The sequence below is a fragment of the Spinacia oleracea genome, chromosome 5 (genome assembly GCF_020520425.1).
Source record: "Spinacia oleracea cultivar Varoflay chromosome 5, BTI_SOV_V1, whole genome shotgun sequence".
Lineage (NCBI taxonomy): Eukaryota > Viridiplantae > Streptophyta > Magnoliopsida > Caryophyllales > Amaranthaceae > Spinacia > Spinacia oleracea.
Window position 1 is genome coordinate 11,650,354 of NC_079491.1, and position 144,179 is coordinate 11,794,532.

The window sequence follows — 144,179 nt, forward strand, 5'->3', positions numbered from 1 at the left end:
ACTCATAACCCAAAAATATTATGTCAACCTCTTTCTCATTCGCTTTCTCTCGTCGGCTGTGATGGTTGATTATTGAGTTTTAATATATTTAAAGTTATGTTTTTTTAAGAACTGAAACCCTTTTTTGGCTAAGTGTTTAATGTGTATAACATATTGTTATTTACAATTATATCTATTGCTTAAGGGCTATTTATTTTTCCTTTATAAAGGAGTGACTTATAATATAGGTGTTAAATTATTTAATACCCACTATTTGATACTCGTGTACGGAGTATTTTATTTTATGTGTTAGAAAAGTTACCCGGTAACAGAATTATTTACATTTATTTTCGAACCGTTTGAGTTAATTTTTTTTAAAAAAAATAAAACTTAAATCATTTTTTTTTTCAAAAAATAAATTGGATCGGATCGGATTGGACTGGATTCGGACTCAATAATTTTTTTATGGATCGGATTGGATCGGACTCGAAAAATGTTTGGATCGGACTTGGACTCAATTATCCAAGTCCAAAAAATTTTGGATTGGATTTGGACTTGGCATAGTCCAATCCAGTCCATCCAATTTACACCCCTACAATCCGTTACCTGATTTTACCCGACTTCTTAACAACCCGACTTGTCATTGACCTAACCAAATAGTAACTTAAAGTTAATATTATTTTTAAAAATGTTTTAAACCAAATTTAACAAAAACGTGTTAAATCAAATTTAACCTAAGTTAAGCATAACTTATTTTGTTCCCGCAATGTTTTTGAGTTATTATTTTGCAATTTTTTGTAATCCTTAATTCTTGTTTTGATCCTACAAGTTTTAGTATACATTATATTAAAAATTTCAGTACTTTGATGTTCAAATAAAATAATTTGTATACCCTAATAGATATCGGCCCGGATCTTAACCGTGTCCGAGAATGAAACCGACTGTAATCCCCCGTAAATTTAGAAACATTATTTATATATTTTAACGTATAGTTAATTATATTTAAATAAAAATTTACTAATTTTAGTAATAAATATATAATTAACGTATATTTATTTTTATACGTTTTAAATATTTCAACGATTTATGAAATTAAAATAATTTTAGAATTTGATGTTGAAAATAATTTGAATTACGAAAACACGATTGAATTTAGAAAACAATCCTAAGCGGTGTTGAATTCAAATACCAAACTTAATTCTAATCCTAGCCCAATTTGATATAGCCCAATTTGATAAAGCCCAAAACAAATAACCCATAAACCCAAATCCTTGTTTCAATACTCACGTGAAACTCAACTCCCCTTCTCTTCTCCCCATTCACGTGTTCACGTAAAAATCACCAAAATCTCAAACCCTCCTCCTTTCTCTCAGCCGTCGGACCTCTGCTGCGCCACCACTCCTCCGTCGTCGGTACTCCTCCATCTCCTCCTGCTTCTTCTCTTTCGTTTTCCTTTCTCCTTTACTTTGCTTTATTGTCTTCTCTCATCCTCACTCGTGGTTTTGTTTTCTGCGACAACCACCACCACCACCTGGTCGCCGCTACTACGCCACCACCTTGCCGCGCCGTTGAGACGCCTCCATGCTTGCTGCGCCGGTAATCTCTTATTCCTCCTCCCTCTCTTGCTTCATTCTTTCTCTTGTTCGTTTTCTACAACCTTACTCGGTTGTTTATGCGTTCGCAGCCACCAGCACACCTCCGTGTGCAACCCTGCCGCCCAGCCGCGCCTCCAGCCATGCCTTCGTCCTTCCTCTCTCCTAACTTTTGGTTATTTCCTTAAACCCTAAACTAATTAATGAATTTAATTACGTTTTAATAATTTAATTATGTTTCTTGAATTAAAATTATAACTTTTATGATTTGATTATGAATTTCAAGAATTATATGTTTGCATAATTAAATTATTAATTTTCAGATTATATAAATGCATTGAAATATTGATTTTTAATTATTTAAAGTATGAATTTTAAGGTTTTTAAGGATTTTAAATCATGGTAGGATGTTTAGGAATTATTAGAGTTATTGTTTTTATGATTTCAAACATGTTAATTATGTTTTGGAGCAGTTTGAAAGTAGTTATATTGCTGGAAATTAAAGTATGATGTTTGCGAAGAGTTTTCAACGAATTTCAATCATTGATTCAATAATTATTATGCTAGGAAATCAAATACTCAAGTTTTGATGTTGGGGAATGTTCTAAGTATATTTAGGATGTATTTGGAATGCTTTATTATGGTTGCGAATGATTAGAAATTGATGGGGATTATTTGTTGGTTGTTTTAGGCGGAGAATTTTCTTTAGGCGATATTTGAAAGTGTTAAAGTGGCCTATTAGTTGTTTATACAAGGTACGTACATACCTGTGTGCTTGGAACGTGTGCTAATTGTTGAAACCATGTTGAATCTTGTTGTTGAACTTGGTTATGTTGATATTATTGTTGAACTTGGTGATGTTGATATTATGGACGAACTGGGTTATATTGAATGTGCATGTTTAATACTGTTGGACAAACTTATTGAACTCATTTTGCACTATAAGAACTGTAACATGTTAGTATGGATGTTTGATACAAACACGTTGGTTGGGAACACTAGATTATTCTATATGATTGGGTTGGATCAATTGGTTGTTGTTCCCTTTCTATCTTTTCACTACTTTATAAGGGCGGAGGACCTTGTTTAGTAAGTTGGAACTTTATGCCCATATACAGGGTTGCTCATGGTTAAAGGAAAGGTTGGTTAAGTTGGAATGAGTCTTGATTGATGCTTTTATGATCACTTACTTAATTCCAAGATAAAAACAGTTGTGAACAAATGTGAATTGTCTGTCTTATGTAATGGTTGAGTCATAACGGAATCTCAATTTGTAAATCATGTAAAGTGAAACTGAATAGCAATAGCTTTAGACTGTGCACGTCTGAAGTGACGGACAAACAGGAGTTGGGGTTCATGGTGGTAGCCCATGGCCTTTTCTGGGACCGGATTGATCACCGTGTCCTATTTTTATTTAAACGTTCCTCGATATCGCAGGTCACTGAGGTTACGGAGTCGCGCCCGTACCTCGTCTTCCTTAGTGAAGACTTCTGGATGGTCAACTCGGTCCATTGTCTATTTCAACTAAAATAATATTATGGTTGTTAAGCCTAGCTTAGTCTAGTCAAGTATAATCGTCAATTTATTATGTTTTGTCTGTCCTTACTTATATTTATTAGTATCATGTTAGGGTTGTTGGTTTGATAGTATCATGCTAGGATTGTTGTTGTTTTAGTATGTAGTACTCAGCTTTGCTGATTACGTGCTTTGTTTGTGTGTGTTGATCATGGCTATGCCTTATTGATCCTGTGATGACCCATCTTTGGTGAGCAGTCTCTAAGGATCAATAAGCGTTGCCCATCTACAGGTTTGAAGATGATGCATCATTGGGATCGGGATTAGAGAGCTTGTAGTTCTATTCGTTTAATTAAGTGATTTAATTTGTTAACTTGGATTTGAAATTTGTCGTACTATTCGTGATTCCTTATTTTCGTTAATTGGTTTTGAACTTAATATGTAATCGATTATTTATAAACCTAAAAGTTAGTTTTATGTTTTCCGCTGCAAAATTCTGAATAAGCCGTTACGTTTTCACACGGGCGATAATGCCTTGATAATTCTCTATAGTTATATTTATAAAAGGGTTGTTTTAGAAAAAAGGGAATTGTCGGGGTGTTACAACGTGAATTTTAACCAACTCGATAATTATCTGGTTCGAACTTAACTCGTACCCGAAATTAACTGCTACAAACCCGACTCAAACCCGACTAGATAAAACCCGAACCCAAAATTATACCCGACATGAATAAGACTCGACTTGAACCTCGGCCTATAACCGAAATGAAAAAATAACCCGACATAACCCGTCTGGAAATCAACATGACCAAACCCGACCTGAACCCGGGATAAAGAGACCGGACCGGATCATGACCCAAGACCCGAGTTGACTAAATCCAGACTCGACTCGAGTAACCATTTTGACAGCTCTACACCCAAGTTTCAATATATCAATACTATTTTATCATTGTAGATGCCTTACGGCTGATTATTAATGATATTTTTCTTTCCCGTAAAATTAAGAAAAAAAAGAAAGAAAAAAAAAAAGAAAAGCAAACATGAACTCCTTAGGACGATTTTAAATACAAATAGTATATACTAAAACGAGGTCTTTGCTAACAATCAAAATAATCTTAAATTTAATATAACCATGTACAATTACTAGCTTCATCAATAAGCTATGTCATAATTAATTATCTCATTATCGTTAATCAAAGTAATTAGTACCCCGTTCTTCGTAGATGTTAATTAACATTCGAAACACAAACATTGAACAGGAAGTTTGTCTGTGGATCTAATCTTCATTGCCTGATGTTTAGTATGAGCTTCTTCATTTCTCTTCTTCTCCTCTAGTTGCTTCATAGCTCCTCCAGCTACATCTTCTATCTTTACTACTTTGTTTTGGTGGTGGTGCAAGTTTATTCTCTTTAACCTCTCTAACTCGGCCTAAAACGAATATCATAATAAAATCAAGTATATAATCAGCAGCATGAATCAAAGAATATCCTTATAATTTTTGAAATCAAAAAAATGAAAGGAGTATTTTTCAACATGCAATTAGCTACGTCGCATTAATTAGAATATCCGGAAACGCATTTACAAAAACTCGGTATAGGAATCCACAATGAAACGATTCAATTGATCAAGATGCATTTTTTTTTTCCTTTGGTGCGAATGAGCCTCGAGGGCAATATAAATTACAAATGGGGGCAGGAATTCGAACCTGAGACCTATTGTACACAGGCCCTCAGTCTTAACCACTAGGCCAAGACATCACTGGTATCAAGATTCATATTTTGATTCAACACAATTTATTTTTCTGGTCGCCAAGTTAAAATCTTAACAATGAACTTTTTATTTGTTGCTATTGGAGACCATTTTTCTTGTTATTTATTGCTAAATGGCATCATATTGCATGATGTTTTTAATCGAATGTGTAAAGGAATATTTTTCAACAAGCAAAATGATAAATGTCAAAATAATGTGTGTCGTAACTATTTTTTTAAATTACGTAAAAATATATTATTAGATTGTAATTTCTATTTTTTAATTTATATACAAAATAAATGGAAATGTATATTTACTATAACCATTATAAAAATTATTTCCTTCTTTTTTTAGGGATTAACTTGTTTTAATATTTTCATAGTAAAAATATGGCGTTTAGAGTAAAATAATTTGATGTATCGCGGTCTACGTGGCACTCTTGTGATACCATTAAAAGAGTGAGATATAAGATTGCGACACATGTTATTTGTCGCAACTTGTAACCTTTATCATCGCTCTTTCAACAATTAACTACGTTTATTAAGTTTCAACTTTTGCGAACAACTGCTTATATTGCCATTTTTTTTAAACAACATAATTTGTTTCTATTACGAACCACTACCATTTTGCAGAAAGCATAAACTTTTCTACGGAGTACTAACTTTTTTTCATTATAGCGTACGCGCGTGAAAGTGGGTCTAAGTCGCCCAAGTATTGAATAAGCTAAGTTAACTTTTTATTTGAAATGAAGTTGTTCGTAAAAGTCGAAACTTAAAAGATACATAATGATCGCATAAAACCCTAAATTAAACAACCTACACTACAAGAATATGTATCTTTAACGACAATCTATTTACGACGGGTCAAAAATCCCGTCGCAAAAGCCTTTTGAGACGGGGCTAACAACCAAACAAGGACGGGAATAACCGTCGCAAATGTCTTTTACGACGGGCTTACGACGGGATTCCTATTTACGACGGCTCCCTTTTATGACGGGTTCGCGACAGGAAATCCCGTCGTTAATCAACGATAATTGACCTTTCGCGACGGGATTTCCCGTCGTTAATAGTACAATTTCTTGTAGTGCTAGTTCGGGAAATAAAGTTTAATATACTCGGTACCTTTCTTCTTTCCATGTCAATGCCAGCTTTCTTCTTCTTCTCATTCTCCCACTCTATGATCTTCTCCCTCATCTTCTCATACCTAAAATACATGACATTTTTGTTCTTTTATAATGCATGTTCAAAAATCAAAACCTAACACCTAAAATATAAAAACTAGAGGGCTGCTTTAATTTTTTTTATGTACGTAGTACCTTTTGTTAATGTATAACGTACTTACCATTTATTAATCTTGGCTAATCGTGCTTGTTCCCAAGCATCAGCTTTAGTTGTTGTGACCCTTCTAGTCCCATTTTGCTCTACCCCTGCTACCTCAATAGGTCTTGTAGAAGTCCTTCGTATTGAACTTTGATCACCTGTCACATGTTATCTTACCAATTTTTAACATGACACATATAGATAACATATTACACGTACTTTGGCAGACGTATAATTATATACTACTTAGCTTACGTACGTTGATAAAATGTAAACCGTTTTAGTTTTATTCTGTATCTTATGCTATCTAACATAAATGCAAGTTAGTTTTACCAAGTCTACATAATGCTACCCGTACTTAAAATTTCTCAAATTTAGAAAGCTTAATTACCACCATCTCTTGTTTCCTTGTGTGATAATTGCCTCATTAGATTTCCTAAATTTGGTAGTTGTTCAAAGGTATTATCATCATCTTGGCTATTGTTATCTTCCATGTAGCGGGTCTTGGTTTTGGGTGTATTAGGATCTTCTCTAAAGCTCTCCACCATCCTTTTCTCAAACTCGGCTCTCGTTTCTTCTAAAGAGTAAATTGCATATGCTGCTGCTGCAATGCTTGCTGCGAATTCGCTTTCCTTACAATTGTACTCCTTCATTATTGAACTCCCTTCAACAACATAACCATGAATTTCATTATAATTAAGTAAATTTTATTAGTAGAAATTGTATCATTTTTGCCAAGTTCTGAAGAAATGTACGTACCTCGTCTGAAGGATTCTGATTTCATTCTGTCTCTGATGTTTGCGTATTCTTCAGGTCTATCTTGTTTTACATCTGAAAAACTCACTCTGATATACAAGATGCTAATTATGTCAATTGTTTGCTTGATATTATTATTATTACTCCCTAGTGTTTATGCACATGATATTTTATGTTAAATATTGTAATTTTATAGAACAAGTAAAGATGGTTGTGGATCCGGCAGAACTCATGTGCCATGGCCTGAACATGCCTGACCCACACCAAGTCCATTTGTATTGGGCCGTGTCGTTCCGGTTCAAAATGGTCCGGTCAAGGCCCATGGGGCTATCGTACGCGGTCGGCCCATCATACATGCATAAGCCTAATTTTACTGAATTTACCATGCTTTGTCGGATTGGGTCGGGTCTTGACGTGCTTTTTCAAAAAAAAAATGTGCTTTTTTCATGTCGGGCCAGACCGGCCTGACGCACAACCATTTTTACTTTTCTCTACCACTTTACAAGAACTTTAAAGGGGAACTAATTAATTAAACTAATCTGCAACCACTTTTTAATTAAAACTTCATAACTGGACTAATTGCAATATGGTGCAACCGTATAGGAAAAAAAAATCGATGATAGGATTGATGGCTAAGAAGGACTAAACAGGTACTCCTATTTGACACAAATGATGATAAACTTGATTCAAAGGCATAATAAATAAAATAAAATAAAAAAACCGAGTACCTTCTTCGGTGCTTCTTCGGTTGATCCATTTTAGTCTTTGGTGCAATACAATACAACTATACAAGTAACCCTGCACGGAGATATCTAGCTATATCTTCTGCGTAAACTGATCTGATCTGATCCGATCTGATCCGATCTGATATGTTTTTGCCGGAGAAATACGTAGCTAGCTCGATATATATATATGTGCAAGAATCATTTAAATTTTCATAATTATTGGTCATACATCTGGGTTTTTTCATTGTGTTCGTGAGTACTATTATACAAGAAATATTTATCAGAGAAGAACCAGAGCTTTGGGCAAGTAATATGTAACGTGTAGATGATATACTTTGCAGACTAAGTAGTAGTTTTGGCAATCTAATTATACTTAATCCTCTTAGTGATGGATAGGTATAACTATCAAACAAGCAAGGCATCTTTATTTTTGTGCATCAATCATATCTATATTATTTTAAACTTATCTTAATTAATCATCGATCCTAATCGTTTTTCTCCTTTTAGAGAGTTAAAGTTGAAAGGTAAGTAGTTAAAATTTTATAATTGTAGTACGGCTAGCCGTCTTCTCCCTTTTTTTTTCTCTCTAGGGTTTACAAATTTCAAAGGGTTTTTAGGCCGGAAATAGTCAAATTTTTTGGCTATTTCCGACCCTTTTGGTTTAATTATTCATGTGTTTGTCTTCAGATTCAATAAAACTACATCGTTTGAGTGTAGTAAGTTCCCCTATAGTGGGATTAGTGAGTGTAGTAAGTTCCCCTATGGTGGGATTAGTTGAATATCTGGGTTTTAGTATTAGTATAGGTTTGGTGGAGTATCGTCGTGAATTCGATTCGTTGATAAAGAATAATACGAGATTGAACCAGTTATCAAATTTTCAAATTGACTTAGATGAATCGGATGGAAACCGTCCTCGCGGCTACAACAAATCGTTAGACCGTCTCTCCGAAAAAGCTATATGTTCCAGCGAATGTGCGAGAGATGTCCCATAGTGCAAGATCTTCCCAACGATGGTAGTTTTGATGAAGGAATACCTCTTTTTGATTCAATTTGTTTTGTATTTGTTAAATTCGATTTCTGTTGTACATGTTGTATGACTTTTTATTAATGAATTGATTTTACATTCAAAATAAAAAGTAGTTAAAATTTTATAAACGCTTAGTATATATAATAAAATATGTGGAAAATTGAGGAACTTAAATTTTTGGGTTTCATAACAATAAAACTCAATACCTAACATACATTATAGGGTTAACTTGACGCGATTTCAAATAAAACTAGTGTGTGGCCCGGGCGATGCCCCGATTGCTACTTTGAATAATTAAAATTCGACATTCTTCTCAGCTTAATATTTGACCAAAATGCATGTAGTCCATTAAAGTGAAAAGATTAATTAAATTAATCAACTACACATGTGCATTACGTCATTTATCATGCCAAGTGATTTTTCAATTAGATCATCTCACAATTCGTCTAATTTATTTTCTAATGGAACTAAGTGATTCAAATTAATAAATACCAAAATTAGATATATGCAGGGTATGTCTATAGTTGATGCTTATGAGACTTATAATATCATGTTTAATTTGTGGTTTTCCTAATATTTTAATTGTTATTTTATTCCAATACAGTTCATGAGAAATAAAGGTAACATAAAGAAATTGTTGTTTTCAACTTCACGTTATATGTATTTATAAGTTAAAGTACATGAATTAACACCAATTAGTGGTTGATTAAGATGGTAATGAGAGTTTATCTCCAAACTTGAGGTCTTGTGTTCAAACCTTATTGTATTGATCTTTGTTGTCAATAACATCACACAACCTTGGTGAATAGATGATGTGGCGTAAATAGGAGAGTTATAAGGGGCAATGGCTACTATAATCATGAAGGAAATAATGCCCTTGGTCCAAGTATGCATTCTATGTTAAGTCTAATAAATGCGGTTCAGTATTAATTAACAAGTTAATAATTCAGTAAGATCAAGTGAGCTGAATGCCTAGCTAGAGGCCTCTTCAGTTCAAGTGGAATTAATGATATTAATCCACAGCTTACTCTTGACTGAACCCGTAGGGTCACACAAATAGTACGTAAACGGATCAAGTATTTAATGGCATTAAATACTCCATCTATGGATATTCGGAATCGACGGATCTTGGTTTCAGTGGGAGCTGAGATCGTCACAGGCAAGAAATGAATACTCCGGAAACGATGATATTGCCGGAAACGGAAATATGGATCGTATCGGAAATATAAACATTATCCAAGTCGTAGATGTTGCCGTAAACGGAAACATGGTACGTATCGGAAAATATTATCGGAAATGGAAATATTGCCAGAATCGGAAATATTGCCGGAAACGGAAATATTGTCAGAATCGGAAATATTATCGGAATCGGAAAATAATTCCGGAAATGGAAATATTAAATATTTGTTCGAAACGGAAATTAATTCCGGAATCGGAAATATTAAATATTGTTCTTATCGGAAATGAATTCCGGAATCGGGAATTTAATCGGAAGCGTATCGTACGAATTAGCATCGGACGAGGCCCGCTAGACGAAGGCCCAGCACGAAGCCAGGCCGTCGCCCAGCGAGCCAACGCACACCAGCGCACGCCAAGCCTCGACCAGGCCCAGCGCAAGGCCAGGCCCAGCCAAGGCCTTGGGCGCGCGCGCGCGGAGCGTAGCAATGGGCCGAGCGCTGTGCGCCTAGCGTGGGCCGCAAGGCTTGCGCGGGTGTACGGTGCTCGTGCAATGCTTGTGCGGGAATCCTGAAGCAATCAGAATTCAAAGTGTGATTAAATCCTAAAACTATTAGATAATGATTATTTAATTAGAGTCCTAGTAGGGTTATAATTAAATAAATTAGTATCCTAATAGGATTCCAAAACCCTTTCCATAACTCTATAAATAAGTGCCTAGGGTCACATATTTTCAGAGATTATTCAAGTATTCAAAGTGAGTTTTTGAGAGAAAAATTCAGACACATTTCTTACCTAAGAGTGCCGAAAATCTTTAGTACCTTAAGGGCGATTCTAGTTGGTCAATCTTAAGGCGGATCCGGACGTGCTGTGGACTATCTACGGAGGGACGACACTTGGAGTCCTAAAGACTTGTTCTTGTTCGGTTCGGGCGCAGCTAGGGAAGGCACGCAACAAAGAGTATGCATCTAAACTATGCTATATGATTATGTGTAAATAATATGTATTCCTGGCTAAATGGTTTTTCCGCATGATTTATGAATTGTCATATGTATCATAACCTAACAGTGGTATCACGAGCCCCTTATAATTTTCATAATCTAAATTGCATGAACATGGTTAAATATTACAAATTTGCAAGAATTAGAAGGGGTGATTAATTTTCGTAATTGTTAATTAATTGCAAATTGCGTTTATTTAATTATACGTACGCAGTTTTTCGGCAGTTTCTTCGTTACTCATCCAAATCGAGTGATTTTTGTGTCAATTCCGCATGTAAAAGGCATTCTAAAATTTTGACAAAAAAAAAATAAATTCTGCCGAACCCAGAATTCTCAAATTCGAAGCCTAACTATGACTTTTCGAAGGTTTTAGTTTTTCGAATGCAAAATTTCGTAAATTTAAGATGTTAAATTAAATATTTGCGATTCTTGTTGATAAATCTTGAATTTTTGATTGACCTACTGTATATGTTTAACAAGTTTGAATGCCTAGCCTTGTTAATTATGCAATCTAATTTGTAATTATGATTAATTTGTTGAAAATTAGAATAATTTAGAATTAATTTGATTTTCATAATTAATTATAATTTAATTAGAAACCTATGATTAAAAACCACCATAAAAATTGTAAATTTATGATAAATTTTAAATTTTTATGACCTAGGCTTGAATCCATAATAATCGGAAATCAATTGAATAATAAATTTTCGATTTTTCGCCCTAAAATTATGAAATTAATATTATTTATTAATTTGTCATTAATTTTAAATATAAATTTTAAATTTTTATGCGATTCGTTCATATAACTTGCACGCACAAAGCAATGGACGCTTCGTGTTACCCTTAAGGGGTGTTGTATAGTGCGGGCATGCGACGACGAGCAAGGGAGCTCGTCGCCCGTGCGGCACGAATGCAATGAGCAGGGGCATGGTGCACGAGCACAAGGCAGTAGCCCTGCCTTGTGTCGTGGGCCACGAGCTATGAATGAATGGGCATGGGCGAAGGCAAGGCATGGCAGTCGCATGTGGGCAGCAAGCGAGCTGCGCCACAACGCGCACTGCCTCGCGCAAGCGCGCGCAGCCTCGCGCGCAGCGAGCGCAAGCTCGCGTGCCACGAGCGCTGCGCCCAGCGTTGATCGCGCGCAATTGCTCGCGCACAGCGAGCGATGGCTCGCGTGCATCAAGCGCTGGAGCGCGCACAGCAAGCGCTGGCGAGCGCGCACAGCGAGCGATGGCTCGCGTGCGTCGAGCGCTGGCGCGCGCGCAGCGAGCACCTCTTGTGCGATGGCTTGCGATGGAAGATGCAACAGCTATGCGACGAGCGCATGGGCTGCGCGCACATGGCCAGCGATGGCTGTGTGCGTGCGGCCCATGGGCGTGCGATGCGTAGGGTGTTTGCGTTGCGATTAGATCGTTTTGAATGTTTAATTTGAAATTTTCAGTTTACGTAATTTTAATTAATTTTAAAATTAATAATTTAAATTATTTTCTTGGATTTTAATTTTGAATATTGTAATTATAATAAATTTTATTTATTCTAATTTTTTTACTAAAATTAAAATCATGAATTAATTTAAATACGACTGAAATTAAATTAAACTTTTTGGATTCAATTATAAATTTATATGCGCTTTAAATTTTAATTAAATTTGTATGTTTCCGGTTAGACTAGAAATACATTTTTATGTTTAAAATTAGTAAAGCATATGAATTTATTGGTTTAAGTGGGAGCCCTTTTAGTCATAAACTCTTGATTAGGTCTACAAATCCTTAAGGTTAAAACAACTTGATTAGAATTAATAAGGACTGAATAATTGGTAGATTATTGGTGCCCTTGATTAATTGCTGCAAATGTTTACGTGATGCATAATGTGTTTTACTAACCAGCTATGTGGGCCATTCATGATAATGAACGGGTGAATGGTATATATTGTATATGTACTGTTTTGCAGGTTATGAAGTGACTAGTATGGCCCAAATAGGATAGAAAATATGGTCTGTGTACCATTAATTTGAATGTAATTGGTCTAAAGTACCAAAGTTGTTTTTCAATTCAAATATGGTCTGCGTACCATCAAATAGTTGTAATTAATTTTAATTATAGCTTATCCTATTTGAAGAAAATGGTGCCTCCCACGGAGATTTTCAAGACGGACTTTGAAGTTAAAGCTTCAAGATGAAGTCGGGCCATACTAGATCACATTTATCTTATGCATGCTTTAAGTTATTTATTGCTTTAAATATGTCTTAATTATGCATAAGATTGTGGCTTGATTATGTTGCATGATTAAGGATTTTAGTTCACTTAAAATCTAACCAACATAGTAAGAGCCTTAAGTTCCAAACTTAAAAATTGAGTTAAAAGGTGCCATGCCAAAATATACACTTGCTTGGATATCCTTTACATCAATCTAGTAATAGTTTTCGCTCAGCGAGGTGTTACTTATTGGTCCTAAAGGGGCAAGGTACACAATTAATTGTGAGTACATGTTAGTTTTGGTGAAACTCAACGATATAAGTAAGGAGTCCTTTTATGTCGTGGCAAAATCGATAGGTTTACCTAATAAGTTCTTAGACGTACCTATCAACCAAGAATAGTTTCTAGACTATTAGCAAAAGGCTTTTGCTTACCTAAGATGTTTTAGGATTAAGTCGACAAACTGTGCTTAGTTCTTCAATGATTTTAGGATCTTGGAATCATTTTATTCACACCTGCCGGAACACATAACTTGAATAAAATGCTTAATAAACATTGAATTATGCATGTATGCTAGAATTTAAGTTTATTAAGAGAAACTGTGAATGGTTATTTATTTGTTTATTCTTTTCAATTGTAGTTTTTAATATGGCAAACAACAATTCATTCAACATTCGATCAATTCTCGAAAAGGAGAAGTTGAACGGGAAAAACTTCCTTGACTGGCAAAGGAACTTGCAAATAGTTCTTATGCAGGAAGAAAAGGAGTATGTCCTAGATGAGGCGATGCCCGAAGCCGCAGGCGACGGGGTCACTCAGGCAGCCCTCAATCGTTGGATTGATGCCAACAAGGATGTGAAATGTCTAATGCTCGCCACCATGAGTGCGGATCTGCAGAAAACGTTCATCAACTCAGATGCTTTCACAATCATCAGTGAGTTGAAGAACATGTTCCAAGATCTGGCTCGAGTCGAAAGATTCGAGACTCATAGGCAAATTCTTGAGACCAAGCTTAAGAAAGGCGAGCCCGTAAGTCCACATGTTCTCAAAATGATTGGACTCATTGAGAATATGAGTCGGCTGGATCAGCAATTTTCTCAGGAAATGGCTATAGACACCATCCTCCATTCTCTTCATAGCGGGTATGATCAGTTCAAACTGAACTACAGTATGAATAGTCTGGACAAAACGCTCACTGAGCTTCACGGTATGCTGAAGACCGCTGAAAAGACGCTCAAAAGTGATAAGCAGGATGTGCTTATGGTGCGTGGGGGCAAGTTCAAGAAATCTGGAAAGAAGAGGAATGCTAAGAAAGGTGGCGACAAGGCCAGCCCAACTAAGCAAACTGGCGCCAAATCTGTAAAGAGGAAGGTCAGTCAACCCACTTCTGAATCCGAGTGCTTCTACTGCAAGAAGAAGGGGCATTGGAAGAGAGATTGCTTGAAGCTAAAGGAAGATCAGAAGAACGGAACAGTCGTTCCATCTTCATGTATTTTCGTTATAGACTGTATACTTGCTAATTCAACTTCTTGGGTATTAGATACAGGTTGTGGCTCACACTTATGTTCCAATCCACAGGGACTAAGAAGAAGTAGAAAGTTAAGCAAGGGTGAAGTCGACCTACGAGTGGGAAATGGAGCACGGATTGCTGCATTAGCTGTAGGAACTTACTATTTGTCGTTGCCCTCCGGGCTAGTTTTGGAACTGGAAGAATGTTTCCATGTTCCAAGTCTTACTAAAAACATCATTTCAGTTTCTTGCTTAGATGCTAAGGGATTTTCCTTTTTAATAAAAGACAATAGTTGTTCGTTTTATTTTAAAGAGATGTTTTATGGATCTGCTAGATTAGTCAATGGACTTTATTTATTAGATCACGACAAACAAGTATATAATATAAATACCAAAAAGGCCAAAAAGGATGATTCAGATCTCACCTATCTGTGGCATTGTCGATTAGGCCATATAAACTTGAAACGCTTAGAAAGACTTCAAAAGGAAGGAATTCTAGAACCATTTGACTTAGAGGATTATGGTAAATGCGAATCATGTTTACTTGGCAAAATGACAAAGCAACCTTTCTCTAAAGTTGGAGAAAGAGCAAATGAACTATTGGGTTTAATCCATACAGATGTATGTGGACCAATGAGTACAAATGCTAGAGGTGGTTTCAGCTACTTTATCACTTTCACTGATGACTTCAGTAGGTATGGTTATGTCTACCTAATGAAGCATAAGTCTGAATCCTTTGGCAAATTCAAGGAATTTCAGAGTGAAGTAGAGAATCAATTAGGCAAGAAGATTAAGGCACTGCGGTCTGATAGAGGCGGTGAATATCTGAGCTATGAATTTGATGACCATCTGAAAGAATGTGGAATTCTATCAGAATTGACTCCTCCAGGAACACCACAATGGAACGGTGTGTCGGAACGGAGGAACAGAACCTTGCTAGACATGGTCAGGTCAATGATGGGTCAGGCCGAACTTCCATTAGAATTTTGGGGACATGCACTAAATACAGCTGCACTCACTATAAATAGAGCTCCGTCTAAAGCTGTCGAAAAGACTCCATACGAATTATGGTTTGGAAAGCCTCCAAATGTGTCTTTTCTTAAGATTTGGGGATGTGAAGTATACGTCAAACGATTAATTTCAGACAAACTTCATCCAAAATCTGACAAATGTATCCTTGTGGGCTATCCAAAGGAAACAAAGGGGTATTACTTCTACAATACATCTGAGAACAAGGTGTTTGTTGCTCGAGATGGTGTCTTTTTGGAGAAAGATCACATTTCCAAAATGACAAGTGGGAGAAAAGTAGACCTCGAAGAAATTCGAGACGAACAACAAACTCTAGAGAATGCTCAAGATGACATTCAGGATGAAACTCAGAGATCTTTAGAAGAATCTGGTGAGAATCATGGTCAATCTAGGAATGTTACCCCGCGTAGATCGCAAAGATATAGATCTCAACCGGAAAGGTACTTAGGTATTTTGACGAACGAGAGATATGACGTTCTATTACTTGAAAGTGATGAACCTGCGGCTTACAAACAAGCTATGACGAGCCCTAGCTCCAAGCAATGGCAAGAAGCCATGCAATCTGAATTAGACTCCATGTCTGAAAACCAAGTATGGGATTTGGTCGATTTGCCAGATGGCTACCAAGCCATTGGAAGCAAATGGGTTTTCAAACTGAAAAAGGACAAGGATGGGAAACTTGAAGTTTTCAAAGCTAGATTGGTTGCAAAAGGTTACAGGCAAGTCCACGGTGTGGATTACGATGAAACCTTTTCACCAGTTGCAATGCTAAAGTCTATTCGGATAATGTTAGCAATCGCTGCATATTACGATTACGAAATATGGCAAATGGATGTCAAAACTTCTTTCTTAAACGGCGTTTTAACAGAAACTGTGTTTATGACACAGCCTGAAGGTTTTGAGGATCCAAAGAATGCTAGAAAGGTATGCAAGCTAAAGAAGTCAATCTACGGATTGAAGCAGGCATCCAGGAGCTGGAATATACGTTTTGATGAAGCAGTCAGTGACTTTGGTTTCATCAAGAACGCAGACGAATCTTGTGTATACAAGAAGGTCAGTGGGAGCAAAATTGCTTTCCTAGTATTATATGTCGACGACATATTACTTATCGGAAATGACATTCCTATGTTAAACTCTGTCAAGATTTGGCTTGGGAAATGTTTTTCGATGAAGGATCTAGGAGAAGCACAGTACATATTGGGCATCAAGATTTACAGAGATAGATCTAAAAGGATGATTGGACTTAGTCAAAGCACTTATATTAATAAGGTGCTTGATAGGTTCAAGATGGCGGACTCCAAGCGAGGCTACCTACCCATGTCTCATGGAATGACTCTAAGCAAGACTCAGTGCCCAAAAACACTTGATGAGCGTAGACGAATGAATGAGATTCCATATGCATCATTGATTGGTTCAATAATGTATGCTATGATATGTACACGCCCGGATGTTGCGTACGCACTCAGTGCTACGAGCAGATACCAGTCAGACCCAGGAGAGGCGCATTGGACTGCTGCCAAGAATATTCTGAAGTACCTGAAAAGGCACAAAGATGACTTCCTGGTCTATGGTGGAGATGATGAATTAATTGTTAAAGGCTATACGGACGCAAGTTTCCAAACCGACAAAGATGATTTCAGATCACAGTCTGGGTTTGTCTTCTGCCTCAACGGAGGAGCAGTAAGCTGGAAAAGTGCTAAGCAAAGCACCATTGCGGATTCTACAACTGAAGCGGAGTACATTGCTGCACATAAAGCAGCAAAAGAAGCTATATGGCTAAGGAAGTTCATAGGTGAACTTGGTGTAGTCCCCTCCATTAAAGGACCAATAGCCCTGTATTGTGACAATAACGGAGCTATTGCACAGGCAAAGGAGCCTAGACACCACCAGAGAGTCAAGCATGTACTTCGTAGATTTCACCTTCTACGAGAGTTCGTTGAAAGAAAAGAAGTCGAGATAAGCAAAATTGGAACTGATGACAACATATCAGATCCATTGACTAAACCTCTGCCGCAAGCGAAGCACAACTCGCACACTGCAGCTATGGGAATCAAGCATATTGGAGAATGGCTTTGATGTCTCTGTTTAATGTTTTAAAGTTTTAGAGTTTAAATCTTTGTAAAACATTATTGGTTAATCATTCACAATAAATGAAAAGAATTCATTTTTCCATTTAATTTGTGGTTTATTAAATGATGAGTCCCTTCAATTTGACGATATATTCAAGATAGACTGTCAGGACCAGTCCTGTGACTAAGAAATGTCTATCAAGTGAACTTGAATGTCAAAGGTTGAAAATGGTCCCTAGTCGGAGTTTTCTATAAAATTGGACGCATAGAAAACGTTAGACGATTAGAATGCAAGATGACTAGTAGTTCTGTTTCTTGAACTATGTGGACATGGCAATGTCATAATCATTTGCATAGATACTTACTTTGGGAAGACTAGTATCGGACAAGACCTATGAAACTTTACTGTAAGAGATGAAAATCTGTCATAAGTAAATTTCATTAAAATTATTAGACACTAAATCCTCAATACCTGAGTGATTTGAGATTACTTGTTTGAGAACTGGTTGCTTTGACGTTGACCAACCGTCGCACCGTAAAAGGAGGCTATAAAGGCAACGCTCAGGTAATCACCTATCAAACGAAGTCTAATCTCAAGATCGCAAGATTGGGATTGTCCTCCCATAAATCGGGATGAGATGCTTAAAAGTTGTACAAGGCCACTCGGAGAGCTAGAAACTGTGAAATGCATGGCCGTGCTCGGATGAATCATAGGCTATGATTATCTGTTTATTTGATCAGTTGAACTCTGAAACCGAGAAACACTTCTGGACATAATAAGGATGACAACTCTTACCTTATGTTCAAGAGCAAGCATCAAGCGACAAAGGAATTAGGAAATGCACACTTGTCCCTAAGGACAAGTGGGAGACTGAAGGAAATAATGCCCTTGGTCCAAGTATGCATTCTATGTTAAGTCTAATAAATGCGGTTCAGTATTAATTAACAAGTTAATAATTCAGTGAGATCAAGTGAGCTGAATGCCTAGCTAGAGGCCTCTTCAGTTCAAGTGGAATTAATGATATTAATCCACAGCTTACTCTTGACTGAACCCGTAGGGTCACACAAATAGTACGTAAACGGATCAAGTATTTAATGGCATTAAATACTCCATCTATGGATATTCGGAATCGACGGATCTTGGTTTCAGTGGGAGCTGAGATCGTCACAGGCAAGAAATGAATACTCCGGAAACGATGATATTGCCGGAAACGGAAATATGGATCGTATCGGAAATATAAACATTATCCAAGTCGTAGATGTTGCCGGAAACGGAAACATGGTACGTATCGGAAAATATTATCGGAAATGGAAATATTGCCAGAATCGGAAATATTGCCGGAAACGGAAATATTGTCAGAATCGGAAATATTATCGGAATTGGAAAATAATTCCGGAAACGGAAATATTAAATATTTGTTCGAAACAGAAATTAATTCCGGAATCGGAAATATTAAATATTGTTCGTATCGGAAATGAATTCCGGAATCGGGAATTTAATCGGAAGCGTATCGTACGAATTAGCATCGGACGAGGCCCGCTAGACGAAGGCCCAGCACGAAGCCAGGCCGTCGCCCAGCGAGCCAACGCACACCAGCGCACGCCAAGCCTCGACCAGGCCCAGCGCAAGGCCAGGCCCAGCCAAGGCCTTGGGCGCGCGCGCGCGGAGCGCAGCAATGGGCCGAGCGCTGTGCGCCTAGCGTGGGCCGCAAGGCTTGCGCGGGTGTACGGTGCTCGTGCAATGCTTGTGCGGGAATCCTGAAGCAATCAGAATTCAAAGTGTGATTAAATCCTAAAACTATTAGATAATGATTATTTAATTAGAGTCCTAGTAGGGTTATAATTAAATAAATTAGTATCCTAATAGGATTCCAAAACCCTTTCCATAACTCTATAAATAAGTGCCTAGGGTCACATATTTTCAGAGATTATTCAAGTATTCAAAGTGAGTTTTTGAGAGAAAAATTCAGACACATTTCTTACCTAAGAGTGCCGAAAATCTTTAGTACCTTAAGGGCGATTCTAGTTGGTCAATCTTAAGGCGGATCCGGACGTGCTGTGGACTATCTACGGAGGGACGACACTTGGAGTCCTAAAGACTTGTTCTTGTTCGGTTCGGGCGCAGCTAGGGAAGGCACGCAACAAAGAGTATGCATCTAAACTATGCTATATGATTATGTGTAAATAATATGTATTCCTGGCTAAATGGTTTTTCTGCATGATTTATGAATTGTCATATGTATCATAACCTAACAAATCAGGCCTCTTAAAGTTCAAAGAAACATGCAACTTTAAGTCTATAAAAATGGAGTATAAAATATATTACTTATATATCTTATGGAAATTACAAAATCATTTTGAAGAAAAAAAATAACGCTACTAATATTTTATATTTTTGTAAAAGAAACATCATGAATCATTATAGAAACAACAAAATAATAAATAAATAAATAAAAATGATGGAGGGAAAAACGACCAAAAAAGGGAAAAACGAAGAATTTAAAGGATCATCAAAGGATAAATAAAAAGCAAGAAAATGAAAATAAATTAATTAATTAATAACCATTTGGTATGATTCAAACCCTGGCATCATCTACAAAATCACTAAGCTACAACCACTAAGCTACAAGTACATGCATTTCATTGTCTATATTATAAGTTAATTGAAAAGAGAAAGGGGAGAGAAGCCACGCATGCATGGCAACATTGGCGACGGGTCATCGACGGTGGACGGTGGCGGGGCACGGCAGCCAGGCACAACAAGGGTGGCAGCTCGGTTGGGCTACTGTCCGGCTTTGGTCCACACAACAAGGAGGAGAGAGAGAGAATTTGAGAGGAGAAAGATAAAATTTAGGAGAGGCAAATTGAATTCAGGGTTCAATTTTCCTTGGTTTTTGGGTATTTATACTAACCCTTACTTGGACCTCAAGTAACGTTTAGAAAACCCAAGGTTATCCAAATTGCCTTATTTCCTAATTCTTACTTCTCCATCTTTTATTTTAACACAAATTCTTATTTACAATCGGTGTACAATAAATATTGTACACCGGAGTAAAAGTTAACTCAAAATGCTTAAAAGTTAAACATATATATGTAAAAGTTATCAATTTTTCAGTGATAAATTTTTTCAGTTTAGTAAAGCTTTTTTCTTCAAAATAACTAATAATGTATAAAATTAATCATTTAACCCTTTAAAATATTTATCTATCAATTTTTTTTACTAATATAAAAGTTAATCAAAACTAGGTTAAAGTTACAAAAAAAAAGGTTAAAGTTATCTTGGTGTACAATAAATTTATTGTACACCTTGTGCGCACAAGACCTTTTGTTATTTTAAAACCAATTCCGTTTATGAAAATTAATTAAAAAATATTTTCCTTTTCTTTAAAATACATTTAATTAAAATAAAAATTAAATGCATTAAATTCTCCTGCATTATTTATATGATTTATTAAATCATATAAATACTTTTAAAAAAGCTTTAATAAGTTATAAATATATTAAGATTATATTTATAAAATAATAAAAATATGGGGTATTACAAAATGACCCAAAAAAAGAGAGTTATAAACCGGATAGAGGTATAATTGATACTGAACTGAACCAAGATTTACACACCCTAGTCGATATCTAATTTTCTTATTAGTTATGTTATGATATAGTCTTGAAAGAAAATTATTCCTATTCGCTTTTCTTTTATAAAAAAAGAAAAATTCCATATGTTGGGAATAACTTGATAGAAATTATTCAAATCAATAACGGGAGCCTAATGACAAAAATAAATGATGATTTTCAGTTATATTGAAGGATCAAGATTTTTTTTTTAAACGGTGTAATTTTATAGTGCTAACCTATGTTTTTTATAAGCTGATGGAGTACATGTACATAATAGAGGGGTTTTGTATACACATTGGTAAGTAAATTCATTTAATTTTTATTAATTTCTTCTATGTTGTTGAAAACATTTCGTCTTCTCACGATTGAGTATTAGAACCAAACGACCCCTAAATCATCTCGAAAAGAATCTTTTCCAAGATTGTTATGGTAGAAAACCCCATGACAAAAATGTTACGAAATATTAAAGAATCAAACGTCATAACAATAACTTTTAAAATGATGCACACGTACAATACACATGTACTACCTCCGTTTCTGAAAGTTCTTTACAGTTACTATTTGCACGGACTCCAATGCAATATTTAACTACTAATTTATCCAATTTCGTATATGAAAAAATTATAAAAAGTTGATATTCTTAAAATACATATCGAGACCAATCTAACACGACCTTACCTATAACGTTTTGATGTATATAATAATGAGAATTTACGGTCAAAGTTTTTATATTTTGGATACGTAATCCAAAGCGTAAAGAACTTTCAGAAACGGAGGAAGTATGTTACAAGCGCTATTACTCCAATATATATATACTCGCTTATTTCTATAAAATTCTTCATATTGGTGAATAATAAAAGAGAAAATTATGAAAAATAAAATAATGAATGGATGAAAGATGGGTGACACATATTATTAAATCCTCTATAATTTTCCTTTTTAAATGCTAGATTTATTCTTACGGTAGAACAAATTAATTACTCCATTCAGTAAGAGCCATTTGCGTCCTAGACCTATAACGAGGTAGTCTACAACGCTGTCCACCAGCGACAAAAAAAATCCATACCCACCCTAAAAAAAAAATAAAAAAAATTGAAAGATGGCCCACACTTAAATAAATGTGTACAAGTGTTGCTAACTTGTTATATACTCCGTACTGTCATTGGTAATATAAGTATTGTAATTGTTATATATATACTGTCATTGTTGTATTAAAATACTGTCACAAATCACAATCACCAAAAAAAGGAAATTATGTATACAAGTGTAATGAAATAGAAAAAGTAAAGGACCACTTAAATGAATAGATAAAAATATTGCATATTAAATGAATGGATAAAAGTATGTATACAAGTGTTATATAAACATTATCATCATTTACATGAGTACTGTCATTGTTGTATTAAAATACTGTCATTGTTGTATCAATTACTGTCATATTACCGGACTAAAGCCAAACGATATCGGTAATTTTTCCCTGAGTATGAGGTCTTTTTGTCGCTGGTGGACTGCGATGTAGCCTGCCTCGACCCATAAGTCCATAACCCACTCTTGACAAATTAATTCCTCGTCAAAGCCCCCTCTTTGCTCAATTTCCCCCCACAAAACTCAAAAAAACACACAGTAGTGTACTATCAGTCACCTTCAACCAACAATGGCGGAAGACCCATCTCCGCCATCACCAGAACTCACAGAAGAGGTAAAACAAAGGATTAAAGCCAAACGTTTGCTCGCCGAAGCCAAGCTCGCCGAAGGCAAGCGCAAAGCATCCCAACAAAATTTCTTCAATTCATTCAAAGCCTGCAAAAAATTCCACCCATCAACCAGTTTCCCTGCTCCCCCAAAATTTGAACCCGATTCACCGCCTTCGAGGTTTCGGGCTCGACTCGAAATCTGCTCTCCTGATTCTTTCTCCATTAATCCTGATCCTATTCAAGGGTTTCCCTTTCCGGGTCAAACTGATTGTTTTCGCATTTTAGAGTATTGTCTTTCAAATGTAAGCATTTGGGCATTTTGGGATTTTCATTTCGTTGTTGGGTTTTGGTTGAATTGGGTTTAAGCTTTAGTAATTTCCTTGGGTTTTGTATTTGTTTGGCAATTGTGGTATTTATGTCAAGTTTGATTAATTTCATCATTTGTATTTTGTTTGTCTTGCTTGAACTATTATCCTATTGTGTTTGATAGACAAATGTTTTTTTTCTTTTCGCGGTGTGAGCTATGCTGTGAGATTGCAAACTTATGGTAAGCTAGGTTTTTTCTATGGCATGATAATTGTTGTATTCTTCGATCATAGTCCACCATGGTTTGTTGTGAAAATGCAGTTCATGATAAGTTTGATTTGTAATTTGATTCTGTTTTTCTTGACTTATATGCTTTTATGTTTGATGAAAATTGCCGCATTTGACAATCCATTTTTGACCAAGTGGTTTCGATATTTAAATGTTAGAATAAAGAAAAATGACAATGGTGGAGGTTGTATTGGGCTTCCAAGAATACATGGTTTATCTATTATCAGTACAATGTTTTCTCTGAAATTACGGAGTAATATTTGGTATTTGATGTTCTTCAATAAGATGAAAAACATTGGAAACTATATTAGTTGGTGTCTTTTTGTGTGCTTATTAGCTTATATACCTTGAGTAATGTGTGTTGTGGAAAAATTCTCATCAAGTTTTCTATAAAATTACAGTAGTGTGATTGGGTGGATGTAAAAGCTGTTATAGTTTCTGTATAAACTTCACTGACTTATGTTATTACGTGGTCTCTCCTTTGACTAGGTTTTGTTGACACATTATACACAAATCCATGGTGGTGGGAAGGCGTCTGTCTATAAACTTAGAGATTATGATGCAGTTCTTAAATGCTTAAAGAACTGCAAGGACATTAAAGAAATTGAAGAAATACCGTGGAAGACTTATAATGTGATGGAGAAACTTTCTAATACTGACGTTTCAGGACGATGGACACCGTGTAGGCCTGAGCATTTATCTGATGAGAAGGTTGAGGAACTGGTAAAGAAGCTACCAAGAAAATTGTTGGATACTCTCATGCCTTTTCAGCTTGACGGACTGAAATTTGGATTGCAAAGGGGGGGTCGATGTCTTATTGCCGATGAGATGGGGCTTGGCAAGACCCTTCAGGTAGCTTAGCTTTCTGCCTGGTCTGGAGTCATATGTTATGTTTCATTCTTATTGTCTTGGCATTTGGTTTCTTTTGTTCCTTTAATTTTATTTATGTTATAGCCTATAGCCTGATTCAATGAGGTATAAAATATGTAATTGTGGGCTAATAAAATTGCAAGTGCACAAGAACTGTTATTTTAGATAACTGGGTGATAAATCCCTAATTTAGTTAAGGCATTAACTACCTTTAGTATCAGGCTCCTTCATTGAGTAGGGCCCTGTTCTCACTTTTCTTCTTCACAAGTCCAGTAAGAAATATTCTGAAGAAGTTGAAATGAATTTTAAAAAGTTTAAATAAATGAAGTTCAGATAAGTATTCGTAAGGTCAGATGACTTGCTCAATATCCACTACCACACTTGCATAGTTTTCAACTTTTCATGTACATTTGAGGAATGTTTACGAAATTCATTGCTGTCATGTACAAGTTCCAAGACACTTGGAAGATCAGGGTTTTTTCTTCTTTTGTGTTCTTTAGGTGCGCCCTTGAATTTGGACCAGTTGCAGTATGGCTACTATAGATGAGCTCAATAAATGTAGATAATATGTGCAACTACTTCTGAAGCCATAAAAGAACCACAATTTCAGAATGATGTGAGACCTGAGGGCTATTGCTCCTGACTTTCCTTTAGTATTTTGCTGAACCCAAGCTTTGCCTCAATCATCTTTTTCCTTTATTGGACTCAAGATAGTTGTTTCTTCGTTGTTTCAAAGTAAGTGGTAGACCTTGTTTTATCAAAATTGATTTGTTCTCTTGTCTGTTGTTTGTTTCCTGTTGGAACGTAATGAACATCACTTACATAATGTCGTCTTGGTTTCAGGCCATTGCCATCGCAAGCTGCTTTTCCCATGAAGGCTCAATACTTGTTGTATGCCCTGCAATCTTGCGCTATGCATGGGCTGAAGAACTGGAGCGTTGGCTTCCTTCTTATATGCCAGCTGATATCCATCTTGGTATTGTTTTATGACAACCTTTACCATTAACTATGTCCAGATTCTTTATAGCATTGCAGTGTGGTTGAATGGGGGAGTCCATGTTACACATCTTTGTTCTCCCCAATAATGTCTTTGTAAATGTAAGATTACTGTAATTAGCAGATATATGTGGTATGCAGTTTCATGCTATTGTTGTCTCATCCGAAAACTTGGACTTGAGATTTAGCAATGAGTGTCTATATAAAAAGCTTTTGCATGTAGTCTACTGGTTTGAGTTATGATTGAGAAAAACTTCTCGTGTTGGCAACTTTTACTCTTTGTTCATATTACCAGTTCGTCTTGTTTAAAACATAACTTTTGACAAGCTTAATTGGTCCTAGAATTTTTCCTTTTGTCTTTCAGTTATTATAATTTTTCATTTCCTCAAGGTTGAGCAATTTCTGGCATTTATACAGTAGCATACCTCTTTTTTAGCAAGTATAGCTATTGCTCATAGGGTAATCATAAAAAGAGTTTTCACGTTTTCATTTGTGGGTTTACATTTGTGTGTGGTGTGGTATTGTGGTGGAGTGTGTTGTAAGTAGCCCTATTAGCTGCTGCCTAAAATTCTATGGGCTTTGCATTTGGTTCTTTATTTAAGTAAATGTGCTTCATCCACCTGATCATTCCCCAGTACTGAAAGTCTATAGGAGGCACAAGAAGGGTAATGCTCTTGGCAGGAGCAGCAAAGGGGTCATAGGGAGTTAGTTATAGTCAGAGAAACAAGGTAGAGAGAGAGAATATTCTTTGTAGTAAATAGCGTGAGAGAAAGCTGAGGAAAGCATACTGAATATTCTGATTGTTCTCTCCGTAATTGTAGTACTCAGCCTCTCGAATGCTGAGGTAACAATCTCCTATGTGGGACTATCTGATACAATCACCCCCTTACTTCCCGTTTCTTCATCTTCTTTCGTTCATTTCTTCTCCTGCAATCCATCTTATGCTTCTTACTTTCTCTGTTCTCTATTTTCATTTCAGATCGCCTCAGCACACTACGGAAAAACCACTGAAACCCAAAAAAGAAATTTAAAGACTGGTTTGATATAATTTATACCGCGGTCACAAATTTATAAGGAGTAATCCCAACTACTTCTTCACCTTTACCACTTTATAGGTTTTTCTTGTTTGGTAGGCCAAAAAAATGGGGGAATTGAAATAATGGGAATTTGAAATTGGTAGAGTTGTTTGGTTGACAACAAAATGTGAAAATGTAGGAATTACAAATTTACAATTCCCTCAAAACATGGGAACTTACCCCCCTCCCCCCCCCCCCCCCCCCCCCCCCCCACAGGTACTTCAAAATTTCCATGATTTGCAAATTCCTTCATGTCAACCAAATAAGTTTAGGACAATTCCTAGGAAATTGATGTGGGAATTAAATTCTTGTGCAATACAATTCCTATGGGAATTTAATTCCCATGTCAACCAAACAAACACTTGGTTTTCACCAAATTCCATATGATACCCAATGTTGAAAAATAATAACTAATTTACAGCCACAATGATTTCCATTACCATGAAAACTGAAGGGAAAAAAACATATGATAATGATTTATGAGGTAATTAAACAAGTTGTTGGGAATGTGGGATGCTACTTGCAGTGGCGATAGTGGCGGTGGTATTACGTAGGTTGAGGAGCAGGATTGCAAACATGAATCATAACACGCATAGAAACTGATGGAAGATTTGCAACAAAGGATTTCGGGGGAGGAGAGAGAAAATGAATTCAGGAAAAACATACACTATTATACTATCACCCTTCCTGAAAGTTCTTTACACTTATCGTTTTAGTTCGTTCCTTAAAGTTCCGTACACTCTACTTTATTCCATTTTTGGCATATAAAATTTAAATTTACACCCTTATGGCCCACCACAACATAGACGTTGCAATATCTTATTATGTGACTCAAACATAACTTACCCACTCACAATACTTTAATATTAATTTTCATCCACTTGCATTGTTGGGCAAATTATAGCCACTCATTTTCCCACTTGTTACCCCCACCATCACATGCTCACCAAAATTTCTTAATTACCGTGCAAATAGTAAGCGTAAAGATCATTTAAGAACGGAGGTAGTATAATTTTATTTCTCAATTTTCCCCCTTTTTTAATTATACTTGCACGCACAAGTATAATTTCTTGTACACTAGGATTTTGTAACTTTTACCTAGTTTTTTGTACTTTCAATATGTTTTTAGTAATTTTAATATTATGAAATTGATAGATAAACATTTTAAAGGTTTAAATGATTAATTTTAATACATTATTATTGATTTTGAAAAACTAATTTTTGTTAAAATAAAAAAATTTATCACTAAAATATATATAAGTTTTACATATATAAGAGTAAATTTTAAGCATTTTGAGTTATTTAGTCCGGTGCACAATATTTATTGTACACCACTTGTAAATAAGACTTTGTGTTCATTTTAATACTCCCTCCGTTCTATATTTATTGCACCATGGGGCTTGGGCACTAGATTTTTTGTAGTGGAAAAAGAAAGAAAGAGAAAGACAAAAATACAAACTTCACATGTAATTGAACCTCTAAATTAATCAACAAGAGTTAACATGTAAGGGTATATTGGGTATTTGTAGTGTGAAAGCAAATATTTAATTCCTATAATTGAAATGGCACAATATTTCTGAAACTTCCCTAAAAGGTAAATGGCGCAATAATATGGGAACGAGGAAGTATTAAAATTAATCATTTTTTTTTGTCACTTAAACACAATCATCCATTTTGAAAGATCTAACTCTAGCTAATTTAAAGTTCAAGGACCTAACTCAAACTTTGGGCAAAAGTTTAAGGACTAAAACTAGCATTAACTCACCATTTTAGATTTATAGTGATGTTTTCCACCACTTCATCCCTCAGCTAACTACATAGATTTTCGGCATTTTATAGGTTGAAAATGTGCGATTTTGTGACTCACAAACTTGTCTCACAAATGTCAAAGTGGCCCTTTTGAGCGAACAGAGGGAGTATAGTTTTTTGATGGTAATAACACCAGTCAAGACGCAAGTGCCCAGCTTGTGACAAAAAGAAAATTCAGAAATAATCTCTGAATTTTTTTTAATTATTAGAAACTTGATAGGTATTGTTTCTGCTGTCTTTAGTTTCTTTAATTTTATCAGATTACATAACTGAAGCATATGTTGTTAGTCTCCTTTTGAATCTTACACTTAATACATATATTTTCTTCAGTGTTTGGTCATAAAGACAATCCTTTGCATTTGAAGAGACGCCCAAAAATTGTTGTCATTTCATATACGATGCTTAGTCATTTGCGAGGCAGCATGCTTAAATGGGAATGGGGTGTCATGATAATTGATGAATCACATCATATACGATGTTCAAAGAAGAAAGTGGAGCCTAGAGAGGTAAACTGTTCCCCCCCCCCCCCCCCCTTGTATGTTTGGAGTACTATTCAAAGCTGATTTGGCTGCTTTTGTCTATTTGCTTTTAAAAAACCTTTAGCTTTGTTACTAGTTGCAAAAATATTAGTTATCTTAGTTATGAACTTATGATATCATGATTTCATTACCTCCAGTTCCTAGGAGCCTTATAGTTTCCCCTCATTTGGTGACATCAAAGTATTAAACATGTATCTCTCATTATTATTGTTACTCTACTATTTCTCTTTATGATTTATCTCCAAAATCTCCCGTCTAACTTTAATCACTTAGAGGAGATCATCCTCACCGCTCAAGGGGGTGCTCTCTACTTGTTGTGCGTCTATAGAAATCCATGGCGTTCATGGTAGATTTTTCCTCCCAAAGTTTTCCATAGTAGCTCTTTTACAAATACCTCACCATGTCTTATGCTACTCCTTTTACACTCTCCAATAAAATTTTAGAAAGTAAAGTTGGTAACGAAGATTAAGGGGTTCTTGATGGACTCCATGCGTCGCGCTGGCCACTTGGCTGACTTTACACTATGGTCAATACGGGTGAAGCGCCTTTATTTGCCTAGGCGAGGTGATTTAGTCTAGGGCCTCTAGGCGCACCCTAACCAAAGGCAGGAATCCTGTTCGGTGCGCCTTGAGTCTTTCTATACATTGGTTTATGGTCTTGTGCTGAGCTTTTTTTAGCTTTGGGAGTCATAACATAAGAATATGAAACTCTATGCAGGGATGTCAATGAGCCGATATTTTGTAAACAACTTGTGAACAAGCTCGGTCAAAGCTAGGTCACTAAAATAAACGAGTTCGAACAAAAATTTCAAGCTCGTTGAATAACCGATACTAGCTCGAACAACTTGATGTTAAACTCGTTACTCACGAACAACTCGTTCGTGATCGTTAATAAGCTCGTTTAAAATCTCGTTCAACCTTGAATTTTAAAATTTCAAAATAAAATTTAATACTCCTTATTTATAGTAAATGTCATAAAAGGTTAACAAAATATATATATTAATGATACTATGCATATATTATTTAGATTATAAAATAGTACTACTAACTCTACATTGCAAACTTTTTTTTGAATTAGTTATTTTTTAAAACCAATATTATATTTATTAATATGTTGGTTTAAACTTGATCTACTCGTTTACTAAGGCTCATTTATTAAAAGCTCGGTTATATTGATCTAGCTTGGCTTGAGCTCGAGCTCGAATATAAACGAGTTACTCGTGAACTAAGCCCGAACAATGAAAACTTTAAACGAGCCAACCTCGAACAGGCAAAATAGAAGCTCGGTTAAGCTCGACTAGAGCTAAATCTCGAAAATTTCTTACCAACCCTAACTCGAACATCCAAATACTCACCCGGCTTGGCTCGTTGATATCTCTAACTCTATGGGAAGGTCCTTAGATGGCTATCCTTGACACTGAATTGGTCTAGGCTTCAAGTGATGTTAATATTTAGTTTGACACATGTTTTGTGTTAGTATTTCTATGTAGGATACTCATGGTCTTTTTAATGTTGTACACCTTTTTTTCCTTTTCTAGTTAATTTTTTTGTTCTGTATGCAAAGGGTTCTTTTTCAAAACACACAATGAAAAAGAAAAATGGGAGTCATGTGTTGTTGAATTACACGTAGTTGAGAGTAAGTAATGTGCTAGTTGTTGATGATCTTAGTGAAAACTGTAGAATGTAGTCATAGACGGGGATTACATTATCCAATTTATTGCAAAATATGTAGAGGCACACCAACTTCGATTTATCATTGTTAATTTACCATTTCGGCAGCCACTCTTTTTCTTTACAGTTACTCCTGTATCAGTCTAGTCCAAATTAGTTAATGAAAAGAACTTTTAAAATCCGGTCAGAGTTGGACATGAAGAAAAGAATTTGTACTAGGCTTATTACTATTAGTTGGAGATTACTCTATCCTTCTTCCGCTTGGAGATAAATATTATGGTTATATTTTTATGACTGTGGATGATACAACTGCATGTCATTTATATGTAGTGTCAATTATTGTCGCAGATAAAAGCTGCTCTTGATGTGGCGTCTGGGGCTAAACACATAATTCTGCTGTCAGGGACACCATCTTTGTCAAGGTTGCGACCATAGGCTTCAATGCTGCAATTAATGGAATCATCATCATGAACTCTTGCCCCCCCTTTTTTTTGGTATTTTGTCATATTGTGGATAAATTTCTTTCCATTGCAGTAAATGTCTTAACAGTGAAATCCTTGCTAGGTGATCATAGGCCGTTTGATATCTATCATCAGATAAATATGTTATGGTGAGTGTCTTTGGGACCACATCTTGCAGCATAGATCTACCTTTCCTGTCAATTTCTAATGTGATTTTTCCCCTTTCAGGCCTGGTCTGCTGGGTAATGACAAGTTTGAATTTGCAAAAACTTACTGCGCTCCAAAACTAGTCAAGGATTTAAATGGGAAGACATTCATGGTAAATCTTTTGTCCTTCATTGGACTTGGATAACCTCATCCTTATTAAGGAAGAAATTATGTCTTTTGTTCAAGAAAAGCATGGTATTTTCATTTAATAAATTGGTTACACTATTTACTTATCAAATAAGTTACTGTTTAGAATTTTTGTTCAACTATGGTCTTCTGTAAGTAGTGTGATTGCTTTCTGAGCTCTTTTGTGTATTCTGATTGAGACAAATATTAAATGATTGAGTCTTTATCTGAGTCATATGGCAGACATATCTCAACGTAGCCAACCTTCTCACCCAACCTACATTGGAGAATTAGTTTTCTTGGTTGGTTGAGGTATCTTGGGCAATCCCTTCTTCCACAAATATAAGCTTGTACCTTGCTGTAAAATAATTCCAAATTAGCTTGAGCTGCTTCTGAGCTTTTTATTCCCTCTCTTAAGAACTAGTGTCATCCTCAAAAGTAAATCTGGGCTTGTTGCATGAAAATTATACTACCTAACCCTAATATTGTCCGTAAGAGACATTAATTACTTGTCTTGTTGCTGTACAGAAGCAAGCAAGTGGTCCATATATTTTCTCAGATCTGATCGAGGATATTCAAGTCCCTTTGCTATGTAGGAGTAATGACTTCTGAACCTATTGCAAGATTCTGAATTCTTTGCAAGACGTTTAATCAAATCTTCTTGTATCTGTTGTAGGATTATTCAAGGGGTGCTCGTTTGGAGGAGCTGAATGTTTTACTTAGACAAACTGTCATGGTCAGCCTCTGTTCTGTGTTTGGTTATGCATCTGTTCGTCTAATTGCATCTTAGGTTTTTTCTATCATATGCATTTAACTAGTGGCCATTTATGACGTAGCCAAAAATTGCGTTGTTCTTTTGGCTTTGGGATATAATGGAAAAATTCAAAATGGCTCTCAAAACCTCTTCGCTTCCTTTCCATGAAGTAGAAGATGGTCGTTCCGTCCCGTTATCATTTATAGGTCAATTGAAAACAACCTCTCTGCAATTGTTGGGGTAAGGTTGCGTATGTCCGATCTCCCCTTACCCCACTTGTTGCAGGAGCTTCTTTGAAAGCAATGGGGTAATGATAATGAAATGATGCATTTAACTAGTATAATGTTTATTGGTTGATGAAAATTTGAGTTTCTACTGTTACACATTTTGTTTCTTGCAGATATTTGGGTTTCTTTATCTTCTATGACTACAGATCTCCATCTTACGTGTATTTGACAATATTTTCTAGATACGGCGCTTGAAGGAGCATTTGCTAGTCCAGTTACCGCCTAAGCGTCGACAAATTATAAGCTTGACATTAAAAAAATCAGATATTGCTTTCGCGAGGAGTGTTATTGAAAATGCGGGAGAGTCACATACGACCAATCACGCTGCTAAAGATGATGAAAATGGTATGGTATGGGATTCAAATTAGTTTGCAATGTTATGTTTTTCTCTTACTATATATTCCTTTTCCCCATTTGCTTATGGTATGGGGTGATCATGCATGGGTTCAGATTTGCCTAAATTACAATAAAGCACTCAAAACCCGTTTATACGCCTTCTGAGCTTTTAGATGTAAACATTCCATTTAACAACTACATGTAGGAGCTAGGAAAAGACCTTATTGTACGCAATACGTATGAATTTTTCACAAATGTACTGCAATAATAGATGAAGATACAAAAACTTAGCAAGCAGGTGTTTTCAAGTTTTCTGTAACGCATTAGCACTGATGTATCTTTGTTATTTTTTGCTTTCTTGCGTATTGAGATCTCAACCATTATGAATACGGCGTATGCATAATTTAGAGATTGACGCATAATTCTGTATGGGATCAGACAGCAATATACCAGTCTATTTCCGCATGGCACCTCAGCATAGAAACAGATGTATTCATATAATATCTCCGTAACTGTATTATGCTGGGTTAGTGGGTTGTTTACCTGATTAAACTAGGGCAAGCAAGCGATCCGAAAACTGTACTTCACGCCATTAAGGCTCTAATGACACGTGTCTTCTTTGTTTGCAGAATAGAAGAATCTAGGGTTATGTCTTATGTGGATTCTTTTCAATGTCTTCATAGAGACTTGGCTCGTTCTATGCAGGGTTTGGTTATAGAAACTAGTGAGACCTGTAGTGGCTTTGGCCTTTCTTACAATCTTTGCTTGGTTGGGTGTCAGGAAATCCAGGATGTCTACCATACGCAGATTCTCAACTGCTTCTTGAGATTTTTTTTTCGGGTTTAGTGTCAGATTCTCAACTGCCATGACTTTTGAATTGTCTTTCTATTTTTTCCAAAATTGTCATTTTGCTTGAAAATAATACAAATATATTCACATTGGAACATTAAGGGTTCAACTGATCAGCAACACTGTAAAGGAAACCCAATACTTAGTCAAACACAGAACTGTATAGATTATAGGTAGCGAAGGTAAGGCAGCAGACTTGTCTTGGCTCTATTCTTTGTGAAGTTTTTGTCCTGTTCCCCTGGTTTGTAAATGGTTGTATTAAGGAGGTTGTGTACCCTCTATTGTGTTTTGCAATTTCTTGAGAGAAGGGGGGGGGGGGGTTTCCTCTAAGAAGGTTTGTCTCCCTCAAGTTATTGCTAGGTTGTAAATTGCTTTCAGAAAAAGAAAAAAAAAAACATAAATTTGCACCAATGTTTAGACAAGAGTTGTAAGGATGGCTGTTTCATTACAAAGTCAGTATAAATTCTGCATGTTCCTTCAATTTTATTAGATATTATACCACTTCCCAGTTCTTACAAATGTTTTGTTTGGAGGATGCTTTTAGTGTCAAACTAGATTATGTCCCGTGCATGCACGGATATTTTAAAATTATTGTTTGACCATATTTTTTATAAAATATTTCTTCTCTTAAACATAATGCATTATTAATAAATCTTGAACATATTCATATTTAATCATCTGATGTGAATCTTTACGTATTACATATTTTATATGCATAATATGCTAATTTGATCAAAATATTGACTAAATGTATTTTCTATTATTGATATACCGATTTGACAGAAATAGTTCAATATAATGTTAAGCAAGTTATTATGTGGTATTTATTATTGTCTTATTTAGTAAGCCAATATTTTGTTTCCATACATAAATCATTTATAAAAACTGTTAAAAACTAAATAAATAAATAAATTAGATATATTTTATGAAATAGGCTTTTGGCGGGAAAAAATTGCACCAGGAAGTGACATGTGTCATTCCCGGTGTCTCTTTAAGTATATAGTAATAGATACTCCCTCAGTTCAGAATTACTTGACGTACTTCTATTTCTTTCCTTAAATGGGATGGACCCAACATTTCTTTATCATTTCACTCACCCAGTCTTCCCCATTAAGGCCCACTTTAATTCCTATCCTCTATAAAAACATTAAAAAAGAGACCCCGAGCTCGCACCCCTCATAAAATGCATTTGCCCACATCCCACTAACTATATTAAAATAATACCCAACTATCACAAAATAAAGTAAGAAGTCAATTAATCTGCCTAAAACCATGAGTAAAGGAATGGCATATCATTATTATTTTACTAGTAACCAGATTAAATTTGGTTTTAGAATGATGCTTACATGCTTCACAGTTCTACTAGTATGTGTTGATATGGTAGATTTGACAAGGTAGTGAAGAGAAATAGATTAATGTCTAAGATTGTGGTTCAGGTTTCAAAGTAAATATGATTCTCATGGTGGCATCAGATGGTTTTCACTTTGAGGTGATGCATTTTCCTTTTGTCTGCAGACAGTGGAGGGCATGACCGAGAGCTCTCTGATCAAGTGCTTGGTATTTCCAAGGTGCTTGGATTTCTTGACTGGCTTTCCCTTCACCCTATATTTACTGAAGGAGATGACTCAAATAATACTGAGGTGAATGCGAGTTCTCAAAAAATGATAATATTTGCTCACCATCTCAAGGTCCTAGATAAATTACAGGTGAGGGCCTCTTCATTTTCCTTTCGCTTGAGATGTTGACAATTTACTCTGTTTGTGGTTCTGTGAACTTCCTGTGGAAGTTGTAAATCAGTAATCCGTCAATGGTGAAGTTGCAAATGGAACGTGGTAGTGGTTTTGTTTGGTTCATAACATTTAATTTCAACAAGTGATTGCACAATGATAAAATTGACTCCATTAATTCATTAAAGTGACACCTTTTTATGGATCAATGGTTACGCATAAAGTTAAAAACCTAAAATTAGATAGACAAGAAAAGAAAACCTAACTGTGATTAGCTATCTGTAAGTGTTATGTGTATTCACCTCTTGTGTTTATTCTTATAGAGGGTCTCCCATTTTCAGGCATTCATTTGTAACAAAGGCATTGGTTTTGTACGCATTGATGGTAGTGTACCTGATTGCGACAGGCAAGATGCTGTGAAGTCATTCCAGTCATTAAAAGAGGTCATTAGCTCTTAATCTTGTCATTAGTTGATGCTTTATAATTTCCGTCTGTATTAGAATTTGCATATAGAATTTAATTTATTTCCCCTACCATCTGTCTGTCACTTTCACTCACTTACTCTGTGTGTATTTATTCTTTTTATTTTTCTCTTTGGGTTCTTTCTCTCCTGCAAAAGGAAATAATGTAATGCCAAGAGATAGTGGCCTAATACTATTATCAGTCATGCGAGTTCAATGTATATGTCTTCCTATTCATATTGTGTTTACCCGTGCGCCCTCAACTCTTTCCGTTCTTTGTAATTTCTAATATCTGTAAATGTTGACTAATTTTCTTGTCTAGCAAATGCCTAAAAGTAAATACTTGTATGAAATATTGCAGAATGTTTCTTTTTTATTTAATGACATGCTTTTACATCTTTGTTTAGTTTCTATTGCAGAGACACATTATCTACTTGTCTTGTTTTTGAAAGAAAATAAAAGAATATTTTAAGCTGTTTTATTTGTAGATGGATATATGAGGGTGAAACGGTGGGTAAATCCTCCCAGATTGTTTGCATTATTATAAGCAATATAAAGAGTTATAATGAACTTAAAGCTAACAATAATTTTTGGACAAGCATAAACATCTGTTGGTCTGTATTTATTCATATTCAGCGATTATGTGATGTAGGTCAAGATTGCAATTATTGGAATTCAAGTTGGCTATGCAGGACTGGATCTTTCAGCTGCTCGTAATGTTGTCTTTTTGGAGCTCCCCAAAGATCCAACTTCCTTGCAGCAGGTATTGTTGATCTGGTAATTGATAGTATGATGAAGCCCAAAACACTTGAATGATTACAAAAATTTAAAAACTACTGATATATACTTCCTCTTTGTTTTTTTTGTTGCTCCATTTTTACTCCACCGTCCAACGCGCACCTTTGTCGATTAAAAAGTGACATTTCTAGCCAGATCTCACATGACCATTTTTTTTGGGGTATACTTTTGTAGAGAGGTTAGTTCTGTGCTATGCACTGATTTGGAAACCCAATCAAAAATTGTTTTTATACAAAAAAGAACCTTTTGTTTTTGTAATTACAAGTTATTCTGGAAAAGAGAAATTTATATTGCAATAAAATTGGCAATGGACATCACATTAATCAGAACTTACAACAGTGAGGAAATCTGTTTTTTTTTTTAACATAGAAAATATATTTTACGGAGTATTAGGTAACAACCATCAAAAGTACTAAACACAATTAGGTAACCCCCCTTACATTTTCTATTCTAAATAATTTGAAGCCAAAACGACACAATACCCATTAAAATATTAAACCATCCCTTGATAACTCATATACTCAATCCCTTTTTGTCAATATATAAAAAAAGTAGGAAAACCTTCTTAAAACGAAAAAAGAAGTTGTGATCATACTCAAAATTTCATCCATCATCTAGTTCCCCAATCTTTCCGGCTTGAATAACATTGGTCATTTTGGTCCTTGCCTCCTTGGTCCATTAGGGACTTGAATCAAGACCTCAACCCTCTGTCCAGTAGCAACATCCACCACCTATCCATGTGGCAAGTGAGGCTTGTGATGAAGATCATTTTAATGTTCTCATCACTCACGAACATTATAATGATCAAAACAGAAAAAAAAAAAAATCAGTTAGAAGGAGATGATGCCATAAGAATACAATTACGATAACTTGGAGTTGATTAAATTTTTTTAGGTAACATCGGAATCCAAATTTCAGTTTGAAACTTTTCAATTGGTCTATTAGATAATTTCAGAGTTCTAGTTGCCGATTCCTTATTCCTAGTAGTGAAGGAACCCTAAAAGACGATCCAAGTTGAAGCGATAAATAGGAGGCAAATCAAATTCTAACCTTCGGGGATTGACCGGTGCTACCCAAACTTCCACCTAGCAAGATTCTGATCAAATTCAAATCCATAAAAAAAGTAAGAAAACATGAGTAAACAATTGAATTCATCATAAATAGTTATAGTTAATAGAAGTAATTGGATCAATCCGTCTTTAAATTGTAAAACAAATTACATTAGTTAAAAGGAAATTTTCATATTTGCCTCTTTTAAGTTTCAGGGTTTTGTATTTACCAACTTATAAAATATAATTTTGTATTTACCACCTTAATTTTATGAAACGTTTTGTATTCAACACTTTATAACGGATTTCATCCAATTTTCCGTCCATGTGAGCCCTACTTAACCAACTTCTTTAATTTCCCTCCTCTTTCATTAGGTTTGCAATTAAAGAAATTTGTTAAGTAGGGCCCACATGGACGAATAGTTGGATGAAATCCGTTAAGAGATGGTGAATATAAAACGTTTTATAAAATTAAGAGTGTAAATATGAAATTACATTTTTTAAGGTGGTAAATATAAAACATGAAACTTAAAAGGTTGCAAATATCAAAATACCCTAGCTAAAACCTTTTAGGAAGATCCCAAAAGTGGTATAAATTTAATTGAAACTTTTAGGAAGATCCATTAAAATATTATTTTATAAGTTCCATTTCTTGAATTTCAAAGTGAATGGATAGAAAAGAGTGAGAATAGTGCCGCGAAAATGAAGTGAGAGAAATGGAGCGAGGATGGCATACCATTGAAAGCAAACAATTTTTTTTTGCTATGTTTTATAGAGTACTTCGTAGGAAATTGTGAAGCTTATAGGAAAGCATACCGCCTACTCTTTCCAAGCCAAAGGTAAAGTAGATTTAGAAAAAGAATACATGCTTACTGACCTCCAAGTTTGAGAGAATAGCACACAAACAGAAGGAAAAAAGGCCTTCTAGGGTCTCCCTTCAGCAGACAACTGGGGTATAATCCTATAAGCAAAACTCCTAGTTAAACCTTGTAGGGACCCCTTAGTATTTCCTATGTCTAGAGTTAACTATTTCCTCTCTTTTGTTGTTGTACCATTTCCCTTGTCATGGTAAAGAATTTGTGAACTTTGACCATATCTATAGAGGGATTATGTTATATGAGGTTTGATATGATCTCCTGATTTGGCTGAACTTGACCATATTTATACGTCAATATATAAGAAAAAACATAATGTAGTGAGGTATTATTGGATTGTCTTAATGTGTATTTTTCAAATATCTAATTTTCATAATTTTATAAAATAAGGAATTAAAGATATATTGTCAATAAGCAAACGGAAAAATAAATAAATAACCCAGTGTCCCATCTCTTTTGAAAGTGACATGGAGAAGGATTGTGTGTAATAACTCAGCTACTCCTAAAAGCCTTTTCATCACCTGGTTAGCATTATGGAATAGATTGCCTACTAAAGACAGACCGATGACATGGAAGGTGATCACTGATGATCAATGTCCACTGTGTTCCAAGAGTTCTGAATCAGTGTCCTATCTCTTTTTTGAGCGTGAATATGCTACTGGTTTTTGGCAGAAGATTTTACATAGTCTTCAGTTCTCAAGGAGGCCACTTACTTTTGAGCAGGAGTTAACTTGGATTCTGAAAGCAACTAAAAGAACTGGTGACAGACACAAGATTTTGCTGATGTACTTTGCTGAGTGCATCTATGGGGTTTGGATCCAGCGCAATGGTGTTCAATCAGAGTTGCAGGAGTCCTGTTGAGGTGCTGCATGATATAAGGTTCAGGGTAACCTGTAGAGCTACTGCTAGTAAAAAACGGTTCCTATTGAACTAGTTTAGGTGTAGTGTTTGTTCTTGTTTGTTGTGTTGTTGGAGCTTCTTTGTTTTGCTCTTATCTGTTCTAGCAGCTAGTTGTAACCCCCTTCTTTGGTAACAAAAATAATCTGGTCTGATTTTAACAAGAATAAAGAATAAGAATAAACTGAAGAGAGCATAGCCTAAGTTGGAAGTATTTGGATCTTTAACATACCATTACTCTTCCCTGCTAGTTTGTCAGAGGTCAATCTTCTGAAAACTCTTTTCCTTTTGTTAACTCTTGAACTGTCTTGGCAATAGCTCTTTTTCAAAACCATGTATTAAGCGAGGTTGCTACCTGTATGGCTAGTCATATTTTGATTGATTTCAAGCAAGAGTTTGATTAACCCTTGGGGTTGCTTGTTTAGGCCGAGGATCGAGCACACAGAAGAGGACAAACCAACGCAGTCAACATTTACATATTTTGTGCAAAGGTTTTTCCCCCTTCTCTTTTGGTTATCATACCCTTATAATAGATTATGTTATCTTTGTGTCTAATTTTCTTGAGGTTATTTGATATTCTAGGACACAAGTGACGAATCATGCTGGCGAAGGCTTAACAGGAGCCTGCAACGTGTTTCATCTGCAATTGATGGGAAGTATGACGCAATAAGAGAGATTGCGGTACTATTTCTTTCTTTCCTCGGAGTGGATTCTCATGTCTTCATTTTAAAGTAAAGAAAATAGGATGCACCAAATAAAGAAATTGGGAGGAGGACAGGACATTGAATTTTCATTAAAAGAAGTATAAAAATAAGGGAACATAGAGGAGTGACAGTCGAATTAAATCGAGAATTAATATCAGACTGCTACTATTGTCAAGAAAGAGAAATTCAAACAGTATGTTTCGTACTCCATGGTAATAACTGGCAGTAATGGGAATGAATTAATGGAAATTAGTGAGGAAAGTGTCATGGTAAAGTTACTCCATTCCAAACACGTGTGGTTTGTCATGAATTTATGAAGAACAATAGATACTCTGGGGTGAACTAGCATTAACATGGGCATTGAAATATGAGTTTTCTTACAAATTTAGCAGCATTCCAATATTCATTCCCACCCACCAAACAGCAAAAAAGGTTAAAATATGAAATTACAAAACTTGGAACTTGGTGGACAGCGCATTAGAGACTGAAGGACATGATAATTTATTCAAAGAAAAACCAGTTTCCATGAATGTGACTGTTAAAAAAATATTGGGAAATTGGTTTTCTTGAAGCATGATGTCCATATCTTGTGTAAACATTTGACGTGAAATGCATTTTAATGACAAACAGGTCGAAAATGTGTCATGTATTACAAACATGAATGTATATCAAAGTGTGAATTCAAGTTATGCTGCTCCATCTTTTGAAGAGTGTCCAACAGATGAAAAAGTACAGCAGAATGGAGCAGATTATGATATTGATGTTAAGGTAGGTAACTGAGAACTTGAAATGGTTATTAATGATTGCAACTTTCCAATTCATGATGTTTTCGTCTCTAAATTCTTAGAACTCCAGAATTGTTAGTTGTCTTGGGATACCATGCTCTGAACATAATTAGAAATTGTCTTTTATTTCTCTTGCCTTTTCTTTCTTACTTTAATTTATGGTTCGGCATTGTGAACTACCCCGAAAATCCTATGTACAAACAATATAGGAAAAAAAATGTAGAATGCTCATTCTTTTTGAAATAGCTCAATTGGGTTTGCTTTTATTAGTTTATTGCATAGGGCTAAAATCTTGGGTTCTCCCATTTTGGCACAAAAATTACCTTGTTGGAGGACATTACCCTATCCTAAACATCTTGGAATAGTGAAGATGATTACAGGGTTAGGTAAGCTCGAGTCAGTGGAACCCATAGCCTAATGCTTTTGACTTTCACATATTTATAAATCTAGATGTTATATATATATATATATATATATATATATATATATATATATATATATATATATATATATATATATATATATATATATATATATATATAGTTACACAGGTTAGGATGCAGCTCATTATGTTACCTGAACATCAGGCTTCTGGTCTGAAATTATACCTGAACAATGTTGCTGGATTTATCGACATGTATGGTCCTAGTTGAATAGAGATTATCATATTTTCTTTATCTGTACATGCTACAAATAGGACTTTGTTTTTCATCATTCCTGGTTTCATAGGTGATAATTTTTATGTTCAGTGTGTTATGCAGGCCGATGAAAAGGTTGATGTGGCAGAGGAGTTGACTATGGATGAGACTGATTGTTTGACCATAGCTCAGAGCTCTGTCCAAGTAAATATGGATTCACTGCGCTTCGCGGTGAGCATTTATACCTATCTTGTCACTTCATTTACTTATTATACTCCTTCCTGTCAAATTATCTCATTCTGTCCCCTTTCTATGCACCTCTAGAAGCAGTGAGCGCGTGAAATTGTTCGAGTTTATGTATGAATTGCCATGTATATGATTGATATTTTGAATTTTTGATACACAAATATATTATGCTGTCTAACAAGAGCAAATTGATCTCAATTCCCACATTAGCTGCTGAAGTTTGTATCTATTTTAAAAATAGTTAATGTGGAGAATTTTAGCCCTTGAACTCAGGATCTTGGTGAATGATTGTATTAGGAGTTACTTGTTAGTTAAGGAATGGTCAGATGGAAGTTATCAAAGCATGGCACCATTTAAGATTGCGGATTATTGCCAATTATTTCAGGCTGAGATTATTGAATTGCTAATTCAATCTTTCCAGGTATCTATGCGTTCTTTCCCTTCATTCTGAATTCTTTGCATTTTGGTAAATGCAATAACTGTAAAATTTCTGCTTCGAACTTGAATAATGGCTCGTGTACCTAGGCACGCTACAAGTTGTACGGAGGCAAATAGCTTTGCACTTCATAGGGTGACACTTGTTCCTTGGTGCATCAAAACAAGCCACACGGCCAAGATCCATCCATCCATTTGTTTTTCTTTTCCTTGTTTGATTCAAGAAAGATTCTCATTTATTGAAGTAGAAGAAACCCTAACTAATGGTACTTTTTAGAGTTTGATTCTGATCTTGTTGAATGCTAAACCTGGTACTTCCAGTTCATTTCCACGTTGCTGGAAAATATATTCTGATGTGACCTTCACCTACAAGTTGCAATTTTAATTGCCTGACAAGAAATGACAGTATAGATTTTACTTGAGTTGTAGGTGAGTCGGTATACTGGAAGAATCCACTTGTGCACTTGTGACCATGAAGAAGATTCAGCACCAAGATCGCTATCTGAAAATTTCCGGTTAGAGGAATTTTCTGCTGATCCCAGTGAGTGGACTTCTGCCTTCATCAAGGAGAATCCTACTTGCCAGCTTGCTATTGTGAGCTTCATAAATGAGTGGAAGAACTTGAAACTCATTGAAAAGAGAAAGTTGCTTGGAAGACCTTTGCAGTTACCTCTAGCCATCGAACTATTGCGTCTCAGTGAAAGCAACAACCATGATAGTAATGTATATTCATTGCCCATGAACTTCTTTACATATTGTATTATTAGAATCACGTTCTTCTAAAACAAACTGAGTGCATCTTAACAGGGACTTCTGAAAGGAGGAAGCAAGAGAAGGCATACACCGTTATGTGAAATAAGCTTCCCTCTTCGATCTAATGCAGTGGTTAAGGAAGTTAGTCTCTGTGATGATAGAGGGAATAAGAAACTATACATTCAATACTGGACGCTGATGGATGAACCACTATGCAAATTATGTCAGAATCCTTGCCAGTGAGTATGCCTTTGTATTATCTTTAAATACATTAATTGATGACTGGAATTAACTCTCTGCTTTTCAGAGATATCAACGCCAAGAAGCCCAAGGGTTTCTCTGATCTTTACTGTTCAAATGCCTGTTATGAAGAGTATCGCTTAAGAACTAGTGGCAGATTCCTTCGTCAGGTTTGCATCTCACACTCGTCAGTTTTAATGTGATACTTGTCTTTCACATTCTTTATGTCCTGAGAACTGCAGTTTGATGTTTCAGGAACTTTTTGAAATTGAACATGGTATTTGCACCAACTGTCAACTGGATTGCCACAAGCTCGTGCAGCACTTAAAGCCGTTATCGGTGGAGGATCGTGGGAAGTATATCGAACGTGTGGCACCGCAATTGTCTAAGCGCAAAAAAATGTATGGAGACATATCATATTTTGCAATTTTCACTCTACTTCAGTTATGGGCCTTGTGGCTCGTGATGGTCTTATATTGTCATGGTCAATAGTTATGCATGTTTGGTAATTGGTCATGAGTTATGTTTTTCAGGACTTACCAGTATCCAAATATTCTTAGATTATCGGAAACTTTTTTCATATGCACACCATTATTTATTGTACTGTGATTAACATTTGGACTGTTGTCTTTTCTGAAACATAATATGATATTTTACCTTGTCAGGATGGATAAACTTGTTCGTGAACCAACTGAAGGAAACGCCTGGCATGCAGACCACATAATTGCTGTGTTCAATGGAGGAGGTGTGTTACATCTCTTTTTTGTTGGCAGCTTGGTATATACATCTCTTCAATTTGCATGTTTTTACCATTGGATTTCTGTCCTCGATGGTCTCGTTCTGTGATGGATCCTTCATTTATTTGGCAAAATAATTCAACTTGTAGTGCAAATGCAATTTGTAGGACTATGAGTTGATTTTTAATCTCTTATACCTCCTTCTATTGCTCATGATTCCCCTTGCCTAAGATAAATGTCTGTTAAATGGTGGTCTCTTGGATTTTTTCATGAACTACAACTAAATTCCGGGATGAAGCATTGGTCTTTTGCAATATATTTATTCCACATTCACCACCTTCTTTTTTCCTTTGTGATCGTATTGTTAACTTGTTACGTCTCTGAGCTGCCCTCACAAGGTTCAACTTTGCAGGTGAGTGCAGATTAGAAAACATGAGGACACTATGTGTGGCATGTCATGCTGATGTTACTGCATCCCAACGTACTCAATGGTGTATGGAAAATAAGTTATATAAGAAGGCCAAGGGGAGTTACAAAACAAAAAATAAAGGTCAGACTCCGCTTAAGGTAATTTATTTTATATTCTTCAAGTTCAAGAATTATTTGAGTCAGTTATAGTTGTACTGGACACCTATTTTCTGTAAAATAGAATCGGTGTTTTGAACTTTATTACACTGCAGCATTCATGGTTAAAAGAAAAGTCTTTCGTTTTTTCCCTGAGGTGAAACAAATAATGAAAACATGAGGTTCTCTGTTACTTTTTTATATTACCCTTGATGACAGCCAAATTACTTGCTATAGATAAAAATTAAAATTAACTCCATTTTTTTTAATCGCAAAATCCTTGCTCTTTGTTTGAATTTTACTCCACGTTCCTTTGTACAGAAACAAACTTCTCCAGCAAAAGAAGAGAAAATTGTTGATGATGACAGTGAGTTACTTGTAGATGTACCTGGCAGTGATTATTCAGAAGAATCTAAAGTAATGGAAGATGGTAGCAGCCCGAAACAGCCATTGATTGCTGACATCTCCAAATTTAGCTACATTGGCACAGTGGCCACCTGCTGAGCATTTTAGCATGCAGCAGTAAGTCAAGGCACTGAACTTGAGCATAGTGGTGTTTTCCGGGACTGCATTTTGAAGGACCTTATAGGAGATTGTATTCTGTAGGTAGGTATTACGATTCATGTTGTAAAATTGTTTATTCTAGAACTCAGATGTATGCTGTAATCAACTGCAAAATTGTTTAGTCTCAGAACCCAGATATATGTTGTAATCAACTGCCGTGCAGCACGGGATATTTATTGAATGAATGAAGTGTATTTTAACATGGCCATCCTAATGCAATGATATGACACTATCAATTCTGAAATTGGGTTTGCAGACAAGAAAATGCCTCAGTTGTTGAAGAGGAGAGAGAGGGGAAGTTATCGAAAATTACGTGTGAACTGCACTTTAATCAAACAATTAATTGAAAACATATGCAAAATCTTTCCAGATTGAGTAATTGCATACAGTGATACAGGTATCCCTCGTGTTAGTAAAGCTTTGTATTTCTTTATGTACTGCTTTTTTTTCTACATTTTTGGCACCCGGCTCTGACGGGTTATCAATGATATTCACATTACATTTTGGAAATATTTAAAATTAGAATTACAAAATGGGGAAGCTGATCATTAAAAAAAGCTTCAACCCTGCGAATTATCGATTGATACATATATATGACTTCTAGATCGGATTTGCTCTTGACAGCCCTTGGCTACAATTCAGCCTCAACCTTCATCCTTGGCCATAATCATTAATTAGCTTCAATCTAGCGAGTTATTATCAGTTGTACATGATCTTCTACATCGGATTTGCATAAAATCCAGCGAGCTTCAGCCTTTAGCCATGATCAGCCATTTTTCTGAATGTTAAACATTCAGAAAGAGTTTCAAGACCCGTGCATTCAGAATATCAGGATAACTTAATAGATAGACTTAAGCACGTGCGTCATCATTCTCTCTGTCATGTTCCTTAGAAAAGAATTGCTCAGCTCTGTCAATAAAGCTTGGTGGAAACCTACAATACAAAGACAGAGAACCTGGAGATTCTGAAGGCAGCACTTTTATCTTTGAAGTTGAGTCCTCAGACATTTTACTTGTTCTGTTATCCCTAGTATTTCGGATTTTGCCAATTCTGCCATTACTACTCCCAGAAACACTGCCCTTGGGGAGTGAAAGACGAGACCCTCTTGCAGTGAAACGGGTTGATTTGGCAGATGCATCACTTTGCAGTTTCCTGCGCTCAAGAGTTGACAAAACGGGACTATCAGTTGAATCTTCCATAGAAGAATTTCCTGTTGGGGATTTTGACCTAACTAATGGTAAACTACTTTTCCAAGATTTCACAAGGGAAATAATCATTTCTGTACTGAGTTCCTGTTGGACAATCCCTTTGTTCTGTTCACAACCAAAACACACCGCGACCAATGTTCCAGCGAGGATTGGCATCAATTCCAGATCGCTAAAGAACGCGAATGGTAAATCGCACACCTGATGTTAAAAGATCCAGTGTTAACATCTGTTTACCTAGGGTCTATAGAAACATCCATAGAAACAGATTTACTGACCTTATGAAGGATAGTTGGAGTGTTTCCCCATCGAAGGACGGCTTGATTTCCAGGGTGAAATAAAGAAAAGTACCCAAGAAGCATCAAAGATTCAAGTAGAAGCAAACCCACCTGACATATACACCGATTATGCCAAGGAAACAGAAAACAGAAGGATATCCACAACAAATATGCAATGAATTCATGAAATATAATTGTGAATTTTGTAGTTAGTGAAATGTGCACTATATATGTTACAAACCATATGAACTGTGTACTGTGGAGCACTTCATGTATTATGCATCTAGTACAGAATAATTAGTTTAATACTACCATATGAACTGTTTATTGTGCACTATGCAGAACTTCATATATTGTGCATCTTGTACGGAATGATTTTAAAAGACAAATCACGTTTTTCTTCTTTTTGTAAACCACTCAAAACAAAAATACTGTGACCATCAATTTATCACCATATTGAGTGAGTATTGGCCAGTAAAGGTAGAACCCATCAGCAACCACCATCACTAATTGATAAGGTACAAATAAAAGAGGATGTGGGGATGGAAAAGTGGAAAAAGTGTAGAATGTGTAAGAAAAAACAACCATGATTTACGGAAAAGTGGGAAAAATGTATGTCCAAAAATGGAAAGTGGACACTTATTAGAGAACGCTACAAATAGAAAATAGAACACTTATTTAGGAACGGAGGGAGTACTTGTTTTAAAAAGATAATTGTTCCGTTCCTAAATAAGTGTCCACTATTCTATTTCGGGCGTTTCCTAATAAGTGTCCACTTTCTATTTTTGGACATACACTTTTCCATAAATCATGATTGCTTTTTCTTACCCGTTCTACACTTTTCCCACTTTTTCATCCCCACATCCACTTTTATTTGTACTTTATCAATAAAAAGTTATCTACTTTATCCCTTCCCCAAAAAAACATTCCCAGTCATTATTTTTCTTACACACTTCTCATTTTTCTTAATTACCGTAAATTCTCTCAAAGTGGACACTTATTTAGGAACGGAGGGAGTACCATGTTATAAGGTAATGTTGAACAAAGTTCCGTTATTATCATAAAGATATTGAGATACCTCCTTAAAATCAATAGCAATATAATAACAATTAATAGTATTAGGTGATACTGATAATAACAACAATAATACGGAATAATAATCTTAACGATTTGGAACATAGAAACTAACCAAGGAAAAGCGAGTAGAGTTTTTTTTAAAATGGGTGAGTAGTATTAATGGGAAAGTGGGACCCATTTGGTGGGGTATTTGAGGTAAAATATGACGGGAGGAGTCATATTTGGGACCCATTATTACGGGTTAGATAGCCGTACCTAGTGCATAAGGCTCCCGCTATTTAGTGCAAGGTCTGAGAAAGGTCCAAATATAGGCCTTAAAAGAAAAGATTCCAAAAAGAGCAACATTTTGAAACGGACTAAAAAGAAGAGTAGGAACATCTAAAAGAACAGTAATGTTCACACACAAAATTCTTAGAAACTATCGACCTTGGACAACAGGCGAAAAAGTATGCCTACAAGCTACAAAGTATCATCTTATCCACGAGAAGTTTTCTTCTAAAAAACCTGCTGGTTTGTTTTCTTCTAACCGTAATACAAGCTACAAAGTATCAACTAGATGTTGAGATAATTACTGAGTAACAACCAAGGACTTTTATTGTCAAATGCCAGCACTGTGGCTGAAAACCGTTTGAAATAAGACTATAGATATCTATTTTCTTTTCTATTACTTTGAGACATCTCCATTGCCTACCTGACATTGATACTTAAAATTCGCACGTCAATTCATACGAGAGAGGGAGGGCTGGTAGAATGGGGATGATAAACAAGGTAGTAGAACAAAAAAATCAAAAGGCATTTCAAATTACCTGATCACTTGCAACTTTCCAATTGATGGTACAATGAGTAAGTAGAAAACTCATAACATGGAAAAACTCCATTTTCAGGTCTGGCATGGCCTACAAAATTTCAATAAACATTTATGAATGGTTCAAGTAGATCACAAGCATTATTCAGAGACTTGAATGTCAAAAAGCCAGATATCATGGGTTTTCCAGGTGATGCAAGTTTCAGGTAAAAGGAAAAGGGATGAGAGGGTGACTTACTAGCATTTGCTGCATAAAAGCAATGTCTGTGAGAGCCAGATTGTTCAAAACTTTCAAGACACCCGTGGCTACTTCCTCAAAATTTGAGGGGAGAACATATGAGCCCTGGATTTGAAGAACAGACCATTTAGTATGGCATTAGCAGATATAACACATAAAACTTCTGTTTGTATAATAATATGTTATCTAATAACCAAAAAAACGCATACCATTGGATGAATATTCAATGTGAAGGTATAGTAATCAATTGAACTCCACTATTTCAAACTTGAGGACTACTAATAAATTAAAAATAAGTAAAAGAACTTTCAGGGTTGGTCGAATGTCCTATACTACTTCAATTCACACAATCTATCTTACTCTCAATCCACCTTTGTCCGGCCAGAAAGTATCAGAACAATCTAAGAGCTGATGCAACCGAATTGGTTGAAGTAAACCCCCCAAGACCAAGTACTCCATCTAAGTTTATCAAATTACCACCCTAGGTGTACCAAATCACCATCCTACCCTCTAATGGACTATGATGGGAGCAATAGAACATATTGAATCCATAGGGAAAAACCTATCCTTACTCAATGTGTAGTATTACTCTCTTACAATCAACAAATTAGGAAATTATGGGAAAGGGCTTGCACCAGAAATAAGACTAGGCATAGTTAATCCTTTTCTTCATTTAAGGGCCAGCATACGAGGAAATTATTGTGACGTTATCAACATCTAAAGTCCCTTGTTCCTGATTCCCAATACTGTTTTCTTCATTTCTGATTGAGTCGATTCGATTCCAGTTCAACCTAAGAGGACTTCCCTCAAGCTTTGCTCGTAAGAGTCGAATTCTGTTTCTGCAGCCTAGGGAATCACTAGCCCAGAAAAGGTGTTATACAGAACAAATATGGATTTAGTGTGCTAAGATGGTGAACGCCAATACAAACAGACAAGGCTGATTGCAGCAGTAATACTATTCCCTCCGTCCCTAAAAGATTGCCCCATATTCCATTTTTGGATGTCCCTTTAAGTTTGCCCCATACCTTAAATGGTAAATTTTTCCACTTGTTTCTCTCTATCTCTCTCCTCATGGGCCCACATTACCAACTCACGTGCATCTTTTACACCCATTTCATAAATAAAATGCTTTTTGGCTATGGGTCAATCTTTTAGGGACGGAGGGAGTAATAAATAAGGGATGGCAAGTCTGAAACAATCAGACTTGAAAGTTCATCCTTGCCCTATAATAAGAGTTTCTTTACCAGCCAACAGGTGCTTTGGATTGGATACACTTTTAGCATATAAGAAATTGAACTTATCCAAATAAGACCTAGATATCCGAGTCGACAAAAGAAAATGGACAACTAGGTTTGACAGCATATACATATACATATACATATACATATACATATATAAGAGGGGACTTGATTCACATTTTTTATATGGAGTATGTATTTCATAATATTAACTCTTCAAAATTTATACTCATGCTACTATAATAGGTAATACAAAATTGTGAAAAAGAAACCAGAAAAGTAAAATGGCACAGAAGGAGTTTTTATTTTGACTAGGATACTTGTTTTGGTAACTTAAACCATAAAATGGGATTGAACAGTTGTTAACGGGAAGTAATTATGTGAGATTGAGATGGATGGACATTCTCTAAATAAGAATGTAACTAATTGCAAATCTTCTATGCCTTGGTGAAGTTATAAAAATGGTGAAATTTTGATTATTTATTACTATATACTAAAAGAGACACCAGGAATGACACGTGTCAATTCCTGGTGAGATTTTTTCCCGCCAAAAACCACTTTCCCAAAAAAAGTGTATCTGTTTGATTTTATATTTATTCTCTACCTTTTTTATAAACTATTTATGTAGGGAAACAAAATTTACTTTATAAATTATGGCAATATTAGATACGACGTAATAATAATTATTCTAAATTGGTAATATTTTAGCCAAATCGCTATATTAATAATGGAAAATATATCACTCAATATTTTGGTCAAATTACCATATTAGCATTTTAAATATGCATATTAGATGAATAAATTTAAACGAGTATGTTAAAATTGTTATAATTATGCTGTAGTTTGAGAGATATTCAGTTAAATATTTTGTGAAAAAGATTATCAAAATCCGTGCGTGCACGGGATCTAATCTAGTATTTAATAAGATCGTATAAATATTTTAACGACATTCCTAGAAGTTCTTGATTCAATCAAAAGAATCGGTGCTATAAATTTGCTTGGAAGGTAAGACAGCCTAAGGAGGATCCCTTAAGATGAAAATATTTCTGGGATTAGGTCTCTTGTATAGATGATTAACACAATGTTTTCCTTCTCAAATAACTAAATTACATTAATACGGACACTTTTTGGTAACTTTGTTTATAGTGACTTTGAGGTTTAGGATCAAATCTTATGGTTGATAGGCCCCATAGTGAAGATTTACACTGCCTAAAGAGCTAGACTCAATCCGATACATAATAGAAACAGCTTCTTGGCAAATCATTGGTTGGCAATACATGGTTTTTCCCTTTTAAGCTATTAAAATGGTTCTATTCATAATGGGCCTATTAACCACTTGTACCAAGTAACAACACACGAGAGCAATCGTAAAGATAGAGAAAAAACAAAAGTAGGTGCAAGTAATTCCAGAGAGTTTATCTTAAAAAGCTAAGAATTACCTGTTCAGAAGATAATCTATTGTTTGCCTGCAATAGCACAGCTGTCAACAATGATGGAAGACAAACCAAGCCAGTTTCAGATATGGCAGAGAGAAGAAATGTGTGTGGTTGTTTCACACTCATATGTTTCCCATCCTTTTTTCCTTGACTAGCACATGTTTTCTCATCCTTCTGTGAATCTTTCTGAGAGTCGAGTAGTTCAACTGTTGTTGCCGTATTGCTGCTAGTCAACTCCATGGGATTATTCCCAAGCTCTTTTTCGCCCACAATTTCTGAGAACAAGGATTCACCACATTGCTCATCCTTGTGTGCACAAGAAAGTTTAGACATGTCACAATTTGCAGCAGACGAGGATAGCTGAAATCCCTTCTGAAAATCACGTGCAACCAGGCAACCAGAGTTGCTATTCTTCATGATGTTCGTTACTTCTGCTTCATTTTTAGGCATCATAACCACTGGATAACATTCCCAGTCAATGGAAAAAACGGCACATGGTTTAGATGTCAAAACCACCAATAGTTTTATACTTAGCAATATTGATGCTGGAAACGGAGACCCTTCAACAGGCGGCCTGTCATACAGTGCAAAAAGATCTCGTAGTCGGTGGATTATTTGGTAAGAAACAATGAGCTCTAGGAGGCCATCCTGCATTTGACGTTGGCGTTCATCAAAGGTAGGAAGACCAATAATCGTTGTTGCAGTCCATAGGAAACCATCTAATACTTCAGAGATTGAATCAAAATTTTCAGATGACGTTTTACTTTGCTGTGAACTAGTGTTACCAGGACTATTTAATGATGCTGTGATTTTAATGTAACTCTCAAGAGCCGCAGACAACATTGGAATCAGGGGGGGTGAAAGATTCTGAGAAAGAAAATAACTTCTATTTGTAGGCACATAAAGCACTACTTTTAGAAGTCTCAGAAGGTATATGGTAACTTGGCAAGCTTCAGGCTTTGATATGTGAGATGCAGGCAAGGCAGAAGAGATGAAATCAAGCAGACCGGCCTGGCGAGAAGATTGTAGTTCGAGTTCCTTTCCATCCAAATACTGATGACAAGACAAATTGAAAGATCAGTATGTTTGAGATTTCATATCACCATTTCCTGATAAAGAAATCTAAATAAATACAAACCTTTAATTAAGACCTCTTATGCGTATAAGACTAGGGTTACACTTTATGATCAATAGTTATACTTTATAATTAGAAAATTACCCTCTTATTGTCAAGTAAAAAAGTAATGCTTAGTATTTTTATATGAATAGTTATGTTTAGTTAGTTATCTTTTCTAATAAAAAAAATGTGTTAATATAAGATGCTCGTTTTAATAGCTACAGTTTTGGGTTCAGAGTTATGATTTTGTGTTAATAGTTGAAGGTTTTGTGTTAACAATTATGATTTTTGTGTTAATAATTATGGTCTTCTTGTTAATAGTTAAGTAATTCATGTTGACATTAAGCGGTCTTATTGAGTACAAGACAAACTTACACAAAACTTACTCAATAATAAATGGCTTTAACACCAGTCAGATAATGATTTTTTCGCAGCCTCCGGCAAACAGGAGAAAAGTACTTACTCCCTCGGTTCCTGAATAGTTGCAACACTTGCCTCTTTCGGTCGTTCCTGAATACTTGCAACACTTTCTATTTTGGCATGGGACCACTGTTTCTTTATTATTTCTCTCTCCTACTAACCCCACCTGTAACAATTATTATTGATTCTCTCACCTACTACCCCTACTAACCCCACTTGCCCCAATTCTTTATTATTTTTCTCTCCCACATACAATTAAAATATCTCCATTAACTCCACCTTGCACATTAGTTTTTCGTTCTCATGTACTATTGTACTAACCACAAAACTTCCTAAATTTACGCACAAACACAAGTGTTGCGGGTATTCAAGAACTGTGGGAATACATGACAATTTAGCAGTGATGGCTTTGATATTTAGGCCCTAATCTGTTCACCTTAATTCCACTTATTTCAGGAAAAACAAGGGTTACCCAAGTACAATTTACAAATAAAATAAGTTTATAAGTTCTAATCAATTCAGATAAGTTTGATAGAAGAAATCGGATGAGTATAATGCAACATTAGAGACAAAGAAGCAAAGTATTCTATGGAGAAGAAGACACACAGCAAATGTATCCTGCAGAAATCTTAACTAGTCAAACAACAGAATTGCAGTCAAGAGAATATCACAGACAAAGATGTAGAGCTAACCTTTTAGGAACAAGGATAATCAAACCAGGGAAAAAAAAACCACTATAAAGTACCTTAATCATTTCAGCGGTTATTAGACCTATACTTGCTGCTCCTTCCTTCCTTTCTTGCCGAAGTCTTTGCAAATCTTGGAGCCATCTCCCTATTTTGGCCCTGGCAGTTGCCACAGCTGTTCTATATCCAATGCCAACATTTTCAGCAGCTGGGTTTTCAGGAAGATCATGTTTCAAAGCCATAAGCTTCTGCCTAATTTTCTTTATCCTTCGCTTCAGAGACTGCTGCATCCCAATGCCGTTATTCACAGGACCAGACTCTGATGAAGGATTATTTGTTTGATTATCGTCACTGTTACGGGGTGGAGTTAACCTTCCCTGGCCCTCCTTATTTAATGAACGACGCATCAGGGGTGATGATTGATCTCGAAAATCCATTGAAGCTCTCTCTCGTATCTGCTCAAGGTAGACCTTGCGACGCTGGTCACTTTCACTGAGTCTTTCAGCCAATCTCTGTGCAAGTAGTTCAGCCTCTTCTTGTTGTGCTTTGGCCCTTTCTTCCTTCCGCCGAAGTTGTTCCATGGTTCTTGCCTCTCTGGCAGCGCTTGATGCTTTCCTTTCCTCTTCTCTTCTCAGTTGCGCCTCTTCTTTTCTCCGTTGTGTTTCAGCAAGGCGCTGTAACTTTTCCGCTTCAATGAGTTTTCTACGTTCAATGACAGCCTCTTCTCTGGCCATATCTTCTTTCTGCTTAGTTTTCATTACTTGAAACTTTTCAGCCCTCCTCATCTCCGAATCATGAAGTTTCTGGCGTAAGAGAAACTTTTTGTTTTCTTCATTCAATGAAGTTATAAAACGCACCTCATTTACTTTGATACTCTCGTCACCAGCTCTTTTCACAACTTGGGCTATATGAGCTTCATGCCTAGATTCACTGCGCTGGTGACGAGCATACATGCCTTCTCGTAATTTCATGCTGCGAACAGCATGCCACTCACTCACACGGTTCAGCTTCTCAGATGTACGCTGAAGTTTCTGGACTCTCTCATTCTCTAACTCGCTTCGGATTCTCATAGCACGTGCATGCTTCTCTGCTGCCTCTTTTTTCATGTCCACAGCAGTTTTCTTTTTCTTTTCAGGGGACATTAGTTTATCATGCAAAACTCGTGCACGTTCAATACTTCTTCTACTCATGCAAGGTGAATGTGAAACGCGAGAAGAAAGACGACGTGGAGGAGCCAGTATTTCCTCCCAATTCCTTTTCTCCTTCCAAGCATCAACTGGCCTCCACGGTTGTGAATTTCTTTTTTCCTTCTCTTTATCACCAGCAACATTATGTCGCCTAAAAACATCCCCTTCGAAAAGCTTCTCCATTTCAGCTAGAGACCCTAGTTGTTCTTTCTTGCCTTTTCCACCTACAAAGGCAGCAGAACTGCCTCTAGACGGAAGCTTAGTAGTGGTAGGATCGGAAGCAGAAGTCACAAGAGCAACACGACTATTTTGTACGGGGGCTTTGCTAGACCTGCCGGCTTCTGTGCTCCTCCTTTCCCTGCTAGTATTTAGACGAGCAGCATCTGAAATCCCACTCTTCCTCCTTGACTTAGTTTCCAATTCAGAAGTATCAGGGATATTTTCCCGTTTATGCTCATCCATAGTTGGAAGCCGTTTATGGCGTTTTTTTACTTCACCAGAAGCACGCTCTTTTTCTCTCTCCTCTTGGACTTTCTTGAAAGCCTCAAGGGATGAAGATAATATTTCTGCTCTATGAGGTGAAGTAGTCATTCTACGAACCTGTAACAAGCATCAGATTAAGAAAATGTCATTAAAAGGTGATGTCAATTGAAATACCAAAACTTAAAAGAGTGATGGGGAGGAAAGGGTGAATCATAAGTAGAAATTTCACGACTTTCTTTGAAAGTTGCGTCAGAAATAATACAGTATCATATGTCAATTGTCAAGCTACCTTTCCTTTCACAAATAGAAAGCAATATTACAGCAAAGTTACAGCAATTTAAGTTGCAATTATATCACACATTCAACAGTTACAAGCTGGGTCTTGGCGTTAGGCCTATCCGCTCGATAAAATAAAGCAAATAAAGCAAAATCTCTTCTTCTCATGGGGTAGGTATTTGAAATTTGATTTCAGGTAGACTGCATGTTTTCAAGTCCTTTTTCGCGAAGTGAAGAGTGATTTAGGTATTGGTTTAGGCATGACATTTGATGGAGGGTCTGTATTCATGTCCTTGATCAGTTCTGTTGGAAACCAATTCTGAAATATTAGCATAGAATGGCAACCAAAAGGCTTGGAATGTTACCTACTCAAGACTTCCTAATGGTTGAGAAGCGTATTCAATTTTGAGGCTTTTGAAATATCTTTATATTGAAGAGATTTTTTTGAAGGGCAAGTATAGGATGATTTGGTGGCACGGAAAATGTGGCTCTTTTTCTGTTAAGTGCTTTTATAACTTTCTTGAAAGTAATTTGGATGACGGAAACTCCTCCAAAAGCCTTTTTCCAGCATGGTAACGGTAAAAGAGTTAGGGTTTTGAGGTTTTCTGATGAGAAGAAACCTTTTCATTGCAGCCCGTTGCAGTTTTTTCCTTAAGGTTAAAGAGTCTATTTATGATCTTTTACTCTTCTTCCCTCGGAATCTCTCTCTTCGGAACTTATCATTAGCCTTGATAGTGATGAGCTCAGGTTCTGTAATTTCAACCTTGTTCTATGAAACATATTATTGTTGCCTGAAAAAGGAAGAAAAAAAAATATGGCTTGATGAAGAAGATGGTCCAACCGTCCAATTGGCGATTTGGTGGTGAACTTGGAAAGAAATAATTCAACAAGTTTTGACGGCCTGTTTGGCAGCCGGCCATAAACGATGTCAATGGGAATGAATTTGTATGTAATTTGTAAGGAAAATCAATATCCATTCCCATGTTAATGGTAGTTCACTCAAAATTATATCTTTTTCTTTAAAATTTTCATTACCATCCATTACCATTTGGGGAGTGGTATTACGTGGGAATGCAAATTTATGAAGAAAAACACCAAGTTTGAGACACAATTCATTACCATGGACATCATTATGTTTTTTCTTGTCAAATACTTCTTCCGTTTCAAAAAAAAATTGCAACACTTTGACTAGCACGTTTGCCAAGATTCAACTTTGACCATAATTATCTCTAATTATTTTTTTCTAAAACATCTTAAAACTTAATATTATGAAAGTATATAATGAAATCAATTCAACGACATTTAATTTGATAACATTTACTTTTAATTAATTAACAAAATATACGGTCAAAGTTCGCATATAAATAGTGAAAAAACTAAAAGTGTTGCAATTTTTTTGAAACGGAGGAAGTAACACTTTGATTTATTCCCATTCCCACCGTTTATTACCGGCTACCAAATGGGCCGTGAGGGTATAGCTCTACCTGCCCTTTTTTGGGCTTTTGTAAGCTGAAGTTAAGTATTAGCTTCTGAGTGTTAATTGACTTCTCTGGACTTTATACTTCACAATAGCTCGAGGGCAAGAGCTTATTTGTCCTCAGCCCTTCTTTTACAGTTTTATATATGGGTGACACTCCCTTTGTGTAACAGAGACTGCACGAGTATAAAAGACTGGGCAGGAGGGGATAATTCACACTCTATTTTTCCTCTCCACGCCCCTTAAAAGTAACTTAAAGCCCAATATGAATCTGACCAATTTCATTGTTTAGAATTCAGATAATCAAGAGATGACAATGGCCAGGATTATTAGTATTGCAGTGGGTATAGAACTTAAGGTGAATTTTAACCTCAAATAATAATACGTGACCGAGAGGTGGGAAATGGAAATTAAAAATCTTAGAAAAATGCTATTATTTTAGACAGCTCACTCAGTGTCTTTTTGGTTCAAGTTTAAAGAGAACTTGAAGTCCACTCTTTCGTACTACCATCATGCTTTTGAACATTTCTTTTTTACAAAGATATAGAAGTAGTAAAATTCACAGGCCCATGTCATGGAATGATTCAAACTATCGTTTAAATGACAGTCTTTGAGGAATATCGACTATTTTCCCTCTTAAGATCATAAAATGTTGAATATAATCTTCTAAGGTCCACACCAAAACCTCTTCCTACTTAGTCTGACAAAAAGGTTTCATAAAAATTGGTGCACCTAACATCCTATATGCTTATATCAAGAGATCAAAGGAGACAGTTGCCTCAAACCAATTGTGCATTTCTGTTGCAAAACGTGGTAACTAAAAATCACGAAATGCTAAAGGGAGCAAGTACATTCATCTAACAAACAAGTGATATATTTGTTCAAAGATGTTAATACTTACCTCCCACGACAGTGCATGAGGTCTTCTGTGATCGCCTTTGATACTCATCACTGCACCACTTGTTGGTGGGCATGAAGTCTTCAATGTTTCAAACTCCTCCACCCTAATGTTTAGCTCTCTGAAATCAGACTCAGCTTCTTGGAGAACAACCATTGCCTCTTTCACCTGCCCTAAATCACATTCTAGCTCACATAAAAGGTACAACTCATCTACAGCCCTATTAAGATTCTCAAACAGGAAACACCAAAGCCGCTCTCTGAACCTTTCCTTGCTTTCCCCACCTTCTGGTTCCCTATTGATGTTCATTGTAGGTGTATTCAATAAATTATCTGTGGATGAACTATTAGGTATACCACTTCCACAATCAGCAGGAACACTTGCTGCATTGCAGTTTTCAGGAGCTTCTGCTAGGTTTGGAACGGATGGAGAAATGTCCATATCTCGAGCAATCAGCATCCCATCTGCATTGTCTTCATCTTTTACAGAAGAGAATCCCAAGTCACATACACCAGGGGTGAGAATGGGTGCCGACAATTCAACTATTTTTGCAGGCTCCTCTATAGACGAGCACTGAAACACATCATTAGATGATCCACATGCATGGTCTTCATTATGATTCTCAACATCATTATTTACTAGTTCCTTGTGGTCCAACCCACTACAATTAGCATCAATTACTTTAGTCGTAGTTGACAGCATTCCCACGTCAGTTGAAGCTACTTCAATCACCTCTTTACAATTTTCTTCAAGAGATTCATCAACTGGAAATGGTGGCTTACTATAACACATATCACTAGCTTCCTCTAATACTTCAAAAGTACTATTGTTTACTACAGGGTAGTCCTTTGACAAATTGCAAGCACTCAAATCACACACATTCCTGGATGTACAACACATTGCTAAATCGTCATCTCCAATTTCGCCAAATCTAATTTCAGAAACAGCAGCAGTTCCACAATCCAGGGCATCATCCTCTAGGTCACCCCACTTGATTCTCTGAACTATGTCAGACTTCTTTTCAGTGACATTTTCATTAGCAGTGGAGGAACTTTGAGAACTAGTAGTCGTTATGATTTTCAAAGGTGGTGTCTTCGGACGCCCAGTATCATCACCAACAACGCACTTATCAAGACATGTATCCTTCTCGTGTTCCTTGGAGGAAGAAGAATGACTTGACACACCCCTTTGAACTGAATCTTTCCCAGGTTTTGATATATTGGAGCGATACTTAACATTGGAACTCCGACCTTTTCCATTTACTTGCTGCCTTGAAAAACCCCCCACCCAATTTTGGATAGAGAACTTGGAGCTGCTTCTATGTTTCTGAAAGAAAAGACCAAACCCTTATCAATGAGGCAAGAGAATACATGAGAAACTCTATCAATTGGCAACAAGTGTAAACAAAAACTAACTACAAGAAAAAAGAATACAATCCAAAACGACGAGTATCACCGGAAATTTATCCTGTTCATTCAACAAAAATATGATGATTGAAAATTTTGAACAAGTAGGCATAAAAGATTCAACGGGCCACAATGATCCAATGAAATACTTTGAATCAATCATGCATCAATTCACTTAGATAAGGAACTTCCAAACACTTGAATAAGTGCAAATTGCATCAAGATAAACAATTTCCACTGAAAAAGTCTCCACGACCACCTTACGTTATATTGTCTACTTAATCTCAAAGTTCTAGCTCGAAAATATGGAAATCAGCAGTGCCCCCATCATCACAGTACCCATTCTCAACCAGAAATTCGACAAAATCGAGATGACAAGCAAATACAGTATAATTCATCTAAATTTAGCAGCATTGTTAACAACATTGAGTTAGGCCCTCATTAACAACGAATTACAGACATAAGAAACCAATCCAAAACTACCAACCACGATTCATGAAATCGATTCATATGTAACCCTACTTACACTCTTTACAACTTCAAATTTAATTGAGCATACAAACAACAACAAACTTTAATAAAAAGGAAAAAAAACAGAACAAATTTATAAAAGAAAGAGAGAGAAAAAACCCACCTTTTTCACTTCAAACCATCCGGAGCCCTGATCATCAGCAGCTGCTGCAACAGAGTCATCCATCCCAATATGATCGAAACCCAGAATTCAATTTTCTGGAAATGCATATACAATTACCCAGAATACCCACAAAAATTAACCCAAAAAAAGTTAAATTAAAAATTATACTCAGAAACCATTAAACCCTTTTATTATTGTAATTACCCAATTGAACGCCAATTGAGAAAAATCAAATCAAACAAAGTAACAAACAGAACTGGCAACAAAAGACAATATAATTAAAATTCAGGGGTTTAAAGGTGAAATATTTGATGTCCTTAATTTCAGAGCTTTATCAAAAATAGGAAATTGAAAGGAGTATTTTTTTATGAGAAAATGATGATGATTAGAGGGTTTAATAAGATCAAAGGAAATGCAAATTTGATTGAAATTTCCATAAATGGAAAGATTTGAGACAATTATGTCAGACAGAGAGAGATAGTTAATAGGGTTTTTTTCTGGTTAGGGAGAAAGGGTGAAGGACTGAAGGGGTTAGACTTTGGAGGGAGAAAAATGAATTTTTGCACAAAGTGAATACTTTATTAATTATGGTAGTGCCCAGAAAATGATGTTACAAAATAATCAAATGTGTCCCCATTATTCTCAGATTTTGACCAATTTTTGGTCATTTACATCATTAAAATAAATTTAGTCAAGCTCTCTAAGATACACTCGTGTGTAATATTTACCAATTATAAAAATGAGGAAATTTTAATCCTAAAAAAATCAAAAGTAGTGAATAGTGTAAAAGACAAAACGATGCATCTATTAAAAAAGTGAGCGATTTCCTTCAATATTACTTGAAAATTCTTAAATTCTCAAAATACGCTACATTATCACTTATTTTCCACCCTACCGTCCACGTCAGCTAGTTAAACAGAAACTTTTTTCTCCGATTCAACTTTGAACCGCCATTTTAAATGGCGGTTTGGTTTCATAAGAAACCGCCAGCTCAAATGACGATTCATTTTAAAACCAAACCACCAATTGAGTTGGCGGTTTAGTATGCAATACATTTCATAGTTGAGTTGGTCGGTAGGATCTGATTGTTTAATAGAAATAAGATACTTTCTTTGTATTTAAATTTGTAAATTGATCAAAAAAATGAATTATGTACCTTTCTAATTATTAGTTCCAAGGTAGAAGATCTCCTTTTCAACAATTAACTAGTGTGTAGCCCGGGCGTTGCCCCGGGTTTTGACTTTTATTCGGGTCTTTTTTTTTAATTATGTGCATGTAGAGATGGTGTCATCATCAAATTACGGTGGTGACATAAGATTAGTGGCCGATCAACAACCTCCCAGATCTAAAACCCCACATCCAAAAATCTAAACAAAGCCGGATCCTTTTCTTCAAAGTAATAACTACACATTTATAAATTAAATAATCATTCCCTTTTTTGCATTCACTTTTATTCAATGTATTGTTCATTGTAAAAAGAATATATTTGTTTATATAGAAAGATATTACATAAGTTGTAGTTGGTTAAGATGGTAAGAAGTGTAACTTTTAACAAAGAGGTCTTGTGTTCGATCCTTGTTAGATGTTTTTTGGCTATAATGAAATGTCATGATACTAATTAGTGGTGACGTGGCGTAATAAGGAGAGGTCTATGTGACAAGTATACGTTATTCAAAACGCTTTTTAATATATTACTAGCTTTTGAGCCCGTTCAATGAACGGACAATTATATAGAGGTTGTTAAGCCGTCTTTTAAAATGCTAATTTTATCGAGGGCTTGCGTTTTTAGTGGGAATAGATGATTCATATAGAGGTGAAAGTTGAAAAAAAATTAGATGGTGAATTAATTTGTGTGTTATAGAGGGGGATGGAGTGATCGAGTGGAAGCGATTGAATGAATATATGAATTAAATTGTGAATTGATGTTTAATGAGGAAGATGAAGTGAAATAGGTGTTGAAGCTGTAAAATATTTTGTATTACAAACAACAAAATAAAAAATTGAAAAAAAAAACAAATTTATGGATGAAAGATATATAAGGGTGACATGTGTCACCTAATCATATATGGTAGGGTGATACGTGTCAACTAATCATATATGGTAGGGTGACACGTGTCAACTAATCATGTATGGTTATCCTTTTTAAATACTAGGTATTGATTAGTATAGATTTTATTCCTTTTGAGAATCTGATTTTGTTCCCTTTCTTCCTGTAGATGGTGATGAAGAGGCGGCTGAAGATGGGGGAAGATGTGATTATCAAACTTCTCAGGTTCTTCCTTTTCGTTGTTTTGGATATTTTGAATTCTCCACCTTGTCAGATATTTGTATTCCTCCATGGGCATAGGCACATCCCGTAAGATAAAGAGGTGACTCTCTAAGCATCAGAACAAATGAGAGGGAGTCTTTGATTACATGGCTCTGTAACTCTGGAAGTAAACCGCTAAATGAAATGGCGGTTCATTTAACATTAAATCGCTAATTGAAATAGCGGTTTATGAGTTTTAACCGTTATTTCATTTGGCGGGTTAGAACCGATTGATTAAATAAAATTAGATCGGTTTTAATGCTGGTGTGGACCGTAGAGTGGAAAATAAGTAATAATGTAGCGTATTTTGGGTATTTTAAGGATCTTCAAGTAATATTGAAGGAAATCGCTTTAAAAAAGTTAATAAATGTAGATAAATTAAGGTGTAATAAGTTCAGATAAAAGATAAGGGCTAACAAGTTTAGATAAGATAAGGGTTAATAAAGAATGATAAAGTAAGAGCTAATAACTTTAGCATCAATTCTTAAATGGACCTGATACACACTAGATTTATTGTGGACCATGCCTAGATAATAATTAATGGCTGCATAAGTATGCAGTTATCTCTACTCTCTGGTTGCATAGGAGCTAAAACGACACCACATTATAATAACATACCCATTTTTCTCTCTCCTCTAATCTCTCACCATTTTCTCTCTCATTAAAACCTCCACACTCTCGTATGAAGATTATGAAGTTTCGTCGGCGATGAACTTCTCGCTTGAATCGGAGATCATCGATGAAATCTTCCGTCCTCAAATACTGTAAATCGACGGAAATCACCGATGAAATCTTCGCCAATGGAAAATTCAAATCTCCATAAAAATGTTGTTCGATCGAACAAACTTGACTTCATCGTCAACCTCGACTTCATCAAGAAGTTGGTCGAGCTCCAAAGTACTTGTAACACCCCGACAATTCTCTCTTTTCTAAAATAACCTTTTAATATAAAATATAGAGAATTATCAAGGCATTATCGCCCGTGTGAAAACGTTACGGCTTATTCAGAATTTTGCAGCGGAAAACATAAAACTAACTTTTAGGTTCATAAATAATCTATTACATATTAGGCCCAAACCAATTAACTGAATTAAGGAAATACGAATAGTACGACGAATTTCAAATCCAAGTTAACAAATTAAATCACTTAATTAAACGAATAGAACTACAAGCTCTCTAATCCCGATCCCAATGATGCATCATCTTCAAACCTGTAGATGGGCAACGCTTATTGATCCTTAGAGACTGCTCACCAAAGATGGGTCATCACAGGATCAATAAGGCATAGCCATGATCAACACACACAAACAAAGCACGTAATCAGCAAAGCTGAGTACTACATACTAAAACAACAACAATCCTAGCATGATACTATCAAACCAACAACCCTAACATGATACTAATAAATATAAGTAAGGACAGACAAAACATAATAATTTGACGACTATACTTGACTAGACTAAGCTAGGCTTAATAACCATAATATTATTTTAGTTGAAATAAACAATGGACCGAGTTGACCATCCAGAAGTCTTCACTAAGGAAGACGAGGTACGGGCGCGACTCCGTAACCTCAGTGACCTGCGATATCGAGGAACGTTTAAATAAAAATAGGACACGGTGATCAATCCGGTCCCAGAAAAGGCCATGGGCTACCACCATGAACCCCAACTCCTGTTTGTCCGTCACTTCAGACGTGCACAGTCTAAAGCTATTGCTATTCAGTTTCACTTTACATGATTTATAAATTGAGATTCCGTTATGACTCAACCATCACATAAGACATACAATTCACATTTGTTCACAACTGTTTTTATCTTGGAATTAAGTAAGTGATCATAAAAGCATCAATCAAAACTCATTCCAATTTATCCAACCTTTCCTTTAACCATGAGCAACCCTGTATATGGGCATAAAGTTTCAACTTACTAAACAAGGTCCTCCGCCCTTATAAAGTAGTGAAAAGATAGAAAGGGAACAACAACCGATCGATCCAACCCAAATCATATAGAATAATCTAGTGTTCCCAACCAACATGTTTGTATCAAACATCCATACTAACATGTTACAGTTCTTATAGTGCAAAATAAGTTCAATAAGTTTGTCCCACAGTATTAAACATGCACATTCGATATAACCCAGTTCGTCCATAATATCAACATCACCAAGTTCAACAATAATATCAACATAACCAAGTTCAACAACAAGATTCAACATGGTTTCAACAATTAGCACACATTCCAAGCACACAGGTATGTACGTACCTTGTGTAAACAAACTGATAGGCCACTTTAACGAATTCAAAAGTCGCCTACAAAGAATTCTCCGCCTAAAAACAACCAATAAAATTCCCCAATCAACTTCCCATAATTCACAGCAATAATCAAGTATTCTAAATACATCTAAACTTGTTTAGAACATTCCTCAACAACCAAACTTAACTACTAAATCTCCTAGCATAGTGATTACTTCACTAACGATCACGAATTATCATAAATTCAAATATATCACGCAATTTACAATTTCCAGCAATATAAAATAGTTTCAAACTACTCCAAAATATATCCATTATGCTTAAAATCATAAAAATAATAACTTTCATAATTTATAATCATCCTACTATGATTTTAAAACTATTAAAACATTAAAAATCCATGCTTTAGTAATTAAAAATCAATACTTCAATGCATTTATATAATCTGAAAATTAATAATTTAATGCAAACATATAATTCTTGAAATTCATAATCAAATCATAAAACTTATAATTTAAATTCAGGAAACATATTAAAATTATTACAACGTAATTAAATTCATTAATTAGTTTAGGGTTTAAGGAAATCACCAAAAGTGGAATGGAGTAAAGCTGCCGGCGGACAAGGGCACGGCTGGAACGGTTGGACGGTAGGGACGCACACGGTGGTGCGTGGCAGGGCACGCGACTGCCGTCGAGGGGTAGAAAGCAACGAAGAGGAGGAGGGCTGGAACGGCGCAGCAGCGACGCTGCAGGTGGGCGGCGCAACGTGTAGGGGAACAGCGAAGGTGGTTGATGGTTCTCGGTGGTGGCTGTGCGAAAATAGAGAAGAGGGCAACACCGATTAATTGGTGTGCAAGAAACCGAAACCAAAAGTTTAGGGAACGAAAGAGATAGAAGGAGAACGACGAGGGGAGAGAGGGGTTACCAGCGGGAGGGACGACGGAGGAGAGGAGCTCCGGCGGTGGCGGTGGCTGGGCAGCGGCGGCAATGGAGGTAGGGTTAAGGGTTTTTGTTTTACGTGAAAGTGAAGGAGATTGTTGGTGTTTTCTTTTGTTTTTTTTTTTTGTTTTTACGTAATGTTGAAAGAGAGGGAGTAGAGTAGTTTGAGTTTTATTATTTTGGGCTTCACCCAATTGGGCTAGTGTTAGGATTTAGGTTGATGAATCCACAATGTTTAGTATTGCTTTCTAATTTCAATAGAACGTGGTTTCGTAATTCGAAATCGTTTTAACGTAAAATTCAAATATACATTTTGATTTCGTAAATCATTAAAAGTATTCAAAATGAAATAAAATAATTATATTTTAATTACATATTCATTTCTGAAATCCGTAAATTATATTTAAATATATTAATATACGTTAAAATATATAAACAAAATATATAAAATTATGGGGGATTACAATCTACCCCTCTTAAAAGAAGTTTCGTCCCGAAACTTGACACGAAAATTCACATATCTTTCCAAACTTTCCAACTTATTCTTATTGTAGAAGTACTTTGTGCCACTCTTGTGCACTCTTTTGCCAACTAAGAGTTACTTGTAATATTCAAGAACACATTTTCTTATGCGGAGAATCTATTTCCTTTACATCAACATGTATAAGTTGCTAAAATGAGCATAAAATGCATAAAATACCATAAAAAATAGGTAAAAAGCGCGAATTTCTATCGCATTCTACCCCCCTTAAAGAAAACGAGTTACGCCCTCGTAACTCATCTCAGGGAATAACTTTGGATATCTTTTCTTCAACGAATTCTGCTCCCAATACTATATTTTCACTAAAATCATCTCAACAAGTGAAACCTCTACACTTCTTTCCCATACAATGCCTCAACATGTGACATCTTACTGCTCGCATGGTATCTATTTTTCAAGAAATTCAATCGAATCTAGGTGGTTCCCCAGTTACTCTTAAAGTCAATAACACAGGCTCTCAACATATATTCCGTAGTTTGGTTAGTCCCCTCAGGCTGACCATCAATTGCAGGGTGGAAAGCAGTACATTTTTCGATGTTGTCCCCAAGATTCAACTGGACCTTATTGCCAAAGTTTCAGACTTTTGTGCTCGGTAAGGATCTTACATGTTGCCCTATAAAGGTAATGTCTCCAAATATTCGCAGGTAACACAATAGCAGCTAACTCTAGGTCATGGGTTTGGTAATTAGGCTTATAAGGTTTCAATTGACGCGACAACAGTTGCGGAGGTCAAACATTCCCTTAAAATCTGGAAAGCTTCTTCACAATTCTCACTCCACTTGAATTTCGATTCCTTTTCGACAAGTTGGTCACTGGTTTTGCTTTCTTCGAAAAGTTTTCCACAACCTCCTATAATAGTCATCTAGGCTTAGAAAACTTCAAATATCGGACACGTCCTTTGGAGTAGGTCACTCACTCACAGCTTGAATCTTAGCATGATCTACAGAAACTCCTTCTGTTCAACTTTCCTTGTTACCGAACCTCATTACACTTTTCATGGGTGTATAACTTTTGGTTTAACTCTTAGCTCTTGCACCAATTCATGTATTTCTTTTCATCTTTTCCAGACAACAATGATTTCTAACGATCCTGGACCACTCAAATCTTCTCTTAAATTTATTCCCTTACGTAACATAGTTCTCAATCAATTTAACCCTTCACTTTTCTGTCGGTGTCACTTATACCCATATGACTTCAAGATTTGTATACTTCATTTAATAAAACTAGATTCTTCCTAAGCGTCTCCAAGTAATCCTCAAGTGTTTGTCATGCTCTTTCTCATTCCTTGCATAAATAGGGGTATCATCAATAACATCATAACGAACTTAATTCGGAATTCTTAGAAAATCTCATTCATCAAATCCATAATTAATGCAGGTGCATTGGTTAACCCAAAAGACATTACTCTAAACCCATAATGACAATAACGAATCCTAATGAGGTCTTAGGCCCTTATCAGCTATTCTCAATTGGTGGTACTTTAAACCCAAATCAGTCTTCGAGAACACACTCGCCCAATTCAATTGGTCCAATATGTCATCCATCCTAGGCAAAGAATACTTGTTCTTGATGGTGTTTAGTTCCCTAAAATCGATGCATAATTCCATACTCTTATCTTTCTCCTTAACAAACAACACAGGAGCTCCCCACGGTTATGCACTAGGCCTAATATACCCCTTAACGAAACAACTCTTGTAATTGTGTCTTAATTAGCTCATTTCAGGAGGTGTCACTCTATATGGTGCTTTTAGATATAGGTGTCGTTCCAAGAATTAAGTGTATAGTGATCTCAAAGGCTCCAACAGGTAACATACTTGCAATTTCACTCAGAAACACATCAATGAATCCACTCACAATGGCAACATACTTGATTTTCACTCCAACTTCTTTACCCACTTCTAACACACTGCAGAATAATAGTTCACACTCCTTATTCATCAAGTCCTCACTTGCATTACAGAAAAAAACTAAAGGTTTTTGGACTTCTCAAAACATCTATACGAGGTCAATCTTCCAATATGGTTCCTTAAATTTACTTTCTGAATTTCACAGTACGTCTATCTTAGCCTTGTACAAATTTAGCCAATCCCATCACGAGGTTTATCAATTATTGTGCCTTTTGCTTTCTCATTAAAGGAGTTTCCTTAAGGAAGTAACAACGAAGCCCAATTGAATCTCTCAACAGCGCTAAGTCTAACCCCATTTTCTCTCCACCACAAATCAGCCTCATCTTCCAAGTACAGTACAACTTGACCCACTCTCCTGTTCTCAAGACAGTTCACATCCCCAAACAGTTTCTCAAACTCTCTAACCCAGTTCTCTAAAAAGGTAGGATCAGCTTGCTTCTTAAAGTATGGTGGCTTAACTTTGGTTAGTCTCTCAAACATGTCCCCAGTAGAATCAGGACGCTCAGTTCTCTCTTCAGCCAGTCTTCCTGCCAAAAGGCTAATAGTAGCAACTAACTCACTATTGCTTGACATTCTAGTGTGCGACCTAAAATTAATTACTCTACGATACATAACTCATATGTCCCCTCTACGAAAGAAATTTAGATTTGATCATAGAAATCGCATCAACAAACACTTATTCAAGAATGTACACCAATAATAGAGCAATCATCGTCACTCATTCAAGAAAATATCCCCATCAAGGACATACAATTTGAAAACCAATGAATGGAAGTTCAATCACAACAAATAAGTAATAATATTCCCATTCGGGTGCCCAAAATAAACTCTTGATCATTTGGATTATCAATAATTTAACTCTATTCCTCAAAAGAATGTTAATAACAATTTCTAAACCATAATAACGCACTTGTCCTCAAATTAACATAAAGGTTCTATGACACAAACATAAACTATTGTTGGCGAATAATGGAATTCTCAAACTGGAAATGAATACTTTAACTTCTATTGCTAACTCTATAAAGGTTTATTACATCCTTGAAAATAATAAAGAACATTTCAAACTTCAATAAACTTTAACTTTAAACTGTTGTAGCTTCGCTACTTATTCTTTAAAACATAAAAGAGCTAATTAACTATTTATGACTTCAAAATATTTGTGGCCTCTTGCCTATCCCTTGCTCCTGAAACTTGCGGAGTGAAATTTAGATCTCAAAACCATCAAACTCTTCTCCAGGGTCTTCATCTTCTTCCATATCTTTATCTTGATTAGGCTCACTTGCCACCTCCTGTTCACTTTCGAGCTATGCATCTGAATCACTAGAAATTCAATGGTTGGCTCATGGGCCACTAGGTTAGGATTCTCTGCCTCAACACCTACATTCTCATTCTCCACAGCTACATCATTTTCTTCTAGGTCATTATTTACACTTATTCCCATAGGTTCTTCTGTAACTGCATCCCAAGCATGACTCCATGAGTTTCTACCCTCCTTGAACCCATTTTCTACGACCTCAATAATGGTGGTCAGGATCTCTAAGTCATATCTCTACCTACCATCCCTAGTCCCATACTTAATCAACTTTGGTGTTCCATCATCAGAATGCATGTCTTTAAACCTATCTTTGAGTTCTAGGTATGGGATTTTGTTAGGTAAGCAATAGACAATGGTGGATGCTACAGTATCCTCTCTTATTAAGATGGGTTGGTCTTGTATCTAGCAAAATACTCACATCCAAACACGACTTTCTTCACAAAGAGATATTTTATTCCTGAAAGAAGCAACTTAAGATCTCACTAACGATTTCCCAACCAAACCATAATCAAAGTTCAATAAAGCAATAAGTTCGGTGGAATCAAACAATCTCTCTAACGCACATTTGACTGCAACACTTGAACATTTAACATATGCATATAACAATTAACTTCTTATGCTAGAATTAACTAGTATGCACACATAATTCTACCCTATATGCCCTTCTTATATTACCCATCTCTCGTAATAAATCAAAATAAGTAAACATTGAAACGCTTAAAATAAAACAAGAATGATTAATAAGAAAGAAATTTTTATTAAACGAATAAATAACGAATAAATAGAATAAGGTTTTTTTTTTTTTTTTTTGAATATATTTAATTTAAATACGAAAAGAAGAACTTACTTAATTCACATAAACGTAAAGTTTCGAATAAATAAATTAATTTCAAACTTAAATAAGAAATATTAATATACTTTTTAAACAAAATAAAATGAATTTGGTCCCCCAAAAAAAAGTACCAATTTTTGAACACTATAATACGTAGAAACTCGATTTTTAAGCAATTTATTTTAAATAACTAGATAGTTAGGCACCTAAAATTTTATTAAAGTAAAACCTTAGCTCTGATACCACTTTGTAACACCCCGACAATTCTCTCTTTTCTAAAATAACCTTTTAATATAAAATATAGAGAATTATCAAGGCATTATCGCCCGTGTGAAAACGTTACGGCTTATTCAGAATTTTGCAGCGGAAAACATAAAACTAACTTTTAGGTTCATAAATAATCTATTACATATTAGGTCCAAACCAATTAACTGAATTAAGGAAATACGAATAGTACGACGAATTTCAAATCCAAGTTAACAAATTAAATCACTTAATTAAACGAATAGAACTACAAGCTCTCTAATCCCGATCCCAATGATGCATCATCTTCAAACCTGTAGATGGGCAACGCTTATTGATCCTTAGAGACTGCTCACCAAAGATGGGTCATCACAGGATCAATAAGGCATAGCCATGATCAACACACACAAACAAAGCACGTAATCAGCAAAGCTGAGTACTACATACTAAAACAACAACAATCCTAGCATGATACTATCAAACCAACAACCCTAACATGATACTAATAAATATAAGTAAGGACAGACAAAATATAATAATTTGACGACTATACTTGACTAGACTAAGCTAGGCTTAATAACCATAATATTATTTTAGTTGAAATAAACAATGGACCGAGTTGACCATCCAGAAGTCTTCACTAAGGAAGACGAGGTACGGGCGCGACTCCGTAACCTCAGTGACCTGCGATATCGAGGAACGTTTAAATAAAAATAGGACACGGTGATCAATCCGGTCCCAGAAAAGGCCATGGGCTACCACCATGAACCCCAACTCCTGTTTGTCCGTCACTTCAGACGTGCACAGTCTAAAGCTATTGCTATTCAGTTTCACTTTACATGATTTATAAATTGAGATTCCGTTATGACTCAACCATCACATAAGACATACAATTCACATTTGTTCACAACTGTTTTTATCTTGGAATTAAGTAAGTGATCATAAAAGCATCAATCAAAACTCATTCCAATTTATCCAACCTTTCCTTTAACCATGAGCAACCCTGTATATGGGCATAAAGTTTCAACTTACTAAACAAGGTCCTCCGCCCTTATAAAGTAGTGAAAAGATAGAAAGGGAACAACAACCGATCGATCCAACCCAAATCATATAGAATAATCTAGTGTTCCCAACCAACATGTTTGTATCAAACATCCATACTAACATGTTACAGTTCTTATAGTGCAAAATAAGTTCAATAAGTTTGTCCCACAGTATTTAAACATGCACATTCGATATAACCCAGTTCGTCCATAATATCAACATCACCAAGTTCAACAATAATATCAACATAACCAAGTTCAACAACAAGATTCAACATGGTTTCAACAATTAGCACACATTCCAAGCACACAGGTATGTACGTACCTTGTGTAAACAAACTGATAGGCCACTTTAACGAATTCAAAAGTCGCCTACAAAGAATTCTCCGCCTAAAAACAACCAATAAAATTCCCCAATCAACTTCCCATAATTCACAGCAATAATCAAGTATTCTAAATACATCTAAACTTGTTTAGAACATTCCTCAACAACCAAACTTAACTACTAAATCTCCTAGCATAGTGATTACTTCACTAACGATCACGAATTATCATAAATTCAAATATATCACGCAATTTACAATTTCCAGCAATATAAAATAGTTTCAAACTACTCCAAAATATATCCATTATGCTTAAAATCATAAAAATAATAACTTTCATAATTTATAATCATCCTACTATGATTTTAAAACTATTAAAACATTAAAAATCCATGCTTTAGTAATTAAAAATCAATACTTCAATGCATTTATATAATCTGAAAATTAATAATTTAATGCAAACATATAATTCTTGAAATTCATAATCAAATCATAAAACTTATAATTTAAATTCAGGAAACATATTAAAATTATTACAACGTAATTAAATTCATTAATTAGTTTAGGGTTTAAGGAAATCACCAAAAGTGGAATGGAGTAAAGCTGCCGGCGGACAAGGGCACGGCTGGAACGGTTGGACGGTAGGGACGCACACGGTGGTGCGTGGCAGGGCACGCGACTGCCGTCGAGGGGTAGAAAGCAACGAAGAGGAGGAGGGCTGGAACGGCGCAGCAGCGACGCTGCAGGTGGGCGGCGCAACGTGTAGGGGAACGGCGAAGGTGGTTGATGGTTCTCGGTGGTGGCTGTGCGAAAATAGAGAAGAGGGCAACACCGATTAATTGGTGTGCAAGAAACCGAAACCAAAAGTTTAGGGAACGAAAGAGATAGAAGGAGAACGACGAGGGGAGAGAGGGGTTACCAGCGGGAGGGACGACGGAGGAGAGGAGCTCCGGCGGTGGCGGTGGCTGGGCAGCGGCGGCAATGGAGGTAGGGTTAAGGGTTTTTGTTTTACGTGAAAGTGAAGGAGATTGTTGGTGTTTTCTTTTGTTTTTTTTTTGTTTTTACGTAATGTTGAAAGAGAGGGAGTAGAGTAGTTTGAGTTTTATTATTTTGGGCTTCACCCAATTGGGCTAGTGTTAGGATTTAGGTTGATGAATCCACAATGTTTAGTATTGCTTTCTAATTTCAATAGAACGTGGTTTCGTAATTCGAAATCGTTTTAACGTAAAATTCAAATATACATTTTGATTTCGTAAATCATTAAAAGTATTCAAAATGAAATAAAATAATTATATTTTAATTACATATTCATTTCTGAAATCCGTAAATTATATTTAAATATATTAATATACGTTAAAATATATAAACAAAATATATAAAATTATGGGGGATTACAGTACTAGAAATTGAATGCATTCGAGGCACTTCCAGAGCAGATGAATGGAGGGGCAGATTTCTCAAAATCGGCGACATCATCGAGGGCATTCAAATCGGCGAACTTGTTCTTCGATTGTCGTTCAAGGACGGTAACCCTGGTGTTCGGAAACAACTATATAGTTGCTTCAAGAGAAAGCTTACGGCGATCCAAGTTCGAGTTCGTGGAGTACACTTCGGTTGAATTAGAATCGTGGTTCTCAAGTAATTTCTCTCTTTCCTCTCTTTAACCCAATCCATGTTTCTTTGTATGAAATTCGTGAGTTTCCTTTGTAAATCGATCTTTAATTTACAATCATTCAATGTTCATTTGCTGCGAATTCATGTTTAATAATTTTCTAGTTTCGCACCAAATTTGATTGTGATTTGATTTACAGCTTTGCATCTTGTCGTTTAATTGATTTCGAGGTTGAACATGTAATTTGACCTGCAAATGTTGTTCTTTTATTGGAAAAATATGGCAGTTGATATGAGTTTATTGTATTGAAACATATAGTGTTCAAATTAATATATGTAGATGTTCATTTTTTTTAACAACAATTTTATGCTACGATTTTAGATCTGTCACCGTGCATGTTTAATTTATAAAGTTCGATGTTCAGAATTGTAGAATGAACTACATTTGGTAACTTGATATTGTTGTTGTTGTTGTTGTTGTTGTTGTTGTTGTTGTTGTTGTTGTTGTTGTTGTGGTTAAGATTGTTGTTCTTGTACGCTGTTGTGGTAGTTATTGTTGAATATTAATTCCGGGTTTGTTATGTTCAGTTTATAATTTATCATGTTCAATTTATAAAAGATAATGTTCACAAATAATATAACACTTTTGCGTGATGTTCAGTTTTTCAACTCTCATGTTCAATTTATAAAGAATCATGTTCAATTTACACGGAATCACGTTCAACTAAATTTAACGTATAAAACTAACATATGTTCAATACTTTTGTGTGATGTTCAGTTTCTCAAGTCTCATGTTCAACTTATAAAGAATTATGTATAACTAAATTTAACATATAAACTATGATATCTTCAATACTTTGTATGATATTCAGTTTCTCAAGTCTTATGTTCAACTTATACAAAATCATGTTCAACTAAAAGGAAAGCAACAATCGTAATAGGAAAACATTTGTTTAAGCAGCTGTTCATTATTCTTTACTAAAAGATCAAAAATGGCGTTGTCTGAATATTATCATGTTCAGTTTATAATTCATCATGTTCAACTTATAAAAGATGATGTTCAATTTACAAAGATTATATTCACAAATAAGAACATTTTTGTGTGAAAGTATGTTCAACTTATAAAGAATCATGTTCAACTAAATTTAATTTATAAAACTATATATGATATCATAAATAAGAACATTTTTTTGTGATGTTCAGTTTCTCAAGTCGTATGTTCAACTTATACAGAATAATGTTCAACTAAAAACATTGTGATTTTCTTGTGGGAAGGAAAAGATTAATAAGAACGCGACAACAAAAGAAAAAAGATGATTTAGAAATGGAAGATATGGTATTAAGAGAGGCTGCAAGAATTGAATAAGAATTGAAGACAGAAGCAACACGAAAAGAATATGCAAATAAGGAAACAGATGGAAAGGGAAAAGAGACTGCATGTAGCGAAAAAAAGTGGAAGCCGAAAGGAAGGAAGCGGAAAATTTAGAAGCATATAGAAAGGGAAAAGAGACATCAACCTCTAAGATAGAGAAAGCAAATAGGAAATAAATGACATGTTCATTAAATTACTTTAAATGTCCATTTGTGTGTTCCTTATGTGTGCTTGCAGTTTACTCAAATAAAGGGACTCAGGACGAGTTTTTTTTTTTGTTTGAAAACGAGCGTGATCAAAAAGCAAAAAAAAAATTATATAAAAAAAAAAGAGAAAACAGAATAATGCGATAAAAAAGGAAGGATATATTCACGCTGAAACTGCTAAAACGAAGCAGTTGTAGCTCATATGCATGCAGAACTGCATGCATACCTCTGCAACCAAAAAATCGGGCATGCCTAAAGAAGGTCAACAACTTGTTCCTAATTTATTTTGGCATGTTTAATTGGACTATTATGAAAAAATTATCAAATTGATGTCGTTGGCACATGTTGTGGTTGAATAATGTGATTTTAAGTCACAATTCATTTTTAAAAACATAGGGTTACAATGTTCAATTTATTATAGTCACTACATGAACAATAAAGGTCTCTATGTAGGTAAAAAATTCATAGAAAAAATTATTGGTTTTGGGTCTACACTAAATTGTAAATTATTGGTTTTGGGTCCACACTAAATTATTGGTTTTGGATCCACACTAAATTATTGTGAACCAGGTCCACAAAAAAATAATCCCTTTACGATAAAGTTGTACTATGCCGTATAAGATAAAAGATACGAGTAATAATTTTATCTAAGATAATAATTAATATTTCAGATAAGATAAATATAAAATAGATTTAAGGATAGTATGAGTATGATAAGAAAAAATTACATTGTGAAATGCAGTGATAATGATAAAATAAGATAAGATAACTACACTAGTATAAAAACATAAAAATAAAAGATTAATCGTACCTTCAAAATGGAATAACCATATAAAAAGCAAAGAAGAAAATAAAGCAAAGCAGAATAAAAACGAATCATCTTCCCCCCAACTCACCAGCTGCCTACAACAACAACCACTTCTACCAAAAACACTTGACAGTCACAGAACATGACCCATCTCTGCATTTCTGCATCTCACTCACTCTCAGATCTATAACTAAAAGCTGCACCCATTAAACTTACTCCATTATAATTTAATCACCTTGAAAATCCCGCAAAAAAAGCTGCCATTTTTTTGAAGAAAAGAAACTGGTGTTGCAGGACTATGATATACAGAGTATTAGCAAAGTGGTAATTTTTTGTTCTTTTTGATTGGTTTTTTCATCTGGGTTATGTTTTATTGTCTTTTACTCAATTGGGTATTGCTTATTTTTTCGTTTTGTTCATGAATAATGTGCAATGCTTGATGTTAAAGCTGTCGGCAAAGTCCTGTTTATGTTTGCTAGATAAGATTTTTACTGATTTACTTCAATGAAATTATTATTTGGATTTTTTTGTTGAGATTGTTGAGCTTATGAATGCAATTTTGTACCTATTATATGATAAAAGTGAAGTTTTGTTTGGTTACATATGTTGGGTTTGCTTATTTGAAATGCGTGGGAAATTTTGAAGCTTTTCAGTTCTTTTATTGATTGTTGGAGCCATACTGGTTTAAATAGTTACATGGAATTGTTTCCTTCTGTTGCGACTGATTAAATTCCTGAACGGGAATGTTTGGTAGGCGGTAATATATTTTTAGAATGGTAATTGATAATTCACGCCAGATTTATAAAAAAAATGTTTTTACTTTTTTGGTGGGTGTGTTATCAAAATTCAGGTAAAATGTTGTTATTTTGATGCAAATGTAGTATAGAATTTGAATGCTTATGCTAAATAAACGTGCATATGCTGATTTTTGTACTGTTAATTAATATTTGGAGTTTGTATATGTTGCAGAAATCCTAATTAGTTTAGTATACGTGGTAAATTGAATCTTTAGTTCGATCATGGGAAGCCGGCTTCTCGTTTTGTGTTTCTTGTTGGCGTGTATTCCATCAATTTTGGCTCATGAAATTGCGGGTGCAATTTTGGGTGTTGATGGAGGTCATGTTATTGCTGAGACAGATGAGAATTATGTCTGTGCTACTATTGATTGGTGGCCACATAATAAGTGCAACTATGATCAATGTCCATGGGGTTACTCTTCGATCATGAACCTGGTATAGAATCACTCTGATACTTTTCTTTTAATGAATTAAATTTTGATTTTAATGTTAACTTAATGTGGCTTTGTTTATGCAGAATTTATCCCATCCACACCTGGCTAAAGCTGTGCAAGGTTTGTTATCTGGACTCGTTGCAGTGATTTCTTTCGTACTGTCATACATTTCTCCATTTGTTGTGCATTTGACATTGTTCTTAATTGTTGATGGCTTGATGATAGCTTTCACTCATTTGAGAGTAAGACTTGGAGGCTCCTTAGAAGATCAAGTAGTGTATGGTGTTCCGAGTTTGAAACTTCCTTGCCATCCATTTTGGAAACATGATGATGGATTGTTTGGATTTTCGAGGGGATGCTTGCACATGGGTCGTTGGGATGCCCTAAATCACTTCTTTAGCCAGACAGGGTAATATACTGTTTGTTTAGGGATATTATGTACTACAATATGGTTTCTGTACACTTATTTGTATGACTGAAACATGTATTACAGTGCAGTTGTTACCTTTGGCATAAATGCACTTTACGGCAGAAAAAAGTCCAAAAATAGTGTTTGGATTGGACCTTGGGACTCTAGCAATGCATATGATTTTATGAAGTACACTATCTCAAAGGGCTACCACATTGATTCATGGGAATTTGGTATGTATACTTTCTTGAACAACTTTCTCTGTGATTTTGTTGCAGTAGTTCATGTATGTGACTGAGTTGACTGACTCTTGGCCTTTCAGGTAACGAGCTGAGTGGAACCGGTGTTGCTGCAAGGGTTGATGCTACTCGGTATGGGAAAGACTTGATCAAACTTAATGGAATCATTGATGAATTGTATAAAAAGTCGCCATCAAAACCTTCACTTCTAGCACCAGGAGGATTCTTCAGTGAGGAATGGTTTTCTCAGCTTCTCAAGGCTACAGGGCCAGGAGTTATTGATGCTTTGACACATCATATTTACAATCTTGGTCCAGGTGAGTATCTGCTAATTGTGCTATTGGTAATTTATCTAAGAATCAGCTTATGAGTAATATAATTAAGTGTACTATCCACAGAAGATATTGTTTGTGGAGAATACACTTAAAATTTCTCCAAATGGAATATAATTAGATCGACTTCATCTAATAATCTAATATACATTACCTAATATTCGTTCATGCACGTGTTAAAGACATTTCTTCATACTGTGTAATTTGATATCTGCATTAATTATGAAGAGCTTGCTTGATTAATTTTACCTACTTATGGTATTTCAGGTAATGATCCGAATCTTATGAAAAAGATTACGAACCCTCATTTCTTGAATAACATAACAGAAACATTCAGTGTTCTGAATAAAACAATCCATGAGCACGGTCCTTGGGCTCGTGCTTGGGTTGGTGAAGCTGGTGGTGCTTTTAACAGTGGAGGTCGTCTTGTTTCTGATGCCTTTATTGACGGCTTTTGGTAATTTTTGCTTAATCCCATAATTAAGTTTCACTCATCTGACAAACAAAGGAATACTAACTAATAATCTTTTGATATTTTAGGTACTTAGATCAGCTTGGACTAGCTGCCACTTACAACACCAAAGTGTATTGCCGGCAGGCATTGATTGGTGGAAATTATGGCCTCCTCGATAAAACCACCTATTTGCCTAACCCTGATTACTACAGGCAAGAGGAAGAGATTCTTCATACTCCTCTAATCCTTTATGATTAGTTTGATTATTCTGGATTTATGGCCCATTTCTCATCTTTGTTGACTGTTTGCTTTATTCAGTGCACTTTTGTGGAATCGGTTAATGGGAAAGAAGGTCCTTTCTGTTAATAATGCAGCTTCACCTTATTTGCGCTCATATGCCCATTGTTCAAAAGGAAGGGTATGCCTTTTTCTTCTGTATCACTATGTTTTTACAGCTTGTGCTGCATTATTGTTCAAGATTAAGTTTGTTCTTTGAAGGTTTAATGACCGAACCATTCAGAAACTTAAAACTAAATCATCTGCTACTTTTTCTGGATCATCTGATGATTAAAAATTCAAAACTAAATCTTCCGCGACTTTTTCTGGACCTTCAGAAGCTTAAAACTAAATCTTCTGCTACCTTTTCTGGTCATCTGATGATTAAAACTAAATCTTCTGCGACTTTTTCTGGACCTTCTGATGATTAAAACTAAATCTTCTGCGAAATTTTCTGTATCATCTGATGGTAGCTACTTTTCATGTCACCTGTCTCACCTTTAAATTTTTAGTTTAGATGACCAACTTTCTGCAAGAAATTAGAGCCATGCTGCCTATATCTAATCTCAGGGTCCTTTTGTTACTTTTACACGGTGTATCTGGTATAATGTGATCAAGATGTCGAAGCCCGTTTAAAGCCAACACTGACAGTGTTTCTTTTTACTCTCTTAACAGGCAGGTATAACTCTACTCTTGATCAATCTAAGCAACACAACCAGTTTTATTGTAAAACTGGAAAATACAATGAACAAAGAAGACTTGCATGTATCAAGTGATGTAACCTCGAAAGAAGGTTCTTTCACAAATGGTCTTAAGAAGACGGTTTCTTGGGTTGGAGGCAAAGCCTCGTTATATGGACGATTGCACAGAGAAGAATACCATTTAACACCAAAAGACGGGAACCTACAGAGCCAAACTATGGTATTGAATGGGAAACCTTTGCTGATATCGGAACATGGTGACTTTCCTAGGTTGGAACCTGTTCTTGTTTCTGTATATTCTCCTCTATACATGTTCCCCTCGTCTATTTCTTTCGTAGTCTTACCATATTTTGATGCCCCAGCTTGCAAGTTTTGATTCTTTTTCTGATTTGGTTGCTTAAAGTGACCTGCATTTAGTTTTCATGATTCAGATTAGTTTCTTTCTGCTTTGAGCAGCTGTAATTAAATTGATGATCACATTTTTAACGGAATAATTTATACATAGTATATGATAATATCGAGTTTTGTGTTCTTCGGTTGATTACAATGCTAGTATTTTCAGAGTTGTGTCTTGCATTATATTTCATTCTAATGATCCAGTCTATAGTTCTTTCCTCCTGAAATTCCCTCCTAAACACATTAATTAAGCATGGGTCTTATGGAACAATAAAATTACTGGAGTATTAAAGAATACGGAGTATGATTTATGTGTAGTAAAAATGGTTACCTAGTACTCCTACTCCAGTACTCCGTATAAGATATTGACCTCATTGTACATGTTTTTAAAATTTGAATTAGACATCACGTATTCACGTGCATTTAGATGTAGTTACAGCTGAATCTAATTTATCGGGTTTGTATTCTTCCGGAGGATGGAGGGTCATCACTTGGAAGTGGGGTTGGGGTAGTTCGAGGTTAGAGCGTAGTTTCATTATAAGGTAGTCTGCCTGAGTTTTTTTTTCTTTATCAAAAAAAAAAAAACCATATTGTGTATTTATGAGGTCTCTCCATTTCTTTCGTTGGTAAACGGTGAGTAATTAATTAACTCTTGTTGAAAGTTGAATGGCCTCTTCGGTTATTATGTATTTAATCTCAATAGATCTGTAACTCTTGTTTTCAAGAACCCCTTAAACTTTACACATTAATTGTTTCATACACATTTCCAATCTGCCATGGATGCAAATGAGAAAGAGCTCAATCAAAATAACAATTATGATAAAGACAGAATCAGTGATCTACCAGACTTGCTTCTTCATCGAATCTTGTCATCCTTGGATACCAAACTTGTTGTTCAATCCTCAGTTTTTTCTACTAGATGGAAACATCTTTGGACCCATATCCCTTCTCTCAACTTTACCTTCTCTAAGGCGGATTGTCCTCTTCCTTCGTCTTCGCCTTCTTATGGAGTGATTGACTATTTATGAAGTTTAGAGCAAAAATACAGGATGTTGAATTCCATGCCGAAACTTACAATATTTCCCAGCTTATGGAGTTGCCAGAATGCTTATATGTTACTCAATCACTCAAGAAACTCCACCTCGGTATTCCTTGTGTGAATTTGTGGAATGCTACGGGTTTCCTTGCATTGAAAGAGTTGCGGCTTCACGGTCTTTCTTCTGATATCCCACAGATTATCAGTCCCGACTTTTTTTCAAAATGTCCTGCTTTGGAAAATTTGAGTTTCTCTGATTGCAGACTATGTTTTTTGGTTCTGACAATATCAGCTCCCATGCTTAAGAAACTGGAGATATTCAACTCGTCTTTTGATCAGGTTGTAGTTTCGTCACCCCTGCTTACTAGCTTCAATTTCGAAGGCAGTGATCCTATAAACTTGTTTATGGATGATAAATGTATGTTGGAAGAAGTAGACATAAATGTCAAAGCAGATGGCAGAGATGAAGAAAATAAGGCCACTCAGCTTCTTGGAATGCTCAAGGAGCTAGCTAACGCCAAATATGTTGTTGTGTCCTTGGACACTCTCAAGGTAGTTTACGCGACACTCTTTTCAGGTTATTGTTACATGTTGAATCACTAAGAATTAAGGTCTTGTTCTCTTCACCTGGTCTGGTTTGATCTATCTAATTTCTGGTCTGATTGTTGCCTGCGAGTGTTTTTGTTTTTTCTGGTCTGATTGTTGCCTGTGAGTGTTTTTGTTTTTTCTGGTCTGATTGTTGCGTGTGAGTGTTTTTGTTTTTTCTGGTCTGATTGTTGCCTGTGAGTGTTTTTGTTTTTTCTGGTCTGATCTAATAAGCAATAAGAATAAGACGAAGAGAACAGACCCTAAGTATTGCCTAAAGTCCTAGTTGAAATGTTATTGATTTTCAAGGTTCAATTTAACATATACTCCGCATTACTGATAGTATTACTAATACTGACTCTGATTTGGTTGTTTTTTTGTTATGTATACGATGATCATTGTTGAAGGTGCTTTCTGCAGCCCGTAACAGACTTAAAAGTGAGCCATCACCCTTTCCTTTCTTAAAGGCCTTAAAACTGAAAACTGATTGGTCAATGACTAGAGATGGATGGGATTTTCTGTTGAAAGATTCGGCATCAGAAGTTGAGACATCGATTCAATTACCATTTCCTTTGCCAAGGTGATCCTTATGTCTCAAGTACGACTAGAACTCTCGTTAATTACATATACTGTATATCTTTAACTCTTTGTAACTATGTATGCAGGTTAACAAGAAAGCGCTTCAGGACATTTTAGAGCTGCTTTTTCTCCTACCCAGTAGCTCAATGCAAGACTATAATGTGTATTGAATCCTGTATGGCAACTATCTGATTAAATGTAACAGGAGGAAGAGTTTAGATTTTTTTGGCATTTTAGCCTGCTTCTCACTGACAGATTTAAGTGACAAAGATAAGCTGCTAAAATTCATTTCCGCGTTAAGAATTTAATTGCACTTTAGTCTGCTTTGCATCATGAGTCTGATGGTAATAATCTATCAGTTTTACTTCCCTTAAACCAGGAAGATTTCACCCAGTTCAGACTGTTGTTTTAGCACAGTTTCTGAAGCTGAATTATATGGCAATCAGAAACAGCAGCTTAAAATGCAGGTGTCATAAAATAAGAAGTAAATATAAGCTGATTCAATATAAAGAAAGTTTCAAATTCAATTGTTTAGGAACATGAAATTATACAACAACCCTTTTAACAAAGGAGAATGTTAATTGGTTCACAACTAAAACAAGCAGGAACTCTTTAAAGATCCCTGGGAAATCTGTTGTCAAAAAAAGTTGGAAACATTCCATCTGGAGATGCAACAGTCAGAAACCTCTGAGCTCGAGATACAGCAGTGGGTCGTCTAAGTAGTACACAGTGAAGGTAAAGTCTTTCCCGAACCACATGAGTCCTTTCAAACAGCTTCGAAATTGACACTTCCACAAGTTCATCATCTCCTCCTTGTAATCCAAGACCTCTAACTATTTCTTGGTACCTGATATCGTTAAGAAATTCATCCAAATTCAGATAACGTTCGATCAAAACCATAGCTTTGACATCTTGTGTATGCCCCATGGACCAGAGGAAAAGAGCACGTTGTCGCCTCCGATTCTCAGTCGACCATGGACTAGCATTTCTTTCCTTGACAGATAATGTGTTAACAGCTACCTGAACTGATGTTCTAATCGCCTGTTCGAAGACTCGGGTGAAGACATCAGCTGAATTTTCTACCAAAACATGAGACACAGATTGGTGAATTTGTACTACAGGGTCATGAAAATAGCTCACGTAATCTGATATGTAGGAATTCATCCTGTGTAATTCCTCAAGGTGTGCTTTGATTACGTATGTCTTGACTAGTTCTGAATGTTGTAACTTTCCTGCAGTATTAGCATCAGTTTTTCGAGCTGTGAAGTGAGCAATAAATGATGTTGCTTTAGCAAGCCTGCTTAATTTTTCATTTACTTCTTCTTCGGGAGGAAGTCTAGAACTCGAAGCCTCGTTCATGGCTCGGTGTAACTCCGAGACGCTCATGATTATTAACTATCACATAGAATAAGGTAGAGAGAATTGTTAGATTGTAAGACCCCGTTCTTTCTGGTTTATTTAGTTTAGTTTAGTTCAGTTCAGTTCAGTTCAGTAGCATTCAGTTTAATAAAGTTCAGTAGCATTCAGTTTAATAAAGTTCAGTAGCATTCAGTTTAGTTTAGTTTAGTTCAGTTCAGTAAAATTTAGCTCAAAAGAACAGGGGTCTAACTATGTTTGAACTTAAGGCATGACTTACTTTGGCTATGATTAGCTGAGCACTTAGATTTCCTGCCTTCGCCGCTTTGTACATGAATCCACCTACGGTATGGAATTCTTCAAATGCCTTGGTTAAATCTGGAGCATCACTGCAAAGATTTGACAAAACCAGCGGTATTTTAAGTAAAAACACGAACATCAACATGACATCAAGTTGATCAAGTAGGTACTGTTGGATTTAGTACTTTAAAATTAGTGTGTCAGTGGTCCTTAATTTTAGGAACATGAATATTATTAGTGGACAGTAATCGGTTAGTGGGTTATTTCACGTTCTAACAATGTAGTATTCTGCTTGGATTAAATGAAATAGTAGTATAATTTTCTACATTCTTTTCTCTCTATCATCTCTATTATAATTTCAACAAGTACGTACAGATATAGAACTATGAATGTAGTTTTAGTGTAACGTAGTTGCATATGTACCATTGTTTCCACTGAATTGTTTTTGAAGGATCACTTGAATCTAAGCCATATCTGGTCAAGTCAACGAAAGTCACTGCCTTCAGGACGTCTTCATCTTTAGAAAATTCTTGAAATGTCTTGGATCTGGGCAAGATTTCATACAAAAGATATGATTTTTACAATAAAGTCTCAGACAAATAATAGAATGTAAATGTATAAATATACGGGAAATCGACCTCAATGATATCAACTATGGCTTGAGTTCAGAAAGCCGTACAACTTGAATAGGTGCATTTATCAGCACAAACTTTATGGTTGGGGTGAAATGCGTGACACAAACTACACGTTATATGGAAGACATAACATAACAAACTTAACCATTTGTGTACGTCACTAGCTAATTGCATCTAACAATGTAATTTACGTCACACATTGCACCTCAACTATGTAGTTTGACTAGGAAGAGAAGAAGAATTAGAGGGGTAAAAACTCAAGGGGTCTTACATGAAGAACGGATTGAATTTTTCAAATCCCGCATTTGGTGATTTCACAACACAAATCATAATCTGTCTCAGAGCATCTTGAGGCAAATTCTCAATTTCGGACTTGATCAAAGCCATGGTTTAAGCTGTTACATTGGCATTCAAATGTTAAACAATCGCATTATATCAAAGCTAGCTAGTCCTAGGTAATAGGAATACATATAAGGTTTTTTTTTTAACTTTTTTTTTCCCTGCGAATGAACCACAAGGGATTACAAATTTGCAAATGAGGAAGAGAGGATTCGAAAATGTGAACTTATCATACACAAACACTATTACACTCGGTCTTGCCACTAGGCTAAAACCTCAATGTTCGACCTTTAGATTGATTGCATCATTATTCAACTCTTACCATTTTATAAATCTCTGTCCATAATTTGGTACCATAGATGATCAAGAAATTGATATATAACATGTTGATTAGTTACTCTTTATTTGATTTTGATTGATAAACTAAAAGAAAAGTACAAAGACTAATGGTCCAATAAACCGTATCAGTACATCAAATTAACAACATTATTTTAAGAAGTAATTCAATAAGGATATGTTATTCGGTTGCGTTTTGTCTATTTTATTTTTACTTATTTTAAGACAAAAAAGTTATAATTTATACGGTGACTCTACTAAAGGTACACACTAATTCTTATTTACATGGGGTGTAAGATAAATATTGTACACCGAAGTTAATTAAAGTTGACGTAAAATACTTAAAGTTATCCTTATATATGTAAAAATTATCTATTTTTTTAGTGATAATTTTTTTTTATTTTAATAAACAATATTTCTTCAACATCATTAATAATATATAAAATTAATCATTTAACACTTTAAGATGTTTATCTATTAACTTTTTTTTTAATAATATAAAAGTTAGAGAAAAGTAGGTAAAAGTTAGAGAAAACTGGGTAAAAGTTATGTTGGTGTACAATAAATTTATTGTGCACCTTGTGCATGCAAGAACTTTTGAAAGATACAAGTTGAAATATTATGCAAGTATCTCTTTTGAATAGTTAAATTTATTAAAAAATACGTAGTACTGTATGTAGTATCAACAACCATAATTTAATGTCATAATTTTTGTGTGTAATTCATTTCTAGAATTTTCCCTATATGTATTAGATAAGTTTCTAATTTCTTGAGGGTTATGTTACTCCAAATAATGCATTGGTAACTTAAACTTAACTAATTTAAACTACCTTAGGGGCAAAGACTTATTTTCTTATTGCGTCCAACAAATACTTTGCGGAAATGAAAAAAAAAGTAACAAATCTTAGAGAATTATTCAAAAGAGGTCTTAGATATATGGCAGGCTGGAAATGACAAATATATTTAGTTTTGGCATGCTTACCCTCTTTGTAATTTTTGTACTAACCATAAATTAGATAAAAGCACTTCAGTAAGTAAATTATTATGTCATTTAAGCAATGGGATGTAAGAAATCTTTCTAATTTTCTTCGAATCTTCATGGTTGATTCAATTAAGGCAAATCTTATCCCCTCTAATTGTATAGGAGATTTGCTATTTTAGGGTTTAACCTGGGATAGCTCGATCCATGCATCTCTGTCAAATATAGAGCTTAGCTAGCTTATATAAGGTCTCTAGATTGAGAGTGATAGATAACTCAGTTGGTTAGAGCTTCTATCCCGATTCCAGGTGATCTTGGGATCGGTTCCATCCCCGCCCTTGTGGCTTATTCGCACCAAAAGGAAAAATAAGGTCTCCAGAATAACATTTATGATAAGGTCTTCTTTAGATGGATTTGGCATTTAAATGTTTAGTTAACAAATTTATGTGAAAAATTGCGTTGATGGTCTTCCATTATCCAATGATAGACTGGAAAGAACCCGTAAAATTCCCAGTTCACATAATTTCCGCTTTTTTTTTTTTATAGTCTTAGGCTTTGTTTGGTTTGGTGGAAAACGTTTTCATTGTAAAATGATTTTCTATGGAAAAAATTTTCAAGGGAAAACACATTCCAGCCTAATTTTTCTTTGTTTGGTTCCTTAAAAGAAAATGGGAGAAGATTGTGGAAATTGAGGGGAAGAAAGGAGAGGGGGGTAAGGAGGAAGGAGGAAAAGTGGTTTCCCTCCCTTTTAAGTGGTAAAGGGTTTTTCGGCCTTTGAGGGAATTATGGAAAATTGTTTTCCATCCCTTATCCAACTAAACAACGTAAAATGATTGAAAAGGGAAAAATCGTTTCCATGAAAATGTTTTACACCCTACCAAACGAAGTATTAGAGAAAATAATTCTCACTCTCTTTTAATTTTCCCATTTCCGCAAAAAGTAAACGAAATTACAATAGCAAATCCCTATTCTGGCTAGGTAATGCTTCAGATCATTGTGTTAACGTGATTCATCAACTAAAGTAACGAAAATGATAAAGGTCGCAACATGCAACCTTTAAGCCGCGTCATAATGATGACATGACATGCTTATGTGTCATGATTTAAATTGGAAACTCAAATATTTCACTTATATAACCTATTATACATGTTACAAAAAAGGTAGGAAAATCTTAATATTCTAATTTATTTTCTTTTTTATATCGTCTACCTCATTTACATATTTTCATAGTCAAAATATTGCATTGATGGTAAAAACATTCTGATGACGCATAGCCTACGTGGCGCCTATATGTGCCAATTAATCTCTGACACATAAGATTGCAGCAACTAAATGTTATCGCAACTTGCGACCTTTATCATCACCCCTAAAATAAATATTTTTGCAACATAGAAAACATAGCCTTGATTCTTGTTCAAAATGTTTATCAAGATTGGCGAACGACTAATCATTTGGATTTAGAAAATCCAAGTTATGTTTCTAATTCTAAAATAATGTTTCGACCTATACTATATCAAGGGGCTAGATTGGTTGGTTGTTTCCTCCTCATATCTTTGTAAACTAAGCTAAACTTTCGATGGGTTGAAATTAAAAGATGGTACATTGGCTCTAGGCATTGTGTTAAGGTTGTTGGTTCATTCTAATGCTATTTCATCAAACGAGTGTATATCTAGCCATGGGAGATGGTATGGCGTTTCCAATTTGATCATCGTGATGGATTATGTAAATAATCTTTTGTAATCGTAGATATTATTTTGATCTAGTGTATATTGTATTCCGAATGTACGATATTATATATACTCTTTGAGGTTAATGAAAAATGTTACGGAAAATATTCTTTCACATTAAAGGAGACAAATTCTGCGTTATCAATTCCATCAAGAGAAGTATGAAAGGTGCAAGTACTGGGAGATCCTCAATTTCATTAATGACGTGAAAATGATATGTGATGTTTCAAGAGCTTCGAGGTGGTCCACTGCTTTCGAGGAGCTTAAGGTTGCATACTACGTACGTTAACAGAGGTCACTTATGTTCGTTGATAGAATATTATTTATTTAGTAAATATTTTGTATAAATTAGCTTCCTAATTTGTAGCCTCGCAATACGTTAGAATACAACCATTAGTTTGTATATATTGAGATCACACAAATCAATAACATTATGGGAATTATTTCTCATAGCTTCTACAGATGCTCTTTGCAAGTCCATTTCTCTTCTCAGTGCCGAATTTGACATGAAAGACTTGGGTCATCTAAGTTACTTCTTAGACATTGTTGTTTCCTGTGATAACAATGGTATGTTTCTTTCTCAAAGAAAATACGCGGAGGAAATTATTGAACGTGCGAGAATGACTCATTGAAAACCGTGCCATACTCCAGTGGACACAAAAACCAAACTCAGTGCTACGGTTGGTGTGTCCTACGAGGACCCAACGCAATACCGCAAGCTTGCGGGCACCCTACAGTATCTCACATTCACTCGACCATGCATCTCCTATGTTGTGCAACATATATGTATGCTATACATGCATGATCCGAAGATTGAGCATATAAATGCATTCAAGCGTATTATTCGCAACATACAAGGTACTATCACTTGCATCTTTATAAATCCTTTATTGGCTCCCTTGCATCATATATACAAATGCAGATTCAGGTGGATGTCCACATACCCGTTGATTCACCTTAGGATATTGTGTCTTTCTAGGTGATAACTTGATTTCTTGGTCTGCCAAATGTCAACCTACTCTTTCAAAATCAAGCACTGAAGCCGAATATCGTGGAGTAGCTAAGGTTGTTTCCGAATCTTGTTGGCTACATAATCTTCTTCTCGAGTTACACCAAATCCAGAAAGCTATATTTGTCAAATGTGATAATGTTAGTGCAATATATCTCACAGGTAATCCAATTCAGCATCAACGCACTAAATATATATTAAGATAGATATTCATTTTGTACGTGAGAAAGTTGCACATGGTGAGATCCGCGTCCTTCGTGTTCCGTCTTGTTACCAGATTGCCGACATATCTAACAAAGGGCTTCTGCACGTACTATTTGATGATTTTCGGGACAGTGTCAGCTACGACAACCTACCAATTCGACTGCGGGGGTGTGATAGAATATTTATTTATTTAGTAAATATTATTAGCTTCCTAATTTGTATCCTCACAATATGTTAGAATACAACTGTTAGTTTATTTATTTTGAGATCACACAAATCAATAACATTCTTGGAGTTATTTCTCACATTCGTCACTCACCTAATTTTATAGCTTTCGATACCGACTTGTTGTTAATCGTCCGATCCGAAAGGATGAATTTTTTAACTCGTATATGAGGATGTAGCCTAAAGTTTCTTCCTTTAAGAATATATTTAGGTCACATTTGATTAGTAAAAAGAAGAAGCTAGTAGTTAGGGCTTTAGTATAGGGATAAAGGGCATTAAGTTGTGATTAAGGAGGTAATGGATCGCAGGATTATTTAAGACCATTTCTGATCTTTCTTGGAGCTTCTTCCACTCTACATTAAGCCATTTTCCCCTTTTCTTTGCTTAGATTTTTTCTTCTTCTAATCTAGCTCTTTACACTTCATGTTTATCAATTCTTAGTAAAAAAAATGGAGATATGGAAGATAGACGAAATGAAATGATAAACAGTATGAGAGCATCATCATCGTTGAACCTTTATTTGGAGCTTAAAAACCTTTTGTGATTCCTTTTTCTTCTACAATAGTAATTTTTTATTTTAAAACGCGAGACTCAAACAGTCAATGGTTAAAACTCTTTGGGGAAAAAAATCTTTATTAATGAAGAATGTTGTTTTTTACAAACTTTTGTTTATAGAGGAAAAACCCCTTTGAAAAGAGTTATAAAAAATAAGTATGGTTGTTATTTTGATAATTCGTCCAATGTTTAGCAAATATTTCCTTTGAGTACTTTCAACTAGACGTGACCATGTAGAGAAATAAATTAAAACTGTAATGCAATCTGCATGTGATTCTAAGTTTAGATTACATATATAGTGCATTGGATTTGGTGTAGCTTAATTTAATTAATTAGGTAAACTTCATTGACATTTTAAAGTACTTCAATTTCAAACATTTTAAAGTACTTCAATTTTAAAAAAAAAAATTAGTAGCGCTTATTCATATATCCCCGTAAATGTTTTTCATCAAGTCATTGATTTACCACTAACTACCCGCAATTTAGAAGGTGGGCCATGGTGCACATAAAACATGGTGCACCTTAAGAACACTAGTATATAATTGAAAGAACATCCGGTTACAAGAAAAGAACATGAGTATTTTTTTATTTAGGTTTTAAATAAATAGTAAAATAATATAATACGGAGTATTTTTATAACAAAAAAGTGAAATATTATATCGCATGTTCTTTTGCCGTAGTGTCATGTTCTTTTGCTTATGCACATATGTTCTTTTGGTGCACCATGCTCTATGTGCACCACGGTCCATAGTCCACGGATTGCTACCTAACACTTGAAAGAGACATTTTAAATACTTCGTATACTTTTTCTCTCTCTAAACATTTTTCTTTCGCTTCTCTCTAAAAATCTCAAAAACACACTCTGGGTGTTTTGGCAGCTCCCGGCGGCCTGAGCTTCCCCTTCAACTCGGGTCGCCGGTGAAGCTCCATATTAGTTTTTAGGTAGTTTTCTCGTCGGTGAAGCAAACCGTACGGATTTCGGTCGTTTTTAGGGTTTCATGTTAGGGTGGTCAAAGTTAAGGCGGTCAATCTCCTCTGCAGATCTTTGCGGTGCCGACGTGGGTGGTCCAATTGTAGATTGGTTTCCGGTTAGCTTGTGTTCGAGCATCAATTTCGCTTCTCGTCAAAGTGGGAAGGAGCTTCTTCGACCTTGTTGCAAAACCTTCGTCGTCCTATTCCAGAGCTTTCCCGACCGCCGTCGTTGATAATCTCACCGGTAAATGTAAAGATCGGGGGTAAGGGTTTCTAATTTGAATTAGGAGACTAATTTAAGGGTTGTTAATTTCCGGAATTCTAATACAAAACCTAGCTAAATCGTAACCGTCTTGTAGTGTCGGATCACGCGAACCTTGGCGGTAAAGGTAAAGATTTTGGTTAGGGTTTCAGTTTTGGTATTAGTTGGTAGTTTTCCGGTGGGTATTGGATTAGGAGACTAGTTTAAGGGTTGTTAATTTCCGGATTTTTTAATACCAAACCTAGCTAAACCGCCGCCGTCTTGTAGTGTCGGATCACGCCTATCTTGGCTGTAAAGGTAAAGGTTTGGTTAGGGTTTCAATTTTGGTATTAATTGATAGTTTTCTGATGGGTCTTGTTCTGTCTCTGTTGGTTTTGTAGCCTAGTTTCATGGCTCTCTCTTTGATGTTTGCATGGGGTTTAGTTTTGATGCTCAATTCTCTGCTTTTTCATGTTTTTGTGAGTTTGTTGTCTAGCTTAGTAGTGGGTAGCTTACAATTCCCTCTTGAATCAGTTGGTTCGTATATTTTCTTGTGGAGGTTTTATATGTGTGTTATGGTTGGTTGTCTAGTATGGGTTTGTCCGTGCTTGAAGCTGGTTGAGGTAGTTTTCTTGGGTGCAGGCTCTTGGTACAGAGTGGTAAGGGAAAGAGGTGCCCTGCCCATCTCTAAAGTGTGGTGTCTTCGTATTGGATAAGCTTTTGTCCTAGTTGTTTTAGTAGTCGACTTAGGTGACCATTTCGGGGGTATTTTATGGAAGGATGTTGTAATGGAGGTCTGAATGTTTTAGGTCTTCTGACTTCTGTTAGTGATCCCCTTAAGTGAAAGAGGGTGTGGGGGGAAGGTATGGCTTTGATTCGGGGGTTTTCCGATTTTGTTAATCGGAGGTCTTTGGGATTTTAATTGTTAGGTCCCAGTTTAGGTTTGCGATGAGGGTTTCTCTCATTGCATTCAAAATTTCAAATTTGAGCGTTGCTCCCTAGTCTCTGGGTTTCATAGTATGCTACCGAGGTCTTGTTGCTTCCCTTTTGAGAGGAGTTTACGTGTCTCCTTTCTCCGTATCGTCACTTTTCTTTCTTGTGTTATGTCCTTCATGCTCCATAGGTTACCGTGGGATCATCTCTTTAGTTTTCACCCAAGCTCCTCCAGCGAAAAAATGGAAAAGATAAGAAATATATGTACTACAGGGTTAGCCTCGCAAGGCTCAAAGCGATGGTCGTGTCTGCTAAATTGGTCCAACATTCAAGTGGTTGCAAGAAGAATAGTTGTAGTTCATTTTGTAATGTGTGTAATGGTCTATAAAAACCTAGTACTTTAGTTTGTAGTTTGTAAACTTTTCATTTTATGCAAATTTATCCTGCGTCAAAAAAAAAAAAAAAACCTAACACTTGAAATCATTAGAAAAAGCAATGAAGGTTAACTAAAGTGGTCCATGAGATTGATGCACGATTTTTATTTAAAACTAGTTTTTAGGCTCGGGCTATGCCACGACTTACTACATTAACAACATTCACATTTAATTATTAGTATATTTTTTTGCAATGATAACATGAAACATGTAATAATTTAGTGGTAAAAGGTTTATTGTTTAAATTCAAGGTCATGCAAAGGAAGTTGGTTGATGTTGAAAACTTGAAGGGAGCATTTACTAAGTTATGGATAATTGATGAATCAGGAGGTCGAGAATGTTAAAAGTTTTTGGAAAATTTGTAAAAAACAATCCAATATTTGTCATTTCTTCTAAAATCAGTACCCTCTTTGACTAATTTTTGAATAATCCAAACTTTTGGAGATATCTTCCCATAACAATACCTAACCGGTTGGTAACCGGATTGACATGTTAATTTGATAAGTGTCCCTTTCAATTGGTTGGTTTTAATATTAATTTTAATCCAACCACCCCTCTTCTTTTTCTCTCCTTCTCCTCCTCCATGACAGCCTCTCACCTCCACCCTCCTCCATAACCCTGCTCCATTTCACTCCTCTTCCTCCAACAATATATGTGAAATTCAGCAAAACAAAATTGGAGTAGGGGGTAAATTATAGCCAATTTAATTCATAATTGTTATATAAATCATAATTTATTTCAATTTTTAAACCCAAACCGACATCACACGGTTCAAAGTCGTTCTGAATAATCATCTCGTGGAGGTCGGTGTTCAAAGTCTAGGCTACGTGAGTCAGAAAATGAGGGCATTGGGAGGGGTTTGAGGTGGTGGCAATGGGGTGGGGTAATAGTTGTGTGGGTTCAAGGGGATGAGGAGAGAGAAAGAGACGCGAGTGTGAGAATGGTCGTGGGTGGATTGAGTTGTTGGTGGCTTCAGCAGTATTGTTGTGGACTTGTGGTGGTTCTAGCGAGAAAATAGAGTTTGAGGCAGAGAGGGAGAGAGAAGCATGAGAGATCAAAATATGGTTTATACACTCGGGTGCACAATGTTTACTGTGCACCCTGTTTTACAAAGAACATATAGTTCAAATACAAATAACACATTGTTCATACCCAAAGAACATATAGCCAATAAACATATAGTTCAAATCCATAGAACGTATAATTTAAATATTTCACTAGTACATGTATATTGAAATCGTTCTCAATGTTCATTAGATTTTCAATAAATGTTCAACAGGGTGTACAATGAGCACTGTACACCCGAGTATATAATCCAAATTGCGATGAGAGATAGAGTAGAAGGATGGAGCAAAAAAATCCGGTGGAAATATAGGAGGAAGATGAGGGTGTGTGAAAAGTGAAAACTGGGAAAATGAGACAGAGATAGGGAGAGAAGCAGGAGAAGAAGGGAGTTGAGGGGGTTTGTTGGTAGGACGTTGACTTTAATGGTGGCTGTTGTGGATAACAACATTTTTTTTTTGCCAAATAGAAAAATTCATTGACTCTTTTTCGTTCGGCTTATTTTGACTTATTTTTAGACAAAATAAGTTCAAATAAATTCAGTTAAGTTCTGATAATATAAGTTCAGCAAAAGTTTTTTCCAGACATTTTTACACACAAATAAGTTTATTTCAGACAAAATAAGTTTTTTTCTTCAGATAAAATAAGTTAAGATAAGTTCAGATAATATAAGTTCATTGAACATAAGTCTAATAGAATGGAACCTAACACATGTTAACACCATACACGTATAGATCATACCAAAGATAAAAGAAAAATTTCTTGGTTGGTGGTAACACACGATTAACACCATACATGTATAGATCATACCAAAGATATATAGGCAGATCGTTTAGATGTATATAATATTAACGATCTTAAACTTTAAAATGAATCTATCAAACTCACAAAAAAAATGTCTTAAAATCTCTAAAGTAAACTATGATGTTAATGATTATCCCTTGAGAAAAAAAATATTACAGCTAACAGATTGCAACATGCATTCTCAAAATCTTATATTAGTTCTTTTTAAAATAAAAAGGATGAAGTTGAACGATTTACCAAAAGTTAATTAGATGATCGCAAACTTTGAGTTGAACTCACGCACTTCCTCTTCCCTGTATTTTGTAGGCGTTACTATGAACTTTAGTCACACATTGACAATTGAGCACTATATTTATACCCATATTTCATTAGGGAAAAGGGTATACTTTACTTGGGTGGAGGTGAGGAGGGTCCCTGAGTTTGTAACGTTCTAAAAAATCAATTTTTTTCCGTAACTTTATCGTGATTTTTTGAGACGCGTAAGAATTTAAATTAATTATAAATTAATTTGACCATAAAATTTAATAAATATATATATACAAAATGTTATTATGTGAAATGTTGTAAGATTAGTTTTAATATAATGTGAACATTACATGTCAACTTTTTTGTTTTTACTAATAGATAATTCAGAATATTGATGAATAAAATTGTGTTTTAGGAAAGTAAAAGATCGATAAGATGTTGTAATTAAAAAAGAACAAACGAAGTATCACCCATAGTGAAAATATATCCACCAATTTTAAAAAAAAATTTAGAAAAGTTAAAGTTTGGACATGTTTTTATTAGAACTCTCATTTCTACTTTTATACTTCCTCCGTCTTTTAATACTCGCAACGTTTGTTAGTTTCACGCATGCCGATGCACAACTTTGATCATTTATATCTTAAATTCTCCTTATGCAAAAATTATAAAAAATCGATATTTTGAAAATACACATTGAGACGAATCTAACAAGATCCCACATGACTATGTTTTATCTTATATAAAAAACACTACGAATAGTCAAAGTAGATTATATGAATAGTGACAAAAGTCCAAACGTTGCGAGTATTAAAAGACGGAGGAAGTATGTTTTTGGTAATTTTAAGTATATCTTTCTACCATATATGAATACAAATTACTTTTTCATTATATTTCAAAAGATTATGGTAATAAATCATAGAATACAAAATATGGTAATAAATCATATATAGAATACAAAATATGGTAATAAATCGTTGAATTAAACAAATATGGTAATATATATTATTAATGTATCAGTTCTAAATCTTTCAGGATATCAATACTTAATACTATGTTATACTACCTCATTTTCTTAATGTTCTTTACGCTTACTATTTGCACGGACTCTAATTTTATATTTAACCATTTATATATCTAATTTCGTATGTGAAAAAATTATAAAAAAGTTGATATTCTGCAAATACTTAACAAGAAATCTAACAAGCTAGATCTTAAATGGTAACGTTTTGATGTATATTACAGTGGAAATTTATGGTCAAAGTTTTTATACTTTGAACACATATTCCAAGGCGTAAAGAACTTTCAGGAACGGATGTAGTAATTAACACTTACTCTGTTTCAAAAAAATTGAAACACTTTTACTAACACATGCATATGCCAAGATACAACTTTGACGTACCATAATTATTTCTAACTACGGAGTATCTTTTTCTAAAAAAATCTAAATTTTTAATATTATGAAAGTATATAATGAAATAAAATCAACAACATTTTACTTGATAACATTTTCTTTTAATAAATTAGTAAAAATATAGGGTCAAAGTTGATATATAAATAGTCGCAAAATTAAAAGTGTGAGCAGTTTTTTTTAAAACGAAGTAATAAAATGACTAAGTACTTTAATGAGTTTAATTGCCCATTATCTTTTAGCTTTTGAGTTATATGAAAAAAATTATTTGTACATATGATATATGGAATACTTATTGTGGACATATTGGTATTATCTTACCAGTTGTTTTTTTTTTTTTTTTTGAAAATGTAGACAATGTGATATAGAAGACTAGTATTTTATGCATGCGATGCGTGCATGAATTTTAGAATGCATGTAAACCAACATTAATAAATTAATATTTTAGGTTTATTAAATATAAATGTAATTTTTAAGTATTTTAAGTGAACTTTTTATTCCGGCGTATAATATTTATTATACACTACTTATAAATAAGAATTTGTGCAATTTATAAGGTGATATGTAATTTTCTTGTATTTATGTTAAAGAATAATGAGTTTTTTTTTTTTGGGACTCAAATGAGTGTTACAATTCAAAGAAAGAAAATAACAGAAAAGAATAACGAGTTTTTAGAGTCTAGAATATCTTTTAATTTCGGAAATCTTGCAACTTTTAAATAGTAAAAACATATCTGGGGGTAAGTATTAAAAAGAAAAACGGATTTTTCATGAAATGACCCCGAGGTTTGTGTTAATGCACCAAATACCCCTAATGTTTACAGAATTCACCAAATACGTACCCCCGACGTATAAAACAATAACACCAAATGCCCATAATGATCATTTTCCGTCCATTCCATATTAACTACCCCACCCCCTACCCCCTAAAATGACATAGTCCCACTTGGTTTACTTATTAAAATATCTACCCAATACCCCACTTGTTTTATTATTTTATTTCATTCAATTTTTCTTCTTAATACCCGTGCCCGACCAAGTGTATATCTTAAATAAATACGGAGGGAGTATAAAGGAGGCATATTTGCTGAATTATTAGAGAGCCATGTAGGATTACTATTGATTTCGGCCAATGAAAAATAAGATTTCTAATTTATTTTTGAATTAAAAAAATCAAGTGCCACGTAGATAATTAATTAGGTGGCACATAGATATTTTAATTAGTTAATTACTAATATATACAACTCCATCCAAAATCAAACACTCCAATAATTAAAAAATAAATCTAAAATAAAGTTCATCCAAAATCAAATACTAATCTAAAATAAAATTTAATCCAAAATCAAACGCTCCGATAATTAAAAAATAAATCTAAAATAGAGTTCATCCAAAATCAAATACTAATCTAAAATAAAATTCAATCCAGAGTCGAACACTAATCCAATATTAGAGCATCACGTAGAAAATATAATCGTTCTGGCAATGAAAAAATAAAAAATAAATCTACAATAAACTTTATCCAAAATCAAATACTAATCTAAAATAAATTTTAATCCAAAATCAAACACCCCAATAATTAAAAAGTTAATCTAAAATAGAGTTCATCCAAAATCAAATACTAATCTAAAATAAAATTCAATCCAGAGTCGAACACTAATACAATATTAGAGCACCACGTAGAAGATCTAAACGTTTCAGCAAATGAAAAATAAGATTTTGAAATTATTTTGAATTAAAAAAATTGAGTGTCATATAGATAAATAACTGGGTGCCACGTATATATTTTCATTAATTACTCCCTCCGTCCCGGAATACACGCACCGGTTTGACTTTTTGCACTATTTACATAATTCACTTTGACCCTATTTTATTTCTAGTATATGAAAATAAAAGTTAGCATATAATATATTGTTGGCTTCATCTTAACATATATTTTCAAAATATTAATATTTCACAAGCTTTTATAATATGTAGTTAAAGATATTGGTGGTCAAAGTTGTGCATTGGCAAGCGTGGCGATTCGAACCGGTGCGAGTATTATGGGACAGATGGAGTAATTAATTACTAATAATATGCATGTACAACTTCATTCAAAATCAAACACTCTAATAATTAAAAAAAAATTATCTAAAATGAAATTCAATCCAAAATCAAAAACTAATCTAATGTAATATATAAATTACAGCAGTTGGTGTATATAGGAGTTTTATTTGAACTTAACAATTTAATAGAATCCGTGAATCGCACGGGCTAAAATCTAGTTAATACAATTTGTGACTAGCAAAATCAAAGAGAAGAAGCCAAGTTTTGTCGCAAATTAGATTGTGGACGAGAGAGTGCACGTACGATGAGCGTTGTACACCAAAACAATACTCTTGCAGTTTTGCTGTTTCTTAGGTGTTTAGAAGATATCAAAGTGCTGAATCTGTAGTATCCTCCCTCTAGAGAAAAATCTGGAGGCCAAATACGGAAATTGTAAGTACAGAAATTCTGCGGTTCTGCCATATCAAGTGAACCATAATGCTAATGAAATTATAAATAGAACATCCAAATTTGTGGTAAATAAGTAAATAACCACACCACATCCAAATTCTGGATACAGCTTTAATCATAGTAGTTCTAAAGTAACAGGAGATTGAGTTGCAATTACAAAATGGTAATAAACAAAAAGATGTATGCTAAAATAAAAACCCCCAAAACTACAGAACAAAGATCTCTCATGATACAAGCTCAGTGCAAATTGAAAATATCAAGTGACCTAAACAAGCTCAATGTAGGCCATTGGAGCATTGTCTCCTCTCCTTGGGAGTGTCCTGATAATCCTTGTGTATCCTCCATTTCTGTCTCCGTACCTTTCTGGCACCTCGGCAAACAAGGCATGAACAATCTGCTTCTCATATATAAAACCAAGTGCTTGCCTTCTTTTGTGAAGGGATCCCTCTTTAGCCAAGGTAATCATTTTGTCAACGTACTTCCTCATAGCACTTGCTTTTGCTCTTGTAGTTTTGATACGTCCATGCTTAAGAAGTTGAGTTGTAAGGCCTCGGAGAAGTGCACGACGCTGATCTGCAGGCCTGCTAAGTCTATGTATTTTCCTTCCGTGTTTCATGGCAAAGAATCGACCTCCATTATCGATCATTTTGAAAAGACTGTCAAATCCTGAGTTCTCTGTTAAAGGAGACAACTAGAGTAAGTGCACAACTCGAGGTTGTACAGGCAGAATAAAGCAACAAAAATGATACTCCGTACATCACCAAATGGTCAGATTAGATTGAAAAACAGCTCGTTATTATTTTGTCAAAAAAACCCATTCCCTCTTCCACGGGGAGAACGGTACATCTTCATCAGTATGAGAGAGTTAACTTCTTAAACAAATATGAAAAGCATTTCAAGTTTTCAACACCCAGCTGCCTGTAAGCTTCCCATTACTTACAAAACTGAAGCAACAGAGTCATACACCTTTTTGTCTCTCATAAGAGATTGTTCATGTTTATACAAAAACTTACATCACCCAGAAAAGTTCCGTTAATGAATTTACAAACATTGTATTGCATTTTGCATTATCTTTGTCAAACAGGGAGCTACACCACCAAGTCCTGGTCTACAATAATATTCAAGTCTTCTTTCGGAAAAAGGCTATCCAAAAACTACCTGCCTTATGGGTAAAAAGGAAAATACAAATACCAAGTTCATTTACCCCTTCCTAAAAACTTCTTGTCAGTTGTGACAACCAACAACATTCTTTTGTCAGCTTCAGAATTAAGAGTATACTTGAGCAAAATGGACTTAGGAACATCAACCGTTTCAATAACCCTGTCACTTATTTGGCTAATAGCTTCACTTCACCATGACTTTATGCGATACGAAGTACGAGGCATAATAAGACCACAGGATCAAAATGAAAGAATTTAACATCAAGAAAAGCCTAAGACAGCTTTTACCTTCACTATATCATGCTACTACTCAATGCGCATATAATTGAAGCTCATTTATGTGTCACAGGTCACAATAGGTTCCACAGGATCATAGGATGGATTAATACTTCACTAGTTACCCAAGTATATATATCCAGTCATGGAAAAAACACAGAAATAGCCAACAAACTCATTACTTATTTCCAAAGGGGTAGAGATGATACCTGATCCAGAGGGAAATGATGAGAGAAGTGGGCAGAGTGCACTGAGGCCACTGTAGTGTGGTAGAAGAGGCTTAGAACTGCGTAGTGATAGTCCCACTGTACGCGACTTTGAGGGCGATGTATTATAGGAAGCCGAAATGGGCAACTTGTTGAACATGGGAGCTGATGGAACCGAAGGCAAAGCTGATTTCAGAGTTGCCATGCTCCATGTTGTTGACGATGAACAAGCCATCTACCAGCAATTTCGAAAACTGAACTTAAATCACATAAAGCAATAAAGAGCAAAAAAGAGAAAATCAAATGCATTAATATACCCCTACCACAGTAAACACACAAATCAATTACAATTCCAATTGCAATTCCAATTGCAATTCCAAATCCAATTTCAAATCCACCACATTCAAAAGCAAAAAACAAAAGAACAACTTAGTCTCACAAGGTCAATATTAAACTTTCCATGAATTTCATATAAATCTGTTACCATTACCGCCATTATGACCTCCTTGTCCACCACTCAAACGCGCCGTAAATGATTGAACGCAAAGATAACAAGTTCGAGTATAGAAAACTTTCACACCCCCAATTTCAATTTAACATAGAGGAGCGTACAATATCACAATTAACCAATTTACTCAAATTTCCCACTAAAAGTCCAGCAATATATTTGGGCAAGAACATACAACAAAATCCCACTTATGCATTTCATCAAACAGATTATATGCACAAAAAGAACAATTCTTTTATGAATGATTACATTGTAATAACATGAACATGGGCATTTGATTTTCTAACAAATAACCATAATTCTGACTTCTGAGCATGAATTCATGCAATAAAATGAAAAATTAGCAAGTAATATTGCAATTGTGAAAGAAGAACATGAAAATGAGAGGGAATTTACCTAGTTGAAATGGTACTATGGAAGAGAGAGCTGAAGCCCAATTCAAATTGGATAAGGGAGGAGAGAGAACCAGTATGTTCACCCTTTCACTTGCTAAAATTAAAGGGATAGAAAATTGCAAATGACTGAAGATATGCTACGCTAAACTCCACCTTAAAACTACTGGAGTCGTACACGCGGCACTCATTGATTGGTTCTCCATACTCATCTTTATATACTAAAAGAGACACCAGGAATGACACGTGTCATTTCCTGATGCGATTTTTTCCCGCCAAAATATATTTTTTAAAAAAGATTTTACTTTGCATTTATTTTAGAAAACTAAGATAAAAAATGAAATAAAAATATAATTGAATTACCATTGATATAATATGCAATTATTTTGTAAATATTATGTATTAATTAGATTCCTAATTGCCTCATATCACGCTATTGTACAAAAAATAATTTGTATATATAGTGACAATACACAATCAATGAAAGTCAGGGGAATTATTTCTCACAACCATAAATGTAACTACGTAGTACATGATATATTATTGGAGGAAAGATGAATCAATATTATTTTCTCCTTTACAATTTGATTTTATTTATATATTGTTTTAATTTTTTAATTAATTTATATAATATTGAAGAATTGATTTCTAATGTTAGTCTAATAATAATACACGGTGAGTACGGATGTTAATTAAAATAATAATAAGTGGTAAGCATACAGCTATATAATCCTTAACTTTGTACTCCATATTGTACTAATATGCATATTTAGCTTATTTGGATATTTATTTTACATACTATGAATTCATACTTTTGCATGTATTCTTTTTACTTTCACGTTTTCCTAATATCACAAGTCTTTTATTTAGATACTATTAAATAATAAAATATTTTAGTAATAACCGTGCGTTGCACGGGACCTAACCTAGTTTTCGGTAAAAGCAACTCCAATGGTTACAAAAGGGACCTGCTCACAAAAAAAAAAAAGTGAACATGTGAGCATGTACCCACCATTGGTACAACATTGACATCAGCAGCGATTGAAACCTTGTAGCTATTTTGAGCATGTAGCTCAAAAAAATAGTTAGCTTAAATAAATAAATTATTTAAATTAAATAATATAGGGAGCTACAAGTTATTGTAGTCCACCAATGTAAAAATTTGTAGGTTAAATTATTTGTAGCTAAAACTCTGATGTGGCAAACTTAGCCACAACACCTTGTAGCTTACCATTGAAGTTGCTCTAAGAGGCGGCGCTCGAATCGTTTGTAACGCTATCGGGCCTGGACAAGGATCAATATTATACAAGCTTTTATATAAGGCGGTCCTACACAAAAGACCACCTTGGTGTCATATAAGTTTAGCAATGAAACCAATTAGTTAAGCACTTGAATCAATTAGTTAAGCACTGAAATCAATTAGTTAAACACTATATCTAATTAGTTAAGCACTGGACCTAATTAGTTAAACAATGGAACCAATTAGTTAAGTAACCAAAGTAGTCTATTCGGTAAGGCGGTCTTACACAAAAGTTAGCCTCTATATTATTAGGATCTTTTTTTCATAAATGACATTTTAAATTCCAAAAATTGTGACAATTCACAATTTTTATTAGATTTCAAGTGAGGACAATGAAGAGGATGAGGACGTTAGAAACAACATTAGAGTCAATATAAATAGTTGTATATATTATTGTTGTAGTTACGTTTGACATATTTTCTTATGCTGGTAAATAAATATTTACTTATCTAAGTAGATGAAATATTTAATAGATTCATGAATATAGTAGCATTCTGACTCAAGTACCACCATAGTGTGTATAGAAGTTGGAAAACTAGAAACATACGAATTATTTTATAATTACTCTTTTATTATTATGATTATTCGCTTTTTTGTTATTGTTACTGTTGTTTTGTTATAATAAATACTAGTCTTATATGACCGCGATGCGTGCGAAATTATTCAAAAACTTAAAATTTTGTTGTTACAACTAATATATCACAACGAAAAATCAAAATTTCATTACTCAAGTGAAAAATGTTCGCAATTGTTCCAACAAATCGAATTGAAATGAAAAATGTTCAACAGGTTCGTCAAATTAAATCATTTCCCTTTCAAATATACGAATCTATTTCAATGAATTTTCATTCTTAGTGATGACATTGGTCAAGTCTGGGGCCTTGAACTGCTTTGCGCCCTGAATTTGAAGTCGTGAGCTCAAATCTTCAATCTTTGCTTCACCAACGATAACATATGCACCTGATGTTAGGCTCTTGAAGACAGATAGGGCTTTGAGATGACAAACAAAATTACTCCTTGATTGCTACTGATCGATTATATCAATCATGTAATTAATTCTAACTAAGTAAGGATCATATCATGGCATAGAATAAGGCCATAAATCAGGCCTTGATTGCTACTGATTGATTATAACGTAAATAATTCTAACTAATTATTCTCTTTGACTAACTTTACATAACTGACATGATTTACATTAATTTACTAAGAGTCACTCTGTGTATTGTTTAAAAGTTAAAATACAAATATTGAACAATAAACAATTCAATTTCTGTTACAAAAAAGATGAAAAATTATAACTAAAAAATAAAAAATTGGGCAATTCGATTTTCCTAATCCTATTTTCTAATAGAATCCACGTCCAACTTACATTTGGATTCCCCCCTCCCTTGAACAACAACTTCATTGTGGCGTCTAAATTATCCAGTACCGTTAATGGCTCTTCCTTCACCTGCGCGTTTCGACGAATTGGATCCAGCGACGATTGCTGCCCAAAACTAAATCTCATCTTGTTTCTCTAAGGATTCATGGATGACTGCCTCCCGAAGCTGAACCTCCCTGATTTCCTCACAGATCTTGTTGAGAATTGTCTCGATATCCCCCGCCTCAATTGAGCTGCCATCTCCATTTTTAGTAATTTATTCTTCCCGAATTCCAAATTCTAATTTTCCGTCAATTCACCCTCAATTAACCTTCAATTCCACCAAATAAAATTAGTCAATTGTCATAATCAATATTGTTGATTTTTTTTGAGACAATAATTGAAGTGTCATAATCAAAGGCAATTGGAAATTCTAAATAATTGTTCAATTGCAATAACAAACTAAAACAAATTTTAAAAAAAAACATCAAACTTACATTTGGTAGTGGCGGTGCTTCAGCTTCGGCGAACAAAGGTTTAAAAAAGAAGGTCCCTAAGGTGCCTTACTCCGCCGACCAACACGACGGTAAACTCTCCGATGATTGTACTATCTGCTTGTCGGACTTCGCCGCTAGGTTAATGGAAGAATTTACAGAATGGGAGAGAAGGAGGGGAGAGATCCGAGGAGCATAAATTCAAAAAGATTAAAATGTAAGAGGAGAGAGAAAGGGAGAGATGAAGAAAGAGGGAGAGAGTGTCGCTCAATGGAGGCAGGGGTTTAAATTAGGTTTTAATCACTTGATTTTCAGCGGCCAAAGAAAGCTAGAGTGTGACCTAGGGGTACTAAAATCGAGGGTATGTTAGTCTTTTATGTGGGAGACACGAAAAATGATGTTACTAAAATGCCCCTCCCATCTTCACTTATATAATAGAGAATTTTTTGTTATAGTTCTTCTTTCGTTATTATAATTACTTTTTCCTGTTATATTTATTATTTTAAATTCATAGTAACTTTTTATGGTTATTATTACTTCTTTTTATTGTTAATTATAGTTACTTTCACGGTTATGTCCCTTTTTTATATAGTTACTCATTTTGTTATAATTATTCTAACAAAACAGAACATAAGATGCGAAAAAAATACGGTTACTATATCCTTAGTAACATTACTATGTTATAAGAATGACTATGTGAAAATATGTGAGCATGAACTGAAAGAGAAATGGGCCGCATATTTTCTTAATTTCACGTGATATGACAGATAGTTAATTATAATTTACCCTGATCCACGCTAATCTATACTATTATTAAATCTCCAAGGCAAATCATGTCACGCCGCCACATCAACAATGACATGGAGGATGTGTTTTTGTTAGGGTTCGAACATGGAACCAACAAGAAATATAGTAGAAAGCTTACCATCTTGGCTATACTATTATTTATGTCTTTTAACTCTATTTAAATATATTTAAGTGGGATAAGATTTGTGTAAGTGTATTTATAGTATTTTTTTTCACATGGTTTATGTTATTAATTTTCTAATTTTACCACATAGTGATTGCAAGAAAATTAAATTTTGTTACCATCATTGAAAATGGTTTTGAATAATGACTGCATTTTTTAATTTGTCCATTTTCAACATATAATAGAACACGTTTTTTCGTTAATTAGTCAACAATTGTGTTAGCATATGTGGATCATAACATATACACAAAAAATTTATTAGATATTGGACACGACTTACAAATATTAACAACCCAAAAGGAAAGAACAATTACTTAAAATTGATACGTACTACATACAATACATCACATCCAAATGAAATAAACGATCTCCGGAAAGTTATTAAAAAAAGGTCAAACTCGCATTCGCAACACATGTAAACAATGCGTAAAAATTCGTATATTATCCAACATTGAAACCGGAGCATCGCCGGGAGATGTTTATTTCATTTATAGTAGTTTTCATTCTAAGTGTCTGCTAAATATAGTAAACCGTCCAAGATAGATTTACGTCAAAGGGGAAAAGTTTCACTCCAACTAAACCCCTTTTGACGGAGATTACTATGTTGCTTGGTATATATACTAATTAATTGTACGACATTTTCAAGGGGAGAGCCGTGTATTAGGAGATTTTAGCTTAGGTTAGGGTTTTTAGAGAGAGAAAGTGAGAGAAACTTGTTGAATGCTTGGATTTTGAAGCATCTAAGAAGGAAACTTGAAGATTTTACTTGCAATATCAATGAGAATTTCTTACTCTATCTCTTGTTTTATTGTTTAATTTACTTATTTTTGTATTGTTTCGCTTTTAATCACTTGTTTGTCTTAGATTAGTATTGATTTCATGTTATTAGTTGTAATATCTTTGTTCTTGCTATTTAAAATGATTTGTGAGTAGTTGTTTTACTTGGGAATGGGTTGAAGCCGGTGATGAGCTTATGAACCTATTAATTGAACATGTGGTTTTCACTTGGTATGAATTTGGTTGATTAATTTGGTATTACATGAATGCTTGTGTGATTGGCCATCATAAAGTCATTATTTAGGTACCCATAGTGAAGGATTGAAAGATGAAGATAAGGGGTTGCCTCAAATCGATTATTAGGCTTGGAAGACCATGAAAATAGGGACTATGATAGGGACTACATAGTCTAGGGGACTTTCTTTGATTATTTATGTTCATGATCATGTCTATGGATATGCTTAGTTGAATGCCTTAGCCGTGAAAATAGGTCTTTGGTTGGAGATTAGGCCAATCTAACTAGCTTGAAAGAATGGTTAGAGTACCCTTGGATGCCTTTGTTTCTTACTTATTTTGATTGCTTGGTTTGTGAATTATTTGATTGGTGGATACCCTTTCCCAATGTCCTTTTTTTAATAGTTGTTCGTTTAAACCCAACAATCATCACCTAAAAAGAGACTTAGCCTAGCTTATCATTTGTCAATATTTTATCGGTGCCCCCTTAGTCCATGTGGATCGACCCTTGCTTGCTCTTTCTACCCATTAGAGAGACCAAGTTAGGTTTTTATTTTTTGGTAGGCTTGACGACGGCCCTATCACTTTCTCACTGTGAAGAGTTGAGATTCTTGTCATTAAGCGAGTTGGCGAACTTCAGATCCCTGAAAAGAACCCAAGTTGAGGAATTTTGTTATTCATAACTGTGCTCGTCTTGATTTGAACTATGGCAGAGCCATGAGTTCCTTGCCTAGCTCCTTAAGCTGACAATGTTGTTTGCTGAGCTTCAATCTACCAAGGTTCTGCCAGGAATTGGTTTTTTTATTTAGGTTTTTAGGTTAGTTGAGGAGTGAGGCAATTGGAGGAAAAGTTAGGGGGGGGCATTTTTTAATAAGCATGTGTTCGGCACGCGCGATTCTACGCCGGAAAATGGGTAAATGTCTCATCTCACGACAAAAAAAAAATCAACTTTTGGCCGTATCTCACAACAATTATTTTATAAGCTCATTTGTCACAAATTTTGGACTTTAAAATGTCCATTCTGACCAAAAAAAAATCCATGTTAGTAGGTCTACATTAGAAACATGAAATGGTTTGGACAATCCAATAAGGAGGAGGAAAGTTCAGTCTACTTATAAGTCTAATGAAAATTTCACATTAAAATCAATTGATAATAGTGGGAGTAACTCCTCAAGCGTATAAGTTAGTATTTTTCCTCCTCTTCTCCGATGTAGGAGAACTCACATATGGTTAACATTGAGTTTCAATATGTGGTGCTCTCCTTACCAAAAATAAGTTTTAATTCATGTTATATTAAAGTAGTTCTTCATTTCGCTCAGAATGTCTTTTATTTGTTTTTCACGTATGAACAACACAAATTGCAACTTAGGGAGGAAGAGTTAGGGCATGTTGTTCTTTTGGACTTAATTTCATTTCAGCGCAGTTCAAAAGAACGACAATATTCACTTTCGTCCTTAATAATCTTATTTTATTATTTGGTTTATTATTATACTGTTAAAAAATACTATTATTATATTGTTCATTTTTATGTATTTATTATTACTTCCCTTCGTATGGGGATGATCTAAGGGGCTTCAATTCGGACTTGAAGTTAGAATTGATGGTCAAATAATGATAAAATCTATGTGTTTGAAGATCACTCTTTTCCTCGAATAGATACGTATGTCTCTGGAGGGGATAATATGAGAAAATTGTAGTCCTTGATCTTACATAAGAATATAAGATCATTTGATGGCACTAGAGAGAGTAAAGATATTAAACATGTGCTAATATACACAAGTATATATTCATTATTCGTGAGCACTTACAAATTAATTTAGACTTATTAGGCAAGTGTTTGAAGCTTCCTCGCTCTGCATTCCAATTTCCAAACCACACAGTGACACAGACATAGCCTCTGCAACATTTGCCTTCCACTCGGTCTTTTGCCTCCTTACTGCAACAATAGTACACGTGAGCAAATTAAGTGTATGTGAAATCACAAAAACTTTCACTCAATTGATTATGTAGAGATAGATAAAGACTAGACAGGTAAATAGTTCAGTTCTAAGTTAACCAGAGTAGTTATTTGTCCTTGAGTTACTCGAGTTCAAGTTGATTCACATGTTCAGTCGAGCTAAACCTGATAAAACTGATCATTTCTAAAATACGAATAAATTTGGATATAGGTATATTATTCTACAACCTGCAAGTAGATTTGGAGAATCTAGGAAAAACACATGTTCTGCTTTTAACAGAAACCAGTTTGTAATTTATGTTATTCAGATGAAATAACAGCAAACAATAAACCCACCTGAATAAGACCAGCCTTAAGTGAATTTGCATTCCAATCCCGGTCGTAGCAGCTCTTCCACAATCCACATTCATGAAGCGCGCACGCTCAACTTGCCCAATTTGCTGCTCGAGGCAGTAACTGTTAATTCAAGCTTGAATGTTCAGCATCCCCGGCAAGGCTAAAATCCTGAAAGCACACTCTATCAGCTAGCCAACATAGTTGACTATCACACAAGTAAAATACAGAATAATACAGTAATCCCAAAGGTAATAAGTTATGCAAAAACGTCAGTTGTTTATCTTATCAGCTAGGTTTAAGAGTCTTACTTTGTTCCATACTCAATAGCAGCGCTTCATCTACCATTGTCAGGCAACTAGATTGACTTTGGTCTTTGATCAATCTGGTGGCTTCATAAATTTTATTACAGAAATCAAAATTCAATTAAAGAAAAGAAAAGGCTTAAAAAATTGAAATGAGGAAAGCATTTTGTATTGTAGGGAGGGGACATGGACTATCTAAACATGGGGCACCAAGGCATAATAACCACATACAAAAGGTATTACTGAAATCTGTGTTACGCTATGAGTTTTGTGACTGGATGACCTCTCTTGTCCCTGGATTGACTGCTTGCTTCTGTATCAAGTGCTGGTCACAACTCACAAATAATCAAAGAATGGCCATACCACCTGCATTCTTAAGCGTATCAAATAAAGAATAGGAATTTATCTAGTCGCTAGTCGCAAGCTTCAATTTCAGTCGTATACACCCTTATCAGCAAGTATTAGCACCAACTTGCCCTTGTTAGAATCTACCGAAACAAATGCACCATTGAACCATCAAGTTTAAGGTAACTATCGACCAACACTCCAACAGCCAGTCAGCCACAAGCTTAAACCAAACCTCACTTCCACCAACTTACAGTCATACACCTGAATTGGATGCTCTAGCACTCTATAAAGTTACAAACCACCAAACTATCAAACTATAACCCCGCCTCCTGAGCCATGCACCAGCGCTAAGCCACCATAAGCTAAGCTACATTGTACACCCAATATATCACCAACCCCCTGAATACCAGAGTCTATTATAATCATCCAAATATAAAGCTCAATTGCACGTCTAAGCCTGCATCTCATTATGAAGAGAGGCTAAATTGATAGACAAGCCGAAAGTGTACTCATTGTTGCTAACCAAATCTGCATCAGAATTACCAAAAACAAGCGTGGAATTCAAAACTGCTCAAAGTTACAGATCAAATCTAACTTCACATTGATTCTTTCCTCATTTCTGTTTGTCACAAGATGCAACTAATCTTAACAAACTGTGGAACAAATATGCAAAAAAAATTAATAAGATTCAACAATTCCAAATTTCAGATTCAAGTCAACATAACAATATAAATTTCAATCAGGATTTACCAATAACGGATCCAAATATTCATCGACTAACCACCACATTACAACACTAACTACATAATAGATTAAAAACTAATTTGATTAACATACTACTCTAACAAGCCCTAGCTGCCCTAACCCTAGAGATCCCAATTCAATTGAAACCCTTAAATTAAGCCCTCTCACCACGGATCCTCCTAGCAAGTTGAATATCCTTAGGCATAATGGTCACCCTCTTAGCGTGAATTGCGCAGAGATTGGTATCCTCAAAGAGACCAACAAGGTAAGCTTCAGCGGCTTCTTGAAGGGCGGCGACAGCGGAGCTTTGGAAACGGAGATCGGTTTTGAAATCCTGAGCGATTTCTCTGACAAGCCTCTGGAACGGAAGCTTCCTGATGAGAAGCTCGGTGCTCTTCTGGTACTTCCTGATCTCACGAAGAGCCACAGTTCCTGGCCTGAAACGGTGGGGCTTCTTGACTCCTCCGGTGGCAGGGGCAGACTTACGGGCAGCCTTAGTGGCGAGCTGCTTCCTTGGAGCTTTTCCTCCAGTGGATTTCCTGGCAGTTTGCTTGGTTCGTGCCATTGTTAGAGGTTGAGATTTAGGAGAGAGAAAGTTTGAGTGAGGAATTAATGAGAGAAGATAGCTTAATTTGAGTTTGGAAATGGAAGTGAAGAAGGCGGGATATGTTGATTTGGAGGAGAAATGGGGTTTATAAAGGCGGAGAAGGTAAGAGGGGATAAAAATGAAAGGATGCAGACCGTTGATTTGGTAAACTATCAAAGGTGGAGGTTTACTTAGAATAGGATTCACACGGATTGAGCACTACGGATCGCTGACGTGGAAGGATTTCGCGCTCTACGCAAAGTTTGAATTTTCCTAATTTTTTGTACGCTTTCGAGTTTTGAGGTTTTCACTTTGGGTAGCCAAGGTTTTTCAATTGGAAATTTTGACAAAAAAAAGTCGTTTAAAATTATTGGTGATTTTTGTATTGTAGTTCCTCAACCCTATAAAATTATTGGTGATTTTTGAAATTTTTGAAAAAAAAGTCATTTTTATTGTCCATGTATTATTTTGACTTTTTTTAATACGGGGTATTAACTTATTTTTTATTTTTTATTTTTTATTTTGAGGATTAATTTACTAATTTTGATACTTTTTTATTAATATACAAAAATAAAAATTATTCCGTAATATGGTTTTAAAAAAAAAAACCGAAAATTTGAAGGTGTATTTTTTTACTAAGGATCATTAAAGAAACTAGTGGTCAAAATTAGATATTGATAAAAATGAAAGTCGAACAAAGTACATCTATTATAAAACAGATGAAGTATAAATTAAACTTGTAAAATTGCAACAACAAAAACTAAACTTTGGATTTTATTTTAGTTACTATTTGCATTTCGTATCTATCACTTTAACAAGAACTCGTAACTCATATTCCCTCCATTTCAAATTAATAGAGATATTTTGACTTTTGACACTATTCATAAATTTCAGTTTGACTATCATTTGTGATTTATGAGTCATGTGGGGTCTTGTTTGAATCGTCTTGATACAGTCATGTGGGGTCTTGTTTGAATCGTCTTGATATGTACTTTCGAGTTCGCAACTTTATAATTTTTGCGAATCCAAAATTAGAGATATTAATGTCCATACATTTATATTGGCCAGCGAAAAAAGTTAAATTGTCTCCATTATTTTGAAACGGGGGTAATTATTAAGCCCTTGAGGTAAAGCTTTTTTCACTTTTTTTTTTTTTTTTTGAGGGAAAAGGCTTTTTTCACTTAGATAACAATAAGATACTGAAAATTAAATTTAGACAACACTTTTAATGTACAACAACATTAAGTTTTTGTTTGGCAACCACTTTCAGTCACTTTAAATAAATAGGTGTTACTCCCTCCGTATTTAAATAGGAGTTACACATGGTCGGACACGTATATTAAAGGAGAATAGTTGAATGAAATAAAATATATAATAAAACAAGTGGGGTTGGGGTAAATATTTTGATCAAGTAAAACAAGTAGGAAGTGCGCTATCAATTGAGTATATGCTAGTCTTCGAATAAATCATCTATGTCCAATTTAGTGATTTAGACTAGGGACTTTATTAAGTTGTTATTCCAAATCACTTTATAAGGTTCTATTACCAAAAAAAAATCGATAATTAATCCTATTTGAAAACACAAGTTACTTGGACATTTTATTTAATACTAAACCGGGCAATTAAATACTAATGAACTTTTATTGATAAACATTCAAAGCATAATAAATGTCTTTACAGTTGTAAACATGAAGTAAACAACCTAAAACCATTCTCCCATATGCCAAGGTCCCATAGACCTAGTATGACTCTCAAGCTTAGGTTGAGCAAGCGGTTTAGTCAGAGGATCAACCACATTACCCTTAGTATGAATCTTACTTACTTTCACATCCCTTTTTCAACGATCTCTCGTATAAGATGGAATCCCTGAGCACGTGTTTGGATTTTTGGTGTGATATGGGTTCCTTGGACTGAGAAATGACGCCATTGTTGTCATAATACAACTAAATGTCATTTTCAATGCTGGGAAGTACACCAAGTTCACTAATGAACTTTTTTATCCAAACAACTTCTTTTGCTGCCTCACTTGCTTCAATATACTCAACAACTGTTGTAGAATATGCGATGGTACTCTGCTTAGAACTCTTCCATCCCACAACTCCTCCATTGAGACAAAAATGAACCCATTGTGATCGGAAGTCATCTTTGTCACTCTGGAAACTTGCATCGGTGTATCCAGTGACAACCAACTCATTATCTCCACCGTAAACTAAGAAATATAATTATCCTTATTCCTGCACAAGTACTTAAAGATATTCTTTGCTTCCATCCAGTGCGCCTCTCTTGGGTTTGACTGGTATCTGTTGCACATACTCAAAACATATACAACATTCGTTCGAGTATACCATGGCATACATAATGGATACTACCGCAAAGGCATGAGGAATATTACTCATACGCTTGACCTCATCGGGTGCCGAAGGACACTGAGTATTGCCAAGTTATATGCCATATTGCATGGGAATGAACTTCTTTTGGAGTTTTCCAGCTTGAACCATGCAATAACCTTATCAATATAAATCTTTTGGCTAAGTTCAATCAGCCTTTTGGATCTATCTCCATGGATCCTTATTCCCATGATGTACTCAGCTTCTCCTAGGTCTTTCATGGAGAAACAACTTTTAAGCCATTCCTTGACTGACTCGAGCATGGTCTTGTCGTTTCCTGTGAGAAGTATGTCACCCAAATACAAGACTAGGAAAGCAATACTACTCCCACTCAGCTTCTTGTATATACAAGACTCCTCTTCATTTATGAGAAAGCTAAAAAAAATTGACTGCCTCATCAAATATGAGGTTCCAACTCGGGGATGCTTGCTTTAGCCCATAAATGGATTTCTTCAGCTTGCAAACCTTCATTGTACTGTTTGGATCTTCAAAACCTTATGGTTGTGTCATGTACACATCCTATTTCAAGAACCCATTCAAGAAAGTGCTTTTGACGTCTATCTTCCAAATCTCATAGTCATGAAAGACAAAAATCGCACGGATTATCCTAATGTATTTCAGCATGGCTACTGGTGAGAAAGTTTCATCATAGTCTATACCATGATTTTTTCTAAAACATTTTGCCACTGGCCTTTCCGTAAAGACGACAATGTTTCCATCTTTGTCCTTTTTCAATCTGAAAATTCATTTGCAACCAATGGGTTTAACACTTTAACCCCATCAGGCAAAACAACCAAGTCCCATGCTTTATTTTCAAACATCAAATCCATTTCGGATCTCGTGGCTTCGAGCCATTTCTCGGAGTCTTGAATTGTCAAAGAACTTGTGTACCTAGTTGGTTCCTAATGTTCTAAAATCTTTATTTCAAAACTTCCCGTCAAAAGCAATCAATATATCTCTTTGACGGAATGACAGTCCAACTAGACCTACGTCGGGGAACAACATGAGAAGTTTATACCTCATTTAGGTTGAGGGATTTCACATGGATTATCTCCAAGTGGGACGGTAAAAGTCGTGTGAATGGAATGCACTGCCTCCTGGGCATTTTCTTGATGGGTCGCCTCTGACGAGGTATGAACTTCATCCATTTATCGCTCATCTCAAATTTCTTTGAGATATACATTACTCCACTTGTTTTTCTAGAAATGATTTTTTTTCCATAAAGACACCATCACGAGAAACAAACACTCTGGTTTCGCTTTGGTTGTAGAAGTAGTATCCCTTAGTCTGTTTTGGACAACCCACAAAAAGACATTTTATCGGACTTAGAAATCTTATCAGAGAGTAAACATTTTACATAAACTTCATTAACCCATATCTTTAGAAAAATACAATTTTGTAACTTTTCCAATCCACATCTCATATGGCGTCTTCTCTACCGCTTTGGACGGTGCTCTGTTGAGTGTGAATTTTGCTGTTTCAAGCGCAAATCCCCAGAATGAGACAGGAAGGTCAGCAAGACTCATCATGGACCGAACCATATCAAATAGAGTTCGATTTGTTATTTCAGAAACCCCATTCAACTCTGGTGTCCCCGGTGGAGTCAATTGCGAAAGTATTCCACAATCTTTCAAATGATCACCAAACTTTTGAAATAAATATTCACCATCACGATCGGATCGCAATGATTTTCTTCCCAAGTTAGTTTTGTACTTCATTCAGGAATTCCTTGAACTTTTAAAAGGATTCCGACTTATGCCACATGAGGTAAACATATCCAAATCTGCTCACATCATCGGTATAAGTAATGAAATACCCGTACCCTACCCTAGCCAAAATACTCATAGGTTCGGACACATTAGTATGATGAGGGCTAAAAGATAATTGACCCTTTCACTTGAGCATGTGAAAGGAGACTTTGTCATTTTTCCCATTAAGAAAAACTCACATACTTCAAATGATTCAAATCAAATGATTTGAGAATTCCATCATTATGAAGTTTCTCTATGCGTTTTGCGCTTATGTGGCCTAATCGACAATGCCATAGGTAAGTGGGGTTTAAGTCATTTGGTTTGTGTGTCTTGTTTTCTATGTGATAGACATGGTTTTTGAGGTCTAGCACATATAAACAATTTGCTAATTTAGCAGAGACATAACCATTCAAATATGAAGAACAACAATAATTCATAATTTGGAATGAAAAACCTTATGAATCCAAAATCGAAATCGGGAAGGGTTTTGGGTTTTCTTTTGTTTCAAAGTTACTGACTAACAGTACATAAAATCCAATATTATATCATATACTTCCTCCGTTTCAAAAAAATTGCAACACTTTCACTTTTACCACTATTCATTTACTAACTTTGACCATAAATTTTTACTAATTTAGTAAAAGCAAATGTTATAAGTAAAATATTGATGGGTTGATTTCATTGTATATTTTCATAATATTAAATTTTAAGATTAAAAAAAAGAGTATGATTAGAGATATTTAAGGTCAAAGTTGTGTCTTGACAAACGTGTTAATCAAAGTGTTGTAATTTTTTTGAAACGGAGGAAGTATATGATATTAGAGTTTTAGGTTAATTAGGAGAACTAATTCTCCATCCCTTTTCCCTTTAGGGCCGACCGGTATAAGGCCCACTAATGGGCTTGTTTGCTTTGTTCAACTGGTGTTATAATGTGTGATCTCATAGGATTAATATATTTTAGTTGTAGGCCCAGTGAATATTGTCCTACTAATCACATTTATTCTCTAGCAAACAATTATGATTACTAAAATAATTAACTTATTATCTTCATCATTAATTCCTATTTATATTTGATAATTGCGAAAATGTCTAAGGACATAATAAATAAAATTCAGGTCGAATAATGACTTTTATTAGCTTGTTTTGAGTTGTTTTGGTGGTTAGTCATTATCTATTTCTACATCTAAAATCAATTGAGTGAAAGTTTTAGAGAGTAGATACACTTAATTTGCTCACATGTACTGGATATGACTTGGGTCCAGTATCTATTATATGAAGTAATCAGTATCACCCAATTGTGGGCCGGAAAAAGCAACCAAAAAGGGTCCAAGTTGAGTACCACGTCATAAACAGCCTCATTATACAGTTAGACTTAAACAAAATCCTCAAAAATTAATAAAAAGAAAAGTATTCATAAGTACTCTCACACACGCCTAAATTAGGGGTTGGAGCTTGGGAAGATGGCAACAATGAATGAATTTATCAAAAGGTGGCGCCAACTTAGGTTCCGCTGTATTCGTCTTATTTTTACGTATTTTATGACTAATAAGATAAGACTAACTAAGATAATACGAAGGTTAATAATTTTAAAGTAAGTCTTTTTATCACTCTTAATAAGCGTCAATACGATAAGATACACGTAATAAGATACCTCACAAGATAATACTCCACTTCATAAGATGAGATAAATTAATAAGATAAGATGATATAAATGAAGTTCTGGTGAAAACGATACTTTTCTAAAAAAAATTATCGGATATTTTAAAGAGAGAAGCGATTAGGCCAATGTTCTATTTATTTATTTATTAAAAATAAATCATTCATATAAGTTCTTACTTCGTATTAGATAAGTTTAAAAAATAAGGGTTGTTCAAGTACAATTGAAAGTTTAAATAAATTCATACTACGTATAAGGTTAAATAATATAAGTTCAAGAAAGTAAGTGAAAACCAGGAAATAGAACGCTCTGTAACTCTTATAAGCTGGTATTTTTATTCTTCGAGTTCAGTAAAAAAAAGCCACAGATTATCGGCTGAACATAAGTTGTGAGCTGTGACATAACATGTACGGAGTACTAGTTTTACAACTTACTACTCCCTCCATCATTTTTGTTCATACATGCGATTTAACGGCTAATTAATGTACATTGAGATTCTTTCTATTGTATTTATTTAAACAATACAAATTACTTATTTATGATGTTTTCTCTTTTATCCAAAACATAACATTGGAAGAATGTGAAAGATATCCCAAAGAAAAAGTATAAGAGATTAAATGCATTAATGAATTTGATTAGTTAAAATAATCATCAGGGCACAAATTTGATACTCCCTCCGTCTCTTTTTTGTTCTTTACGTTTTCCTTTTAGGGTGTCCCAAAATGTTCTTTACATTTCCTTTTATATTAGCACATAAATGATTAATATTCTATCAAAATTTTTGTCCAATTATTATATTAACCAATTAAATTCATGGGGTCATTTGATCTCTCACACTTTTCCATAGGGACATTAATTTTTTCTCATTTTTCCAATATCAGAATTTTGATAAGAGTGAAAACATTATAAATAAACGTACATTTTCTCGTTTATATGAAAAACTTAGAAGAATTTCAATGCACATTAATTAATCGTTAAAACGCGTGTAAAATACCAAACGTAAAAAACAAAAAAACTGGAAAAAGTAGAATATTAAAACATTTATGTGATCATATAAAATGAAATATTTTCAACATAAAAAATAAATAAGACATCCTAAAGGAAATTTAGGTAAAAAAAAAAACGACAGAGAGAGTAACTTAAAAAATGGCTCCATATTAAAATTCTTTATTATTTTTTCTAAGATGTTGAGAAGATAAGAAGTCATTAATTAATCAGTAAAATTAGTTAATAATTAAAGGGTGTAGCTTTACAATACTTGTGTTGTCTTCTTCTTGTGTTAAATGCTTGGTCAAATAAACTTTTTCTTCCTTTTCCTCAGTTCCATGGGTCTTGACTCAAGTCTTGACCCACCACTTTACTACTAACGTCATTTTCTCTTTGGAGTTTGTAGAAATAAGGGTTACCCACCATTCTAATTTATTATCATTAATTATTAAATATCATCCATCATCTTTTCTTTTGAATGCCCATGTGACCCTCTAGAGCTAAAATCCATGTATCCCTACAAATTAAGGTAACCTTTCCTGTCCTTGTCTATACTGCTTAGCGTAATCGATACACTATACAGTGTATACACCTTCACAATTTCACAATCCAATTGCACTTGTCCACACTCCACTAGTATTACAAGGGAAAGGAGGGTGCAAGAGGTGTCTTAATTAGGGATCATATGCCAAACAACAATATTGCTAGTTGCTCTTTCAATCGGGGGCTAATCCACCCCTCCTCTTGCAGAAGGTATTGCATTTCGCAATGGCTTATTATTGGCAATAGAAAACAATATTCGACATATTTTCACTGAGAGAGATAATTTGCTTATAATTCTGATTTTGCAATAACGAGCTCATTGAATGAATAAAGATTACAGCATGATTGGCCTTATATACAATGATTAGGTGACGTGTTGGAGCCAATCAATGTGCTTCAAACTAACACATCAGCAAGCTCTAACTAACATGCTCTATAACAGAAACAGAAGCTAACAATAGCTCTAACAGAATTCAGTTACACTGAACATTCTAGAAGGCTGATGCAGTTAGTTGTTGCTGCAGTTGTTGCTGCTTGACTTGTGCACGAAATTGCTTGCTGCATTGCTATAAGCTTGAGTTGATCATATCAGCATTGAGAGCATGAGTGTGTACACCAACATTGCCCATGGAAAATACAATTGCTTATGGACGACATAAAACAACCATAATTCGAGACATGTATATCGAGAAGCTAATCGTGCTGCTAATTATGTAACATCCCTTGGTCATCACATTACAAGCCACCTAATTAGATATTGAGCCTTTCATAGACAATATATTTTCTTATTTTATTTCCTAAGATAAGTTGGGATATAGTCTTGAGAGAAGACTATCCTAACTTCTATGTATCTTCCTTTTTGCTTAAAAAATAAAAAGAAAAAGGAGAATTCCTATTAACATGGCAACAATGTGACATGACAATTAGGAATTTTGATACTACACATATTTATATATGCATTATTTGTCCCATGTTGTTATCCTAAAGTTTTAACATTGTACATGTACAATGGTGATTAACGGGTTGATTACGTGAAGTCACTTTGAAATTATCCTAATTTTTAAGTTCTTTCATTTGAAATTTGGTATAGTTTAGAATTATTGTATTTTGGCCGATTGGGTTGTATCAACATTTGAGCTTTAAGGTTTTCTATTCAAGTTTGTTTGCTCACCTTCAAAGTGTTCACCACGTCCACGCCCAAGCCCAAGTACCAATAGACTCTACTTATTACTGCAACAGTGCAACCATGATGAGAAACATCTACTGTAAAATGTACTCCCTCCGTCCCATAATATAGTGCCCGTTTGACCAAAATCACGGTTATTAAGGTAAAGGATAACATTGATAATAAAAACAATAATGATTTGTACTTTCAAGATAAAGTACATGTTAGTTGGCAAAAATGGAGAGATAAATTATAGATTAAAGGTGTGTACATAATAAATAGGCCTAAAAAGGACAAAAATCAAGCACATGGGTTGAATAAAAGTCAAAAAGTACAATTTTCAAAGTAAAAATTAATGGTTTAAAATAGAAATAGGCACATCATTTAGGGACACCATTTTAGGAAAACAAGCACTATATTATGGGACGGAGGAAGTAAATTACTGGAATGCTGATAATCCAACGGTGCCTACTTCTACTGTTTTACTGCTCTCTCGGGTTCCACTCACGTGCACCCTTCGGATCCTTTTCTGTCTCACCTCGTCCCCACCATCCCATTGTTTTTTTCTTTAATTAAATAATTTAACAAAAACAACAACCCATGTGCTTAATTGCTTTTCCCAAACTGCCCCTCTTCCTTTACTAATCCTTCCAAAATGGCACTTATCTACTCTAATTGGCCCATAATCAAGAACGTTGACATATGATATGAGTTTGCAGTTTGGTAAAAGAAGTTGGATGTACTTACATAATTGTCATGCATAAAGCAATTAGATGAACATATACACTATCAATAATTGACAAACAATTTGTACTTGCCTAATTGAGTAATTGTATATTGTCTTCTAATTATTTGGTCTAGTCCTACCACAACACTAAGCTCACTCAAATACTCATTCTACTTCACTATTTAAGCAATAATTGTATTCATATAAACTACGGAATATGTTAAATGTAAGTTTAAATGACACACGTAATATAAAAAATACTCTGTAAATATACAAATTAACCAACACACCTTATGTAACATATACGATTATACATACAAATATTTAACGGTATCAAAATTTTATGACTTAAGTACTTCGTATTACATTAGAATATTATATTAAAATTTTATGCATTAACAAATTCAATTGTTATATGCAACAAATTTACAAAACTAGGTTTGACCCAATGAAAACGAGTACTCCGTATACCTTTTAAAGTTGGATATTCAATCCGGTACTTTGAAGGAGGAAATTTTATACCCTTCCCAGCCCCCTCTCAAAATATCCAACTTGCAATTTTAGACATATTGATTCGTGACCAGTTCAAGCATAATACGGTGACTTATTTTATACGAAGTATTAGTGAATTAGAGTATAATTAAAATAAATAAATTGATGGGTAGTTTAGTTTCTGGTTGAATGTTGTAAGATATCAAAAGGAGCTTTATGAGCATTTGTTGTAATATAATTAAGATATTAGCTAGATTTGTTTTTCTTTGGCTTATATGTGGTGGTGATTAAGATGATCTGGCCATGTTAAGGCATGCTTATATTGTTATATAGGGCAGTGGCCTAGCTAAGACTGGATTTGTTCCCCAGTCAATGGTATCATTAATCATTATTAGTGATAATCATTGTTAATTAGTTTGAGGATTTTGATTTATTCTGGTGCATGATCCTCTACTTTCCTCACCTCATGCATTCCTGGTAATTAGGGACCGCATGCATCACATTTTTATCAAATCATAGACATAGATTCAATTATGGATCTATACATGCATGCACATTATAGAAAAAATGGAACCCTAGCTCTATCCTTCATTTTTAATTATTCGGAGTAGTTGAGACTAGATTGACAAATTTAGAGATCTATTGGTTTCGTATTTTGTTAGTAAATATAGCTCGGTATTAGGAACTGTTTGGTTTACAATATTGGTTTTTAACACCTTACAAATTTACTCCACCAAATTGGTTTTTAACACCTTACAAATTTTACAAGGTTTTCTTAATTTTCTTTTGAAGAAAAGAGAAAGGTAAAACAATCCCACCCGTACTCAAATAAGACAAGGATAAATTAGTAATTTGAACCGAATCGTAATACAAGAAAAGTAAAATAACGAGCGAGAAAAAAACCTGCAACAAGCTTTTCAAATAAGTCAACCTAAACTTTCCAACGACATCGATTGAAGACGAGAACTGTGACAAATAGAGTTGACATGAACCATCGACTTAGACTAAAATCCTTGTAAAACGGAAGCAACTCATCAACAAATAAGAGGATGAAAAAGCTCTCGTAGAGGCAACCCCAATCATACACTAAGAATTGATATCATGAACAAATATGATGATTCCACGAGGAAACATGACTTTTAAATTAATTTTAAAGCATATTATCAAAAAGTAAAATACATCAATGCTGCTAAATGAGCTGCTAATGGTGAATACTATTGGTACTATTACGAATGTAACTATTTCATTAATTCCAAATTATCCATTAATCGTAAAACAACTCCGTACTAAAACCTCATGTAATAATACAACAAATTACGGAATACGGAGTACATACTAGGGAGTACAAAAGTACGGAGTAGCACGGTAGCACCTTCAAATTCTTACGGTACTACTTACGTATGCAGCACAATTTACTCCAAATTCATTTTATTTTCTTGAACACCCTTTATGACCAGAGCAATTTCCTTCAATATTGTTTAAAGGACGTCAAATTTTCAAAATGTACAACTTTCTAACTTACTGTAATTTCCACCATATCGTCCACGTCAGCATTAAAATCGGTCTATTTTTTTTTTAACAAAGCGGCACTAAACCGCTATCTCAGGTAGCGGTTGACATAAGTAAACCGCTATCTGAGATAGCGGTTCATATATTCCCTAAATCAAAACTCACGGTGAGCTTTCAAAATAAAAACTTACCATACCCCCTTTTTGTTTTAAAGAAAACCGCCATCTGAGATAGCGATTTTGTTTTAAAACAAACAACCATCTGAGATAGCGGTTTTGTTTTAAAGCAAACCGCCATCTGAGACAGCGGTTTTGTTTTAAAGCAAACCGCTATCTGAACCGCTATCTCAGATAGCGGTTTATAACATTGAGCCGCCATATGAGATGACGGTTTGCTTTAAAACGAAATCGCTATCTCAGATGACGGTTTAACGCTAAACGGAAAAAAAAATTATTTCTCTTTCTCGCTTAATGATGTGGACGGTATGACGAGAATTAACTTAGAAAAGAACGTATTTTGGAAATTATTGGATATTTATGCAATATTGAAGAAAATCGCTCCCATAATCGAGAAAACAATACAGTGAAAAACAAGGTGGAAAAAAAAAAAAATTCAAGAATAAGCAAAGGATGGTCATGGATGTCTAATCATAGATTCATAGACAAGGAGAAATCACATAAAAATGGCAAAAAACCATAGTATAGCGAATTAGTGATTCGTCCAACACATTTTGTGTGTTTTGTGTAAAGACAAACACCATTCTTTTTTTATCAACTCCTCTTTTTCTATCTTTCACTCTCTCTCCCCCACTCTCTTAATTACTCTTCACCATTTACACATCAACAACAACAACTCACACATCCCATCATCTTCTTCCTCTTCAATCTCACTTCAATCTCACTTCAATCCACAATTTTACACTATTCACTCTTACACTATTTTCTTTCAATTATTTCACCCAATTAAAAAAAAAACCTTGAAAAAATACAAAAAACCCCATCAAATAATGGACATAGAAAGACCTCATAGAACAACAAGCACACCCACAACTACAAGTGAACTCTTCATTTGCTTCACTTCTCGCCTTTCTAAGTCTTCTTCTATGCGCCTCTCTTCCAAATCTATCCTCAGCCCCGCCCGTGCTGCCGCCGTCTCCGATAATAAGGGTTCTCAATCTCATTCTCTCTCCACCTCCCTCAGCCGCCGCCTCCGCCACAACGGTAGTGTTAAAGGTGGAGCTCAATCTCCAGCCATGTTTCCCTCTTCGAAGAAAAACAAGGGCTCATCTGGTTTTGCTGACAACCCTGAGCCTTCTTCACCTAAAGTCACCTGCATTGGTCAGGTTAGAGTGAAGACTAAGAAGCAGGGGAAGAAGATGAAGATGCGGGCTTGCCGAAGCAAGCGCTTAAGCAGCGGCGTAGGTGGTGCTGCTGGTGGTGGAGAAACGAGTTTTCGACGAATCGAACACTCTCATTCTCATGAAGGGATAAACCAAGGACTCCAGAATCAGCAGAATCAACAAGAATGTGGTTTGAATCATAGGAATCAAAGGTGGGTCCATCTTCCATTGACAATATGTGAAGCTTTGAGAACATTTGGGTCGGAGTTTAGCTGTTTGTTTCCCTGCAAATCGTCTTGTTTTAGTGGTGGTGGTTTTTGCGGCGGTGGGGGAGACAAGGGGGATAAAGCAGGGGAGGAGAGAGAAATCCCATCTCCGACTTCATGTGCAGTGTTTCGGTGGTTAGTATCTTTACAAGACGGAGAAGGCGACGGTGACGGCGGAGGGAAGAGGAGGAGGGATATAGAATTGGTGGTGGGAGGTGAGGAGGAGGAAGAGGTCGAGAGGAGAGAGAATAGGGTGATGATGATGGAAAGGGACTGTTCTAGAAGACGGTCGATATTTGATGATATGGAGTTTGATGATTTGTTTACCAATAACAATGTGAAGAATAATGATAATGGAAGTGGTGAGATTATTGATAATGATGTTGAATATGGCGATGGCGATGATGATTGTGATGAAAAGGGTGGTAGAGTTAGTGTATGTGTTCCTCCTAAAAATGCATTGTTGTTAATGAGGTGTAGATCTGATCCGTTGAAGATGGCTTCGCTTTCGCGGAAGCTTTGGGAGGTTCCTCTTCCTCAACCAGATGATGATGATAATGTTGAACAAGGATTTAAGGAAGTTAAGGTTGTAGAGAGAGAAGCTGTTTCGGATGATGCAACAGAAGAAATTGGAAAAGTGAAAACTGAGGAAATTAGGGAAGATATGACAGATGAAATTAGGGAACATAAAACAGAGGAAATCCAGGAAGATGAAACATATGATATTGGAGAGATAAAACCAGAGGAAAATAGAGATGAAAAAACGGAGGAAGTTAGGGAGGAAAGAGAATATTTAGTTGAGGGGAATGAGGAAATTGATCAGTGTTTGGAAACAGTTGAAGTTTTTCCTGAATTTTTCGGAGAAGAACTGAAGGAAACAGAGGAAAAACAGAGTGTAGAAGACAGAGGAATGTTAGAAGAGGAAGAATGCGAAGCTTTGGAAGAAATTCAGTTGATTGAAGATGATAATGATGCAGATGAGTGTTTAATTGAGGCGTTATTCGTTGAAGAGAAGGTTGAAGATGATAAAAATGAGCAAGATTTGGTTGTAATTAATTCAGAGGAATCACTTCAAAAATTAGCCAAGGCGGAAGAAGAAGAGAGAGAAAGTGTTGCATTATTAGAAACCGACGAACTTTCAATTGTTCATGAAGAAGAGGAAAGAGAAAGAGAAAGAGAAAGAGGTGAAAGAGGTGAAAGCAGTGACATTTCTTCGTCTTCCTTGAATTCTTCAGAAGAGTCAACAGCCGAGTCAAAAGAGAGAGAAGATGAGGAAGAACAAGAACAAGAAGAAGAGAAAGACCAGGTTGAAGAACAAGTACAAGTTGAAGAAGAAGAAGAAGAAGCAAGGAAGTCAATGGACGGAGAAAATAAGAAGAAAACTTTGCCAGATTGTTTGTTGTTAATGATGTGTGAGCCTAAGGTGTCAATGGAAGTGTCCAAAGAAACATGGGTTTGTAGCACTGATTTCATTCGGTGGTTACCGGAGCGCCACCAGAAGAAGGTGGCTAATAAGACGGATGGGCCAGGTGATTCAACGACAAAGAAAAATAAACCAGCGGCTGTGGCGGCGATGCCTCCTCATCTTGTCAAACATGTCTCGGTTCAACGTTACGAACAAGCAGCTCAGCCTCCTATTCAGCCAGGAAGGTCTTCAATATCTTTCCCAGCCGGTGGCGGGTCCGTGGCTAACTTACTAGAGCAGAAGCTAGTGAAATGCGGCGGCTACAAGCCGTTCGTTTTGACAAGGTGTAAGTCTGCGCCCTTAAGAGAAAAAGGGGTTTTGAGCAGCAGGGTATAATTGCTGATGGTAGTTCTGAACTCTATGCAACTGCACTTACCACAGCACTGTTGTCTACTGCTTTTGCTTCATTATAAATGACATAAACCTTTTCCTTGTTAAATGTTCTCTTGCCTCGAGTTTTTGTTACGTATGTTGGTGTGAATTTAACAAGTTTCATGCATACAAAATCTGCACCTTATGCAGCTGTTATGCTGTATTAAAGCGTGATCAGCAATTCAACTTTGAAATACATTTTACTCCTGTATACTAAATGGATAACTGCACTAATCTAGGACAGCATATATTAAGTAGTTTGATCAGTATCATTACTTTCCTATTCAGATTAGTGTGTGATCTATAATGTAGTTACCGGTGTAATGTTATGGTCAGTCTGATCATGTATTGACATTCTAGTTATCTTAATGAATATATATTGTTCTGGTAATGTTGAGTTTCAACTGGTTTTCATTAACTTTTATTTGTTTTTTTTTTACCTCTGGATTGCTGAGATGTGTTTGTTGAATCTTGAATCTATGAAACTTCATTATTGAATTATTGCACTATGTATTGATAGAGTGGATTATGTTTTGCATATTTGTACTCTGCATATGAAATCAAGTTATCATTGAAATGTTATCCTTTTGTATTGATTTTTGAGTTTGTTCTGCTCCAATTGTCATTGAGAAAGTTACTATGGTATGAAGTCCTTTGTTAGTCTCATAAGTGTAGCATTTCTGGAGTTGTTGGATTTTGGAACTAAGTGATTGCTTGATATAAATATTGGTTTAATGCAATGCATTATTGGGTGTGGTGTGGTTGTAATGTGGTGTTAGTTTGCCATATGTGCAAGACTGTTAGTTGCTGATCAAACTGAGATTTACGGTGAAGCTATAAATAAGCCTGTGACTAGGAATGAATTGAATGACAGGCAGTAGAGTAAAAAAGTCATTTGAGAGCCATATTCAGAACTGATGACTTGATGCAGTGTGGCTAAGCATGTGCATGATGCGATCCTCTTTATGTATTGAAGCTGCACTGATTGCTATTTTTCTCCTTTGACTTGTGCAGTTATTGAAGTTGTTAGTTACTGATTGCTGTTCAGTATTTTATCATGTATGTGTGATTCCTAATTGCCCATCATGTTGGATTTCTCCATGTAAAATGCACAAGTTGTTGGTTTCTCCACCAAGCTTCCCTCATTTCAGTTTTCAGGCCATTAACTGTGAGCTACTGCCGAAAGATAAAGCTTGTTTGCAAGGTAGAAACCAATTGCTTGTTTCTATCATCCATTCACCCCTGAGCCTTTTTTTTGTTTCCAGTGTACCATGCTTACATGATATCTTTTGGGGCTTTTTCTGCTAAATTGCCTTAAAGTCTCATGTTTGACTGTTTAGCAATATAGGGCATAATCTGTTTTTGAAACTAATAGATATGCAGGCGTGCAGGTGCCTTTTCCTGACTCGCAGCGTGGGTCTTAGTTTGACATCATTGTACACGTTGATGCCTACAAAGTGTATGCTCTCTGTCGAATTATTATGCCATTATATTTTAGGAAGATGATATTGTTGTTAATCTGTGCTAACAAATTAACAATGCATCTATGACTCGCTGGTTTATTTTCAATTTTCTCATGCATAATTTTAATATATATATATATATAGTGAAAATATTGAGTATTCAATAAGGACTCAGGCACTCAGCAGTAGGGATTGTCACTAGACAAAAGTTAAAGACAGTTTATTTGGAGTATTTCAGTTTTTCTTCTTCGTGCTAAGGAGTAAGGACTAAGGATTACATCTAGACTTCTGACTTCTGTTATACAAAGTACAGTACTCCACTTTTCAGCCACCAGATCAATTAAAGATCGAAGTCCAGTCTAGCTGCCTGACAATGATAGACGAATTGCTGCTACTGACTACTGAGTATGGAACCAAGTAAGATAAAACACTTGATTATCAACTGATGTGTTAGCATAATTTATTACTTGGATATTAGTGTACTACTTCCATGCAGTATTTTATTTTCGTGATAGTCAATTATGGCCGTGTTAAGGTTGTACATGCTGCTAGAGTGCGTGCTCAAAATTTTAGACTTGGTTGGGATGCCGGACTTTTAAGTTTGAATCATTTTGGCATTTCTCACTGAATTCCTTGCTCCTTGATTCGAGAGAACACAATTACCGCAGAGATCTGCTAGAGTGTGCTTCATGTTTGATGGAGGGTATGCTAAAAATCATATGTTCGACTTTAAGGGTATGATTTGTTTTGGCCTGTTTGTAATTAATAGAATAGATATGTAGATGTGCGGGTGCCTTTTATGACTTACTGCACGGGTCTTAGTATGGCACTATTGTACTTGTTTATGCCTATGAGGAGCATGCCCTCTATCGAATTAACGTGTCATTATATTCAGGATGATAATTTCTTAATCTGTGGTAAGACTGGTAACAATTGAGTTTTTTTTCTTCAGATTTCCATGACTTACTGATTTGTTTTTTTTTTCAATTTTCTCATGCAGAATATATATGTTTCTCGTAAATCAGATGAGCAAGTGAAAATCTAGTGCAATGAGCCAATAAGGACTCAGCAGTAGGACGGTAGTCTCTAGATCAAAGTTAAAACAGAGTTTATTTGGAAAAATGGAATATATGAGTTTTTCTTCTTCATGCTAAGGATTATATCTTGACTTCTGACTTGTGTTATACATTACTCCGCTTTTCAGAAGTTATGAAGCCATCAGATCGATCAAAGACCGAAGTCAGCCTGACAATGACCAAGCTAGTGCTGCTACTGATTATGGAACAAAGTAAGACTCCACACCTGATATGTGTTAGCATAATTATTAGTTTACTAATTCTGATAATTGCATGTGATAGTCAATTATCTGGCGGTTGTACGTGTTGCTAGGGTTTGTTCTCATGTGTGTCTTTCGAAGTACTCCGTATGTATTAAATTCTTGCGAAAAGGTATATCAGAAAAGCGGGCAAGTTGAGTGTGCTGCATGACTGTAGAAAAACTGTTATAACTGGAATTAGAATGCTGTTAGATTGCCTAGATAACAATTTTAATTAGTAAAGTGGTTAAGGTGGGATTATTCTCTTCTGGCATCATGTTATTATGTCGTTTAAACAAGGACAAACACAAATGGTTGCTGTTAATCTTCTGGTTGTAGAATGTAGAATAACATACCACATAACTAATGCAAAATCCATTGGAGTTTCGGAAATGATGGATGGTAATGATTATTGGTTAATGAATCAGGCAGAGCTCGATCGCATGCAGCTCAGCCCTACTAAAACTCGAGCCAACACAACTAAAATACAAAATAAAAAATCAGGTTTACCTCAACTTGTAACGTCTGAACATGTAAATCAATTCGAACTCTAGCAGTTCAAGGTCGGATAATGACTTTTATTAGCTTGTTCTGAGGTGTTTTGGTGGTTAGTCATTATCTACTTTTATTAGCTTGTTCTGAGGTGTTTTGGTGGTTATAACATATACAGGGACAAGTTACAAGTGTTTTAGTAGAGTTACAACTTACAAATGGAAAGTGAGCAGATAATAAGACTTAGCCATTTCTCTACAAGTCTATATATATGCTTAACCTAAAACTCACTGTTGAAATACTAATAGGATGAAGATACTTTAATAGTATTACTCTACCAGTCTACAGTCTACAGTCTACAGTCTACAATCTAGTATCAAATCATTATCTTGGTCTTAAACAACAAAACAATGCGAAAATCATGGATGTTAATCAGGAGTCATAGGAAAAGCATAAATGTCTCTTCAGAAGAAAAGGATCCAAGTGAAAGTACAAACCGAGTGAGTAACTATCAGGGGTAGCTTTCCGATTAAGAATTTAAGACTCGCCTCAATAGTTGTCATCAACGTATACAGAATTACTGCAATCAAGGCTGCAGTGATCCCTCCCAAGAAGGCCTGAACCGGGGATGGCGAACCTTTAAGTTCAATCGAGACTGATCCAATTCTTTTTAAGCTATCCAATGCCTCCTCTTTCAAACTCTTAGAGTCTTAGGATCTCATTCTCTAAGCTCACAAAGCAACCACAATAAATTACCATCTCAAAAACACAATGATTCTAGGTTCTAGCATTTAAAGTTACGTTATTTTAAACATGTACAAATGTGTGTCATTATAACAAAAGGGAACTCAACTCAAAGGCAAGCTTTATCAACAATCAACAGGATCCCAAAGTTGAATTCCCCTCTGAAATAGCTCTCGTATAAGGCAACATTCAATTTTGGTATGTCCCAAAACAAACAAGTCACTCTATGTAATAATCAAGTAAAATTATGAATTTCCTAAGATGTTAATTCATGACAGCTATATAAATTAAGGAAAGTTATAGTATTATTTCCAGCCGGTTTCTAAGAAATATCCTCGAATCAAATGTGACCTATTAAAAGTGGCACATTTACACTAAATTTTTTATTTTGCTTGACAAGACTAGAACAACAAAGTCAAACACAAGCAAATAAATTCAGTGGAATTCAAAATAAAATTTACTCGTATTAAACAAGAATTAAGCTAAAAATTCAAAAGAACCCCACGAAACCCACAACAACAATGCAATCAAACAACACATAACCAAATACAATTCTTAAAAAAAAAAATCACATTTTGAGCAACAAAGAAAATTACCAACTCTAGCTCGTTTAATTCTAAGACGAATGGAGCGAAAGGGGAGAGAGAGGGTTTGGGGAGAGGATGATGAGTGAGGAAGGAATTTGGAAGGAGGGTGTGTATGGATTGCAACATTTGTGCACTTTCTATGGTGATTTTGTGGTGTTTGCTACTAGAGATTAGGGAACAAAATCTCTGTCTTTGTTCATGTTTTTTCCCCGCGAAATTGCTACAACGTCGAGGATTTCTAAACCTATAATGGCTTGTGTTCATATGGACACAAGTGATTACCAATACAAAAAATTTAGTACCAATGCACAATATTTTAGTACCAATAACACAAATTGCTAAGAAATTGCTAAGAAGTACCAATACAAGTTATTTTGTGTTATTGTTACTAAAATATTATGTATTGGTACTAAATTTTCTGTATTGGTACTCACTTGTGCTCATATAGACAGTTGGACACAAGCCACTTGACGCCAAGACTTCCTCACGTCAACGTCATCCATTAAATCGGTTTGAGATAGATATTTTATGAAAATGGATATTCTACTTTTGTTTTGCGCAAAATTGTCAAAAAAGTACCTTATTTGTAGGTCAGTTTGTGAACTACTACGTTATTGGTTTGAGTCGGAAAAAAATGGGACATTTGACCAACATTCCGGCCAAACAATCAACATTTCGTCTTTTGACTTCACTTTTCTCCAAAAAGAATGTGCGTGTAACACACTTGACAAGCAGATCGATGTGCCCCTAATTCTATTATAAGAATAGGCATTAGCACACCAAAAATCTCATATTTAAGTATTTTGGTGGCAAAAACTTTGAATTTGGTTCTTATACAATTGTGCGTGTGCATACACGCTATTTTCCCACACAATTTTTTCAAACAGTCGGAGTCAATGGACGAAATGTTGATTGTTGATCGGAATGTTTGCTAAAGGTCTTGTTTTTAATGCAAATTTATAATTCAAGGTACTTTTTGACAAAAACCAACCAATAAGGTACTATTTCACAAATCATCAACCCTTGTAAAAACAACAACTACAAATTTGGAACAGTAAAATGATTTCCCACCCCTCAATTCCTTCTTTGAAAAAATCAGAAACACTTGGCTTACGTGCTTGTTTAACAAAATCTACTATGGATTGTGGTGAAGGTCTGCCAGCTTTTTGGAGTGCTCAGACTACTGATCAATGTATTCAGGTAGGCTTATTAATGTCTTTTTTTTAAGGTCTCAGTCTCAGAAAGAACTTTATGAGAAGCACCATAGTACCGCAGAGGGACACATCAGGATATGGCTTGGGATTCGACAAATTTTGAACTCAACTGATAGCTTGCTATTGAGGACCAGGGTCCCGTCTACTGTCTAGGGAGTTGAAAACTGGAATTCACACGGTACTTATTCCTTTCATCTCTTTGCAGTTTGCACCTCTTCCCCCTTTCTCTTAGTTGTCAAATTCTTGTTTCCTCATACCTTAGTTTTTTTTTTCTCATTCAAAACCGAAGATAATTTCATTTCTCATAACACTAGCAGTATGAAAAACTAGGCATTTTCAGTACAACTTCTATTTTTTTGGGTGTAATTTTGGTGAATCTCACCTCCTCTCTTTTATCAGTTTCCCCCAATAGCAAAACACCTCTCCTCTCAATTCAGCTCTCAAGTACGAAACTCATCAAAAGAATTTCAACCTGGGAAACCCCTCAATCCTCCAAGGTGATTCCTCTCTCTCTTCTCTAATCAGGGTTTATCTTCCAATTCTTAGTTTAATTATTACTTTTTTTACCTTGTGATTTTTAGGGTTGATTCACTAAGTTTGATGAAACTGTTATCGAATTTTGTTTTTAGACGATAATCAGTTGGTACTAGGGTTTTTGTGATTGTTGATTGATTGGCCTTTTCTTTTTATTGCTTGAATTGATTGATAAAGTGATGTTTTTTTCTTATTCTTCTCTTCTATTAGATTGATTTTTGAAATGAGGATTTTTTTGATTATGTATTTGCATTTGTAGTTGTTAGTAATAGGGTTTTTGTGGTTGTTGATTGGCTGGCCTTTTTTTGAATCGTATTGCTCGAATTTATTGATATAGTGATGCTTCTTTCTTTCTTTCTCTTCTTCTATTCGATTGAATTTTTGAAATTGAGGATTTTTTTAATTATGTAACTTTATTTGCATTTTTAGTTGAGCCAAAGTTAAAATTGAAAGAGGATTTTAAGATTCGGAGTAAAGAATGCGAGAGAAGACCAGTGGAAACTGAAGATTATTACTGTAAATTGTCAGATTCTAGCTGTTTATGGTCATTACTATCCTATCATGTCAGGATTTATGTGTTTGATTACTGTTGTATAAATGACTCCTTTATCGATCACTGGAATTCATGCTGTTTAGTCGATAATGCCATTTTGTTTATCTTGTTTGTCGAGGATAGTCATCTTGTTGAGAATTCATAAGCTAGCAAGTTCTTTGATGGGTTGGGCGTTTGTTTGTACGCATTAAATTTTCCGTTTTAGTTGGGTATTGGATCATGAAGGGAGGGTTGGTATTCTGATCCCAGTTATAGACAAACATTTCCACTACACCATTTGGAATATAACGCTAGGAATATACCATTTGATAACACAAAATTTGACAGTTCTACCAGACCTATCCGAAGTGCTACAGAAATCACGAGATTGAGTTATTTTTGTTATCCAAAGCTGCTGTTTCTATGTGTTTAGACTTGGGGTTTCTTGGCTTAGAGTTGAATTTGATGATTTTGATGCAATTAATTGTAGCTATGAAGTTGGTTTTAGCTGAAAAGTGGAATTACTTGATGGATTTCTGAGGAGATCTTTGAAGCAGACTTGGTGGTTCTCTCTCTCTCTCTCTCTCTCTCTCTCTCTCTCTCTCTCTCTCTCTCTCTCTCTCTCTCTCTCTCTCTCTCTCTCTCTCTGTTTTTTTTTGAGTTTTATGGTGGTAACTGTGATTTGAAAAGCATTGCAGCTGTAGGGTTCGGCGTATCGATGTTAGGATGTTATATACTAGCATTGAGATGCAGCTGAGAACAAAGGTTGTGTATGCTCTTGTTGTGGATAGACGGAGGATCCTCTGAACTCGGTTTTCTCTGTGTTGGGAATGATTTTGTGTTTTAGGTCTTTGTTGGGCATTGTATTGGGTATTAGCAAAATGTCATTCTTTAGAACAATCATTTTATTAGAACTTCAAACAATCTTTAATACGGAGTATGGAAACTGTTCATCCTCTGGGAGTTGGGAGGTGGTTTCAATGAGCCTTATGATCACAAGAACTTGTAAATATGGAAAACCACTCACGGGTCCATCCTTTGATATTATTAAATTGGTACTTTGGTAGCGAGATAAATAGCATATGTATCAAGGGAGTATCTCATTATTGGACATGCATATTGAAGGCGACAAAGCATTTTTCAAACAATATGTAGGACAACCCCGTTCGTCCTTTATGGAATGAGTGTTTAGTAAACTTAATCTATCATTTTCAAGGTAGGTGTAAAATATGGGTTGAGATCATATCTGTCTTTTTCATTTCTCGTCCTCTACTGATTTTGACACATCTTAGTTTTTAAAGTATTGAAAACTTCAAAGTGTTCAAACTATTGGTGAATGCTAATCATGTGGAAGAATAAGAAATGTTAGGATATGAGATAGATGGTCTTCACGGGCAAAATATCAGGGAGGTACCAAATTAACTAGCGGGGGAGTGTAAATTTGGATAAAGTTTGAGTACTAAGACGAGGTTGCCAGTCGTAGAATTGGTTTGTTTATTTCCTGCTGTCCTTACCATTTGCTTAGTACTTAGAAAGTGTAGTTTTGTTGTCTCTGTTGAGTTTTGAGGCAGAAGCTGAATTTCTGACACAATTTTTTTTTTCTTTCTATTCTGTTGCTCTCCCATCCCTCCTGTAGCTGGCAGCCTGGTATCATATTGTTTATCTGTTTTCTTACTTTAACTTTGAGCATCTATTACCATTTGGAATTGCTGAGAAATTATTTTTTTTGGAATTAGTCTAGCATTATACTGTTTGATAGATATAATGTTTAAATACCATTGGCCTGGTTAAATGTGTATTGTTGAAGAGACCGCAGGGGCATATGTTGCAAAACTCCATATCAAGAAACATAATGGTACTGTTTCAAAATGAGAAAATAGAATGGGTATTTAAACCCTTTTTCTGGTTAACAAAGAAATGAATTTATACTCCGTACTTGCTAATTCTTATGACTTGTAAAGGTGTTTTTGGTTATGACCCCTAGGGCCTACACCCATTCGATCTCCTCTCCTATTCCACATTTCCACCACCATCAACACCCCCCCTATGGCGTCTCTCCTCAAGCTGCCCAGGCCACCACCTTTTTCTGTGCTCTCTTGATATGATACTTTCTGTCTTTGTCATTTTCTTATAACCACTGCTAGGTTTGCCTGAATCCTAGTAATGACATTGCCAAAGTCTTTTTATCATCAGTGGTGGGTTTTCTGTTCTATACTTGAATGTCAAGTGCTAGTGATTAGGGTGGTGGTGTTACTGGTTGTTTTTCTCCCTTTCTGTTCTGATTTCTGACACTTGTGATGAGCTTCTGAAGATGATTTCTTTTAGATCTACCAGCAGGTGCATTAGATTGTCTTTGCAGTCAAGTATGTCCATGGGGAGATAGGTTATATGTTTTAGATTATATGACAGTAGTTTTGGTTGCATGGGCTGATAGCTGTGACTGGAAGAGATGTTAAGGTGAGCTCTGGAAAGAAGCAGGGAGGGCAGTGGACTCTATTGTTTTAGAAATAGGGCTTTATGTTTTGTGTGACCCAAAAGAAAATAGAATATGTTTTATGCCATTAGCACTTTTCAGTAGAATAAGGTTAAGAAACTTGTGCACCTTTCAGTAGAAAAAGGTTTAAGGAACAAATTCTCAGGTGTGGTTCACCTAGAGGTAGGTGTACCCAAGGTTTTCTTTTGCTCATTTGATCTTTTTTAGTTCATTTGAAACTCTTCAAATCAGAAAAAAGTTGGCAAATCAGCAGAATGTACCCTTGGATACACAGTGTAGGTTTTCCATTTTTTCCCACATATCACTCTATGGCGTGTTCTTTTGCTTTGCCCTTTGATGTCAGAAAGCATGTACCCCTTTCGTATACTTTTTCCTTTCTTTACTTGGAACTTCAAATCCCGCGAACTAATGGAGAATTGTAAATTTGTAATCCATGTTACTTAGCGTAAAACATTCCGTCTTTTCTAGTGTGATTATTCACGCAGAGGAGGTTATTGCTTCTCCCTTTTGCATATTTTCATATACGTTTTCCTTTCCTTTCTTAGAACTTTGAAGCCAGTGAAGTGTGAACTAGTAGTGGAGATTGATAATCCATGTGACTTTACCTTAAACATTCCTTGTTTATCCCGTGTGATTATTCACATGGATATAATATAGCTTATACTTATTAGTACTGGAATCTGTATAACCTATAGTAAACTCTTCACTCTGCTAGTTGTTAGTTAAGTATCTGTATGACCCTATTGCCTCTTTATCAGAGAATTTCATATTGTTGGATTCATGTTGTCATTGTCTTTTAAAGGTTTGCTGGCTCTATGTTTGTGGTTCTATGAATGAAAAGCCGATTTACCGGTTGATAGAAAGATGGTTGTCATATGTGAAATAATGCTGCTGAACTATTTCTTTCAACTACCCCCTTGTTGACCTAATGTTAACTTAATATGCATGCTAACTTATTCTGAATGGAATTTACTCATTTAGTGATGTGTGGGTACAATTACTATTATTTCAGGCTTGTGCTGAACCTTCACCCAGGGTTTTATTGTTGATAGAAGAAGGTCTTCCCGATGCTGTTGCCATAAGATGCCTTGCTCATGTACCATTTAACCTTCACCCCAAGTTAGAGGTTGTAAGCCGTACATGGAGAGATGCCGTGAGCCTTTTAAGGCCAGGGAAGAGGTAGGCTCAACCGAGGAGTTTTTATGTGTATGTGCTTTTGATCCAGATAATCTATGGCAGCTTTATGATCCCCTCCACGACATTTGGATTACACTCCCCGTTTTCCCGTCAAAGATCAGGCATCTTGCTCACTTTGGGGTGGTCTCCACCGGTGGGAAGCTATACTATACGTCCTTGGTGGCGGTCTCCACCAGGACGGGAGCTTCGCAACCAATAAAGTATGGTCTTGACCCATGGTCTTATTTATAAACAGGAAGCTGATAAAAGAAAGGTGGTTGTTTCAGCATCAGAGGTAAGAAAGAGAATTGGGTCTGCATTGATTGATGTGGGAGGTGAGATATATCATATATGTGGTTGGAGGTGTGATTGGTCCGGACCGGTCAAACCGGGATATTAAGCCGACTTCTGATGTTGATGTTCTGACAGTAGGAAGTGAGAGACTGAACTGGCGCAGGGTCGCTCCTATATCCAGGTGCCGTGGAACCATACTTGAGGTGTACACAGTTGAGAATTTAGGGTTCTTTGTAAGAATCTTTATGTTTTGTTGTAAGAATGGTGCCTTTATTTGAGATTTGGTGCCTCTGAATTGTGTTGTAACTGGTTTCTTTTCGCTTGATCTTGAATTGCACGTTTATAGGCAATAGATCACTGTGGAATGTAAACTTGTAAAGTTTCCTTTAGAAGAATTATTCTTTGAGCAATTGAAGGACTACAATTTGTTTTTAAGATGTTGGAATTAAGTTTGAGGATCATTTTCTTTTTTAAGCATCACTTTATTGGATTATTTCTCTGAGGACCTGGTCCATAATAATATGGACAATGATTTACTCTAGCATCCCTTTAACCCTTTTGCATGCATAGTTACCTTTATTGTTTACATAGTGATTAAAATAAATTAAATACCAAATTTCTTAGACATGTTTTACCATATTTTAAATCAAAGTAACCATATGTTTTTAAAATAGACACGTGACCTAAAATCACAATATTTACGCACAACATGTATTAACGATACCAAATTATGATTATTTTCATAATAATTAATAAACACGTCAAAAAAATTAGAATAAAGTTGTTTTTTTTAGGCATGGTCAATAATAAATTTAGTGGACCAAGACCATTTAAGAATTAGTGCACTTTATTAGTGTTATGCTTTGTTCTTATTGCTTATTAGATTATATCCGAAAAATCAGACAAGACCAGAAACCAAATTAGTCGATAGCTATATAAAGTAATGAATTTGAAAGTAATAGCTTTGTCATTATAGTTTAAAGGTAATTATTGTGTATCATCTACATAGACAACCATGATAGTTATATCAGAAGAATCTTGTTTGATGAAAAGAGAATAGGGGTGTCAATTCTAAAATCCGACCCAGTGAACCCGATGGGTTTGTCCGACCGTTTAGAACCCGAACCGTTTAGAACCCACGAGTTAAAATCCGAAATCCGATCCGATCCGATTATATTTAATCCGAATCCGACCCAACCCGTTAGTATTGATCCGATTAAGATCCGAATCCGTTAACAGACCGATCCGTGACAATCCAGATCCATTTAATCCGATCCGAAGCGATCCGAAACCCGTTTATGATCCGATCCGTTTCAATCCGAATCCGTTCCAACCCGAGGAATATCCGTTTTTAATCTGTGACCCGTTTAATCCGACCCGTTTCAACCCGTGACCCGTTTAATCCGATCCGTTTTTAATTCGATCCGTTTTTAATCCGTGACCTGTTTAATCCGAACTACTTCCAACCCATCGATATAATAATATATTCAATAACTTATATTACTAATCTTAAATTCTTATTACTTTTAAAAGTTAGTTATTATTTTCGTCCCCTAATTAAGTCATCGATATGATAATATATAGTTTGGAACCGAACTGACCCAAATTCCAACCCGCTACCAAATAACCCGATCCGATAATTACCCGAACCAATATAAAACTAAATCCAATGTAACCAGGCTAAATTAGTTTCAATCCAACCCGTTTTAGTCTGTTACCGATTAATCCGATCCGATATGAATCCGATCCGAAATGAATCCGATCCGATATGAATTCGACCCGAAATGAATCCGATCCGATATGAATCCGACCGACATGAACCCGAACCCGTTATAGTCCGACTAAACCCGTTAACAATCCGTCGTATTCCAATCCAATCCGATCCGACCCAAACCGACTACAATCCGACCCGTTTACAACCCGATCCGATATGAATCCGTGAATAAAAAATCCGACCCGATCCGGTCCGTTAAGTTTTCAATCCGATCCGATCCGATCCGACCCGTTAGCCAAATTAATCCGTTCCATTCCGATCCGTTTCAACCCGAATCCGATGAGTCCGACCCAAACCCGATCCGTTGATCCGATTTGACACCCCTAAAAGAGAATAATCATTCTTTGATTGAGAGAAACATTGAGATTTAAGTTCTTCTACAAGTCTGGAAAACCACTGTCTTGAAGCCTGCTTAAGGCCATAAAGAGACTTGGTGAGCTTGCATACATGACCCTTAGGAGCAACAACACCCCCAGGGACTTTCATATAGACTTCTTCATCAAGATTGCCATGAAGAAATGCATTTTTTATTTCCAGTTTCTGCTTGCAGCAAGTGAGATCAAGCATCTGACTGTAGACATTTTAACAACAGGAGAAAAAATTTCATGGAAATCAATGCCATATTTTTTTAGTAAAGCCCTTAGCAATCAGCCTGGCTTTGTATCTGTCTACAAAGCCATCTGCATTCTTCTTTATTCTATAAACTCACTTGCACCTATTGGTTTCTTGCCTTTGGGTAAAAGTACAAAATCCCAAGTGTGATTCTTTTGCAAAGCACTGATTTATTTATCCATGGCTTCTACCCATTTATCATCAGTAACAACCTCTGTATAAGAAGTACGCTCAATATACTCCATGTGTGCAACAATAAGAACCTTGTGATGATGAGGCAAATTCTCATATGCAACTAGATTGCACCGGTTTTTGGTGGATTTGGAGAAAATAAAATCTTTCAAATGAGAGGGAGGTTTGATAGTTCTGGTGGATCTTCTGCAAGGAATAGTATCTATAGGATCAAGTGGTTGTGCAGAAGAATGACCATGGATTGAGGAGAAGTTGTATTGGGAGAGGAAGATATAGACTGCGTGTGAACAGAAGATGGAGGAGAAGTATCATGAGAATCATTAAGGAGAGTTGGTTCTGTGGAATCACTGGAGTGGGAAATAGAACCTGGAGTGAGAGGAGGAATATGAATATCTGAAAATGGAGTAATAAGTGGTAGAAAAAATTTATTGGAGTAGGTAGGTTTAGGTGTGGGTGAGAAATGAAAGGTAAAGTGTTTCTCATGAAACAAAACATCTCTCAAATGACATACTTGTTTGTAACAAGATTTAAGAGCTTGTATGCCTTGAGTTGGATAACCAACAAAGACACAAGGATCTGCCCTTGGATCAAAGTTGAATCTATGAACTTTGATTGTTGTAGTGTAGCATAAACATCCAAATAGGGATGTCAGTAGGACGGGTTTTATGGGAGATCCGCCTTGCATCCGCCCCAAGTAGGCGGGGTTGGAGGGCGATTTGGTGGGTGATGGGGCAGGGATGGGTATAAAATCATACCCGCCATGGGTAATGGAACGGGTGTGGATTTTGTGTTGGACCCGCCCCATCCCCGCCTGCCCTGCCCCGCCCCGCCTCGTAATTAAATATTATGGAGTACCTTTATTAGTTCCAAATATGGATTTCAAAAGTATCATAAACAATAAAAAATAAACATATTTCCCTTTCCTAAACTATTAAATACGGAGTATTACCTTTATTAATTAGTCCAAATAGGGAGTTGAACCAAACTAGAAAACTCCAAATTAAGTCCTAAACTCTCACGTACGCCTAATATAGTAATATTCCCATCACAACACCACTCCTAGTCTCCTACGGAGTATATAAAGAATCAAAAAAAAAGAAGAAAACACCACTCCTATATATATTCCTATGTTCTTCGCAGTTTAAAGTCCCATATTTAAATCTTCCCATCAACTTTATCTAGGTTTTGTCAAATATAATAAACCCTAGATCTCAAAACAAGAAAAAAGCATGGAAGATTACACAATTCATCTTAAAATAATCTCCCAATATCTTCCATTAGAGCTTGAATCAAACATCCTCGTAAGATTACCAATCAAAGACCTTATTCGTTGTGAATGTGTTTGCAAGCGTTGGTGTGATGATATCATAAAAAACCCGTATTTCATCAATTTCCACACTCGGCGTCTTCTCGAAAGTAACAACATTGACTCCATCATCCTTTTTAGTGAAGGCTCATCTCGATTGTGCTTATTAGATTACCATTCATCGGGAGATGTTAAGAAGGTAACTCACTTTCGTAACTTTTCAAATTCTGATAATGTTAAAGTCATTGGTTCTTGTAATGGCTTGCTTTGCTTCCAAGAATTTGTTTTTGATTTATATTATCAACCTCGGAATTACCCAAGAAGGTTTACACTTTACAACCCGGTAACCGGTGCCTCTAACGTTGTAACGCCTTTGGTACCAATTCCAAAACCATATAATACGAGGCAGATTGACATGATTGGGTTCGGTTATGATAGTACCACCGATGATTATAAGATTTTATGCTTCGTACAATCTCATAAAATTTATCCTTGCGAAAAAAAAAAAAGATTCTGATAACTTTTATGTTTATAGCTTGAAGAGTAATTCATGGAAATACATCCAACTTGATTATAATTACATGGTGAAAAGTAGAAATAGAAATCAACGTATGGTTTTCTGTAATAATGCGTTGCATTGGATAGCTAATTACGAGTCAAATTCTACCTCGTCGTTAATAATAGCTAAGTTTGACCTTGGAACCGAAGAATTTAAAGAGGGTGTCATACCCTAATAAATGGAATAATTGTGATGGTTATTATTCGGAGCCATTGATGGTATTAAGGGGTTGTTTGCATTTCATAAACTATTGTCGAACGAAGGATCGGTCTAGTTATAACTTGGAGGTGTGGGTTATGAAGGAGAAACAAACATGGTCTAAATTGTTTGACATCCCTCTTATTCGATTAAAACAAGTCATCAAGAGTCGAGGAAAAGAAATCAGTAGCATCTTTTTATTTCCTTTTTCGGATCATTTTTATGGTTATTCCGAAGATGGACGAGAAATTCTAATGGGTGGAGACGGCAATGGTTTCCTTCGATATGATGTTCAAAGTCAGGATTTAAAGTGGCTCAAAATGTGCAATTTGCCGGATGATTGTACGTCGACTAGTTATGAGGCGATACCATGGGTTGGTTCCTTTGTTGCCCCTTCAAGATCATCTACTTAATATGGAGTAGTATTCTACTAAATCATGTTTAGCTATAATTGAGATTTTGACATTATCAACTCATTAATTCTCATAATTGAGTCTTGTTTTAGATTTTAAAAGGATGATTTGTTTTTGGTTGCGTTGTTGCAAGTTTGTAATGCATTTGATAATTTCTTCAACAAAGTTAGTGTGTAAGAGGAGAATATGACATGTTGAGTTGAAGGTAATCAGAAATCCAAATCGAATAGCCTTTACAATGGCAAAGTCGCATATATTTGACAACTCTATACGTTCAAATATAATTCTACTGATTTTATTTTATGTTTTTTAATCTAATATACATATATAAAGGAGGCATATTTGCTGAAAGATTAGAGCGCCATCTAGGATTACTAATGGTTTCGGCCAATGAAAAATAAGATTTCTAATTTCTTTTTGAATTAAAAAAAAATCAAGTGTCACGTAGATAATTAATTAGGTGCCACGTAGATATTTTAAATAATTAATTATTAATATATACAACTACGTACAAAATAAAACACTCTAATAATTAAAAAATAAATCTAAAATAAAATTCATCCAAAATAAAACACTAATCTAAAAAATAAAATTCATCCAAAATTAAACACTAATCTAAAACAAATTCAATCCAAAACCAAACACAAATCCAATATTCGAGCACCATGTAGAAAATCTAATGGTTTCGGCCAATGAAAAATAAAATTTCAAAATTATTTTTGAATAAAAAAATCAAGTGCCACGTAGATAAATAATTAGGTGACACATATATATTTTTACTAGATTTTAGCCCGTGCGATGCACGGATTCTATTAAATTGTTATGTTTAAATAAAACTCCTATGTATATATACCAATTTTATATACTTCGTATTAGATTAAATTATTTTTTGATTTTGTATTAAATTTCATTTTAGATTTAAAATAAATAAATTATGAGAGTGTTTGTTTTTGGATAAAATTATATATACGTAATATTATTAATTAATTAATTAATTAAAATATCTACGTGGCGCTTAACTATTTATCTACGTGGCACTCGACTTTTTTAATTCAATATTAATTTTGAAATCTTATTTTTCGTTGGCCGAAACCATTAGATTCTCTACATGGCGCTCTAATATTGGATAATATATTTTATTTATTTTATTTTAGATTAGTGTTTGATTTTGAATGAATTTTATTTTAGATTTTTTTTAAAATTTATTATAGTGTTTGATTTCAAATGGAGTTGTATATATTAGTAATTAATTAATTAAAATATCTACGTGGCACCTAATTAATTATCTACATGGCAATCGATTTTTTTAATTCAAAAATAAATTAGAAATCTTATTTTTTATTGGCCGAAACTATTAGTAATCCTAGGTGGCGCTCTAATATTTCAGCAAATATGCCTCCTTTATATATATATATTAGATTAATTAATTACTAATATTACACATTTACACATATACATATTCATCCGAAGTCAAACACTCTAATAATTAAAAAATAAATCTAAAATGAAACTTAATACAAAATCAAAAACTAATCTAATATAATATATAAAATATATTATGTATCAGTTAGTATATATAGGAGTTTTATTTTAACTTATTAATTTAATAGAATCCGTGCATCGCACGGGCTAAAATCTAGTATATATAATTTGTTAATCGTTTTTAAAACTATTGTCACTTGCCATTGTGATCAAGAATTACGCTAATTAATTATTTACTTTATTTTATTTTTAATTATTGCGATCAAGAATTCTAATTAATCATTGAATTCATTTTATTTTTAATTGTTATATTTTAAACTCTTATTAGTTATTACTATGGATAAGTTCAAGAAAAATCTAAAATTTAAATATTCAATGTAGCGACTAGGGCATCACCCGAGTTACATACTATTTTCAAAATTAAAATATTATTTGGATTCCAAGACGAAAGAAGACGAGTCTACGTATGAGATGGGGATATATTTCAGCTAAGATCCCTCAACAAAATTTAGCAATGACAATAACCAGATTTGAGTATTTAACTACACAAGTTATGTTCTTGCCAATAGACCTATGCATAGAGTGATAAAACCAACCCAACATGACATGCATGTGCATCATCATGCATGCCATTAGTTTTGAACTAAAGATGGCTTTGGGCCAGCTAGGACAGGCCGTGGGCCAGACCCGCTCTCCATAGTGTCGGTCGAGGCTGAAAAGTTCAAAACAAGGCCCGGGCTACGGTCTATCGTGTCTAAACCTGATTTTACTTAATTTAGCGTGCTTTGTCGTGTTGTGCCTTGTCGTGCTTTTTACCAAAAAGAAAATGCGACTCAGGCCCGACCCACGACTTTGTGCTCGTGCCGGGTCGGGCAACGGGCCGGCCAACATCTTTAGCTTTGAATAATCTAATAGTTTTGCCCAACTCCTACATGTAAATAGACATAAATAGGACATGTCCAGGCGGGTCTGGCTACGCCCTATGGATCCTAGATCGACCAGTTGCCATCCCTACTCGGAGTGTGGCCAGCACTCTTTTGTTCACAAATCCCACATCAATTTCTGCACTGTCTTTCGCACATAAACATAACAGAAATCAAACCATGCAAGCTAATAGAAAACATGGGAATACCGAATACATTAGAGAGAAATTGTACAAACAGAAAAACACAGCACACATATTAGAGGATTAAAATGTCTCATTATACATGAAACTGAAAAGAGTCTAAAACACTAAAGCTTCTCCTTGCATTATCTCGTTTTTTTCCCCACCTAATACTAATATTAACCAGCTTTCAATGTTTATTATATCAAAATGACTAACTGAAGCCAGATAATCACTACAAGAAATTGTACTATTAACGACGGGAAATCCCGTCGCGAAAGGCCAATAATCGTTGATTAACGACGGGATTTCCTGTCGCAAACCCGTCATAAAAGGGGGCCGTCGTTAATAGAAAATCCCGTCGCAAATTCATCGCAAACCCGTCGTAAAAGACATTTGCGAAGGCTATTCCCGTTATTGTTTGGTTGTTAGCCCCGCCGCAAAGGCTTTTACGACGTGATTTTTAACTCGTCGTAATTAGGTTGTCGTTAAAGATACAAATTCTTGTAGTGAATGTATTTCTCAACTTGCTTCTGTATAAATGTCGAGTAGAGATACAGTAGCCGTTGAGTTCATTGGCAATGAACGACGTAACATTGTCCTTAGTTTCATCAATAAGCAAACAATAATGGTGATACGAGTAGATGGGAGATCTGAAACCAAGATCATTCACTGTCACGTGAAAAAGTAGCTTATGCGACCAATGTAACAATGAAATCAAGAGAGAAATCTTAGGGCCTTGGAAAATAAGCACAAAAATGGCAATCATAGCAAACTAGCAATGCTGTATCTTTAGGGAATTAAAAGCTAAGAGAACTTTCAATTTTTAGTACCCAACTCTGGCTTGTTTTGAGTTAGCACATTAGCAACAATCATGCGTGCTAAATATCTTCCTCCATGTCCCAACTCGATTTACCAAGGTGATGTTTGGTTGACATGAAAAACCATAGAAAGCATGACTTCATAGGAAGTGGAAGATTAGGGTATTGTTTGGTTGACAAGAATATAGGAAGTCACACTTCCTA

General features: G+C 35.2%; 8 protein-coding genes and 1 long non-coding RNA gene across 12 annotated transcripts; 5 read left to right on the forward strand and 4 right to left on the reverse strand.

Moving 5' to 3' along the window:
- Positions 1-4,144: 4,144 nt before the first annotated feature.
- On the reverse strand, positions 4,145-7,931 carry LOC110798847 (remorin 4.1). The gene is made up of 6 exons (XM_022004048.2): positions 7,639-7,931; positions 6,914-6,999; positions 6,546-6,818; positions 6,177-6,312; positions 5,957-6,038; positions 4,145-4,514 (listed from the first exon to the last, which is right to left on the reverse strand). Exons 1-6 carry the CDS (start codon positions 7,665-7,667, stop codon positions 4,317-4,319), a joined length of 804 nt encoding a protein of 267 aa, XP_021859740.2. The 5' UTR covers positions 7,668-7,931; the 3' UTR covers positions 4,145-4,316.
- Positions 7,932-22,808: 14,877 nt separating this feature from the next.
- LOC110799919 (uncharacterized) lies at positions 22,809-45,206 on the forward strand. Of its 3 annotated transcripts, none has more exons than XM_022005196.2 (23): positions 22,809-23,253; positions 24,035-24,397; positions 25,259-25,391; positions 28,627-28,802; positions 30,854-30,927; positions 31,080-31,115; positions 31,195-31,285; positions 31,976-32,035; positions 32,523-32,685; positions 35,041-35,231; positions 35,594-35,695; positions 36,366-36,476; positions 39,758-39,823; positions 39,915-40,013; positions 40,667-40,804; positions 41,571-41,690; positions 42,570-42,863; positions 42,948-43,132; positions 43,201-43,303; positions 43,389-43,534; positions 43,799-43,878; positions 44,283-44,437; positions 44,756-45,206. In XM_022005196.2, exons 1-23 carry the CDS (start codon positions 22,912-22,914, stop codon positions 44,936-44,938), a joined length of 3,411 nt encoding a protein of 1,136 aa, XP_021860888.1. In that variant the 5' UTR covers positions 22,809-22,911; the 3' UTR covers positions 44,939-45,206. The 3 variants fall into 3 exon arrangements, with proteins under 3 accessions (XP_021860888.1, XP_021860910.1, XP_021860897.1); XM_022005218.2 differs by having other exon boundaries at positions 44,283-44,420; XM_022005205.2 differs by having other exon boundaries at positions 41,583-41,690.
- Positions 45,207-45,405: 199 nt separating this feature from the next.
- LOC110799939 (uncharacterized) lies at positions 45,406-60,415 on the reverse strand. The gene is made up of 8 exons (XM_022005222.2): positions 59,860-60,415; positions 57,823-59,145; positions 53,558-55,285; positions 51,279-52,328; positions 48,602-48,706; positions 48,365-48,454; positions 46,482-46,592; positions 45,406-46,404 (listed from the first exon to the last, which is right to left on the reverse strand). The coding sequence occupies exons 1-8, from the start codon at positions 59,920-59,922 to the stop codon at positions 45,850-45,852; spliced, it is 5,025 nt and encodes a 1,674-aa protein (XP_021860914.2). The 5' UTR covers positions 59,923-60,415; the 3' UTR covers positions 45,406-45,849.
- A 15,197-nt stretch (positions 60,416-75,612) lies between these two features.
- On the forward strand, positions 75,613-79,736 carry LOC110799945 (heparanase-like protein 2). Its single transcript, XM_022005233.2, has 10 exons — positions 75,613-75,887; positions 76,533-76,795; positions 76,878-76,914; positions 77,020-77,203; positions 77,288-77,436; positions 77,526-77,759; positions 78,042-78,231; positions 78,315-78,440; positions 78,547-78,646; positions 79,180-79,736. Exons 2-10 carry the CDS (start codon positions 76,583-76,585, stop codon positions 79,579-79,581), a joined length of 1,635 nt encoding a protein of 544 aa, XP_021860925.2. The 5' UTR covers positions 75,613-75,887; positions 76,533-76,582; the 3' UTR covers positions 79,582-79,736.
- A 151-nt stretch (positions 79,737-79,887) lies between these two features.
- On the forward strand, positions 79,888-82,137 carry LOC110798855 (putative F-box/LRR-repeat protein At3g28410). Its single transcript, XM_022004057.2, has 3 exons — positions 79,888-81,189; positions 81,630-81,802; positions 81,888-82,137. The coding sequence occupies exons 1-3, from the start codon at positions 80,626-80,628 to the stop codon at positions 81,916-81,918; spliced, it is 768 nt and encodes a 255-aa protein (XP_021859749.2). The 5' UTR covers positions 79,888-80,625; the 3' UTR covers positions 81,919-82,137.
- Positions 82,138-98,071: 15,934 nt separating this feature from the next.
- LOC110799952 (50S ribosomal protein L17, chloroplastic-like) lies at positions 98,072-100,762 on the reverse strand. 2 transcript variants are annotated; one of them, XM_022005239.2, is made up of 3 exons: positions 100,605-100,762; positions 99,704-99,935; positions 98,072-98,733 (listed from the first exon to the last, which is right to left on the reverse strand). In XM_022005239.2, the coding sequence occupies exons 2-3, from the start codon at positions 99,933-99,935 to the stop codon at positions 98,324-98,326; spliced, it is 642 nt and encodes a 213-aa protein (XP_021860931.1). In that variant the 5' UTR covers positions 100,605-100,762; the 3' UTR covers positions 98,072-98,323. The 2 variants fall into 2 exon arrangements, with proteins under 2 accessions (XP_021860931.1, XP_021860938.1); XM_022005246.2 differs by having other exon boundaries at positions 99,704-99,954; positions 100,605-100,742.
- An 8,583-nt stretch (positions 100,763-109,345) lies between these two features.
- LOC110799967 (histone H3.2) lies at positions 109,346-110,094 on the reverse strand. The gene has a single exon (XM_022005255.2). It carries the CDS (start codon positions 109,985-109,987, stop codon positions 109,577-109,579), a length of 411 nt encoding a protein of 136 aa, XP_021860947.1. The 5' UTR covers positions 109,988-110,094; the 3' UTR covers positions 109,346-109,576.
- An 11,867-nt stretch (positions 110,095-121,961) lies between these two features.
- On the forward strand, positions 121,962-125,059 carry LOC110799976 (uncharacterized). Its single transcript, XM_022005265.2, has one exon. It carries the CDS (start codon positions 122,233-122,235, stop codon positions 124,630-124,632), a length of 2,400 nt encoding a protein of 799 aa, XP_021860957.1. The 5' UTR covers positions 121,962-122,232; the 3' UTR covers positions 124,633-125,059.
- A 5,609-nt stretch (positions 125,060-130,668) lies between these two features.
- On the forward strand, positions 130,669-135,993 carry LOC110799986 (uncharacterized). The gene is made up of 3 exons (XR_008920878.1): positions 130,669-130,980; positions 132,040-132,111; positions 132,248-135,993. It is a non-coding gene; the product is annotated as an uncharacterized lncRNA (long non-coding RNA).
- The last annotated feature ends 8,186 nt before the right edge of the window (positions 135,994-144,179 follow it).

Excerpts from the sequence above, each read along its gene's own strand:
- LOC110799939 (XM_022005222.2), bottom strand. The coding sequence starts at position 59,922 with ATGGATGACTCTGTTGCAGCAGCTGCTGATGATCAGGGCTCCGGATGG. Across the intron at positions 48,455-48,601 it reads CTTTTATGCAGCAAATGCTA|GCCATGCCAGACCTGAAAAT; the intron begins GTAAGTCACCCT and ends GAAATTTTGTAG. Across the intron at positions 46,593-48,364 it reads GGAAAGTTGCAAGTGATCAG|GTGGGTTTGCTTCTACTTGA; the intron begins GTAATTTGAAAT and ends TGTATATGTCAG.
- LOC110799919 (XM_022005196.2), top strand. The coding sequence starts at position 22,912 with ATGGCGGAAGACCCATCTCCGCCATCACCAGAACTCACAGAAGAGGTA. Across the intron at positions 35,232-35,593 it reads AGGTCCTAGATAAATTACAG|GCATTCATTTGTAACAAAGG; the intron begins GTGAGGGCCTCT and ends TCCCATTTTCAG. Across the intron at positions 41,691-42,569 it reads TGGATTCACTGCGCTTCGCG|GTGAGTCGGTATACTGGAAG; the intron begins GTGAGCATTTAT and ends CTTGAGTTGTAG.
- LOC110799952 (XM_022005239.2), bottom strand. The coding sequence starts at position 99,935 with ATGGCTTGTTCATCGTCAACAACATGGAGCATGGCAACTCTGAAATCA. Across the intron at positions 98,734-99,703 it reads ATCATTTCCCTCTGGATCAG|AGAACTCAGGATTTGACAGT; the intron begins GTATCATCTCTA and ends CTCCTTTAACAG.
- LOC110799967 (XM_022005255.2), bottom strand. The coding sequence starts at position 109,987 with ATGGCACGAACCAAGCAAACTGCCAGGAAATCCACTGGAGGAAAAGCT.
- LOC110799976 (XM_022005265.2), top strand. The coding sequence starts at position 122,233 with ATGGACATAGAAAGACCTCATAGAACAACAAGCACACCCACAACTACA.
- LOC110798847 (XM_022004048.2), bottom strand. The coding sequence starts at position 7,667 with ATGGATCAACCGAAGAAGCACCGAAGAAG. Across the intron at positions 6,039-6,176 it reads TTAGCCAAGATTAATAAATG|GTATGAGAAGATGAGGGAGA; the intron begins GTAAGTACGTTA and ends CATGTATTTTAG. Across the intron at positions 4,515-5,956 it reads TTGACATGGAAAGAAGAAAG|GCCGAGTTAGAGAGGTTAAA; the intron begins GTACCGAGTATA and ends TATTCGTTTTAG.
- LOC110798855 (XM_022004057.2), top strand. The coding sequence starts at position 80,626 with ATGAAGTTTAGAGCAAAAATACAGGATGTTGAATTCCATGCCGAAACT. Across the intron at positions 81,190-81,629 it reads TGTCCTTGGACACTCTCAAG|GTGCTTTCTGCAGCCCGTAA; the intron begins GTAGTTTACGCG and ends TCATTGTTGAAG. Across the intron at positions 81,803-81,887 it reads TTACCATTTCCTTTGCCAAG|GTTAACAAGAAAGCGCTTCA; the intron begins GTGATCCTTATG and ends CTATGTATGCAG.
- LOC110799945 (XM_022005233.2), top strand. The coding sequence starts at position 76,583 with ATGGGAAGCCGGCTTCTCGTTTTGTGTTTCTTGTTGGCGTGTATTCCA. Across the intron at positions 77,437-77,525 it reads CATTGATTCATGGGAATTTG|GTAACGAGCTGAGTGGAACC; the intron begins GTATGTATACTT and ends TTGGCCTTTCAG. Across the intron at positions 77,760-78,041 it reads TATTTACAATCTTGGTCCAG|GTAATGATCCGAATCTTATG; the intron begins GTGAGTATCTGC and ends ATGGTATTTCAG.